The following is a 144179-nucleotide window of genomic DNA, read 5'->3' as shown; positions in this document are numbered from 1 at the left end:
ACGGCTCTAGATTACAAACTTATAACTCAATCTTGTTGAAATTTTGTCGGAATATTATCATGGCAATATCGAATCCATGATTATCCGGAGTCATGTTCGTCAATAAACCCTGGCCACATTACCATATCGTAGAAAAAACTAAACCTTGGTCACAATACCACATCGTAGAAAAAAACCGTGTTGCCACTCGCAATGCCATATTCCAATCTCAAAGAAACTTGACCAGAATGTTTATCGTGACAATGTGTATGTCGAGGGTGAATCTGGATCACGTGCTTCAAAATTAGGTAACCTATTCAAATCTCAGAAAACACATATTGCAAGTTTATAATCCACACGTTTAGCTCAATCTTGATTAAACTTGTTTATAACTCTCATTTGGAAGTTCTGAAAAGTATTGTTTATAAATGGAAATGATTGTTGTGCACAATAATCTTTGTTTTATTGTACTGAAAAATTAAGGTACAAGAAAAAGCTATACTTGTCAAGGCTTACCATGCTAGATAGATAGACTTTTATTTTCCTCAATTCATGAAGAGCATAACATATAATACAGATTATAAACAATTAAATACAATCGAGTATAAACACATACAAGAGATCAAAATCACAGTACTGACAGTACTGGTGTGACGATGCTTTTGAAGAGGATGGATATAAAAGCATCAATTTAAGTTTCTCTACATCAACATAATTGTGTATGTGGGTACGCAAATTTTGGCTACGAAAAAAATGGGTACGAAAATTTTGGGTACAAAAATTATGCCAAAATAAATTGGGTACGAAAAAGAAATTGGTTACGAAAACAAATTGGGTTCGAAAAAAAGGTACGAAAAAGAATGGGTACGAAAAAGAATTTGGGTACGAAAAACAAATTGGGTACGAAAAAAATTGGGTACGAAAATTTCTTTTGGGGGGCACGGGGAAGTAGTACCCGTTGGGAACTTGACCCATTCAGCGAAACTTGGAGGCGGGTTACATTCTCGATCAAATATAACAAGAAATATCTGTAAAAAGATTTTCGACGTGTATTTTCTGTACCACTTATCTTAAAAGAACGTTATGTTACAGTAAAATGTTTGTGGGTTATACTATTACGTTATGTAGCAGATATATTCAAAACTTGACATGCTCTTTATTTACACCATGCTCTTTAATTTCACATGCATATAATACCAAACTTTATATTTCGTTGTTTCCTTTGCTAAGTTTATGATGTTATGTGTACGGACGTGATTTCACATGCCCATGTGCATGAACATATTTTTTTCTCTTTTGATAATTGTTTTTTTCTCTAATTCAATAAGCTTAGGCATGTTTGTTCGTTAAGTACGGCAATAATTTCATGATGATTCCCGAAAGTAGGTATGAGCACATAGTCGAATATGACTTGAATACGTGAGTTCGCCCATGAACACATGGTACGGTTAACTAAATCTCCGCGATATGACCTAATGTGTGTTTAAAACAGAAAACAATATCCAACAAACGAATAAATTATCAAACATAGTGTGTGCACTGATGTGGCTCTTTAATTTCTGTTTGAAAAGTTTATTAAATATACAAAATGAGAGATCACGCATAAGAGCGAGTTTCATATATGTCGCACGGCTATTTTGCTGTTTATATACCACACTCGCTTTAACGTTTACAAATGTTAGGTTCGAAATAATTCTTTTTCTTAACACCCATGATCGCGGAACACGTTAAATATACTCGTATTCATTCGCAATTCATTTACAGAATCACGACAAATGTTAAATACAATACAGAAAATGCATAGTTGTTTGATTGATCTATAAACATATAATGGATTGACAATAACTGATTTTAAATTAACGTTTTCAAACTATTATTAAATCATTTTCCCAGAATATGCTGTCCTATTTATGGCTGAGCTTCCTTTACCTTTATCAATGATAATCAGCAGTATGCCGATAACAAAAATCGAGCTATCTCAATCGGACTGGCTCGGTCTTTTACATAGGTCGCCATTGTGAAGAATTTGTTCATGGTATTGTAACTTAGACGAGCTGCTTCGCAGCATCGGCAATGAGGCAACTCAATACAGCCATTAGAGTATTTACAAAGATAAGTAACATAACAAGAGGATATATTTATAAATAATTATTAGGTCAATGACATGAATAAAGTCAATGATAATGATTAAAGACAACAGTATGCGTACATTACATTCACATTAAAAAAAAGAACAACATAAAACATCTGGACATGTTTCTAATCATTGGCAGCATTATCGCTTTATTAATGTAGCAATTTGCAAATTGAGACGGCAATACCAAGGTGCAAAAAGTTCTTCTGAGATGTTTCAGAGCCCAACTTTAATATGTTCACACATTGCTCAAAGGTACTGATCTGGCTGAAGCGTTTAAAGTATTCAATCCCACAACTCTCAAGTATAAGTGCCCACAATTTCTCACGTTCGGCTTCAATAGCAGTGCAATATCATAACATTTGGATAATCATGCTTTCCGTTCTGAGGTTACAAAGTTTGCAGATTTGCATGAACTGATTTGATATTAATAAGCCGATGCCATTCATTAGGGTTTTGCACAAAGCTAAGAGTTTCTTATTGTCCTTTGCGATTAACCATAATGGAGAATAACCGTTTGTTCTATTACATACGCCGTTACGCCCCATGGGTCTCTAGCTTTTAAAAGTTTTACCATGTCTTTGTTGATACGCGTCACTTGATTTACTCGATTTCAAACAGTTGAAATAGAAGGTTTTGTATGTTAATGAACTGACTTGAAGATCCCATCGTCATTTTTCAAATTTATGCCTACAAATACGCTTGATTAAGCGTTTCCGGGAGCCTTTGACTACATGTTTTTATAATGTCTTTCGATAGAACAGCGAACACCGTCACATTATTGAATTATATGCTTACTGTAATTGGTTTTACCATCCATACAGTCGGTGGTTTAAAGAGTTAAACATCAAAATATTTGTCTGATATACAGATTTAATACTTTATTGATCGCTTCTTTTATCTTTATATATAAACCCATTATCTGTTCTTTCCAGTGGAAAATTCGAACTTATATAGGGATACTATTGTGATGTTTTTTTTAATGCTATTGAGTTTAGAATGGATTTAAATCCAGCAGTATATGCCATTATTTAATATAGTATTTCTAGTTTTCCTGCTGCTGTTTGTTTTTGTTTTCTCTCTGATTTCAGGATGACAGCTGCGGGAGAGCGGAGGTCTAGAGCTCGGGTTGTCATCCTGGAACAGAGAGGGAACACCTTCGTGTATTAATGTGCATTTGTGAATTGTGTATTCATATATTAATATGTATTTATTTGTTTTGTATATGCATCATATCTTTTTTTCATCAGTATTCTTGTGTTTCATTTCAATCATTGGTCTATATATTGTGTACACTAGTAATGTATACTGTACTAATTTTCCTCATAATAAAGAGATTGTCTGTTTTCAAAAATGGTATATTATACACACTGTTAAAGCTTAGCTGGGAGGTGGGGCTGAGACGGGTCGGTGGTAGTACCGAAGGCTATAGACGCGCCTCAGCTCTATCTCCCGGTGCAGCTGCAGACTTGTTTGTATTTCTTGAAGTTTTTTTGTGGACTCCCGCGGCAAGTGCCCGTGCATGAGCTGAGGGAGTACACAGGAGGCGATTGTTTTATATAATTTTCTTACTACTAGCAGAAGTTACTAATTATTTGTCTTATATATATTTTCATTTAGGTGTGTGACACAATTAATTTTACATAATTATGAAATAGCTTTGAAAATCTCTTTATTAAATACTAATTAAGACCCGCTTAATTTAAGAGAGATGACTTATTATTTGTATTGCTTAATTGCTTTAAAGAGTAATCTAAATGTTATTTATATATGCACTAGTGAATATGCGTGCAGACGCTGTGAAAGACTGTTTTATAAAATATAAATTAATTAAAAGCGTGCAGACGTGTTAAAAAAAGACTGTTATCTTTTCATTATTTTGTGTTTTCTTTTGTATTATATTAATTAAGTATCTCTATCAAATAGTCACCTTGTTATGTAAATTTTCAAGTTAAGGTTCTTTTAGCGGGTACCTGGGGCGTTCTACACCCCAGGGTATGATTGAATAAAATTCTATGTAAAAGAAAAAAAATATTAACAGTAAGTTGGACACATTCGAGAAGAAAATTACGGAAACGCAAGAGCTTTCGCATATGCAACTTTCTTCGATTAAAGAAAATTTGGAGACTCAGGACTCGTACGTATTTCGAAAAAAAGGGAAACGAGCAACAATACAAAGTGAACAAGCAGGCTTTGAGTAAAATGAACCAAGATGAGGAGAGTTTGCGGGAAGCAATGGCAGAACATCCGTCTAAAACAGCAGTGTCAGCTCATGCGAAGATTCGCGAAGGTATTGACATCATGTCGCATAGACAAGAATTAATTAAACGTGCCGACTCCACAGACAGCGGGTGGTGTGTTGTTCAAGAGTACGAGGCTCAACCTTTGGCGGACGATTCAGAGGACGAAAAGAAAATCAACAGGGCACAGGTAAAGACTGAAATCTTCAAGGAGTAAAGGGCATTTTTCCTGCAAAGTTCACGGACCTAGGTACCATGATTCAATAAAATGTATGAAAAAAACATTCTTATCGTTCTTGTCGTTAATTTATGCATCAAAACTAACTGCCCAGCGCCGTTGGAACCTTTGTTTACATACATTTCAACTGGCCAACATTTTAAACATACGAGTGATTTCATTGGTCCAATTCGAAGGTGTGTATTTACTCCTGAAGATTTCATTCATTAATCGGGTCTGATCGCTGATGAGTACGTCACGCGAGTTGTGTATCGTGTTATTTCTTAAAATTTTACCCAGCAATTGTAAACATATTATAAGATATGTACATTTCCAGAAAGGAAATTCATTAATGCGTTGAATATGACCAAGTTTATGGAAATCGCTGCACAATTGATGAAGTTATGGCTGTTCAAAGCGATGCACCCTGTTTAAGGGTGATTTTGAGTTGAATACGTTGTTAGATATAAATTAAGCATAATTTTCCATAGCACCAGTCGTTAGCTTCACGAGAGAGGCATTTACTGCATTAAAATCTCACAAGCGTGGACAAAAATATTTTGAATATCCGCTAAGCCACAATAGACGATAGTGCTAAAGTTGGAAAGGGATTGAGTGATGCTTTGATGGGATTTTATAATGAAAGATCAGCAAATGTTCACCATTACAATTGCTTCATACACAAACATGGAACCTTTTCCAGCATGGAAATATGGGGGAATACTTAACAATTGTTGAGGCAAACTCTAACCTGTTTAAAGTATACCAATTGCCTTCGTTTACAACTTAAAATAACCCACTATGGTATGGTTTCCGTGGTACTGTCATTCGAATGCGGACAAGAGGATACTCGCTTACCTAACTGTTTCATTTTTATGTAGTTACATTTAAAATATTAAACGTTGTTTGGTAAATGCTAAAGCGATTTTTAACTGTCGATACTTTTTATTCGCGGGTTTCATTAATGACGTGAAATATTTGTCTTTCATGAAACGTTACTGTTTTACAACAAATAGGGGATTGGTCAGTTATGCGATAAATTTTCGGAAATGTTATAAGTTGCGTGCATATCTCATTCTACATGCCATTTCCACACAGAACGAATAGTTTGTTTGTTTTTGTTGATTTACGTAAAATATCTTACTCGTGGTCGTGCAGCCGTGGTATGTCCGGATATTCAAACGTCATTTAGAGTAAATTACTTAAATAAAATTCGGCATATTGAAGAAACCTTGGGCGCTGGTGTCGGATTCTGCAAGGATGTGAAGCACACCCGTAAGCCAATGGATCTGGTGACAAAAAGTAAATCTACAGAGGTGAATCAGATCGGTAGAAAAAATGCGTCCAATGAAATGATTGGTCAATTGTCCAAGAGGATATATGGCATATTATAAGTTGAGTAAATGGCTAATTCTACCAGGCGTTTTCACACAATACAGACCAGTTTTTATTTTCGTTAATTTTATGAAGTAATGTTGAAATGCACATGGTGTACGTTGTTTTTGTGATGCCCTATGAAAATGGACATATGAATGAAGATTCCGACAGAAAGCAAACGGGCACTGGTATCCAGCGTTAACTGGGTCTGGTTGTTCCTGGTCAATCATTTCACATTGTAAAGCTCAGACCTTTGCCAGTCTATATATCATTTTCTTCTAGCTGCACAGTGCCCATCAATAAATCGTTTCCCAGAGATACCATCGTTTAGTGTCTCTAGATGTGAAATATAGTTATACAGTTTCCCACTCGTGCATTCCGGTAATCAAATTCGTGTAATGTTTTTATATTTATTTTACCACGACGACACTGTAAACGGTGTCTTGTTTTCTAACAACTCATATTGTCAAATGTGGACACATTTTATTCTCAATCAACTGGTACGAGCGGCTCGTACCGGTCATAAACAGTTCAATAGGTTAATTCTCAAATGTTTAATTTTTATGCCCCCGAAGGAGGGCATATAGTGATCGGACTGTCCGTCCGTCTGTCTTTCCGTCACACTTTGCGTTTAGGTTTCGAAAAATGCTCATAACTTCTATGTCCCTTGAGATATAACCTTCATAGTTGGTATGCATGTGTATATGGACAAGGCCTTTCCATACGCACACAAATTTTTACCCCTGTGACCTTGACCTTAGGGTCCGCGTTAAGGTTTCGAAATCTGCCTTTAGGTTTCGAAAAATGGTCATAACTTGTATGTCCCTTGAGATATAACCATCATATTTGGTAAGCATGTGTATATGGACAAGGCCTTTCCATACGCACACATTTTTTACCCCTGTGACCTTTACCTTGAAGTCAGGGTCCGCGTTTAGGTTTCGAAATATGAGTTTAGGTTTCGAAAAATTCTCATAACTTCTATGTCCCTTGAGATAAAGCCTTCATATTTGGTATGCATGTGTATATGGACAAGGACTTTCCATACGCACACAAATTTTGACCCCTGTGACCTTGACCTTAGGGTCCGCGTTAAGGTTTCGAAATATGCGTTTAGGTTTCGAAAAATGCTCATAACTTCTATGTCCCTTGAGATACAACCTTCATATTTGGTATGCATGTGTATATGGACAAGGCCTTTCCATACGCACACAAATTTTGACCCCTGTGACCTTTACCTTGAACTTAGGGTCCGCGTTTAGGTTTCGAAATCTGCGTTTAGGTTTCGAAAAATGCTATAACTTCTATCAAAGCGTTTATAGGGGGCATATGTCATCCTATGGTGACAGCTCTTGTTAAAACATCAGCTTCAATGCTCGCGTGCATTTAATATTGCAGTTACCAATCGACCAAGAGAGGCGTAAGTCGCTCACCAGAGTTAATTTGAAAGTAGCAGCTTACTTAAAAGTTCTGAAAATACACACCCATAGTCAAATAAAACAAGCAAATTCGTTATCACCCCTAATGAAGTTGGTTTATGGAAGGATGTAGATCCCTTGATATATGGTTTAATCCTAAAACGATCTCATGCAGTTTCATATTGAAATCTTGTAGCGTATCTGAGCTATAGCCCTGAAGAGTTACACAATTCAAAAACAACAAAGGGCGATAACTCTTATTTAAGAAAGTGTAGGGCTATGGTTCTTGCGCATGGCACTTCTTATCATTGATATCAATACACCCATGAAGTTTCATATTTAGGTCTTGTATAGTATCTGAGATATAGCCATGAAAAGTTACATCATACAAAACAAGATGTGTTTGTGAAACACAATGTCCCCCTATATGACGTTTGACATTGAAGGATGACCTTGACCCTTCACCACTCAAAATGTGCAGCTCCATGAGATACACATGCATTTCAAATATAAAATTGCTAGCTTCAATATTGCAGAAGTGACATTACATGAGCAATTTTGACCCATATATTTGACCTTGAAGGATGACCTTGACCTTTCACCACTCAAAATGTGCAGCTCCATGAGATACACGTGCATGCCAAATATCAAGTTGCTATCTTCAATATTGCAAAAGTATTCATAAAATAAGCGATTTGGGCCACATATATTTGACCTCTGACCTTGAAGGATGACCTTGACCTTTCACCACTCAAAATGTGCAGCTCCATGAGATACACATGCATGCCAAATATAGAATGTCTATCTTCAAAATTGCAAAAGAACTCATAAAATGAGCGATTTTGTCCACATAATTTTGACCTCTGACCTTGAAGGATGACCTTGACCTTTCACCACTCAAAATGTGCAGCTCCATGAAATACACATGCATGCCAAATATCAAGTTGCTATCTTGACTGTTGAAATACTGCAAAAGTGTTCATTAAATGAGCGAATTTGACCCATATATTTTACCTTTGACCTTGAAGGATGACCTTGACCTTTCACCACTCAAAATGTGCAGCTCCATGCGATACGTATGCATGCCAAATATCAAGTTGCTATCTTCAATATTGCAAAAGTTATTGCAAATGTTAAAGTTGGCGCAAACCAACCAACAGACCAACCAACCAACAGACAGGGCAAAAACAATATGTCCCCCACTACTATAGTGGGGGACATAAAAACTAAGGGCAATAACTCTTATTCAAGAAAGTGTAGGGCTATGGTTCATGTGCTTGGCACTTCTCATTGATATCAATACACCCATGAGGTTTCATATTGATATCTTATATAGTTTCTGAGATATAACCATGCCTAGTTTTGTGACAGACGGATGGACAGAATGACGGACCGACAGACAAAGCCTATTCTATATCCCTCCACCTATGGCAAGGGATAATTTTGTTTGGGTAAAACATGTTTGTCCCTGACTTGACACACAACCTATATTGAGACCTTCAACTTTAATCTCTTGAGTTGAAAGTTGAAATGGGGTTCATCCTTCGACACAACTAATCAGCACATTAATTTATATGATCCTCAGAATTCTCTGAATATTGCGTGGAAGCGTTATACATGTAACAAGCAACTGTGACCGTGATCCTGTACATGTTGATTACAAAATAAAAAGGCATATTTCTTTCCCTCCTACCTCTCCAAAATCTTGGTATAACCAACACATAAAAAAGCACACAGTCATTTTAATGCAATTACGTTAAAAACAAACCAATGATATAAAATAATTGTACATACATCATTTATAAAGCATTTACTTACTGCAAATGTGTAACATTAATAACGGCTGAATGGCAGACCAATGGATTGATACTCTTAAACATCAATGATTCTAAAACTCGCATGCTCCCCAAATGGACTGTCTGTTGTAGTGGCAGCCATTGTGTGAATACATTCGAGTATGATTGGCAATTTAAAGAAGAATTGCTCGCGTGAGTCGTGGAGTTGCTAATGTCCCCATGAACTTTCCTGATCCTAACCCTAAGCATTCGTGAGTTATCATCCAGAAACCATTTTACTGTTTCAAGTCACTGTGACCTTGACCTTTGACCTAGAGTACTGAAAATCAATAGGGGTCATCTGTCAGTCATGACCAATGTCCCTATGAACTTTCCTGATCCCAGGCTTAAGCGTTCTTGGGTTATCATCCGGATACCATTTTACTACTTCAAGTTGCTGTGACTTTGAACTTTACCTAGTGACCTGAAAATCAATAGGGGTCATCTGTCAGTCATGACCAATGTCCTTATGAGCTTTCCTGATCCCAGGCTTAAGCGTTCTTGAGTTATCATCCGGAAACCATTTTACTGATTCGAGTCACTGTGACTTTGAACTTTGACCAAGTGACCTGAAAATCGATAGGGGTCATCTGTCAGTCATGACCAATGTCCATATGAATTTTCCTGATCCCAGGCTGAAGAATTCTTGAGTGATCATCCGAAAACCATTTTACTGCTTGGAGTCACTGTGACCTTGAACTTTGATCTGGTGACCTGAAAACTAATGGGGTCATCTGTCAGTTATGACCAATGTCAATATGAAATTTCCTGATTCCAGGCCTAAGTGTTCTTGAGTTATCATCCGGAAACCATTTTACTGTTTCGAGTCACAGTGCCCTTGAACTTTGACCTGGAGTCCTGAAAATCATTAAGGGGTCATCTGTCCATCATGACCAATGTCCCCATGAACTTTCCTGATCCTTACCCTAAGCATTCTTGAATAATCATCCAGAAACCATTTTACTGTTTCAAGTCACTGTGACCTTGACCTTTGACCTAGATTACTGAAAATCAATGGGAGTCATCTGTCAGTCATGACCAATGTCCCTATTATATTTCTTGATCCCAGGCTAAAGCATTTTTGAGTTATCATCCGGAAACCATTATACTGTTTCGAGTCAGTGACCTTGAACTTTGACTTAGTGACCTCAAAGTCAATGGGGTCATCTGCCAGTCATGACCAATCTCCCTATGAATTTTCCTGATTCCAGTCTTGAGCATTCTTGATATATCATCCAGAAACCATTTAACTGCTTTGTGTCACTGTGACCTTGAACTTTGACCTAGTTACCTCAAAATAAATAGGGGTCTTCTGTCAGTCATGACCAATGTCCCAATAAACTTTCCTGATCACAGGCTTAAGAACTCTTGAGTTATCATCCGGAAACCATTTTACTCCTTAGAGTCACTGTGATCTTGAACTTTGACCTAGTGACCTGAAAATCAATAGGGTTCATCTGCCGGTCATGACCAATGTCCCCAATAAACTTTCCTGATACCAGGCCTAAGCGTTCTTGAGCTATCATTCGGAAACCATTTTACTGCTTCAGGTCACTGTGACCTTGAACTTTGACCTAGAGTCCTGAAAATCAATAGGGGACATCTGTTGGTCGTGACCAATGTCCCCATGAACTTTCCTGATCCTAACCCTAAGCATTCGTGAGATATCATCCGTTAACCATTTTACTGTTTCAATTCACTGTGACCTTGACCTTTGACCTAGAGTTCTGAAAATCAATAGAGTTCATCTGTCATCATGACCAATGTCACTATGAACTTTCCTGATCCCTCACTTAAGCGTTCTTAAGTTATCATCCAGAAAGCATTTTCTGTTTTGTGTCACTGTGACCTTGACCTTTGACCTAGTGACCTGAAAATTAATAGGGGTTATCTGCCATATGTGATCAATGTACCTTTGGGGCATAAAAACGAAATTCTACAATTTCAACATACCTATTATATTATCTAAAAAATACAAACAGAATAATTAGAGTTTCAGACACTGTCTTAAAGAACATGGGAACAGAAATAAATAAAGAAAAACAAGCTTGCATGAACCAAATCAAATAAGTGTTTGTAAAAAATGACGAAAAGCAGAATAGAAAAAACCATTAAGAGCTCATGTCTGTGAAGGAGCGTACAGATAAACTAGACTAAAGAAAGTAATAGTGATTGGCATAATACATACCACAAACACATTTGTGTATAAAAAAACTGACTAAAATGGAATAGGTAGCCTGAAACCAGCCAGGCCACACTGACACAATACATGCACAAAGTAGCATTTCAAGAACAAACAGAGTTATGTCACAAGCAGTCATCCAACAAGGTACACACTGAAGCTCACATTACTCAACTTCCAATCACAGCACAGCCCACACACTTCAAACAGGTAAAGTTATGCTGACAATATCAACTACAATAACTAGTAATACATTCATACATATTAGTTGTTTTGTAATTTAAACAAAAATCTTGTATGGTGAAACAGTACAGAATAGGTAATACACAATCACAAAAACGTTCCACTAAATATTTCCAGAGATATATTCAAAACATATGCTTATTTACCAATATTTCTCTTGTAATGTCTTTTTGTAATATTATCCATGTATAAGCATTAGATATTTATTTAACTAACTTTTAAAGGACTAGAAGTATACTAGCACACATTGCTACAAATTCTAAAGCTTTGCAAGAAACTATGGGAACATAAAAATAATCATCACATTAGCAAAACAATAGAAAAAAAATATATTTATACATCAGTTCAGAGAAGTACACAAAACATTAAAAGCAAAACATGATTTATTTACAAACACAAATTGGCACAATATAACTTCCAACTTTCAAGTTTACAGAATCTTTAATAATTAACAATAATTATAATTATAAGGACACAAACTTTAAAAGAAAAAATTGTAAAGTAGTCCAGCTGGAAAAAATACAACTGCCAATACTTTTCCAAACAAATTTTTTACTTTTTCCATAATGGTCTTATTATAATGAAAAAGAAATACAAAACAATAAATCATAAATGACACATATTATGCATAGATCATGTACACAATCATAATACATGTACACCATGAAACTAATTGTTGCAGCTTTTTGTACATTAAACATAAAATCTAGCGCAATTCTGTGTCTTATTCAAATAAGAAAGTATTCAATACTGTACTTCTTTACTTAAGCATGGTTACAATAACAAAACTTATTGTTGCTATTCTAATACTTGGTAAGCTACAGTATTTTAGAATCGGAAATCTTTAGAGTCTTTGAATGCAAACTTGATTAGGCTCTACATACATATTTAACTAACACAAATTCTGCTTTTAACGGAAATAATATTTTTTATCATATACACACCATCCTCAGAATGTTAAATGAACACTTTATTACATAGAAGACTTAAATTCTGCACTAAAGTCATTCATTCTGCGTAGGCTGGTCTAAAGCTACTACACTACAAAGTCAAGCAGGCTTGCTGGTCCTAATGCGGACAGAGAAACCCCTGACCAGACTGTGCAAATGGACAGGCTGGTCTGGACCTTCACTGGCAGCATATGTGATAAACCCATTTTCCCATGACCTGGCTAATATAGATTAACAGTAATACTAGTAAGGTATGAACATTCTATACACATTCTGTAAACAGTGAATCCTGAAAAGACTTATAAACTGGCAGTACATTCATGCTAGTAAATTCATAAAATTATGAAAAAAATGTGCCAGAATTTCCAGGAAAAACTTTGTTTGTGCACAAATGTAGAGACTTTGATAATTAATGGTAAAATTATAGACAACAGGTAAATACAGAATATTAAGAGTTTACATATTTTAAAAGATAAATTTCTCAAAAATGCAAAAACTTTCAATGGGATATCATCTTACATGAATACTATTAAATGTTTTTTTCCGTTTTTAAACTCGTGTACAAGAAGCAGTATTATTCAAAGTAACTGTTTATGATTTTAAACGCACATATTAATTATTTTACAAAAACCAAAACACTTCATTTGAAATATATGACAAATCAAATTCTAGCAATATAACACACATGGTGAGTAAATAGATAAAAAAAATTATGTTTAAGTTACTTAACTGTAGAACATTTTATTGAGTTTTTCATGATTGTTTTTTTTTACATAAATAGTTAATTAGGGAAATTACAGTATTTTTTTAAGCAATCCATTCAAATCAGTTTTGATTTATGCTTCTGAGAAATAAATATTTTTTTCCATTTTAAAAATATTGAAGATGGTAGCTTATTTAAGAACAAAATAAAAACCTGCCTCCTCTATTTTGTTTAGTATCACAACCATAAAACCCCACATAATATTTGTAAAGTAGTGCAGGTAGCATGCAACTCTTAATCAAAATCAGTTTCCAAGAATTAAACAAAGGCATGCTCCCTGTGTCCATATACACAAAGCTGCATAGGAAAAATTTCATCCAATTATTTCATGTTGCTTTTATTAAATTGTTAAAATTACGTAATCTTTCAGAAGTAATTAATCTTTTATTATTTTGTACACAGCAAATATTGTAATTCAGAATAGATTTATACCGGAATAAGAGTTGGAAGGATGGGTAAAATTTAAAAGATAAGCTTGCACTTAAGGGTTTGTGAATACCGGCACAGGATAACTTGTTGTTCATGTCTGATTTAAATGTTGTGCTACTCTTGGGTCTAAGTGCACAGGGACCGATAGTATATCTTCTTAAGCAGCTCAATGTTGGTGCAGTCGGAGAAAATTCCCTTCACTTCAGCCAGGGTACTGTCCTTGAAGAGTTCCCTGCAAGCCTCTAATCTTGACAAGGCCACACGCACACTGGAAATAGAAATCATTATTTTCTTTCTAGTATTGATATATTAAATTGACACCAATCAATGATACCTCCTATGTCCTGCTATTTTATACCACAAAGCTACCTCCTGCTATTGTACGCTACAGTAAAACCTCATACCTCCTGATATACAACAAATATTTAAACAAGAGCTGTGCCAAGATAGTTCGATTGACTTGTCTTAAACTTTGATAATAAAAAATATAGCGGTAGTTTTTCTATCAACTTCTTAAGTTTAACAAGATTTCAATTGTAACAAAAATTTCCATGAGAACAAAACATATTTGGAGATAATGACTGCACAAAGTCTAATAGCAATTTTTTTTACATATGACCTTTGACCTTAAATTGTTACCTTGACCATCGACCTATAGACCTGCTTATTTTGAGCTAAAATTAACTTCAATATTGTTGTATCATCTGCAAAGTTATTTGAAAATCCGTCTTTAGCCTAAGGGTTGATAAACCTTGAATTTACCTTGAAGTATGACATTATTCTTGGACCAAGAGACTTGGTTACTTCACACAACACTAGTCTATTTTGCACAACACTTGTAACTTATTCTAAGTTGTTTGAAAAATGATTAATGCTCTGCTTTACAAACTTATTCTCTGAAGACAAACTTAGTTATTGATTACTATATTTTACAATTGACATCGATTTGCAACCTTGCTACTGTACATGAAATTGCATGGGATTTTCACTTGTCCAGTTATTTTAAATCAATTCATGATTGACAAAGTTACATCAGGTCAAAGTGTCTGGTAGCGATTTCATTGACTTCATTCTGTGACCTTGACTTTGGAGACAGGCTTGAAGTTTAAGAATGGTTATCTGAAGTTATCAGTAGTAGATATAAAGGTATTGCATTGTCATGAGGATATTAATGTAGGTTTATTCGAGTAAAAAGGCCCGGGAAAATATATTTATCATTCTTGGATGAAACACAAAAGCCTAACATATCAAAGCACTTCTGAAGAAATCATAGAAATCTTACAGTAAAATGCACATGCCTTAACGTGGGCCAGCTTAAATTATAACAGCTGCATACAATGTCTTGATTTAAAATAAATCACAAATAAAATGATTGCTTTTTAGCATGGAACTTCTGCCGTAGCATCAGTCAAAATTATGTCATAATGATAATAAATATGATTTTTGGACATGTTAGTGGGCATCCTATAGTCCTTATGCATGTTTGTAAAATAACTCATCACTGATATTACACCTAACTTAACCATTAACAAGAGTGCCAAACTGTCACAAGATACGCCCGTTCGAAGGTTTTGGACACCATGCTCAATGCTTGAAAGTGTCCTCAAGACCTAGTTATTGACCCGGCATGACCCATATTTGAACTTGACCTAGATATCACTTAGATGTAACATCTGACTAAATTTGGTGAAGATCAGATGAAAACTACTTCAATTAAAGAGCGGACAACATGCTTAATGCTTGAAATGCACTATGTGACCTCGTTTTTGACCCGGCATGACCCATGTTCGAACTTGACCTACATATCATCTAGACACAACTTCTGACCAAATTAGGTGAAGATCAGATGAAAACTACTTCAATTAGAGAGCGGACACCATGCTAAATGCTTGAAATGCACTAAGTAACCTCGTGACCTAGTTTTTGACACGGCATGACCCATATTTGAACTTGACCTACATATCATCTAGACACAACTTCTGACCAAATTTGGTGAAGATCGGATGAATACAATTTGAATTAGAGTCCGGACAAAGTGGCGCCGTTGAAAATGCACTAATTGACCCTATGACCTAGTTTTTGACCCGGCATGACCCATATTCGAACTTGGCCTATATATCAACTAGATGCAACTGCTGACCAAGTTTGGTGAAGATCGGATGAATACAATTTGAAATAGAGTCCGGACAAAGTGGCCCCTTTGAAAATGCACTTATTGACCCTATGACCTAGTTTTTGACCCGGCATGACCCATATTCGAACTTGGCCTAGATATCAACTAGATGCAACTGCTGACCAAGTTTGGTGAAGATCGGATGAATACAATTTGAAATAGAGTCCGGACAAAGTGGCCCCTTTGAAAATGCACTTATTGACCCTATGACCTAGTTTTTGACCCGGCATGACCCATATTCGAACTTGGCCTAGATATCAACTAGATGCAACTGCTGACCAAGTTTGGTGAAGATCGGATGAATACAATTTGAATTAGAGTCCGGACAAAGTGATGCCTTCCGCCCGCCGCCCGCCGCCCGCCCGCCGCCCGCCAAGGGGTTTCACATAATACGTCCCGTATTTTATACGGGCGTATAAAAACTACAAATTATTTCACAACAAGGTAAGCTAAGAGCAGGAAATTACCCCCCCCCCCAAAAAAAACACTACTGGTTTTGCCAAAAGTATTATTATTTAACAGAGCCAATGAAGTCATGAACTGTTTGTGTAGTAATCTCCATACTCAAAAGGAAGAAATCAGCTGAATGAGAATAAATCATAGACCCCTTTAACAACACTGTGAGTAGCAATAAATCACATTATACAAATAAACAAACAACTTTGAATATTGAAAAATACTATTAAGCCTTGTCCTGGAAAAACTGGGCTTAATGCATGTGCGTTTAGTGTCAGCCCAGATTGGCATGTGCTGTCTGCACAGGCTATTCAGGGATGACACTTTCCTCTTTTATGGATTTTTTTGTTTTAAGGAGGTCTCTTCTAAACAAATAATCAAGTCTTCGCGGAAAGTGTCCTCCCTGATTAGCCTATGCGGACTGCACAGGCAACTCTGGGACGACATTTTAAGAACATGCATTAAGCCCAGTTTTCACAGAACTTGGCTCCTGTATGTTGAGGCTGCACTTACTCATTCTTATTGAGTTGCTCTGCCACATCTTCTATGGCTCTTTGCAAGTGGTCACCATTGTCGGGGGTCCATACCTAGACAATATGGAATAAATTTCAGGGGTTTGTTACCCTGATTATTTGCAAAATTGTGTTTTTAATTGTTTCAAGGGTGAAAGTTTAGTCCAAATGGCCAACATATTGCAAAATTACATTAAAACAATGCGTAGCTTTTAATGCAAGTAAACTATTTACAAACCTAAGAGAGGATTTGGTCTTAAAGAGTTTGGTAGAAAATATAGGAGGTCAAAGCGTAAAATAATGTTGAACCATTTGAATTCACAAAATTGTTGTATGAATTTTCAGTTATAAACAATTGTTTCCAACATAAAATAACAAATACATTTCAATCATACAAATCAGGTATATTTTAAATTACCTAAAACTGATTTGAATTAAAAATATGAAATGATTAAGAAAAGTCTTAAATTATTTATGTTCAATTATATACATGTACAGGTATTGTAAATTTAATTAAGATTGTTGTTGTTTCAAACTTCAATATTCCACGATATATGACTTACAGAAACATTAGTAAGAATCAGTGTATTTCTAATATGCAAAATATAAACAAATAAGGTCAATTTTGTTATGATTGTATTCCTCATACACCATCATTAAAACATATTTTAGAATGCAAAATCAATGTTTTCTTCTGTACACAAACTATTTATAATATATTTAAACAGTTTAATAATAGCACACTTCATTGAGACTTTAAATAATCAAATAATAACTTTTAAGTTCAAACAGTTTTATTCAAAGCTTTGAATGCTTGAACCTACCCCCACTGCGGTGATCACACGTTGGTATAGTTCCAGCATCCATCATTTCTTGTGCATCAGCTGCCATGGTCACCCAGAAAACCTCAATCTCTTCATTGGATTTCAGCTCCTCCACTGCACTGTCCAACTCATCTTAAACAACAAGGTCCAGAGCTCAAGATAAAGGTCGTATTTTCGAAATTACGAATTATTTTCAAGTCCGTTACGTATTTATTTGAAAAACTTGTCGTACCATTAAAAATTACAAAATCAAGTTACGAATATTATTCTTACATCGGTTCCTATCGATTTTTATTGAGTTATTTTCGCGTATGAAATATTTTTTCGGTGCTTATATAGAATGGTTATCGGGTTTGTTTAACAAATCGCATTTTTCCAATAAAAGCGGCGTGTACAGTCTATCTGTCAAATAACAATGGCGGCGCCAAGAGAGCATCCTAAAAACTGCAAAGCGTTCAAATACAAGCTTTTAACATATTGTACGCAAAGTGAGCCGAATTTGAATGTTAAGACATTATCGAAAAGATCTTATATGATGTTGTATGTTCAGTTGCCGACACCGTCGGAAAAGCTAAAAAAACGCGACACGACGGGTCCAAACTTAAACAAAAAAACATTGAACAAGTGGAAGGGACGATTCCCGTGGCTAATCGTTGAAAAGATTGAAGGGGAAACCCGTTTTAATTATGAAATATGTAAAAATTCATCGAAGGCATGCAATCTAAGCACAGTTTGGGCATATAAAGAGGTATTTGAAAAATAAAATTGTATAATACTGAATAGACACTGTTGAACTCGTATAAATATAGTTGCTAGTATGTTTATTTTAATTTTTTGCATGAAAATAACCATTATTATTTATTTTTAGGTCATTAAGAATAGTTAAGAATTATTTTCCAAAACTTAGTAGTAACGTTGAGAATAAAATTTTTGAGTTAAGAATTATTTTTGAAAATCTGATAGTAACGTTAAGAATTTCACAAAACCTTATCTAGAGCTCTGAGGTCTATGTGTTTACTATCCTTAAATTTCATTGCTTCACTTTCCAATAAATTCATTGCTACAGTTTGCTTAAAGGGGCATTACGGGGGTATGTGGTATGTAAAAATGCAGACATTAAATTCATAAACAACAGTGAATATAAATGCTTACTTTTTACAATCCATTGACAAGCGTAATACAATGCTGTTCTTGTAAACACTTTAGAATCATAATTCTTACAAGTCATGATAACAGAAAAAGTACTCTAAATTGAGTACAAAAACTGCATATGATAACTGCTAGTTGAGCAGGATTTCTAGAAAATTTTCCGCTTTTATGCAATTATTTGTTTAAAGAAAGTCTCTTTTAAACGAAAATGCAGGTCCAACTGCACAGGCTAATCTTGGACAACACTTCAGGCACTTCATTAAGGCCAGTTTCCCTGAACGCAGCGCAAATGAAAAAAGTAACATTAAACATTTACTTCTAAGCTTCAGAGCCAATTTTCGATCAGAACTGAATGGTCCCTGGGTTTCATCTGAAATATACCGTAAAATAACTGCAATGACTATGTTCACAATAATGAACTTGCATATATTAAAAACAAAAGAAAAGTCAAAACATTTTGTAAAAAAAATTATATTTAGGACTAAGTGATATATATCAACTTTCTGACCCTGGTAGCCACCAGTGCTCATAGCTTAACAATCTATAAGCCAAGACTCAAATTGATGGGCCAAGAAAAACATTTTTAACCAAACATCTTTATTCAACATTTCCATTCCCTTACTGTATCCAAAATAAGGAACTTACTAGGAAATAAAACAAGACATGCGTCAAGTTGGCAATTATGCCCCTGCATTCCACTTATGCCTTTTACCTCTAAATGTGACCTTGACCTTTGCTGTAAGAGATGGCTGATAAATGCAACAGTCTGTCTTCTCATGGTGCCATTTATGGAAAATTCTTTAAAATTGCATGATAACAGACAAAGTTAATGTTCAGACAAGCGGTTTTATGGTCAACTTTTACCTTTGAACTCTAAGTGTATCCCTGACCTTTGAGGTAGGAAGATGAGCGTTCCACATGACAAATCATCTTATGCTGGTTGACATTTGTACAAAGTTTTTAAAATATCCATCAAAAAACGAAATCGTTATGGCTGAGACCTTAGGCTTCCCACAGACATACGGACAGTGTTACTGCTTTATGCCACCTTCTACGATTTGGGGCATAACCTCTTAAAAAAGTTATGTCTACTGCCATAAATACATGGCATATTATGGCTGAGCCAAGAATATTCAATGAGTTGCAGGGCAAAATTTGACCTAAGACCTGTAAGTTTGTTTTGACCGTTTTATAAAAAGGGAGACTAGTGTTACATGTGACGCGTCGTCTTGTGATGGAGGTCATTTGTGATATTTCAAAACCCATCAATATATAAATTATCTAACAAAGTTATGGCTGAGACAAGAATTTTCATGTTTTTTAAGCACAGTCTGACCTTTGACCTCTAAAATGAGACGTTGACCTTTGATGTAGGGAGACAAGTATTTTACCCGACAGGTCATTTTATAGTGATTTTCATTTGAGCAAAGTTTCAAAATCAGTACATACGTGGCAAAATTATGGTTCAAACAGGACAATTTACAATTGACCTTAAAGTATGACCTTGACCTTTCAGCTAGAGGGTAGGGTGTTAAACCCGACACATTGTCTTCTGATTGTGGTGATTGTGGCAAATTATTTCAAAATTCATCAAAATATGGCAAAGTTATGGCTGAGACAGGAAACTTTGCACATATGGGCAGACATACAGTGTTACTGCTGATATGCTTCTTCTTTGCGGGTAGGCACACACAACTAATTATGGCATTAACATTGCTAATTTATATTCCTCTTGAAGGTAATGAATATATACTTTGCCTCCATATTGCTAGCTCAGTTCATACAACACTTGATTACAAATCGAAGGGTCACTGGTTTGATTCCTGATCCTGACGCATAAATTGTGTTAGAATTCGTATAAAATTAACACTTGGGCCATTCTGCCTCTACCTCTGATTCAAGAAGGGCAGTTATTAGTTAGCCCCAAAGTATGGGCCCTCAGGCTTGGAAAAAGCAGCTAAGCCAGGAAATGTGTGAGTTGGTTCACTCAGCACAGTATATGACTAAAATACTGTTCAAAACAGCAAAATATCCAAATCAAACAAAACCTGCATCATGGCCAACCCATGGCTGTGATGTTTGGGCATCATGGTCATCCCACGGCTGTGAGGTTTGGGTAGGTGGACGCTGGGCAGAAACACGCTTCCTCTCCGAAAGGAAACCCACCAATTCTTGCGGGTCTGGAAATAATTTACCATGTCATAAGCAAATAATAACAACTCAAGAAAGTATATAAAGAGAGAAATTCTTGTTCTAATCCACTATATTTTGAAAAGAACACCAACTATTAACATAAAATGCTTTAATATGGAGTCACTAATTTGGAATGGTCAGCGCAAAGGATAGGGGGTTAAGACCGCTTTGAGGACTAGCTAAGTGCAACGACCTGAAGTGGCCAATGGATTTTCTTTTAAGTTGTATGCGTTCTATGTTAAATATTATATAATATTGGCAATTATGTTACCGGAGTATCTCTGAATTTAAAATTCAGGCACATGGATGCTCCAGTGCTGAAATGGCCCAAGGAAAGTCTTGGGGTCAGAGAATAAGGCAGCAGGCTCACGAGCTGCCCTCTGGGAAAACAATGCTTTATTCATGTGTGTTGAGTGTTGTCCCAGTTTGCCCATGCAGTCAGCACAGGCTAAATAGGGATGACACTTTCTGCCTACACTGGATTTTGGGTTACAAGATACTTTCTTTGAATGAAAATTTCAATATAAGTCAACTGCACAGGACAATCAGGGACAACACTTTAGGCACATGCATTAAGCCCAATTTTCCCAGAGCTCAGGTCATATTATGTTTCAATGCGTTACTTTTCAGCAGGTGTTGTCTGGTAGGGGTCATTTTCTGCAGCTTTTCAACAAGTCTGGTGATGGAAGGCTGAAACAAAAGTGACAAACATGAGCTAGAAGTTCAGGTAAATCTTAACATATATAATGTGTATGTTTGAATATTATCATGGATGGCTTTCTGTTGTCAACTATAGTAAGAGCACTAATAAGAAGCATTAGCATGTGTACCATGTTGCAACACATGTTATAATCATAGACGGGATTTGGTGCGCAGTCATTATTGTAGAGTGGAGATTGGGTTATTATCCCAATCAAAAATTCCAAATGACAATCCTTAACTTTAAAATATTAAACTAATGATTTGGATTTCGCAGGAGGTGTTCAATTTGAAACTGAAGACCACCAAGATGTAATAATTGTTTAACTAACTTGTTTTCGTATACATCACATAAACAAGAAACTGTCGGAGACAGGTGATGCTCCCCAAAGGTTTTTTTTGTCACAATATTGCACTATATATTCAGATATAAGGAAACGTCTAGTAGTTGGGGGGACAAGAATTGCACTATATGTACAGTTTCAAAGGGCCATAACTCTGTGAAAAATCATCCGACCAGAACCGGCTGATAAAATGCACATCTCCTCTTGGTAGTGAAGCTTCCCATAAAGTTTAATTAAATTCCTGTCATTAATTGCTTAGAAATAGCCCGGACAAAAATTGTGCACGGACGGACAGACACACGGACACATGCATGGACAGACGAAGCGGTGACTATATGCTCCCCCTAAAAAAAATTTGGGAAAGCATAAAAAACATATCAATCAAATAACTTAAATTCAAACTTACAAATTGAAAGCAAAGGTCCTTTCTGAAAAGCCGGATCAACTTGGCCCTATTGGTATCTGTCAACAATTTCACCTTCTCAACGCTGAGCTCATCACTGATGGTCCAGAACATGAGCCTATGCTCCGGGTATAGATAGCTGCTGTTGTTGAAGAGGCACATGCTTTCCATGTCAAGAACCAGCAGGAACTTGACTGGCTCCATTACGGGGTCCGACAATTCGTCTTCTGCAGGGAACAGAATCAGATCCACAACACCTACAAATAGTGGCTGGGCAAGCAAGGTTGCATCTATCTGATTCTTCATGTCTTCGTCGACCTCTTGACCAATATACTTGCGCCGCTGAATTCCTCGCAACGCATTGATGCATTTTAATATATCGCCTGCATCCAATGTAGTGTGGATAAAAATGGTTTCAACGTTGGAGTCTTGATTGCAGTATGAAATCAGAAACGTGTAAGCAAACATATCTGAATCAGAACTTGAGCCTGGTTTGTTATGATAGATGTATCTCAGATTATCAGTCGTAATTGAAATGTTGCTGTATTCCGACGCGATGAAAATGACTGCCACTGAATCTGTGTTTAGATGCATTTTTGCAGCAATATAGCCATCTGCTTCTCCGGTTGTTCGCACATTGATGTCATATTGTTTACTTCCTTCTTCATCCATTTTCTGCAAAAAAAATTAAATTTAATGCAATTATTACACTAATACATGCATTGGACAAAGAGAATACATACTAAGTGCAGAAATAGAGACAGTTATATCAGATGAGGCTTAGACAATAACTAGCTACAGCATGTTGGCACCATATTGAGCATTTTGTCAATAATGCCTGTAACTATCTAACAAGCAGCACCATACACATATGAGTCACGTTCTGAGAAAACTGGGCATAATGCATGTGCGTAAAGTGTCGTCCCAGATTAGCCTACGCAGTCCGCACAGGCTAACCAGGGACGACACTTTCCGTCTTAACTGGATTTTCATGTAGAAGAGACTTGCTTTAAATGAAAAATACCATAAAAGCGGAAAGTGTCATCCCTGATTAGCCTGTGGGAACTGCACAGGCTAATCTAGGACAACACTTTACACACAAGCATTATGCCCAGTTTTCCCTGAATACAACACATATTACACTTGTGACCTTTAAGGGCACAGGGTTTGCAAGTGACACATTTTTGGTAATTTTGTTTGCAAAATTGTATAATAAATGTTTTATGCTGCAATGTTGTAAGCTAAAAGGAGGTGATGTGGGAGTGGTATTGTGATATGTTAAATGAAAAATTTAGGGTTATTTTAACCCTAACAAACACTAGAACTGATACATAAACTGTCTTACCTGAAGAGGAACAAGAACAGAAGTTGTCACAATTTATTCAAACAGATTTGTCTTTAGCTCCTACTTGATTTTGCATGTTTTTAAGTTTCCTCCCAGGTGTCAAAATGACAATCGATCGATATGATATGTCCAATAAATTATTAATAACACAAATAATGAACATTACTGTTTGCCTAAGGGCATTTTGGCAGCAAAGAAAGAATGTTCTACATTTATGTATTACAGTATATATACATAGTTTGTTGATAATAATAATTCAAAGACGTGGTCAGTTTTCAACTGGCCCAAGGGGAAATGTTTAGCTAGTGAATTTCTGATACTTTAATTCTAACTACCATTTTCAATACAATGACCTGTATTTAAAAAGTACCCATATTTCTTATTCTGGGAATAGAAATGATGTAACAGTACTAAATAACCAAACAAAGTAAAATTAGCTGTAATAATTTTAAATGGCAAAACAACGCAACATTGGTGAAATTAATTATTTCCCTGTGTACTTCAAACTTATTGTTTTCATATAGTACTTACATATGCTTATTATTTTAAATCAGCATGATTGGCGATTAAGTTATTGTCTGAACAAGCTGTATCAGATGCTCAAAGTTGACCTTTGACCTCAAGGTGTTACCTTGATGTTCAAGCTAGGAAGATTTAAGTAAAAATTGTTTTGTTTTTTAGTTTTTTAATGCATTAGGAATCATCATTATTACACCTGATTAGTCGTCTCTATACAGTGGTCATTTAATGTAAAAAAATAGTTTCTGGATTAATTACAAATTTACAGTCTGGATTTTGATCTTTGTCCTCTAAGTAAGATTTTGACCACTGAGGTGGGAAGATGGATGTTACACTTGAAAAATCGTCTTATTATATGAGCATGATGAAGACAACGTAACAGTATGAACACGCTCTGATGCATGGAAGCACATTCATTCCACCATTGAGGGGGCTTTATATAAAACAAGAGCACCGCATAACGGGTGCCACGCTCGGCTGCGAAAGCTTGTCAGAAATTATTATTTAATTTTTTTAGAGGCCACAGTGACCTTGGCCTTTGACCTAGTGACCCAAAAATGGGTGTGGTGTGTAAAACTCATCAAGGTGCAGCTACATATGAAGTTTCAATGTTGTAGGTGGAAGTACTTTTATTTTAGAAGCAATGTTCAAAACCTTAACAAAATGTTAAGGTTTTAGCGGACGACAGCGGACACGATTAGCTGGCTATGACAATACCTCTGGTTTTCTCCGAAAACAGCCGAGCTAATAAGGCTTCCACAAACCAGCCTTAGAAAAATCGTTGAAAAAATAATCAAACACAAACAATAAAACAGTAGCACTTATTAGGATTCAAACCCAGGTCCTCTGCTCCTTAAGTTTCCACTCAGTTTGACCACCATATACAACAATTTTTACTTCAGCACCTTCAGTGGATATTTTTCACTTTTCAGGGAAAATGGCCGGCCATTCAGAAAAGGTATTTTAATGTAATGAAAGTGGAATTTCATTTTAAGGCAAGAATAATTTCATATTCTCCTTTGTTAAAAAAAATAATTCTTTGCTACAAATGCTAGTTACTGTTGTGCTCAAACTTGGTTTGATTAAAATAGCTGGGAAAATAGCTCATTTACAAAAATGCCTCTAACAAAATGATTGTCAAAATTTGCTCTTTTTTTTAAACACTTGCAATTTTCAACATTTTTTTTTAATTATTACATTGTTTCACAAGTTAAGCTCTTTCATTTCTCCATTGCAACGGCTGATTTATCATTTACAAACCAGAATTTTCAGTATATTGTTATTTGTTAACAAACCTGTATTTTACAATATACTTATGTCTCCATAGATTTTACTCCTTTATATACAGGTACACTGGCATTTTATCATGGGAATTTGTGAGAAAATAGTTAATTTGCCAAGTTTGCAATCTGTTTTCATGCCTTTAGTTTTTAAGTTTTGTGTTTATATGCATCTTTAAGCGCAGGGATGGAAACTAACTTTTTATATTAGGTTGCCCAGACGGGAATAAACCTTAAGCACTTTGGTCAAGGAATAAGTAGCCCAGAACCAAAGTCATTTTGACCAAAGCTAAATCAGACAATATAATTAAAGCAGAGGCGTCAGAGCTGGAGCGGCAGGGACAGCAGCCGCTGCCCCAATATTTTCGGCAAAAATGACATTTCATTTTATTCATTTCAATACCCGTATATGTGAAAATATCTTTACCATGAAGCAAGGCACGGACTCTGTCAATATACACTCCGTGAGCAAGGTAATCACGCTTTCGCGGTTGTGACACATGTATTGTTGATTGTCATCACCCGCCCGCAGTAATGTACGTGTCAATTATGTTGTTAATTGATCGGTCTCTTTTATAACGATAATCACTTTATTCTTGAGTAATTAAAACTGGGAATCTTTAATTGTCAGTATGTTCTAAGCCTTTGCTTCTTTTTATTAATATAAGGGAAAGCATGACAAGAAACAAATGTGCCGATATCCAATAGTCCTTAATTATCACAAAATTAAAGATACCTCAAGATACCTGAATTTATTGTAATAACTCAAAGTAAATCTACAATTCTAAAAAACTTATTTAATGTTTTTTACCACTTTTTTGTGTCATTTCAATATGTCTACTCCAAACCAACCAACGAATTTCAAATTTCCAAAACGGAATTTCGGGAAAAAAAATCCCGAAGAACATGCTTTCAACCCACATGATCCCTATTGTTGTGTCGCCTGCTACAAACTATAAACTGCGACATATAGAGATCACTTCTCCATCGTCTGTCTGTCTGTCTGTCACACCTTTTGTCATTAACAAAATGCCTGCTGCAATAGACGTGTACTGTATAAGGTCAGGTATCAGGCGTAAAAACGCACCAGAATGCGCCATTAAGCATTTGATGCTAAAATTTGAAAAATTTTCAGGGGACGCCCACCAACAGGAGGGGGATACCCCCTCCCATACCCACCCCATCCGCCGCCCCAATGTAAATTTGCTTCCGTCGCCCCTGTAAAGTGATGCCACCACTCAACATATTATGACCCTTTATGAACCTGAATCTCTATGGGAACTTTTTTTCATCAACTGCAGGAAAGCTTTAAAAGATCGTGTTGCCCAAACTGACTTCCAAATGAAATCGACAAGCTGTGACCTAATGTACCAACCCTGAGTGAATGGGCAACAATTCTTTCTTTCTCTGAAACCATTAATCTACTAGCATAAATAATCAATGAGGCCATATCTTTCCATTTGGGTCGAACAAAATATGGTAACAAATAAATGCAAAGAAATTAACTTACGAAGTCTGACATTTGTGGAAAACTCTTGAAAAGAATTTAGAGGCCAACATTATTTCTTTAAACTTGTATGTTAACATGCATTTTTTTATCTGCAAGAATTATATTGCGATGATGTAAAAAAGTGAAAAGGAAAATAGGAAACTATGAAATTTTGAAACCTATTGGCACATTGATTGAATACAATTTATCAACTGCAAATCCGTCATCATTACTACTGCTGTTTATATTAATTTACCTTATTGAGATTGGAGTAAACGGCGAATAAATACAAGAGCTTTCTAAAACAGTATTTCTCCTACTAGTCCTAGTTTCGATTTCACCGCCATATATAGTAGTCATCAAGTTTTTCATTTGCATCAATATTATTTCTTTCAGGTAGTTTCGTCTTTCGGGTCATAGGGCGGGATAATTTCCGCTGTTGTGTCAAAAAGAACATTAAGCTAAATAGTGTTGTACCTTTATTTACAAAACACCATGATTCACAGTCTTTTTATAATAAATAACACTGGGTAAGTTAAACAGTTGAATAACAAAAATATGGCATAGATAGTCGTCTAAGAATACTTGACGTAAATTCGGATAGTTCAATTCGGACACCACTCTGGGATTAATTTATCATGAATTTATCTCAGAATGATGTCCGATTTGAACCATCCAAATTTCGTGGACACGATAATAATTGTCTCCATCTACATCAATTTGCGAGTCTTTTGTGGGAAAATACTCAAAACAGAAACTTGATATTAACTCACATTATCAAAATGAAAGCAAAAGTTTTTAATTGACCATTGTAGCAAAAGGAAAGGAAAAGGTTCTAGAAGAACAAAATTATCACATAACATACCCCTATGTCTATTAATGCATTCAACTTTTTTGCCAGGTAAAATAACAATACATGATAACATCAATTGGTATAAATAACATACACGATCAAACTCCATAGCAATAGAGTTTGACAAAATCAATTGACCTTTACTGCACATAAGCTCTCAAGCACAACGATTGGTTAGCCAGTATTGTTATTAGTGGTTTATGAGAGTCAGTGTGGTTAGTTTGGACCACCCAGAACTTGAATGGCAACTTTTATACAGTCCAACCTGACTTCAGCCACCTGAGAACAATGGTCAGCTGCCTACAGCGGTCAGTCTGCATTCTCCCTGACAAAAATCCTTCTATATTTAACTGGTTAATTACAGCGATGTGCAATGATTCCATTTTGGGCGTCATGTCAATGAAACGTGATTACCATTATTTACAAAATATCTTCTAATAATTGTACAAATTACCGGATTTACTGAATGAACGAGATTAATAATTAAAAAACAATATTATTGTGGATAAAATTGTAAGTTTAATAACAGATATGAATTTAAATCAATTTGTAAGATATTAATTTAAATTATTCAATAGAAATAATTTGTGTTCTTATACTGAATGATCAGCATTGAGCCTTTGTTAACATTAACTGTGTGCATACGACTGGCTGCATGGGGTAACGGCTTTGCAATATTGACAACTGACCACTCATCTAAAAATTGGTCACCTGAGAACAACGGTCAACTGTCTACAACGGTCACTTTTGCCATTTCCTTTGACTGACAGCTGTTCTCAGTTTGGACTGTATTAAATTCACACCAAGCATCTCTTTTAATGTAGCACAAAACATCCTATGACAAACATCCCAAAAGAATGACTGTCCTGCTGAAATTGGTAGGTATGGCATGTATGGTTTTGCTTGACAACATCCTGTGTTGTAACATACAGGTATTACAGGATGCTGTTACAACAATCAATCTGCATGTTGTCTGATGGTGAATAATGTGCAGGACTTAAACAGAGGACTTTACTATCAGTCATGTCCCATGCTTTACTTTCCAGCTGACAATTTATCAAGTCATTACGATGACATTCTCCTCCATTAAGTAGGCATTTGTTCTAATAATTGATTGCTAAGAAAAGAATATAAGAAAATAATTTTAGGTGCAAGTGATTTTTGCTAAACTTTTTCCTTTGTCAATTTTGTTCCTGATATGCAATCATGCATTATATGAAACTACATATTTTGCGACAAAATTAGTATTGGTCAAAATTGATAAGCTTTTGGTTTGTCCAAACAAAAGGCAAACATTTGTCTTGGGGACATATATGTTTATGACACATTTAGTAAATAAACTTTAATAAAGCCTACTTGCCATAACAGCACAAAATTCATGCCAAAGGCGGATGGAACAAGTTTTGGCGTTCTCTGTCTCTCTTTATGTTACAAACTTTTCAGGGCTATGTCATAGAAATTATACAAGATTTCAGCATGAACCTTCATGGGTGTGTGATATCAATGAGGATTAGGGCCATGCACAAAAACCATAACTCTACATTTTCTTATGTAACTGCCTTTTTTTTTTTATTACGTAACTTTTCCTTGCTATATCTCAGATTACCAGATTTCAACGTGAAACTGCATGGTTGTATGGATAGAAATGAGGGGAAGTGCAATGCACAAGAACCATTACCTGATACTTTCTTAAATAAGAGTTATTGCCCTTTGTTGTTTTTGTATGATGTCAATTTTCAGGGGTATATCTCAGATAATATACAAGATATCAACATGAAAACTGCATGAGTGTATTAATACCAAAGAGGAGACTTGCAATGAAAAAAACACACAATAACCCTACACTTTGCTTTACACACTATTCATCCATCTGTACCCATCAATAAACATAAATTATTTGAAAGGCTATATCAATTCAACAAATTTGGTTGTTTGCATGATTTGCGTTTGATAGAGTATTGAATTAAAAGAAAAAATGTTTTATCTTCCTTCCACAGTTGCATTAAGGACTTTTTTAAATGATGCGGACAACTACCATATGCAACATTTATTGTGTTGTTTTCCATTCAGGGATGTTTTTATGGAAAAGCATTGGAAGAGTGTCATACTCAAGCCCATCTGTGACTACTTCTTTGAAGCGCAGACTAAGGTAGGAACATTGTTACATTTTGCATCAAGAGAAAATTGTATTGTCATGTAAAAATACAAAGAAGTTTTCTTAGTCATGGTTTACTTTTACCTGATATATCAGACAAGGGTTTTCTTACAAAGTTAAATTATGAAATAAGTTACTGAACAGATAATAAAATATTCTGTTAATTTGTCATTCAAGTATGTGCTTAGTGGTACACATGTATATCATTTAAAAAAGTGAAAGATGTAGTTATCAATTAATATAAATACAGTAATTTTGTGATTTCTTTGCATTATAAACAAGGTTCTGTATCACCTTTAAGATCTTGTTTTATCATATTACTTCAGCCAAAAGATTCAATAATAAATCATCCTTTAAACAATGCGCTATTGCTTTTTATAGTACATGTTTATATGATTGTTATTTTTAAACACTAACTTTTGCAATTACCGTATCAGATTTACAGATAATGTTACAGGTACTGGTATTTGGGTAAATACCCTTTAAAGCATTGTATTATAAAAGTTTGAGCGGTATACACTTAGAAACTTTTGCATATAACTAACTTTGAAATGTTAATCCTGGAAGCCAGTCCTGTTTAGGATTCTTTTATTTGTATAGGCTGGTAATCCTGAGGACATCCCACCTATCATTCCAACCCCCCACCACTATCTCATCAATATCTACAGGAACCAGCTCTACTATGTCGCTGTCGTCACCACTGAAGGTATGCTTGGCTCGGCTTGGCTTTGCCATTTCAGTAATTTCTGTTCTTCCATTTAAAATAATTTCAGACATTCTTGTGTAGAGGAAGCATTCAATTGTTGGGTAAGGTAAATGGGAAATTGAGAACTTATGAATAATGAAAGAAATAATTTTTTGCCAGAATCCGCTCCTGTTTAAACCCTGTAAATACCAGTGCTAGATTGTCATATTATTTAACTCTTTGTAAAACTTCAACTGAAAGCACATTATTTTAGGTATTGCTTGAATACTTATTTTATTACCTGACTTGGTTTCAGTTCCACCACTGTTTGTGATAGAGTTCCTGCACAGAATTGTGGATATCTTTGAGGACTACTTCCAAGGCTGCTCAGAATCTATCTTAAAGGAATACTATGTGATAGTTTATGAGGTGGGAGCCTTTATTGTTTGGGATTTTTTCTTTTCTATTTTAATTGTATTAAGTATGTTGAAAAATACGTTGATTTTTTAGTATTTTTATTTTTAATCAACTATTTTTATTAAAAATGAACAGATGGTTAAACAATTACTTTGCCATTCTTTACCTAGTTTAAGCATCTATGCCACATGATTGATTTTTTTTATTCTTTAAAAAATATTTCAATATTTTCCTAAATAGTTTGTTGATATCTGTCTTTGAATAGGCTTATAAGCAAGACAACAGAGTAAAATATTTGTTTACTAGGTCTAAAAATCTTAAAGATTATTTTCTGACCAACAGAGAAAAAATTAAGAATAAGATCCTTAACAAATTGAAATATTTACACCCATATCTATTGTGAAATAACTCCCTCATTAAAAATAGTTGTTGCAAATTACTAAATGGATTTAAATTTGTACATATGAACCCCAACCGTCTCATTTCAATATATCTATACAATTCAATAAGACAGTTTCTTAAAATTTCAAGTACATGTTTTTCTATGTGAGTTATCAGATTTTAATATTTTGTGACATTCATATGTGCAGAAAGGTTTATAATGGTTATGTGTATGTGACCTTGCATGTGTTCATTATATTTTGGGGCTATTGCAATTTTATTTTGGCCTGAATAGCCAATGGCTAGCTGTAAATAATTGAATATTCTTAAGACTGGTGGATATTGTCACAGATTCAATTTGTACAATGGGTTTCTTGTTATGTAGGGTTGCAAAAATGTATGCAACCATATAAAAAAAAACACTTTGATAAATCATCCTTCCAATTAAGATCAGTATTTGTTGATATTGTGCATGCCTGTCCATAATTCATGCTAAAATACATAATGTACATTGCACTTAACTGTCTTATTATGCTTCCCGAAATGTTTCGGGGAGCATATAGTTGCCAGTTTGTAGTTCCTTACTTCCTTACATCCTTACTTCCTTTCGTCACACTTTTGTTACTGTTTCTCATAGCACCTTCAAAACATTACCGATCTCTTTCATATTTGGCATGTAGGTACCTTGCATGGACCTCTACCTTTTGATGAGGTTTGAGATCACTGAGGTCAAGGTCAAGGTCACCTAGGCTAATAATATACTTTTTCAGTCACACTTTTGTTACCGTTTCTCATAGCTGCTTCAATACTTTACCGATCTTTTTCATATTTGGCATGTAGGTACCTTGCATGGACCTCTACCTTATGATTAGATTTGAGGTCACTGGGGTCAAGGTCAAGGTCACCGAGGCAAATAATATACTTTTTCCGTCACACTTTTGTTACAGTTTCTCACAGCACCTTCAATACTTAACCGATCTCTTTCATATTTGGTATGTAGGTACCTTGCATGGACCTCTACCTTTTGATGAGGTTTGAGGTCACAGGGGTCAAGGTTACAGAGGCTAATAATAGATTTTTCCGTCACACTTTTGTTTCAGTTTCTCATTGCACCTTCAATACTTACTGATCTATTTCATATTTGGCATGTAGGTACCTTGCATGGGACCTCTACCTTTTGATGAGGTTTAAGGTCATTGGGTCAAGGTCACCGAGGCTAATAATAGATTTTTCCTTCACACTTTTGTTACAGTTTCTCATAGCACCTTCAATTCTTTACCGATTTCTTTCATATTTGCCACGTAGGTACCTTGCATGGACCTCTCCCTTTTGATTAGGTTTGAGGTCACTGAGGTCAAGGTCACCGAGGCTAATAATAGATTTTTTTAGGTAGTTATTAACACATAGATTGACAAAGCGCATCATCGGGGAGCATCCATCAGTTTCACTGATATTCTTGTTTTAACATCTATAACCTGACAAAATATATAATAATTCATTTTGTTTTACTTGTGTGACCATACTTTATTCTGAATATGAAGTGCAAAAATAGTTTTAAAGTTGATCAGACACTAAAAGTGCCCTCAGATATTGAGCCTCATTCTGGAACTACTGGGCTTGATGCATGTGCCTAAAGTGTTGTACAAAATTGGCCTGGCACAGGCTAATCAGGGATTACACTCTCCGCCTTAACTGGATTTTTGTTGAGACTTCCTTAAAAAGAAAAAAGAAAAAATCTTTTAATGAGAAAGTGTCATCCTTGATTAACCTGAGTGGACTGCATAGGCTACCAGTAATCTGAAATGATTTTTTACACACATGCATTAAACCAGTTTTCCCCAAACAAGTTAATTATTTCAGCTTTTAGATGAAATGCTGGACAATGGATTTCCACTGGCCGTGGAGTCTAACATCCTTAAAGAACTGATAAAGCCACCAAATTTCCTGCGCACAATTGCTGACACTATCACTGGAAAGGCAACTGGGTAATATCTTCTTAATTTGCGTCATTAAACATGCAGTTGCGAAGGCAAAAGTGTGGGTTTTTTTTTTATTGAATAAAAGCATACCTTTAGAGCCCTAGATCCTAATAGTTTCACACACACACAAGCACAAATTTGCTAGTGGACATCTTACTTTTTATTATGCCCCCTTTCGAAGAATAGGGGGCATATAGTGATCGGACTGTCCGTCTGTCTGTCTTTCCGTCTTTCGGTCACACTTTGCGTTTAGGTTTCCAAAAATTCTCATAACTTCTATGTCCCTTGAGATATAACCTTCATATTTGGTATGCATGTGTATATGGACAAGGCCTTTCGATACGCACACAATTTTTTACCCCTGTGACCTTGACCTTGAACTAAGGGTCTGCGTTAAGGTTTCAAAATCTGCATTTAGGTTTCGAAAATTGCTCATAACTTCTATGTTCCTTGAGATAAAGCCTTCATATTTGGTATGCATGTGTATATGGACAAGGCCTTTCCATACACACAAAAATTTTGACCCCTGTGACCTTGACCTTGAACTTAGGGTCTGCGTTAAGGTTTCAAAATTTGCGTTTAGGTTTCGAAAAATGCTCATAACTTCTATGTCCCTTTAGATATTACCTTCATATTTGGTATGCATGTTTATATGGACAAGGCCTTTCCATACGCACAAAAATTTTGACCCCTGCGACCTTGACCTTGAACTAAGGGTCCGCGTTTAGGTTTCAAAATCTGCGTTTAGGTTTTGAAAAATGCTATAACTTCTATCAAAGCGTTTATAGGGGGCATATGTCATCCTATGGTGACAGCTCTTGTTATATTGATTTAAATTACAAATTGATGCAGCTTTTTAACCCAAATCCGGTAAAAACTACCTTTGATGTTAAGCTTTCATTTTATTGTTTGCTTATTACGTACTTTATTGTTGTACTTATTAGTCCTCTACCGGTTTCACCGGAGGAGACTTATGGTTTTGTATCCCTCAGTCCGTCACACTTTTCTGGATCCTGCAATTACTCTAAAAGTTCTTAATATTTTTTCATGAAACTTGGAATATGGATAGATGGCAATATGGGCATTATGCACGTCATTTCATTTTGTTCTTACGTCAAAAATTGTGGTTGCTATGGCAACAAATAGACTAGAAATACTGCTGAAAATGGTGTTTTTTTCTGGATCCTGCAGTAACTCTAAAAGTTCTTAATACTTTTTCATGAAACTTGGAATATGGATAGATGGCAATATGGACATTATGCACGTCTTTTCATTGTGTTCCTACGTCAAAAATTGTGGTTGCTATGGCAACAAATAGACTAGAAATACTGCTGAAAATAGTGTTTTTTTCTGGATCCTGCGATAACTCTAAAACAGGGCTTTTCATCCTTATATAACAGAGGCCGATATTCGGCTCCTTCCCAATTCTAAAAAGCCTTATTTTTTCCCAACTCTGGCTGAAAGACTTCCCAAAAAAAACGATTGAAATTCCCCTGAAAATCAAAAAAATAAACACAGCGGATAGTGTTTTGTAGCCAAGTTACTATTCGGTATAGTTTTACTGGTCTTGTAGATGATTGTAATTTCATTGAAAGCTTCCACGAGCGATAAACAAAGATGAAGGTTTATTTTGCGTAATTGTTGCCTGGTATCGATTTTTTCGCTACCAGTTCAGTTCAGGTATTTCCCCACTACCGCTAAGCCAAATTTTAATTGTATTTGTGTACCAGTCTAGAACAGAATATTGCGTAGTACGGGTTTTATTGTCGGTTTTTGCACGAGGGCCCCAAGGGAGGTCACCAGTGTCATCGCTGAATTTTCAGTTTGAAAATGTCACATAATGATTATGTGTCATAACGAAAAAAGAGATAACTTTTAGTTTACTGTTCAAAAACTGCTGTTACCTGTTGAAAAGTTTATCTGTTTGAAAATATAGCTGGCCAATCTTTGAAAAGAACATTTCCAGGTCATTAATTCATAACAAAAATAAAGTTCAAACCATTATTGTGACTGTTTAAAATTGATTAAATGATTTACCTGTGATGAAATGCTTTAAAAGTTTTTTTCCCAAAATGGCCATTTATCGCGCTTAAATTTCCCAATTTGCAAGGCTAGGGCTTCTTCCCAATTTCCAGATGAAAAGCCCTGAGCCAGCTCGTCGTCCGCGGTCAGAAGTCCACCGGCGTCGTGCTAAAACCTTTACATTTGCTCTTAAATCAAAGTGCTTCCACTTACAACTTTGAAACTTCACATGTAGATGCACCTTGATGAGTTATACACGCCACACCCATTTTGGGGTCACTAGGTCAAAGGTCAAGGTCACTGTGACCTCTAAAAAAAACAAAAAAAACCCGACAAGCTTTCATTTATTAAAAAATGCACCCGCAGCCGAGCGTTTGCACCCATTATGCGGTGCTCTTGTTTTAAAGAAAATATCCGAGATACTACAGTTAAAAAAACAGACATCCGCTTTGCTATAAGAACCATATCAACTATGCCACCGTTAGATTTTAAATGGGCTTTTCTCATTCTTTAAGAATTACATAGGTGGATTAGCAACAAGTAATTGGTTTCTAGCTTAAATAGATTAATTTGTGTTGGTTTGTTGAACTGCTGATTTAAATGAATGGAAGTCTTCATGAGGCACATTGTATGGTATTTTTCAGCGTGGGTGCCACCCTGCCCACTGGTCAGTTGTCCAGTATACCCTGGCGCCGCACAGGTGTGAAGTACACAAACAACGAGGCATACTTTGATGTTATAGAGGAGGTGGATGCAATCATTGACAAGTCAGGATCAACTGTTATTGCAGAGATACAGGGTTATGTGAGTATTGGAGGAAATATCTGGAGTGAAATAGCAGGGGTCATACAGGGTTACGTGAGTATTGGAGGAAATATCTGGACTGAAATAGCAGGGATGAAACAGTATGTCCTGCTCCTGTTTTGTCTCCAAACCCCTCTTGTGCCCTTTTAATTTATCGTTATTCCTATCTTTTTTAGACACTTAAAATAACTGAAGTATGAACATTTAATTAGGCAATAAAATAAAAATCTGCAAACTATAAATTCTTTGTTTGTTCTGTTCATAAGGCCTTTTCTCACATCTTTAATTGTTTTTATAACTCGAAAAGGCTGCTTTACGTTATGGAGTGTCAAGTTTTTGTCACTGCTATCTTTATGAGGTAAAACTATTGTTTAGTACCAGTATACATTGTTATTTACCCAAGTATGCAAATGTTATGGTCCATAGCCCTCTGGCATTCATCAACAAGGTTTTATGACCGTAAACCAGTCATAAAATGCATGATCCAAGTGCCATCAGATAAGCAAAAGTAGATCAGAAGTCTGGTAAAATAACGCTGTAAACTATACTGTCCAATAATTTAGTCATTAATTATGCATGAAAACTGGTGTGTCAAAAAATCAGAGTTATTGAGAAATTTACAAAAAAGGTGGTGTCCGAAAATTTAGAGTGAAGGAAAACTAGTTATTACGATAGTTAAAAAATTCCATTTATTATCTTTTGCAATTGTTTAAATTATTAAATGGCAAACAATTAACTTTGTTAGTGGTATACTTATAAACCTTAATTACAAGTATAACACGAAGATATGATATTGATTCTGCTGGTAAATATAATAAATTGCCTGACCTAAGATAGCTTTCTACTTTTCCCCATTATGGCAGCACCTGCACCTTTTGTTATCCCAGACCTTTCCCTACAGTATTGTATTGGACAAGGAATAATTGCTTTGTTATGTATCTGAGACCCCAATATTATTTTAGGACATGTATTTTTTTGTAGCATTTATCTCAATTGCAAAACATTTTTCAAGTGTATGTTATTAAATATAGGACATTAAAGTAATAAATTGTTATATTTCAGTAAGTGTATGTTAATTTAAATGAAAAAAAATACCCTCTGAAAAAATAGTTCTGTTTTGATGATTTCTCAGAACTAGTCTTGACTTCTTATTTAAAATTAAACCTTGTTCTTAGATTTTTTACAAAATGGATAAACATATGTGTGTCCATAAATCCCTAACAATATTTTTCTACCCCAGCAACTAAACAAATGATAAAAATACTACCAATATTTCATGTCTAATGTTGGCATGGCACAAACATATTTATTAACCCTATGTTCTTTATTAAAAGATGGAAAAATAAACTGCAGATTAACAGAAAAGTTGGGATTCTGTCTTGCATGACAACATAACAAAACTCACCTTTCTCAAGATGAAAATGTCTTTCAATAAGCCTGTTTTCATAGATTGACTGCCTTGTGAAGCTGTCTGGTATGCCTGACCTGACCTTGACCTTCATGAACCCCCGTCTCCTTGACGACGTCAGCTTCCACCCCTGTATACGCTTCAAGAGATGGGAGGTAGGGAATTATTGGTTTGTAGGGCTGGATCAGAGATGGAAATTATTAGGAGCCAACTAAGCAATGACCTCTCAAAATGTATGTTGAGCCAATAATTTTTCAAAGATAATTAATATGAGTCTTGCTCAGGATAAATGAGGCTTAGTGCATGTGCCTATTCTAAGTGTCGTCCCAAATTAGCCTCTGCAGACCGCTGAGGATAATCAAGGATGACACTTTCTGTCTAAACTTGATTTTTCCTAAGAAGAGACTTCCTTTAAACCAAATGACACTGTACACACACGAATTAAGCCCTGTTTACCCATAGGGAGGCTCATATGTCCAATATTTAAAGCATAAGTGTAGGCAACCATGGCCAAAATGTTGGATTGTTACCCTGTATGGTTTGAGACAAAGACTATGTGAATAAGGTAACTTATTGACCGTGTGATGTCCAGCGTCCGTATGTGCGTGTGTGCGTCCGTCAACAATTTGCTTGTGTAGACAGTAAAGGTCACATTTTTCATCCAATCTTTATGAAATTTGGTCAGAATGTTTATCTTGATGAAATCTGGGTTGGGATTGTATTTGGGTAATCTGGGGTAAAAAACTAGGTCACTAGGTCAAAAACTAGGTCAAATAATTGAAAAACCTTCTGTACACTATAGAGGCTGCAGTTTTCATCCAATATTTATCAAATTTGGTCAGAATGTTTATCTTGATTAAAATCCGGGTTGGGATTGTATTTGGGTAATCTGGGGTCAAAAACTAGGTCACTAGGTCAAAAATAAGGTCAAATAATAGAAAAACCTTGTGTAGACAATAGAGGTCGCAGTTTTCATCCAATCTTTATGAAATTTGGTCATAATGTTTATCTTGATGGAATCTGGGTTGGGATTGTATTTGGGTCATCTGGGGTCAAAAATTAGGTCACTAGGTCAAAAACTAGGTCAAATATTAGAAAAACCTTGTATAGACAATAGAGGTGGCAGTTTTGATCCAATCTTTATGAAATTTGGTCTGAATCTTTATCTTGATAAAATCTGGGTTGGGATTATATTTGGATCATCTTGGGTCAAAAACTAGGTTACTAGGTCAAAAACTAGGTCAAATAATAGAAAAACCTGATGTAGACAATAGAGGTCACAGTTTTCATCCAATCTTTATGAAATTTGGTCAGATTGTTTATCTTGATGAAATTTGGGTTGGGATCGTATTTGGGTCATGTAAGGTCAAAAAATAGGTCACTAGGTCAAATAATAGAAAAACCGTTAACAATTTGTTTGTGTAGACAGTAAAGGTCACAGTTTTCATCCAATCTTTATGAAATTTGTTCAGAATGTTTATCTTGATAAAAACTGGGTTGGGATTGTATTTGGGTCATCTGGGGTTAAAAACTAGGTCACTAGGTCAAAAACTAGGTCACAAGGTCAAATAATAGAAAAACCTTGTATAGACAATAGAGGTCGCAGTTTTCATCCAATCTTTATGAAATATGGTCAGAATGTTTATCTTGATAAAATCTGTGTTGGGATTGTATTTGGGTCATCTTCGGTCAAAAACTAGGTCACTAGGTCAAATAATAGAATAACCTTGTGTAGACAATAGAGGTCACAGTTTTCATCCAATCTTCATGAAATTTGGTCAGAATGTTTGTCTTGGAGAAATCTGGGTTGGGATTGTATTTGGGTTATCTGGAGTCAAAAACTAGGTCAAATAATAGAAAACCTTGTGTAGGCAATAGAGGTCACAGTTTTTATGCAATCTTTATAAAATTTGATCAGAATGTTTATCTTGATGAAATCTGGGTTGGGATTGTATTGGATCACCTGGGGTCAAAAACTAGGTCACTAGGTCAAAAAATAGAAAAACCTTGTAAAGGCAATTGAGGTCACAGTTTTCATCCAATCTTTATGAAATTTGGTCAGAATGTTTATCTTGATGAAATCTGGGTTGGGATTGTATTTGGTTAGTCAGGTGAGCGATTCAGGGCCATCATGGCCCTCTTGTTTAAATTGTAGGCATCATTCATTTTGTGTGTGTAAATAAGTGATTTACTGATGAATTCATTACTTGGTTTTACTATATTTGAATCAGTTTGATACATACCGGTAACAGCTGGCTGTCAATGTTATATTTGACAATAATGATTATCATGTTAATTACTTTCTTGTCGTTAAATGGTCCATTTTTCTTATTCTTCAGACAGAGAAGATTTTGTCTTTCGTACCTCCAGATGGGAACTTCAGATTGCTTTCCTACCACATTGGTACCAACAAGTACGGTCATTAGTGTGAATCTTTCACATTCTACCAACAAGTACTGTCTTTAGTTAGAATCTTTCACATTGGTATCTAGTTGCAAAAGTCCAATTCCCAGCTATTGATCCTCCAGGCCGCTGTACGTATGTACTCATAAAAGCTCAGAGCATTCAAGAAGAGCTAATTTGTACCAATAAGTACAGTCCTTAGTTTTATCATACAGTTTAATTTAGGTATTTAATATTGCAGACATTTCAATATTCTTTGGTATGGATTTAACAGGAAGGTGGGCTATTTTATTATGCCCCCTTCAATGAAGAGGTTTTTTTTGTTTTGCACATGTCGGTAGGTCCGTCCAACGGTCTGTCGGTCCGTCCACCAAATGGTTTCCGGATGATAACTCAAGAACGCTTTTGCCTAGGACCATGAAACTTAAAAGATACATTGATCATGACTGGAAGATGACCTCTATTGATTTTCAGGTCACTAGGTCAAAGGTCAAGGTCACAGTGACTCAAAATAAGTAAAGGTTTTCCGGATGATAACTTACGAATGCTTAGGCCTAGGATCATGAAGCTTCATAAGTACATTGATCATGACTGGCAGATGACGCGTATTGATTTTCAGGTCACTAGGTCAAAGGTCAAGGTCACAGTGACTCAAAAAAGTTAAATGGTTTCTTGATGATAAATCATGAATGCTTAGGCCTAGGACCATTAAAATTAATAGGTACATTGATCGTGACTGGCAGATGACCCCTATTGATTTTAAGGTCACTTGGTCAAAGGTCAAGGTCACAGTGACTTTAAACAGTAAAATGGTTTTCGGATGATAACTCAATAACGCTTGGGCCAAGGATCATGAAACTTCATAGTTACATTGATCATGACTGGCAGATAACCCCTATAGATTTTCCGGTCACTAGGTCAAAGGTCAAGGTCACAGTGACTCAAAACAGTAAAATGGTTTCTGGATGATAACTCAAGAATGCTTTGGCCGAGGATCATGAAACTTCATAGGTACACTGATCGTGACTGGCAGATAATCCCTAAAGATTTTCAGGTCACTAGGTCAAAGATTAAGGTCACAGTGACTCAAACAGTAAAATTGTTTTCGGATGACAACTCAATAATGCTTAGGCCTATGACCATGAAACTTCATAGGTACATAAATTATGACTGGCAGATGACCCCTATTGATTCTCAGGTCACTAGGTCAAAGGTCACAGTGACTCGAAACAGTAAAATGGTTTCCGGATGATAACTCAAGAATGCTTAGGCCTAGGATCATGAAACTTTATAGGTAGATTGATCATGACAGGCAGATGACCCCTATTGATTTCATGTCACTAGGTCATTGGTCAAGGTCACAGTGACTCGAAACAGTAAAATGGTTTCCGGATGATAACTCAATGATGCTTAGGCCTAGGATCATGAAACTTCATTCACACAATGGCTGCAACTACAACTGACAGCCCATTTTGGGGGTGGGGGGCATGCGTGTTTTACAAACAGCCCTTGTTCATATAATAAATTTGAATGTACCTTAACATGTATGCATTGCAAAACAAACACATCATGTTTGAATTCGTCTTCATTCATGTGTAATACCAATGCTATGCCCATGTTATGAATGTGAATGTTTGATATCTTTGTTCTGCAGCATGGTGGCCATACCGGTAGTTCTACGACACAACATCTTCTACCGGGAGGGCACAGCAGGCAGATTTGATGTCACCATCAGTCAAAAAACAACTATGGGAAAAACTGTATGTAGTCCCTTTTCTAATACACACATTTTTATGCCCCCATTTCGAAGAAAAGGGGGTATATAGTTTTCGCACTGTCCGTTGGTCGGTCGGTCGGTCACACTTCGTGTCAGCTCTCTAATTCCAATAGTTTTCATCCGATCTTTACCAAACTTGGTCAGAAGTTGTATCCAGACAATATCTAGGTCAAGTTCGAATATGGGTCATGCCGGGTCAAAAACTAGGTCATGGGGTCACCTAGTGCATTTCAAGGATTTAGCATGGTGTCCGCTCTCTTATTGAAGTAGTTTTCATCTGATCGTTACTAAACTTGGTCAGTAGTTGTATCAAGACAATATCTAGGTCAAGTTCGAATATGGGTCATGCTGGGTAAAAAACTAGGTCACTGGGTCACTTAGTGCATTTCAAGGATTTAGCATGGTGTCCACTCTCTAATTGAAGTAGTTTTCATCTGATCTTTACTAAACTTGGTAAGAAGTTGTATCAAGACAATATCTAGGTCAAGTTCGAATATGGGTCATGCCAGGTCAAAAATTAGGTCACGGGGTCACTTAGTGCATTTCAAGGATTAAGCATGTTGTCCGCTCTCTAGTTAATGTGGGTTTCTGATTTATTTTGATATTCTAAGACATTTTTATGTCCTCGAAGGAGGGCATATAGTGATCTGACTGTCCGTTCGTCCGTCTGTCCGTCACACTTTGTGTTTTGATTTCGAAAAATGCTCATAACTTCTATGTTGCTTCAGAAAGCAATTTCATATTTGGCATGCATGTGTATATGGACAAGGCCTTTCCATACGCACACAAATTTTGACCCCTGTGACCTTGACCTTGAACTTAGGGTCCGCGTTTAGGTTCGAAATCTGCGTTTAGGATTTAAAAAAAGCTAATAACTTCTGCCAAGCGTTTATTGGGGGCATGGGAGGTAAAGATATGCAACTTTCAAACAGGCGGTACAGGAATTCATGTTTCAACCATATACTGTACCATTTAAAAGGCGGAGGGTGGGTGTTGCAACGTCTTGGCTTTGTCCTACTTTTGTCGCCATCACTTAAAAGTGTAGGTGTGTATAGTTGCACATTTACACAGTTATACTTTACTGTAGTGACAAAGTTACAGTTGGGGGCATCCGTGTCCTGTGGACACATTTCTTGTTAATACATGTTATGGATTATTGTCAACAAAAAAAGAAAAAAAATGAAAGTTTTAACACATTCTAGGGAGAATCATATCAGAATTTTGTTTAAAAGATGAAGCAGCCGCAACTTATGTTACATAAAAAAATGGCAAAAGTTTAATGAGTTTATCTTAAAAGTAGTTTTGAACCCGTTTTTGCATATATTGAGTATTGTCCCCTACCGGTTTCACCGTAGGGGACTTATGGTTTGCGCTCTGTGCGTCTGTCTGCCTGTCACACTTTTCTGGATCCTGCAATAACTTTACAAGTTCATCATATTTTTTAATGAAACTTGAAAAATGGATAGATGGCAGTATGGACATTATGCATGTCATTTCAATGTGTTCCTACGTCAAAAATTCTGGTTGCTATGGCAACAAATAAAAAATCTGACAATGGTGGAGCTGGTAGGGGACATATATTGCTTGGCAATAGTCTTGTTGTTTTTAGAAGTTTCCATATTTTTTAAGAAATTATTAATACATGTTTCATCAAATAATGCATTTCCCTTATGACATTTATTGTATTCAGTATACAATTAATTTTTATATCTTTCTCATATGATTTCATTTTAGCTACATGTAATGTAAATTTGTGAGCCTAATTTATTGTTTACTTCACACAAAAATATCAATACTTGCAAATGTTCCGTAAATGGAAATTTTATACTTTATTATGAAATGGGCCTTGCTTAGTTAAAAGTAGGCTTAATGCATGTGCGGTAAGTACACAGGCTAATCAGGGATGTCTCTTTTTTCATAAATTGGATTTTTGTTTAAAAGAGACTTCCTTAAAACGAAAAATTCCATAAAATTAGAAATGGTATTCCTGAATAGCCTTTGTGGTCAGGCTCATCTGGGATGACACTTAACACAACTGCATTGAGTCCAGTTTCCTCAGTACACGGCTCCAATTGTTAAGCAAGAAGACATTTTTTTATTGCTTTAACCTTATATTTCAGGAAAAAGTACGACATGATTGACATGTACTGTATAAATTCCAATGCAAAGCTTAGCTGAATATTCCCAAAATAGAAAGGACATTTGCCTAACACCTTGCACATTTTTAACATAAGCATTGCTTTTAAACGTGGCTTTAACATGGTTCTTCAGTTAATAGAAATTTTGTTTATTTAAATATGTTTGTAAAATAATACATTTTAATATTCAATTGTGTAGTTGGAAAAGTCGAACTCATTCAGAAATCAGTTTACAGCAGAGCTCCCAAATATGCTGTCAACTTCGATGGTTTGATTTGAAAAAAGGTGTCAATATATATATAAATTCAACTGTTAGCATATTAAGCTTGACTATTATATATGAAATATATATATAGTGGAGCTATCCTACCTACCACGGCATCGGCGTGGGCGTGATCGTGAGCGTGCAAATGTTAAAGTTTGCGTACCACCCCAAATATTTCCTATGTCCCTTGACATATTGCTTTAATATTTTGCATACTTCTTTACCAACATGACCCCAACCTATATACAAGAGCAGACAACTGTATCAAACATTTTGTAAGAATTATGGCCCTTTTTTCACTTAGAATATGCATATTATTGATTAATCTATGTTAAAGTTTGCGTACCACCTCAAATATTTTCAATGTCCCTTGACATATTGCTTTCATATTTTGCAAACTTTTTTACCAACAAGACCCCAATATATCAACAAGAGCAGACAACTGTATCAAGCATTTTGTTAGAATTATGGCCCTTTTTCCATTTAAAATATGCATATTATTGATAATTCTATGTTAAAGTTTGCGTACCACCACAAATATTGTCAATGTCCCTTGACATATTGCTTTAATATTTTGCAAACTTCTGTACCAACATGACCCCAATCTGTAAACAAGAGCATACAACTGTATCAAACATTTTGTAAGAATTATGGCCCTTTTTTGTCTTAGTAACTGAATATTTTGTTAAATTTTATGTTTAGATCCACTTTACTTCTAAAGTATCAAAGCTATTGCTTTCAAACTTCAAATATTTTCTTACTATCACGAGGGTACTGTACCTGACAAGTTCAATTTGACCTTGACCTTTGAATGACCTTGACTCTCAAGGTCAAAATAATAAATTTTATTTAAATTGCCATAACATCTTTATTTATGATCAGATTTTATTAATACTTTGACAAAACAACACTTACCTTTATACCACTGTTGATTCCACCTAAACAATACCCCACATCCCACCCAACCCAAAAATAATATTTTTTTCTTTGAAACATGGTTAAAAAATAAATAAAAAAATATTTATTTACTTTATTTTTGAAGGACCCACCCAAACTATTGCTATCAAACTTGAAATAAAATCTTATTAGTTTGTTTAATGTCTTTACAAATGTTCAATAGATTGTGGATAATATACCTGAACTATTACCTTGATTGAAAAATTCCCCCATGATGGCTTACGTTATACTGTCAAGCACTTGAATAGTCGAGCGCGCTGTCCCCTGACAGCTCTTGTTGGAAATGGTCTCAAATAATCTGAATTAAATGCTTAAGTACCAAATACTAATATTATTGTATTTGGTGTCTGAGTGTATGTAACCTTTCATTATGCAGTATAAACATATACCACAACTTCTTACCCAGCTACCAACATACATGTACTATACCCTGTCAAATATACACCATCATCCTGCATTGAATACAATATACTGTAAATACTCAAAGATGGTCATTCAAAAAGAAAATTAAATCTAAGATGAATGCTAAAAATGTAAGCTTGGAATTTTTTAAGAAAAAATATGGATTAAATATTTTGCATTAATGATTTTTAATTTAAGCATTTTTTTAATTCAAAATACTGTAAATTAAAAACTATTTATGGAAGCATCAATGAGTATAATATTTAACATTTATTGTTAGCAGTCGCAAACTGTTTACTTTCTGAAAATGTTGCCATGTATTTTGTTATGTGGTTGATGATTCTAATAATTGAACAGTGGGTTTTCTATTTTCTCTGTGCTGTACATGTATTATGACAATATGTTGACACAAGAAAATTGGCTAGTTTGGTAATCAGGCAGAAATGCATAGTGTAGTAGAAGCTACAGACATTTTTTTATTAGACAGCTTGTATTTCAATGATTGATATTGCTTGTTATTGGTTGAGAATTTAAAGAGCTATATTTAAGATTTTCAGGGATATACTAGTAGTAAATAATTAATCTCACAAGTATATTTCTATATTTGACCACTGAGTATTATATTAAAAATGCACCAGGCAAATCATATGTATTTCAGGTAGAGCACCTTGTTTTGGAATGCCCCTTCCCAAAGTCTGTACTGAATGTGACCTTGACCCCAAACCAGGGCAAGTACACATTTGACCCCGTTACCAAGGTGATGACCTGGGAGGTGGGTCGTCTAGAGAGTACCCGCTCACCCAATATCAAGGGCACTATCAACCTGCAGACAGGCAGTCCGGTACCCGAGAGCAATCCCACACTCTCGGTAGGTGAATGTGTTTAGTGCCATTGTTAGAGAACTGGTAGGACTGGTATTCAAAAGATCAGTATAAGTTATTCAGAAATTTGGGGTTTGTCTTAAGAGTAAGTGAATGTTTAATGTATAATTATAAGAATTTGAAATTATTCTGTATATTGAAAACATTATGAGAAGTACACCGGTAGGTCTGCTTTTGGAACGCTTGTAAGTATTACTAATACAAACTTGTGTGTTACATGTATCAGTGCAGAAATTTAACTTTGCAAAATGACACGTTTAATTATTTATGTGTATTTTTTTATTACTGAGCTGGTGTTAAACTTTTGTATGTTGTGATTTTGGTAATTTTCTTTTTATACTCAGTTGATTTCTTATTCCATACCTACCTGCCAAAGGATACAATATTATAAATGTACATGTACTTTTTTGTTGCAGTTACAATTCACCATCAGTTCTCTAGCAATATCGGGTCTTAAAGTCAACAGACTGGATATGTATGGAGAGGTAGGTAGCAAATTGAGTAGAAAACTCTTAATAGGCTGTCAGACACCAAGCCCTGATTTCTTGCATTTTTATACCCAGTAAACAAAGTTTGAGAAGGGGTATATTCGAGTCATTCTGTCAGTTTGCGGATCGTTCAATTAGTTAGTCTGCATAATATGGTTATAGGTTTGTGGAGCAAACTATTTCTACATTAATAATTTGAAATATGTCAAAACATAAAGTGTAGATGTGCAAGACGCTTTTTTCCCAGTAATCAAGACATATTTCAGCTTTATATGTGCCCTTGGACATAGCCATTGGCTTGGCATAAGCATAATGTGATTTAATTTTTCAAGCAGACTAATTTTCAAGGGATGTAGTTGACAATTCTAATTATCTAATATATCATTGCCACAAAGTTTGGAAGACACAGTTAATGCAGTAATGCACATTCTTGAGTTATTTGCCTTTGGGCAGGGCTGACAGAAATATAGGGATTTAAGTCAAGCTTGTGACAAGCCTTAGTCTAAAGTCTGTTCTATAGGGATCAGCTTAATTAGCAGAATCTCACTCTTTTTAATAATGTTTTACATTGAGAAAAAAAACTTAATTGCGAAACTCTTACAAAAAAATCAAAAAATGTTTCAAGCTTTAAATGAAAATTATATGTGAAATTAGAAGCGTAAATAATATTTTGTACCATGCTACTGACTTAAAAATTTCTTAATTAAATAAACTCTGTTAATGACTTGTGCTAAAGTAAAGAATAGGAACTATTGCTACCTCTTCTCCAGTAGTTTTAGTTGTAATATGGGACATAAGAAGTATTGTATTGTTAACTGTTTCTTTAAAAAATAGTGTGCATATTTTAATGCCAAAGCTTGCATTGTACTATGCATAATATAAATTGTAAACTCTGTATGGTGTGGAGTGGGATGCTCTTGACTCTTACATACTATTGACCAGGACAAGCAAATATATTGAATGAAAAAAATAAATAAAATAGTAATAAAAGTCCTTTAAATAAAAAATAAAATCAAGCAACCTTACAAAATTTAGGCTTAAGCATGTTTTAGAAATCAGGGATAGTGTTTTATCATTTACCTTTGTGAGAGTAACGCACAATTTGAAACACTACTAAATGAAAAAAAATCACACACAAATTCCCCCCAAACCTTCAAAAAGATTATTACGTGTATGAGGTTGTTCTAAGACAGAAAGGGTTTGGACTGTTTTTTGTTCTATAATTTACCTTTAAGAGTTTTAAATGACTACATAACAATGTAAATCTGTGAACATTTGGATTTAGATTACTTATATTATGCTTCTTTTGCAAATTACATCATTCAAAGTGGACATATAACATTTAATGTCTTAAGATAATTTTACATTGTTATACCCCCACAAACAAAGTTTAGAGGGGTATATAGGAGTGAACTTGTCTGTCGGTCGGTCGGTCTGTCGGTCTGTCTGTCGGTCCGTATTAAGTGTCCGCTCTATAATTCAAGTGGTTTTCATATGATCTTCACCAAATTTGGTCAGGAGTTGTATCTATATGATGTCTAGGCCAATTTGAACATGGGCCTTGCCGGGTCAAAAACTAGGTCACGGGGTCACTTAGTGCGCTTTAAACATTCAGCATGTTGTCTGCTCTCTAATCAAGTAGTTTTCATCCGATCTTCACCAAACTTGGTCAGAAGTTGTATCTAGATGATCTTAAGGCCAAATTCGAACATGGACCTTGCAGGGTCAAAAACTAGGTCACGGGGTCACTTAGTGCGTTTTTTAACATTCAGCATGGTGTCCGCTCTCTAATTCAAGTAGTTTTCATCTGATCTTCACCAAACTTTGTCCGAAGTTTTATCTAGATGATCTGAAGGCCAACTTCGAACATGGGCCATGCCAGATCAAAAACTAGGTCACAGGGTCACTTAGTACGTTTTACTCATTGAGCATGGTGTCCGCTCTCTATTTCAAGTAGTTTAAATCAGATCTTCACCACACGTGGTCAGAAGTTGTAACTAGATGATGTGTAGGTCAAGTTCGAACATGGGCCATGCCGGGTCAAAAACTAGGTCTCAGGGTCACTTATTGTGTTTTAAACCTCACCATGTTGTCCGCTCTCTAATTCAAGTAGATTTTATCCAATCTTCACCAAAATTGGTCAGAAGTTGTATCTTGATAATGTCTAGGGCAAGTTTAAATGTGGGTCATGCCGGGTCAAAAACAAGGTCATGGGGTCACTTAGTGTGTTTTAAACATCACAATGTTGTCCGCTCTCTAATTCAAGTAGTTTTCATTCAATCTTCACCAAACTTGGTCAGAAGTTGTATGTAGATGATGTCGAGGTCAAGTTTGAATATGGGTCATGCCGGGTCAAAAACAAGGTCATGGGGTATCTTAGTGCATTTTAAACCTCACCATGTTGTCCGCTCTCTAATTCAAGTAGTTTTCATCCAATCCTCACAAACTTGGTTACAAGTTTTATCTAAATGATCTCCAGGACAAGTTTGAACATGGGCCATTCCGGGCCTAAAACTAGGTCACGGGGTCACTTAGTGCGTTTTTTAACATTCAGCATGATGTCCGCTCTCTAATTCAAGTAGTTTACATCCGATCTTCACCAAACTTGGTCAGAAGTTTTATAGAGATGACCTTAAGGCCAAGTTAGAACATGGGCCTTTCTGGGTCAAAAACTAGGTCAAGGGGTCACATAGTGCGCTTTAAAAATTGAGCATGGTGTTCGCTGTTTTTTGTGAAGACGACATGCGAAATATTATGTGTCAATGCGGCATGTGGGGGTATTTGTCACGTCTGTGACAAAGCTCTAGTTGTACATGTATTTTCTCTTGCAGAAATACAAGCCATTCAAGGGAGTCAAGTATGTGACCAAAGCAGGGAAGTTCCAAGTGCGGACATAAAAATAAGTGGTGACATTTTTGTGCAATAATTAATATTCATGTGACTTTATAAAATTTAATAAACTAAGGGAGCATCACTTCCATTCCATTCTGGCCATTGTGTTCGTGGTATTTTTGTAGACACAATTGTTACATATGTAGTGTGTATCTGCTCTTATAGGATAAAATACATATGATTTTAGTTTTTTAATATAGAGATTATACAGGTTATTGTTAAATTAAGGTTAAACTTGATTTTGACTCCAACGTTGAGCTTTTGTTTGTGGTTTTCATGCAAAACAAATGATTTTTTATCAACAATTTCTTGCTAATACAATAATAACTTCATGATGATCAAAATGATGTCATAATACTGTGCTGGTATGCAGTGTGGATTTGCAGCCAGTTTATCCAATTGGGTATAACATAACCAATGCAATCTTGATGGTGGGATAATATTCATTCCCTTTTATAAAACTGTTTTATAACAAATGTATTGATGTTTGTGTTAATCTGCCCCAGTGTATGCCAATGCATTTGAGTATGGACAAGGTAACCACTGCATTAAAGATTTTTTATGGGGAAAATACAAAAAGTAAGACCATCAGCATGAGATTAATGTTTGTTAAAAACAACATTTTACATTAAAGAAAATATTTAAAGATCTGAAATATCAAGTGTGGTATGTCAAAAAAACATTGAATATGTCACGCTTTAACATGGGTATAGTGATTATTGTTGATTTACCATTTGTGAAAAAAAATAGGATGAACATTTGATCGTTTTTTGGAAATCATGATTGATTTTAAAAACCTACTGATGTCATTTGAAAAAAAGTTGTTCATGTATTTCAGTTCAAAGCTGCTGATATAAATGAATTTAATAGGTAATTGTTGAATTGTTCAATAGTGATATATCTTAAAACCAAAACATAGACCTTGATATGCTGATTTGTGTCTATGTTGGGATAATTAACCATGTCTGTAATTTTGAGGGTACCAGTTGTCATTGTTATTTATCTATCCATTCCACTGGTGTAAAATCTAGTTTTTCCAAAAGAAGTGAAATGAAAAATGTAAGGTTATTTTTTATCAGAAATTGATTGTGTCAGTTGTGGTAATTATATTGTGTTATTTTATTGTAATTGATGATAGTTTAAATATTGTTGTCTAATCGACCGTCATTGAACAGGACCAATAGTTAAAAGTATGTGTGTCTTTGTTAATTATATAATAAACTATAATATTATAAACTATAATAAATATTATGGTGCTTGTATGTCAGAAGTGTGTGATAAATTGTTAGAAAATATACATTGACCTATAAACATGAATATTATACAGTTACCACATGGAAGTTTATGGAATATCCATCCTCCATAATGATTAAAGTAATTTGCTTACAAAGAATTTGTCAACCCCCATTTAGAATGTTTGTCCATTTCGTATCAGAAAGTTCAGCAATTTACAAGCTGGTCAGGAAGTGAACCTGTTTTTTTGAGATTCTATGTGTGAATATAATTTTTATGGACCACCATGTTTGTGAAGACAAATATCCAGGTCATTTTCTACCAGAAACAGTCGTTTGCATATGCGAAAGTAAAAATAATGATACAGCTGTCCTTTGATATTTTGCAATCGCTGATGTTAAAGTTCTGTCAAAATGGACTGTAATTTCCTTCTTGACTTTTCTTATTAAATACATGTAAATACGGTTGTGTAAAATTTTAACTCGGAAAACTTTTGATTATCTTGAGGTGTTTTTGTCCAAACAATATTTTTCACACTTATTGTTATGTGTTTAACTCAAAGTGACGATTCTTGTCGAAATAAGTAGGAACACAAACTGATATTTTTTTCAGGCTATGTTAATAAGACATTTTCTGTAAAAATACATTAATCGCTTTTGATCGAATAATCACTTGGCCTTGACTCATTTTGTGTATACACAGTCAATATTACATTAATGATAAATATATTGAGCTATTTACTTCCAAAAAGCATTAATCTGTATCAAAGATCTATCAATAAACAAAGATGCCTGTCATCACAAGTTTAAGTCGATTCTCGCGGCCCCCGAGACTTCAGTCAAGCGAGGAAGTGACGCGGATCATCTTATGTTGATAATCTAATTTTAATCTTATCTACAAATCACGACATGTGCAGGCAAGTGGTGTCACAGGCACACAAGGGAACGTTTTTCATCCACAGTGGGGGCATGGGCTCACTTGGAGAGATTGCGTTTTGGCCTCCATTGCAGATGTGTATTCAAGATGTGTATTGTCTCGCAAATATTATTTATCTGTTATAAGTGTAGGTAAAATCAATAAATCATTATGTGTTAAATGTTTTACATTTTAATCTCAAATTTACACCTTATTTTGAAAATGTAATCAAGAAATAGATTAGTTGAGGGATTATAGAGAACACCGCCGGAACAGTTTATTACCAAATCATCAATTTTATTTCAGCCTATACATGTAATAGGCTGAATATAAATATAAATAAATCAAATTATAGTTTAAGGCAAAGACAGATATCAAATTTGCACAAAACTGCTCGGCCTGAAATCTGTCAAAGTTTCTCTACGGAATATCTTCTGAACTACTTCAGTTAAAATCGCTATATTCGTTTACGGCTATAGCTTTTTCAAATTACCCGTGTATTGATATTCAAATATGAAGTTTTAATTTAGAAGTAGTCAAATTGAGGGCAAAGGCAGATATGTACTTTCAATAAGAAAATTTGCATCATCCTAATATCATACACAGAGTCACTAATGAATATCCCCGAGACTATTCAAGTTAAAATCACAATGTATATTTATTGCTTTACATTGTTATCTCACCTTTAACATGATATGTAAATCTAAAGTATTTATAAAGAAACAATACAGTTTTAGGCAAAGGCAGATATGTTATTTTAAATAGTCTTACTTGGCCTGAAATCCTTTAAATATTCGCTAAAGAATATCTCCGGAACTGTTTCAGTTAAAGTCACAAACTTCATTTGCGGCTTTAGATTTTTATATATTACCTTTAAAATGATACCGATATTCAAATGAAGAAACAATAGAATTTTAGGCAAAGGCAGATATGTACATTTAAGTATTCTTTTTTTGCCTGAAATCTTTCAAAGTTTCGCTAAAGAATATCTCCTGAACTGTTTACGTTAAAATCACAAACTTCATTTGCGGCTATACATTATTTTATATTACCTTTAAAATGATATTCAAATACGAGATATTAATCAGGAACTTTTTCAAGATCTTTGGAGTCCTCTTTTGGTATGAAGCAGCCCTCCGAAAGTGACCAGCAGTCTGGTAACAGTCCCTTCTATCAATCTTGTGCAATTCTTGTGGCTGTCCAGCTAGAGCAGTGGTTGATACACTCGCTTCCCACCTAGGCGAGTTAGTTAATTAGGTAGGAGTACTGGGTCCGCACATAATGTATCCTCTAGCTCAGAAAAGTCCTATTAACATTCGGAATACACACAAACACCCACACACTCACACACATCAATTTTTTCACGGAGTAGTTGTGCTGATTTTTTATTTGTATCGTAATGCAGATAAAAGGGATTGCATTTTGGGCAAGTTTTTTTAAGGTCAATGTCACTGTTAATGAAAATAGAAAAACAACTGTTTTCACTGAATAACTGGAGTTTGGATGGAATTTGGTTGACTCTATTTGCAGGTAGCTGGTAGGCAGACCCAGGTTTGGTTGGCAAAAATTATTAAATCAATAAATAATTTAAATATTCACAACTTGGCTTTGTTGTGTATATTCTTTCTTTGCATAGGCATATGATGATGTCAACTTGAATGCTTGATATTATACTGTGAAAAAAGGCTAAAATTGTTCACAAGTTTTCATAATATTTTAAAATGAGATTAAATGTATTACTGAGAAAACTGAAATAATTCGAATAACTAAAAAAAGTCAAAGACGTAAAATCCAAGAAACAAGGTTGAAAAAAACAACTTTGTAGGGATTGGAATCCTGATCCTTTCAGCATAGGGGGCTAAAACTACGGCGAAAACCACTTGGCTAATAAGGCTTTATAATTTAAGTGGGAAGCGTTAAGGAGAACGATGTCCGCTCACTATCTCAAACAGTTAAACTTTAAATCCAATTAACATTAAACTTGGATATAATAGGTGTGGATATTATATCTCATCCAAGTTGGATAACCAGCCAGATTGTTGAAAGCACTTTTGACTTATGGCCCTTGATTTCTAAAAAAAAGATAACTTGATTAGTTTTAACCCTTTTTATAATCAAACTTTTAAATAAGAAAGTGTTTGTGTTCGTAAAATCTCAGTTAAGTATTAGAACCTGCAAGATTGCATGAAGCATATGTGATTAATGACCCTTAAATTATAATCAAAGTACTGGCAGTACTGGTGTGACGATGCTTTTGAAGAGGATGGATATAAAACATCAATTTAAGTTTATCTATGTCACCACAATTGTGTATGTTATTACGAACATTTGGGTACGATAAAAAATGTGGGTACGAAAATTTTGGGTACGGAAAAAAAATTTGGTACGAAAAATTTTTGCGTACGAAACATTTTTGGTACGAAAAAAAGTTTAGGGGTACGGGGAAGTAGTACCCGTGAGTAACTGGACCCATTGAGCGAAACTGGGAGGCGGGTCACATTCTTGTTTATTAAGTATGGCAATACCTTCATGATGATTCTCGAAAGTAGGTATGAGCACATAGCCGGACCATGTGAGCTCAATCGTATGAGCACTTGAATATCCGAGTTCGCCCACGAACATATGGATAAGTTAACTAATAGCGAAATGACCTTATACATGTATATGCTGAAATCTAACAATCGAACGAAATATCAAACATGGTATGTACACTTAGGTGGTTGTGTAATTTCTGTTAGAATATCGTATTCAATATGTAAATTTTAAATGATTGTGCCCGCACTTGAGTTTGTTGCCTTGTTTTTGCGTCTATACGCGCCTAGGCTGCACCCAGTGTGTGTATTTGGGTTTTTCCAAGGTAATGGGTTACCTCCGCGCTGAGGCTGCATAATGTTGGGACCCGGAGTGTGTCCAGCACTCCTACCTAATAAGATTAGATTTACGACAGTTGGGACGAATTTTGAATGATAGCTGCAATTTCCAGCTATTTGTTTTGTACTGAAATACTTTTTTGTTTTTTATATGGTCAAATGCTGCGGGGGGGGGGGTGAGATTATCCGGAAAAAAACACTTGTCCGGAATGGTGACCACAAAACAGACAAAATATAACATTGCGCCGGGAGCGGGAATCGAACCGGTGTCGAAAAGGTGAAAACACGAACGTCCTCACCAATGCGCTAGCGGGACGGACAATTACGCTAAGAAATGTTGTTTTATCTATATATATCATAGCAGTGCAGCGTTTACAATTTGCAGGTTCGAAATTGTTCGCATTCTTTAGTTTTGTGATCACGTTCAAAGTTAATTTTACATGTTTTTATTCGCAATTTTTTTACTAAATCGAGAACAAATATCAAACAAAATAGAGAAAATATATAGTTGTTTCATTGGTCCATAAAAATAAAATGGATGTAAAATTACTAATTTGAAATTAACGTTCTGATACACTTATTGAATATGTTTCCCCCAGGATATGCTGTTCTATTAATATTTACCTTTATCAACACGAACGACAACTCTGCTAGGAGAATGTTATCAATGAAAATCAACGAGCAATCTCCTACTCAGTGGCGAATGCCAAGGGAAGTAACTGAAAAATCGAGTTATCTCAATCGGACTGGCTCGGTCTTTTACATAGGTCGCCATTGTGAATTTTTTTTTTTACTGGTTATCAAACCTTAGACGACGCTGTTCCAGCATCGTCAAAAACTACACTCGCGTAGTAATAAACCCATTTTATGCCTAGTGAACTCTCCCATCCTTCTAAATTGGATCAATTTATTTACAACATTAGGGATGTCTAGTGTATTTATTTCTATATTTAGAACATTTCTTACAGAAATTACTTTAAGCAAACAGCGCAGACCATGACGGCGTCTTATCTGGGTCTACGCTGTTTGCTAAGGCCTTTTTTTCTAGGGGCTAAGCATTAATGGGTTAACTGAGCTTTAAATACTGTCTTGCAGCTATCCCCTAGCTGCAGCTTTGTTAACATCAGAACACTCGATCACCAATAAACAGGTTCTACTCTTGTCTTCGAAATACTTTGATATTAATATTTTATATGAATTTACTGAAAACATTTTGGTTTGAAACTGAACAATACAATCACCATTTTATTTTGCATTCAAATGTTATTTATTGTAGAAATGTAAATGTTGCCATAAAATATTATGGTTATTTAGTTGTGCGCGTGTATGCACATACACAGTTGCAAAAATCAATGATACTATGTAAATTGGCTCTTCCTAGAATCTTTTGACATCAATCTGACTATGATGAGTTTTGTAGAAAATGCCCAGCACAATGTTTAAATGTATAACTTTATAAAGAGCAACAGAAATATAACTTTAATAAACACGAGATATTGCTTATCTGCACTCAACTCCAAACAAAGAGGTCTATATGCATGCATTTTTGCAACCTTATGATCCGGACAAGAATCCCAATGGACTGCCTGGCGGGAGAACATGCTGATTTTGAAATGTCACCTACTTAAAAATGTTCAGGTGTATTACAATCAAAATAACAATTGTAACTATAGATGCATATATTTATTTTATGCTTTCCGGTGGTTTATAGAGAAATATCAGTGAAATAAAACTGGTATTTCACTGTTTCAAACAGTGAAAAAAACAGTGAAAAATAATATATTTTTTACTGTTTTACTGTGAAATGACGTCATTTTTTCGACGAAATGACGTCATAATTCCAGCGACATTATCCAGTTATACTCTTTTACAATGTAAGTAAACGGTGCAAAAAGCATAAAATAAAAAGAAAATGTGTTGGATTCGATGGAATATCGATTTTAATTTACTAGTGATCATAAACAATACATATTTTCACTCGTGGCTGCGCCACTCGTGAAAATATTATTGTATATGATCAGTCGTGAAATAAAATCGATATTCCATCGAATCCAACAAATATCCTATATTTATTCTTGAACGATTGATAAAAATATTATAATTTGCTTTACACATGAACAATTAAAACTTCACTCGTATACATAAAACATATGTATCCTAAGTACTGTAATATTAGTAATAATCACAAATAATAATTAATTAATCCAGCATATGCTGGACAATAACACAACTTATACGACTAAGATTACACATTAACATTTAATACATAAATGAACTACGCTTTGTAACAGCGATTTTATTTGTGTGATTAATACAGCCATAACCACAATCTCTACAACAACATCAACATCGCCAAAACCTAGTTCAAAAACACGACGACGTGCATATCCAGCACAGCAACTTTATCAGTAATCAAGTTCGCAATATTTAACCCTACCGATTCGTGGGCGTCTTCCTTCACATCTTCGACAACTGACAATACGGTAGCAAGCGCTAAGCGTGACGTACACTCTAAAGATTCTTCACCAGGTGATATTAAAATTCAATATAGTAACAAGTCATTGTTCTTCATAACTGTTGAGTTATTACCTAGGTAAAAGCGAGTTTTCATAATTATATATTATTATAAATAATTGATTATTTTTTGGATTAGAGTTTTAAAACTTAGACTTTAAAACATAAACAACTATGAAACTTTTTCAGAAACTAATACCATGACATCAAAAACTACAGATTCGTGGGATTGGTGTCTTCATTTACATCTTCGGCAACTCAAATTTTGAAGATGCTTCACCAGGTGATATTAAAATAATATTACTATGCACGTTATGTAACTTTAACACTTTCATACTTTTGAGTAATTGCCTGTACAAGCAACTTTAAGTTTTATTATTTCTCTTAAATCTACGATCCATATCAACAGCCACCGGAAAAGAAAGCGAAGCCGAATTTTTGCAAACTTTAGTACCTTTTTTCTCAAGATTGTCCTCTTTGAGATAAATTATGCAATAACCGGTAATTTTTTTATAAATACTTGACTACTTTTGCTTTCAATGCGTTTCTTTTACAATGCTTTATATTTGCACAGTTTTCCTTCACTCAAGATTTTAACATTTTTCACTTGGAGTGTTTTATTTTCCCATAGCATTTTTCGTTGTATGTGTGTGTATCCCATCATACCCACTTTAGCTGAATAGCACTGTATCAAAGTGTATCGCGCCGTAAAACAACGAATGTGTGTACATCATAATGACGTTTCGTTGTTTTTGAGTTTATATATACATATGTGTGTTCCTTATAAAAAGAGCTTATTGCGTAAATGATAAGATAAAAATAATAAATGAGGCATACATTTATTTGATAGGAACCAATACCTAAATAATCAGTAAGACTCGATTCAGATTGTCTAAGGCAAAACATATTCGTATTCTATACAGTGTGTGCTATGAAAGGGTCTTCAAATGCAGCAAAATGAGCTGGTGTCTCAGTTGCAGTGGCACTTACGTTTGCAGTTATTGTGATTGTGTTTGTCCTTAGAAAGAAGTGAGATTGTTTTTCAAGTCCTTGCCATTCTGTAAAGTTCATGTTTACACATTATTTAAACAGTGTTTTATTGTGTATTACGCACACATCTTTTAAGAAAAGACGCTACATTTAGCAATTGAAGAGAAATCATTACCTTTCAAAATATGTTAATGAAAACATTTGTATTTTAGAAAATGTTTCTAATATACTCGTTACAGTTGGCTAAATGATACGTATGCATATATTTGATAGAGAAAAAAGTGCTTCGCAATCACAAAGGGTTCGAAATTGGACAACACGGACGATACTCATCACATATCTGCAGAGACAATAACATCCACATCGACACACAACACAAAAGTCTAGCTGCCACCGCAACGAACCAACGTTACAGTTATCTTCAGAACACGGCCTGAAAGGACTCATATGAATACTATGCCGTTTTGGACAACTCTAATGCCTTTAAGGAGTTAAAAACCACATGGATCATATTTAAGTTCAGTTGCTCCGGATGATTCAAGAGATGACAACAACACTTACGATGACACTAATATTGCATTCATAGACTTAAACACGAAAATCTCAAACAACGCTTACAACCATCTTCAATCTGCTGACAACGAGTATAATCATATTGGCAAGTGACAACACAAAATAAAGGCAATGGTTAAGGACAACGGACAACGAAGCAACAATTAAGTAACATGTCATTTCTTAAGAGTTTACCCATGGTTGCGAACACTAAACTTCCAGGATTTGTAAACGTTATTGCCTAGATATATTAACGCAATTTAATGATTAATATATGTATTTTGAAGTATGTATTGTATATAATGTAAAATGCGCATATAATAACAATATATTGTGTTGTTAACGTAAAGCTAAATTTCATTTAACAGTATTCTGTATAAACCAAACCAAGCGCTAATTTTGTACGCATTTTCATAATATAATGTATTAATTAATTTATTAATGAAGATAATGATCCAATAAATTATTATAGCATTGCGTTTGGATTATTTCGTAAAATACAAAGTCAAAAACCGTAAAGAGACAACATTATATGAAAACGATAAATCACTCGCTTGCTATTAGATGCAAGTTATGTAAGGTTTTACTTCTCATTTACGGAAATTGGAATGTTTTTTCATCAATTTTAAATACATCCACGACTTTAGAATCGATGTAAAAACAATCAAAGAAAAACACTCAAAAGCCGTATCTTGAGCGCTAGTTATGAAGTGTTTAAAAAGACATGTTCATACGTGATGCCGCTAATTATTTGTGTACAGGACAATTCTCCCGTTACCCAGCAAACAAAGAACACAGATTATTAAAGTTGTTGAGTAAAAGTTTCAAAAACCAACCTTAATATGGAACAAGAGTGCCACATCTAATTCATGTCTACATATGTAGTAAGATGAGTGGTGGGAAGGGAATGTGTATGTGTGCAAATCAAAGTCAAGAGTTCCGTTTATTTTCAGCCAACGAGCCAACTTTGCTGACATCTTATTCCACTACTATCACATCAATGAAGCCAACCGCAACACTATCGGGTTTTTCATTGTCGACCTGTGTGTTTCATTTTAAGTATCAAACAGAACAAACAGCCCCTTGATTACAAATGTGCACGTTGTTTAAACCACATCTGTCCTAGTTCTAACCACATATGTTTCATTGGTTAACACCATAAATCAAGCGATGGTGAACATCACCGATATCCTAATGGTTAACACTGATGTCAAAAAGATAAACATTAAAGATGGCCCAAAGGTTACCGCCACAGATGATCTTAAAGCCAGTTCATATGAAAGCTACTAGTTTTTACCGAGGTTGTGTGTCTTGATTTTATTTCCTACCAAGATATGTGTTTCTTATTTAAACATGTATGGCGAACGGAGCAACTACGTTTAATATGAATACGTTGCGACTTTTTAACTCACTACATTAATTTGTCTAAAAAAGTTTCTAGCTATATAAGGAGGAGTTGGTGTGACAGTCGGCATTATGTTAGCAATCGGAGTCGTAGCGAATGTAATATTGAGTCGCAGAACATTGTACTTCATTGTTCGCCTGTGTTAATACCGGTATGTTTATTAGTACCCTACCGGTTTCACCGGAGGGGACTTATGGTTTTGTCTCCGTCCGTCCGTCACACTTTTCTGGATCCTGCGATAACTTTAAAAGATCTCAATATTTTTTCATGAAACTTAGAACATGGATAGATGGCAATATGGACATTATGCACGTCATTTCATTTCGTTCCTACGTCAAAAATTCTGGTTGCTATGGCAACAAATAGACTAGAAATACTGCTAAAAATGGTGGTTTTCTGGATCCTGCGTTAACTTTTAAAGTTCTCAATATTTTTTCATGAAACTTGAAACATGGATAGATGGCAATATGGACATTATGCACGTCATTTCATTTCGTTCCGACGTAAACAATTCTGGTTGCTATGGCAACGAATAGACTAGACATACTGCTGAAAATGGTGGTTTTCTGGATCCTGCGATAACTTTAAAAGTTCTTAATATTTTTTCATATAACTTGAAATATGGACATTATGCACGTCATATCATTTTGTTCCGACGTCAAAAATTCTGGTTGCTATGGCAACAAATAGACTAGAAATACTGCTGAAAATGGTGGTTTTCTGGATCCTGCAATAACTTTTTAAGTTCTTTATATTATTTCATGAAATTTGAAACATGGATAGATGGCAATATGGACATTATGCACGTCATTACATTTTTTTCCTAAATAAAAAAATTTGGTTGCTATGGCAACAAATATATACTTAAAAAATTGGAATTTCTGACAATGGTGGAGCTGGTAGGGGACTTATATTGCTTGACAATAGTCTTGTTAATTTGCTTTTTTTATTTTGCTTTGCGTGCATACGATACGTGATAATGTAACATTTTCTAATTGTAACATGGTTTTAACTGTTGTTGTATTAATGTACCATATATGCGACATGATAATATGAGTATGTGATATATTTAACCAACAACTAGGTTTCACTTCAATAAAACAGATATCCTTATGCCAAAAGTGTTGTACACATGTATAGTGTAAATGCACTTGACCGTTATTACTGTTACCGTACGTTAATGTTACATTTATGTTTAAGTTATAATTATTTTTGAGAACTAACAACACGTTTAAAGACTACACGAGCATTAGAAAAAGCTACAAAACATGTCAAAGAATACCTGAACACGTAAATGATGTCACAGAAGACAGACAAAGAGATACAGGTATACCCATAACGGCACGCTTGGCTATTATATTATCCCTTAAAGTTAACATTATGAAAACGATATTCCCGGATTTCTATAAGAAGACGTTGGATGAGCACGCACCAAATGTCATTGTTGATAGCCATTACGTGAACACCAACAGGGTGTCATCAAGTATATATGCACAGGCTATTAAACACATGCAAATACAAAGCATGTGTTTGATTGGTGCTTTTTTCCGGCATTAAATAATCAATGATTTTGATGGGAAAGTTTCTTCCTGGAGACGGATTAATAAATTTAGTCCGTTTCTATTACTCATATTTTGAAATCATAATATGTAAAAAAGTTGAACATGGTATACGGCATTGTCCTTACTGGTTATATGACAGTTTTAATGAATATGTTGTTAATTAGGCAATACAAACATTTCAGTATACTCCATGTACTGATGTGTTGGTTTTATGTCAGTGCATGTTTGTTTTGTTTGTTTTATATTATAGAACATTAACTCAATAATATGACAGCGCTATACATTTTCTTATTAGTATGATATATGGTCTTATTTGAGGATGGTTTAACTTACAATATAATCTATAAAAATGACTTATTGACTTAATATACTGCCTCATTGTCATTATATAGTGTCTGCTTGTTTCAATATTGAAAAGAGTTGAGAGTATATAAATCGATACATTCAAATTATGACGATTATACCGTCATCGACGACATGGAATTGGCTCGAACGCGATACATGTACGTTGCAGTTCAATGTCCAGAGACTTTTAAGCAAGTAATACTTCTAGTCTGCGTGACGACAACGGAAGCTTTAGCAGAGAAGCACATGGTAATAATGCATAAAAATACAAATGTAATTGGTGCAAAGTAAATGGCACCAGGACATGTGTCAAAGCATATACTTACTATTTTGTCAACAAGTAGCGTTGCTGCGATGAGTATAACAAACCTAATGCAATGATGACAGCCGAGTTTAGTCATGTTTCAAATAATAATACCTTCTACCAAACATTGTGCGCGGATGGGTCACATCGCACAAGTTGTGACATTAAGAACCAAAGAACACATGTTAACACGTTTATGAACATGTTTACCATAATAAAACTTTGTTCAATGTTCGAATTAAAATTTCTGCGAAAATGTGTTTAAACGTTAATATTTGCAATATTTATGATACTGTTTCATTGTTATCTTTTATTCTATTTTATTATATATTTAATTATATCTAGTATTTATCTGTTAATCCCGTATCGTATTTGTGAACATGAAAAGCATTGCTAAGCAGATATAGTTAACAGAAAAGTACAAAGTTAGACAAGTTTGCAAATAATACAAGGTAAACATAAATTAAAACGTTTATTTTACAACAATCATGAAGAATGAATCTTACATATACAAATTATCACGTATACATTAAGTGTTTTGCATTTGACAACTCGTATTTGTACTCAATGTTGATACTAAAAAATAATATGACATGTCATTTAATTTAACGCCGTGGTTGTGTTGCTATCGTAAACTATATAGGTAAAACATGAATGAGTTTTACACCTATGAAAATTAAACTTCATAATAATGAAACCCCATAAAACGTATCGCCCGAATAAATCGTGTCAGCCTTTGCGAGGCATTCGTTCAAGGCTAATAACACATTTCCAGTACATAATTAACAATTAAATGCTTAACAGTTTAACAAAGACAAATAATAAATACACCCAAAGCAAGAAAGTCATGTCTTCAGATCGCTCACTCGACCACTCGATTACAACCAATGGGCATGATTTTCACCAATTACAAGATGTTTCGTACAAAACAAAACCCCATTGCAATGTGTTTATGAAATAATTGTAATTGTTATTTTGATTAAAGAGTTTTCCCTAACCATTTCACCTCCTTGTCAATTGCCAGTTTTGAGTTCCAAGGAACGATTTCTAATGTTGAGTGGAACATATTTTTATGACACATAAACATACAAAAAATATTGTCGTTGTAGTTTCAGAAAAAAAGTGATTAAGCTATTTTGTTAAATAAGTTAATTTGAACCATTTAACAACATGAACGTGATAAATTGTGATACATATGATCCAAATATCTAGAAATACTTAGTTGAGTATTACTGCAGACTATTAAATACTAAACATGATAAGTCGAGTCACTATTGCTCGAGATATTGTTTAAGTCAGTTTTCTAGAATAAACTCATATGTCTGTATGAATATTATCATTTTATTTTAAAATACATGCGCGAATCCGAGCAGAATAGTATAAGGAATATACCAATATATCACAGAGGGCCCCTTCACTTAATAGTGACCTCCGAGTCAGACCGCAAACGTTAACGGACGAAGTTCTTTCTGAGTTGTACTGTTTCTCATATTGAATGCAAGTTTATAAATAATCATAACATCTGATGGAAAGTGCGTACAATTGCAATGATCATATTAAAGCTGGTTGATGCTATTTTACTTTGAGCACCTAACAAATGCCACGACCTCAATCCAGTAACATCATTTCCTTTAAACCTATTTACTTTAGCTCGATTGCATAGAAAGCCCAAGGCATTGAAACGCTCTTGAGTCCGTTTCCTGGGACAAGAACCAGTACTTGGTGGGGTTTTTAAGAACGCTCCCATAGTGAGTATTAAACCCGTGACATACCAATCGCTAGGCGGACACCATTTCCACTACGTCACGGCGAGTAACATTATTTACTCTGTATAGTAAATTAGTTTCATATTACGTGCGGTACTATAACAGGTCGTGTATATGAACCGCGTATCGTTTTCTTAATACATGACTTTCAACACTGCGCATTTAGATATCAGACAGATTTTCTTTTATCTTTAAATCGTGTAATTTCAAAGAGAAAATGACAAGAATATGATTTTTAAGACATAAAATACATTTTGATCATAAACATTCAATTCAAAATTTAAGCTTATATTAAAGACAGTTTATATAACGATAAATATTATCAAACTCGAGTTTAATTTGCAAACAAAACCAGGAACAAAGCACATTATTATTCGCATTTGAGACAAGAATCAGTTTTTTAAAGCAACACGGTAAATAAATCGAAAACAATATACACGTATGACATAAATATTAACAATCAAATTCGTTGAATTGACATCCCCCACCAATATGCTTCTGGACACAAAAGTGTTATATTTGACACTCAAAATCATTTTTTTCAAGATACAAAGGGCCATAAATTCGTTATTTATAGATGATGTACAATGCCATTTGGCGTGCATCATCATCTTATCCACATATATACTCATACCAAGCGTCAATGAAATCGGCCAAAGCACTTCCAAGATATGGCTCTGAACAGACGGACGGAAAGACGGACGGACAACGGCAAAACAATATCCCTCCGCCTATGGCGGGGGATAATTAAGAAAACTCCACACTGAGTTACACTGTCAATACAGGCCATGTAAAACAAGTGGTTGTTTTAGCTGTTTAAGATACTTGACTCATCAATCTTGACTCAGATGTACACATCATACATGTTAAATATTGTATATTACTTTATTATTACTTGTTTGTTTTAAAAAAAAACAACAGAACGCTGATGAATAAAACCTAGAATACAAGTTTAGAAGACTTTGAACAAGAAAATAAAAGAAACTAGTATGTTATATAATTGCAAATATTGTTTTACTGGACAACAGAAACTAGTTCATGTACACAGGCTATGTACACTATTGAGAAAACCACACACATATCTGCAGACTCGTTCTTACGACACCTAGACACAACTACGGCAGTGAAACGAATATAAATAAATGTATCGGTATCGGCGTAAACTTGTTCGTTGTGAATTTAATTGAAGTAAACAATGGTTGGTTTATGTTGACATTTAAAAGGTGTTAATCAAGCTTGATTAACCGTCCTCGTTCTTATTCATATATTGGTTTTAAATTGCAATAATAAATGTTGGCATTAAAATCATATTCAACCGCATACATACATAAAAATGGTAATCATACTATATTAAACCAATACAGACAACCAAAGAAGGGCCTCCGTGTATTAAATTGTAAATACATTGTACAACAATTTTAAACGAACACCAGCGGAAGACGGAAAGAAGGGATATACAGATAAACCATTTGCCTCTTTACAAATAACACAATGGAATATCGTCTTTTTTGTATTGAAACGAAGTCCGTCTTTTGTTGCTTTGTTGGTGTTTGTTTAATTTAACATTGTACTTCCTTATCTTTCAATAAACAAATAACCCAAATCACGTCATTAAACTACTAAACAGTAAAACAAACATTATAAAGAATAAATTTCAAATACAATCATGTTTGAATCAAACTGATATTCGCATTAATGTTTTTTATTTGCCATTGGCAACTCGTTGACGTTGATAAGACCCTATGCATCTAAAATGTATTTGCCAATAAGCTCCAATTAAAAGAATTACTAAGTACTAAGAATTACTACTAAGTAACGGTTTGAAATATAAAATGTTGGTCTCCATTTTTGTGAACTCCAGGCTGTAGTTAATTGACGTGAAAATTGAACAAAATCCTAAAACAATTCCAGGATTAGTTGTTCTTAGATGGCCGTGGAGAAATAACGATAAATTGCTCTTCTACATTATAGTATATACCCAAGGAATGTCCAAAACTTTCTTACATATCAGATGTGCTGTCTCCTGTTTGTTCCAGTAATCGCTCAACATCTCCGCGTTTCTGTCCGGTTTCGACATACTACAATATAAGATATTGCATCAGTTCCACCCGTTACAGACAGTTCGTAACAAAATTTACGTCAATATTAACACAATATTTCTCATTGCACTTTTTAGTTTTGGTTTTCTTAACACCATTCGATGATTTAAGACTAAGATACTTTTTGATATGCATTTATTATATAACTGTAAATGAATTGTGTTTAAGAGAGTGTGAATACTATAATAATACATGACCGATTACCTTGTGGGCCTGCAGTAAATGATTATGGTCAAGACGGAAGCTTTGCCAGTGAACACACTCACAAAAATTAGCGTCAAGATGATAATCTTTTCCATTTGCGGATGTCCTAAATTACATCAACTAACTAGTGACTTCGTATAAAATTCTATTCACATAAAGTTATTGTCTTAAAAATTGTTAAAATTTCGTTGAAATAACCTGTATTGACAATTTTAAAGGAAATTCAAAAATATACGCTCCGATATATCACAAAAGCCATATAACATTAATTCAGCGTGTTTAATATCTACTTGCAATATACGATACATGAACACAATTAAAACCCAGCACTTCACATGACATTTATTACAGCTGTGGTAAAAAACATTTCCTTAGCCTTTCACTTATACTTACCGTCACTCCCCGAAGGAAGTATAGTGTTGTTTCCAGTAGAAAGTATTGTGTTATTTCCTGTAGAAAATATTGTGTTGTTTCCTGTAGAAAATATTGTGTTGTTTCCCGTAGAAAGTATTGTGTCGTTTGAAACTCTATGTGCGACACTGACGTCATCATTCGTTTCCAGATTGCGTTGTGTGCTTTCTTCTGACGTAGAGAAAAGCGTAACGGTAAAGTCACGACGCTTTATACAATTCAGTGAGTGACTCTTGTCCAACGTACGTCATTACGTCATGAACTGATTCTTCAACATTAGACCATGACACAATGTCGCTAAATAGTCTTAAGACAGCTGATATAAACAATAATGCAATTATGTTGTGAAATGTTGCTGCGAAATAAATTGTGCATCAAAATGATTATTCTTTTGCTAATACAAAAATGAATATAATATGATAATAATAGGAGGACTAAAATAACAATTTGTGTATTGCGACTGCTTAAATAAAATTGATGATATCACAATATGTGTCATCTTCGGATTTTGTTTAAAGGGGCCGTCCAACAGATTTTGGCATGTATTGAAGCTTGTAATTAAATGCTTTATATTGATAAACTTTATATTGATAAATTTAAACATTTGAAATAACAAATCTCCAGTAAATAAAACAAGAATACAATTTAAAACAAGGAATAAAGTAACCCTCAACAGGGCTGGGACCACGGAGTCCTGGAGTAAAAAGTCTTCCGCCTAGACCACTCGACCATCCATGTTAATTTTTAGAGCGGATGAATTTTTTACCTACATGTATATAAGCAATCCTCGTAGTATCCCAAAATAAAACGACAACAACAGAACTTTCCAAATTAAACAATCGTTTCGCGTCGCACGACTCTTTATGATTTTCAGGTTTTCAAATCATCAAAAGATGCATATAATAGATATTTTAGAGCATGGTAAATAGTCAGAATAACTATTTCCTAAAAAATATCATAACTTAAACGTAAATTTGCGAATCTGAAACAACTTTTTATAATTTAGTCAATTTACCATCTGTTGGACGGCCCCTTTAAATACTCAACACTTATCGGCCTAATCATTATAATTATCGGTCGAAACGGCCGTTTCAACTTTACAATACACATTTATAAGCACCACCATAATCACTACTACGATATCAAATTTATACTCGCATAATGTGTCAATCATATAATAGATAGACAAGCACTGAAATACGTGATAATTTGTGTTTGTCCATTATATTCATAAAAACAAAAACAAAAATTACCCTGTACGCAAACTGAAGGATATTTTTCAGAATATTTGTTTTTTCTTGCTTTCAAATCATGGTCGAGCAAATAATGTATGAGATAAGAGTTATCTCTCAAATTAGAACCTTTGCAACCGGTCATTTCACCGGCGAGCAACGATGATATATCAGATATTACGATCAAATTCACACAAACAATATCATCTGTAGCAATGTTCGTGTTCTGTAAATACAAAAAGATGCCTAAAATAGTTTTAACAAATGTAACGAAATCTTTACATGCGAACATTTCAAAATATTGTTCAAAAATATTTAAAAAAATCACTATCCCATAAGTGACGGTTCGAGTTCAACTATAAGCGATCACCTATTAGATTCGGATATTTCTGAGATTGAGAAACAAAAAAAAACCCTATTAATCAGAAAAATAACAACAAAAGCCTCGGCCCTGATCAGCTTCAATCATAGCTATTTCAACACACTGCCGATATAATTATACCATTTCTTAAACATATTTAAAATCGAGTATTCAAAACGCATGAATATCCACAGGAATGGGGAAAGGGGATTATCACTCCGATATGTAAACAAGGGGATGCAAACGATGCAAATATTATAGAGGAATAACACTAACCAACATCATCGCAACACATTATTCCCAAATACTATTGAATAGGTTAAAAGAATGGTCAAATTACAATAAAAAAATCACCTCGAATCAATTTGGATTTCAAAAAGGAAATTCGATATCCGAATGTATTTTTATTTTGCAATCAATTATAACAAAAACGCTGAGTGAAAAAGAAAAACTGTATTGCGTCTTTATAGATTTTCAACAATTTTTGACCGCATAGGCCATGAGATTCTATGGCACAAATTGATGAACGAAAAAGTGCGTAATCATTTTATCGAGTCCCTGAAAGCTATGTACAATTAATATAATACAGTCAAACTGTGTGTAAAATTAAATGCAGAGTTTTCCCCTTCCTTTAGTTACAACACCGGCGTGAAACAATTAGACCCGAGCTCTCCTCTATTAGCAATGTTATTTCTCAATGATTTGATTGACAATATAACTTCAGACAGACCCGGAATTATAACCTTGGAAAATATTAGGCTATTTCTAATATTATACGCTGATGACATGATTCTGTTTGCCAAATCACCAGAATGTCTCGACTTATGTTAAAAGAAGTCGATAATTATTGTAACTTATGGGGCTTAAAAATAAATGTCTCCAAGACATAAGCAATGATAATCGAAAACGGATGGTCACGTAGTATTGATCTATCTATGTATAACACAAAGATAGAATTCGTCCTGATAATCGAAAACGGATGGTCACGTAGTATTGATCTATCTATGTATAACACAAAGATAGAATTCGTTGATTCCTTTAAATATCTCGGTGCAGTTTTATTTAAGAATGGCAATTTATTCAGAACACAGAAAATACTCGCACAACACGCCTCGTCCTCGTTACATAAACTGTTCCAAATATTTGAACAATTTGAATTTCCAGTATCGCAAAAAGCTAAACTATTCAACATATTAGTTGGATCTATACTACATTACTGCGCTGAAATATGGGGCTCTAACCAATATTCACTATTAACTTTGAAGTTTATATAAATATTTCAAATTAATTAAACTGCAACTCGCTTTTGTAACTTTCAAAACTAAATTCGCCTCATGTATCAAATGTACGTACACGACACGCTTTACACAGTACACCTTACCCTTGGTGAAATGAAACTGCATCAGCTATCACTCTCAGATTGACAACTTCACACTTGACCCTACTGTTGACTTAAAAAAAACAGAATTCGTGACGCATTTTCCATTCGCTCTCAAAAAGCACTTGTACGTGTGATCATGAGCAATATTCAGGTAAGTTGTGGTTGTTATCCATCAGAACACATTTATTCACAAAATTTAACGATATTCCGATTTAACTTTTTAGTCTTTTAGCTAATTTTAAACGTATTTACACCTCGTCTGCTCGCAATTTGCCGATATCCCGAAAGGTTACATATCACTATATAAAGTTTAGGCCAAAAACCACAAAATCTAATACTGTTGGATTTTCGTACCAACATTTTTTCGTAACAAATCTTGCAGATTCGAAATCAACAAAAAACGAGACATTGATACAATAATTTAATTAACAATTTTAATTATTTAAATGATATCAACCAGAGATTAAAAGACAAATTTATCCAAAATTGGCATGATACAATATTTAACCAACCGTAATTGGAATACTATAGAATGTTTAAGACTGAATTCGCATATGAAAAATATTTAGACTGCATCAATACTAAGAATCAGACACAATATTTATCAAGATTTAGACTTAGCGCCCATAAACTTGAAATAGAAACTGGTAGAAACAATAACATGCCAAGAGACCAACGCACATGTAGACTATGTAGACTATGTAAGACTTGTAACTCAAACGTTGTTGAATCTGAATACACCTTCTTTCTAACTTGTCCAATATCACTTTGTAATTTTATATACGTAAATATTCGTGTAAGGGGATGACAGTGTTTTAGTATTACTTATTGTGTAACTAGTATTTTATGTGCAAATAAATGACGTGAAGTGTTTTGTATCTCCACACAATACCATATACCTTATATATTTATATATATATATATATATATATATATATATATATATATATATATATATATATATATATATATATATATATATATATATATATATATATATATATATATATATATACATTGTACTTACATCATTTACATGCTTCTGCTAGCGGCTTAGCTAAGAAAAACAATGACTTACACATTAATAAGCTCATATGATAACTGATAATCTATGTTTTATTGTATGTGCTATTTGAATATTTAAATAAAAAAAATAGGGATATAACATTTGTTTATTTGCATTCAAATTGTAACTATACAGCTACAAACTAAGTGTATGCAGTTTAGGCTGTGATTTATGAATTGCGACCAAATTTTAAAAACTATTTGACAATAGTTTGCGAAAGAAAATTAGAACCCTGCAAGATACCTGTATTAATGAAATATTTTAATTGCAAAACAAGTATGCTGCCATTCTGTTCCACATAATAATACATTGATAATTTAAAAAATCCTGTCAATCAAAATTTATAATACACATCACATTATTTTGATTATGTGAAAGGGGCCGTCCAACAGATTCGGCATGTATTGAAGCTTGTCATTAAAGGCTTTTACTGCTTTATATTGAAACATTAAAAAATTTGAACCAAAGATCTCCAGTAAAAAAAAACAATTTAAAAAAAGGAAAAAAGTAACCCTCAACAAACAACAGGGCTCGAACCACTGATCCCTGGAGTTCTGGAGTAAAAAGCAACCCGCCTAGACCACTCGACCATCCACGCTCATGTGAAGAGCGTTTGTATTTTTGTCCTATACAAGCAATCTTCGTAGTTTCCCAAAATATTGTTTCGCGTCGATACGACGCTTTATCTGCTGGCGGCCCCTTTAAATCAGTGTATGCTAAAATCAACTGCTTTAGCAAGCTTAAAGGCCTTTTCACGGATTTTTGCATGTTTTGAAGTTTGTCTTTAAATGCTTTATATTGATAATTGTAAACATTGAAAATAAAAAGCTCCAGTAAAAAAATGAGAATAAAATGTAAAAAAGAAAAAAGTAACCCTCAACTGGGCTAGAACCACTAGCTCCTGGAGTCCTGGTGGAAAAGTATATACTATTTATACCACTCGGCCATCCGCGCAAACGCAATGTAGAAAGTATTTTATACTTTATATAAGCAATCCTCGTAGTTTCACAAAATATAACGAAAACAACAGAACTCTCCAAATTATTCAATCGTTTCGCGTTGCAACGCTTTTGTAACTTTAAGGTTTTTAAATCGTCAACATATGCATATATTGGCTATTTAAGAGCATGGTAAATGTTCAGTATTACTTTTTCCTCGCAAATATCATAACTAAAACGAAAATGTGTGAATCTGGAACAACGTTTTTTAATTTTGTCAAAATTTTGTCAATTTACCAAACGTTAAAAGGCCCCTTTAAGTTGACTTTAGACATTTGATGAAACAAACTGTGTCCTGGGTAGGACCAGTACTTGGTGTGTTTATGAAAATCTTAAGAACGCTCACACTTAAGGGATCAATACAAAGACCTCCAAGTGACTAAGGAGACACCATATCCACTATACCGCAGCCACCGAACCAGCTTTAAAGGGATCTTTTCACGTTTTGGTAAATTGCCAAAATTGAAAAAAGTTGTTTCAGATTCGCAAATTTTCGTTTTATTGATATTTGTGAGGAAACAGTAATACTGAACATTTACCATGGTCTAATAAAGCCAGAATAGGCATCTTTTGACGATTTAAAAATCTGAAAATTATAAAGCGTTGCAACGCGAAACGTTTGAATAATTTGGAGAGTTCTGTTGTTGTCGTTTAATTTTGTGAAACTACGAAGACTACTTATATTAAGTATAAAATACGTCATTCTTAAGCGCTTGGCAGGATGGCCGAGCGGTCTAGTTGGTTTTTACTCCAGGACTTCGGGGGTCAATCGTTCGAGCCCTGATGCGGGCTACTTTTTTCATTTTTTAATTTTATTATCGTTTTTTACTGGAGTTTTTATAGATCCAATGTAAACATTTATCAATATAAATCAAAGAATGACATACTTCTAAAAATGCCGAAATCTGTGAAAAGGCCACTTCAATGTTAACATGCGTGAATGGAACACCGACTGCTGTTTTTCGGAGTGAAATCAAATTGTGTTTACGAGTTGCTCACCACTCAACGATGCTTTCCTTGGTTTGATCAATCCATTATTGGTTCTTACTCACATCAAAACCTCAAACTTCGACCTACGCCCCATATTTGTAGAAATTTTTGACTTCTTTTTCAACCAGCCAAGTGACGTCACAACCGGAAGTCCAATTTATTTACATCCGAATTCATGTACCTATCCGATTTGAGTCAAGAAAATAAACTTTGCCTTGTTGTCATCGTATTTCATCGTACTTCTGTTGACAATCAGCCATTTGCACATTGTCTACACCACACACCGGCCTACACCATGCCCTCAAATTACATTTTACCCTGGCGTTTTCAGCATGAGCCGCTCTACGTTCAATAAACATGCATTATGTTCAGCTCTGAAGAAATGTATGTTCGGACATTTTCTGTATCTTTTTTCGTTGCTGCTTTTGAATGCATCTGACTGTAATCCGAATCCAGGTCTAAGATCAGTGAAATTCCCATGCGGGGAGTGTGGAAGAGCCTGCGTCTGGTCAAAGACTGTCAAATCTATTCAGTGTACAAACTGCGAAAAATTGTATTATAAAAACTGTCTTCAAATGCCTACACTATTTTATGATGCACTAGATGGAACTGGCATCACATGGACCTGCTGCCAATGCGGGGTCCCGAACTTTAACACAAGCCTATTTATGGACTTTGAAGCATCTACATCCTGCTCGGCACCGTCCTCAACATCATTCTCTTCAATCAACACCGACAGCTCTGGGTCTCCACAACATGCATCATCGCCTACCACTAGTCGTCGCAAGGAGCCAACTACCAAGAAGAAACTGCGAGTACTGATCATCAACTTTCAGAGCATGCGAGCTAAAAGGGAAGCATTCTGGGCACTACTCGAACAGTCGGATCCAGACATTGCCCTTGCCAGTGAGACCTAGATGAACCCTAGCATCGCCGAAAGGGAAGTTCTGCCTGACAACTATAGCTTTGTTAGCCGCCGTGATCGACCAGACCAGATATGGTGGCGTGGCGACTATAGCAAAACAAGACATGGAAGCCACTGAAGTACTTAATAGCGAAACTTCAGAGTTTGTTGCTGCATCTCTCAACACAACTACTTCGAAGACGCCAATTATCATCGGCTGCCTTTACCGACAGACAAACAACGATACAGTGCATACAACTAACCTCAGTAACGAGATCAAGAAACTTTACCTACAGTACAAGAATAACCCCATCTGGCTTGGTGGTGATGCAAACCTTCCTGATATAGACTGGTCGACAGATATCATCCAGACCTGGACACCAAAATACTCTTTCCCCATCAACCAGACATTTATCGACACATTTAACGACATTGGCTGTGAACAAATAGTAAATTTTTCCACTCGAAAAAACAACTCCCTTGATATCTTTTGCACCAACAGACCAACTTTGGTAGATAGATGCTCTCCATTCCTGGTATAAGTGACCATGACCTAGTTTTTGTGGATTCCAACATCATCCCTAGACGGCAGAAACCAGTCCAACGCCGTATCTATTTGTGGCAAAAAAGGCAAACATACCGGCCATTAATGAAGACGTCAGCTCATTTTCCCAACATTTCACAGACGAACACAAGTACTGCCATCAACACCCTGTGGACTTTATTCAAGAATAAGTGCTCGAGTACCTTCTAAGATGACATCAACCAGATTTAGTCAACCCTGGGCGAACCGGGTTGTCAGACGTCTGGCTAGAAGGAAGAAGAGAGCATATAAGAAAGCCAGGAAATCCAGAAACCAATCAGACTGGGACATCTACAGGAGCATTCAGAAACAGAACCAGCAGAAATACCGTGAAGCCAGGAACGAGTATGTTCGAAACATGGTCAGCGAGTCTGGTACCAACAATAAGAAGCTCTACTCATACGTGAAGTGCATGAAGAGCGACAGCTCGGGGGTAGCACAGCATCCCTTAAGAAAGATGGCACCACTCACTCCGACCCAAGCACCAAAGCCGAGATTCTCAACAGCCAGTTCTCCTCCGTATTTACTGAAGATGATATTACGAACCTTCCTAACATGGGCCCAAGTCACCAAGAAGCAGCACCTCCACTGCATATCCACGAGAAGAGCGTGAAGAAACTCCTTGAGAATCTAACCCCACACAAGGCTACAGGTCCTGATCAGATCTCCTCCAGATTTTTAAAGGAAGTGGCCACAGCCATATCACCAATGCTGACCCTGATTGTCCAAGCTTCTCACGACCAGAGCCAGGTGCCAGAAGCCTGGAAGAGCGCACTTGTCACACCGCTATTTAAGAAGTGAGACAAGAGTAACCCATCCAATTATCGACCAGTCTCGCTGACATCAATCTGCTGCAAGATTATGGAACACATTATCCATAGCCACGTGATGTGTTTTCTCGACGCCAACAATCTCCTCACCGATCAACAGCATGGCTTCCGGAAGAAGAGATCCTGCGAGTCGCAACTAATCACCACTGTCCAGGAGCTTGCAGCAGGCCTGAACAACAAACAACAAATAGATGCAATACTGCTTGACTTCTCCAAGGCTTTTGACAAGGTCCCCCATCGACGTCTATCAGCCAAGCTCCACCACTACGGGATCAGGGGCAAGACTCTGGGATGGATTGAAAGTTTCCTTGCACACCGACAACAACAGGTGGTACTCAACGGTAAGACATCTTCTCCAGCACAAGTGACATCAGGCGTCCCACAAGGCACAGTCTTAGGACCCCTCCTGTTTCTAGTCTACATCAACGACTTGCCATGTAGAGCCTCATCCACTGCACGCCTCTTCGCAGATGACTGCCTTTTATACAGGACCATCGGCTCCGCTGAGGATTGCTGTCCACTACAAGAGGATCTGGACCGCCTACAAGACTAGTAGCAGGACTGGCAAATGATGTTCAACCCAGACAAGTGCGAGATGATTCGCATCACCAACAAGCGAAAGTCATAGACATGCCTTACTCCATCCACGGCCAAACACTGAAGCAGACAAAGAATGCAAAGTATCTGGGTGTTACGATCGACAACACACTCTCCTGGAACAGCCATATCGACTCAACAGCAAAGAAGGCGAACTCAACAACTGCCTTTCTCCGCCGAAACCTATCTAACTGCCCACGTAACATCAAGGCAACATGTTACAAGACACTGGTCAGACCCCAGCTCGAGTATGCGTTGTCAGTAGGGGACTCACACACAAAGGCCAACTTCAGCAAGCTCGAGAACTGCCAACGGAGAGCAGCCAGGTTCTGCACAGGCGACTATCGCAATACCAGCAGCGTCACTGCTGTGATGAATCAACTGAGCTGGAACACCTTAGACTCCCGCCGCCAATATACCAAAGCAGTCATGATGTACAGAGTCATCAACAACCTAGTAGATATCCGAGCCCATCACATACTGATCCCTACTAGAGTACACACCAGGGGTCACGCCAACAGATATTTACAACCATTCACCAGCGTAAATGCCTACAAGTTCTCCTTCTTCCCCTCCGGAATCCGACTTTGGAACAGCCTACCAGAAGGAGTTATGTCAGCCCCGTCCCTAGAGGTCTTCCAGACAAGGATGGGTGCGCTACATGAGTAACTCTGGAGAAAGATGATTTTAACCTGATTTTAACTGCACTGATGTTCCCTTCACTCATATACATATTCACAAGTGTGCGACGATGCTCCAGAGGAGCCCAGCATTTAATCCGGAAGAAGAAAAAATTCATGCGGCTAGAAAACACACAAAATTATAAGATGATAGATCTTAAAGCTAGGAACATGTTACTTGTTTGAAGATTGAATTTTTTTATGCATTTCTTTATTATTGAAACAATTATAATACCGGCAAAAGCCCGCGAAGCGGGCATCGACCGTTTATACATATGGAAATTTAGACCATAAAATTACATAAGAATACCATAAAGGGATGCGTCTCAAAAAAATTTGCCACGCGACATATATTCTCGCGATGCTATTTATGACCTTGAACAAATAAAAAAAACTTTGACATATGCTAAATCACATGTAAATACATACTTCAGGAAAAATTATATCAATGACATCATATTTGTGTAGCGAATTGCACTAAATATTCTCGCATTATTTGTTTTTCTTTGCAACCGTTCCAGAATAATGTCATTACTCAATTATCTCCCCTGAATACTCATCTTCAGCCGAAGACTGGTTCACTACATATAGTGACAGTCTTTACCAAACACAACTTAGGTGAACATAACCCGTCTTTAATATATTGCCGAATCTCAGATTTCTATCGAATTTATTTGCTTTGATCTTTTCGATATCTTATTGTTATTATTATCCTGACAAATCACAAACGCTTGTTAAAAAATTATTTGTTTTAAACATTATAGTTGGCATCTCTAGTCTTCCAGTATTCTCGCGGTATTTCAATAACGACACCTTACTGTTTATTTGTCAGAATTTGTGACGCATTTTCCATTCGCTCTCAGAAAGAAGTTTTACGTGTGATCATGAGCAATATTCTGGTAAGTTGTCGTTGTTATCCACCAGAAACACATTTATTCACAAAATTTAAAATAGTCTTTTAGCTTTAATTTTTAACGTATTTACACCTCGTCTTCTCGCACTTTACCGATATCCAAAAAGGTTACATATCACTATGATTAGTTTAGGCCTAAAACCACAAAATCCGAAACCGTTGGATTTTCGTACCACAATCTTACGTAAAAAATCTTCCAGATTCGAAATCAACAAAAAACAAGACATTTATAAATAGTCTGCATTATTGATCAAATTTTAAGATATTTGTTGGTTTTCCGTTTTTAGAAGCTGTTCTGCGAAGGCAAGAGCTGGGCATTATACAAGCCATTCTATCCAGCAAAACTGACAGTTTTGGTTTATAGAAATCAACAAAGGAGGGATTCCTGAACTATCAAAATTTCCAAGCTATACACACAGTTATTATCTGTGGTGATCTTTATTGGTTCTGTTGGTTTACTTGGATGGAACATGTGTGAACTTTTATAGAACTTTGAAAAGTCTATATATGTCTATCTATAAACAAAAATCAGCTATGGTCTAATAAGATCAGATGTGCAAACAATGTCAAAGGGTTGTTAAATTAACAATTTGAAGGCAATTATGCTGAAAAAAAATATGAAAGTTCCCGTGCAAATTGTGTCTGTATATCGACAAGTGTCTGCCAATAAATGTCAAACTAGTAATACAAAACGTACCACAAGTATGTAAAAGCACTAAGTACATGTGGTCATTTTTAGTAAGATTTTAAACATATTTTTTATGTAATTTTATACAGTAGCAAATAGCTTGTTTAGTAAATGCATAATGAAATTGATATGATTTCCGTTCTAATGTGTAATTAATAAATTGGTTGTAACTTGTTAATCCATGATAAATGTTTTATTGCTAGTACAGACCAACAATGTTAATTTTGTAAAAGGTAATACAATAACACCACTTTGTAATTTCATATACTAGTACGTAAATATTCTTGTACTGTAGGTGATGACAGTGTTTTAGTATTACTTATTTTGTAACTATTATTTTATGTGCAAATAATTGATGTGAAGTGTTTTGTATCTCCACACAATAACACATACCAATTTATATATGTACTGTGTTATGTGTTATTTGAATGATTAAATAAAAAATATGAATGATATAACATGATGCATTCTAATTTTTGCATTCAAATTGTAACTATAGAGCTAAGTGTATGCAGTTTAGACTGTGATTTTAGAATTGCTACAAGATGGCTAGTTTTTTAGTGGCGACAAAATTTAAACTTTTCAACAATAGTTTGCGAAAGAAAATTAGAAACCTGCAAGATACCTGTATTTATTAAATATGTTAATTGCGAAACAGGTAAATTGTTGTTATGCTGTAACACATAATTATACATTGATAATAAATAAGAAGACAATTAGTGGTGTTAACGTTTCCCAACAGTAGAAATCATTCTTCTGATGAAGTCAGTGATATACAGACGAAAGCTCCAGGTATGGCTTTCAATACGTAGTGTGTGTTACTTGACAGTCTAAAACTTATTGGATTTAAAAAAAATCCTGTCAAATTTGTCAATCAAAATTGATTTGACACATCACACGATTTTGATTATTTTAAATCAGTGTACTGTATGCTAAATGCAACTGCTTAGGCAAGCTGTCAAGTTGAATTGAGATATTTGATGAAACAAACTGTTTCCTGGGTAGGACCAGTACTTAGTGTCCATATGACGTACCATGACGTCGAAAGTCTACTAGACCTACTAGGTAGAACGAGAAATGTACTTCGACGTACAATTTTCACCGACCCATGAGTGTTAGCCAATCAGAAGACACCTTACAACTGTTGCTTTTAGAGATATTTGACATTGAACAATATTACTATGATTATTTATACCGAATTATGCGACTATCGACCGCTTACTCATAGATATTGTGCGTATTTATTAAACATTATTATTATTATAATTTATACCAAATTATGCGACTATCGATCGCTAACTCATAGATATTGTGCCTATTTATTGACCTGGCGTGGCGGAATTAACCTCTGACTTATGCAAGTTATGGTTATCACAAAATACGACCAACGGGGAGGTTATTATACATTATTTTTCCCGTTAATGCTTGGTCACTGTTTGGTTTACGTTGGGAATTTCCTACACAGTAATGCGGTGGACGGTCGTGATACTCCGCCCCGCATAATCAATAAATACTCACAATATGCTGAATAATTTTAATTTTAAAAAGGTAACAACTGAATCTTCTTCAAATTTGTATATAATCTAGTTCAATGCATTAAATACTTGAAACTTCTATGCGTTGTTGTTTTTTGCCATTCTGATATTTTTATTCATTTTGTCCTCAATTAAAAAAGGGATTTTAAACATTTATTATAAATAAATCTGAAGGAAAAGCGGCTCAAGAGAATAGTTTTTTGATTGGCTGTTCAGAAAATGTGTACATCGAAGTACAAACATGTATGTCGAAGTACAAATTGTACTTTGACGTACAAATATATACTTCGACGTGTATTTTATATTTATGTCGACGTACAATTATTGTACTTCGACGTACATTTCTCTTTTTACCTTGTAGGTCTTCTTGACTTTCAACCCAAATGGTAAGCCATAGTATGTCTTTAGGGTTATCTAAAGAATGCTCCCACTTAAGGGATCAATACAGAGACCTCCCTGTGACTAAGCCAGTTAGCAGACACCCCATCCACTATACCACAGACACCGAACCAGCTATAAATTCCTGTGGCTAGAAAAAAAATATAATAAAAAACTTAAAAGGCTTTTGCCCGTAAATTAGGTAGCACCTATAATCATATTAATGTCCATATATTTATTTTAAAAAAACATGGTTATCAAAAAAGCTTTTGCCCGTAAATTAGGTAGCACCTATAATCATACTACATTGAATGTGTGTAGGAAATCTTTTAGTATATTGTGACCTTATAGGGTGTGTAAGTCTCGTTTACTTTCGTTTTCGAATTTCTACTTCCGGGGACAACGCTTCTGGTTCCCAGCTTCTTTGTAGGGGCAGGTAATCCAGGCTACAAACATAGCAAAATAAAAGAATGGTGTATTGTTATGCAATCGGGTGCAATCACCGGACGGGAGGTGCATATTCTTGCAGCCTATTTAGATTTCCTATTGACCCCAGTGAACGAAAAAAGTGGGCCGATAGATGCAAGTGAGGACTAAATTATTTTATTGATTTGATATTTATTTCGTCACCACTGTCTATCTATCGAGTATCGTAATGTAATATCGCGTTTATCGATGTAGATGTTGATATGCAAAACATGCTTATTATAAGCATATATGTTCGTAGTTATGTTGAATTTGCAAGTTTTATTTTCAAATGTTAACAGTAGCATCAACTATTTTAATTACAAAAGGCGTTTCTATACCGATTTCGGATACAACAACTTTCGGATGAATAGTATCATAAGTATGAAGTCTTTACATTTATTATAATATTTAAACGAGAACTCGTTTTGTTGATATGTATTTGTGTTGTCATAATAATAAAATGTATTAAATCTTGTAAATGAGATAATGGACTAGTTTTTATAAGAAAGCTGTTTATGTTATATTTTGTTTTACTTATAGACTAAACTAGTATTGAATTGATATTTAAATGTAGTACGGTATGTAAACAACAGCCAACATGCATACTTTTTAGTAAGGTGGTTTGATTCTAAAATTTAGATTTCAACATAGGTGTATAAACAAAACCCACAGTTGAAAGTCATTGAAGCTACTAAGTCTTTCATAAACCATACATAAATTGTGGAAAGTTTATATATAACACATTTTGATAAAGCTGGAATGCAATTATAGACAGGTGTTAACAGTCACTATGATGTCCATCATCTGGGTCAAACTCATGAGAACTGCAGGGTTCTCAATAAGAGCCGGCCGCCAGCCAAATCGGCCGTTTGAAACCAGATTTTGGCCCATTGAAAACCGCTCAAATTTGTTAAATCGGCAATTGCTTTTTCGAAATTTGCGTGTCTTTTCGGTAATTTTGCTCCTATTTGCTATTAAGCAAAGACGTTGCTTCATTATCTCCAGTAACGACTTACAACAACAACAACAATGAAAAGGCGCATATTGGAATCGGTCAAAAGGCAGTAAAATATTTTTACGTTCTGTTCATCACATATTCAGTAAAAATTTTACAAAAGTAATAAAGAGCTTTTTTCATTTATCTTTTGTTAGTTAAAGGGATCTTTTCACGTTTTGGTAAATTGACAAAATTGAAAGAAGTTGTTTCAGATTCCCAAATTTTCATTTTAGTTATGATTATATTTGTGATGAAACAGTAATACTGAACATTTAGCATGGTCTTAAATAAATATAGCCATTATATGCATCTTTTGACGATTTAAAAACCTGAAAATTATAAAGCGTTGCAACGCGAAACGAATGAATAATTTGGAGAGTTCTGTTGTTGTCGTTTAATTTTGTGAAACTACGAAGATTGCTTATATAAAGTATAAAATACGTCGCCCATCTATAATTGGCAGGATGGCTGAGTCGTCTAATTGGTTTTTACTCCAGGATTCCGGGGGTCACTGGTTCAAGCCCTACTGCGTGCTACTTTAAAAAAATGTTATTCTTGATTTTTTACTGGAGCTTTTTAGATCCAGTGTTTACATTTATCAATATAAAGCATTTAATGACAAACTTCAAAACATGCCAAGATCTGTAAAAAGGGCCCTTTAAAAAGGCTAAAATTCATAAAATGCACACAAAAATGCTGAAATTTAAGTGCCTGGTTGATCACTAAAATAGCCATAAATTGGCACAAAATGCAGGAAATCAGGTGCTCAATTTTAAGGTATTAGCACTCTTATGGGACATGTTGATTTTTTCTTTTTTCTTTGCATATTTCTTAGTGTTGTGGTATTCTGCATTGATCTTTAAAGTTTAGTACAATTCACCGTACAATAATTTTTTTTGGACATTTTCAGTTTTGAACCCCCAAATTATTTTTTCTCTATTTTTTCTGAACCATGTATTTACAAAATTCACTCTCATTAATCCAAACATTGAACAAACAACACTTTTTTATTATGTATTAATAGATAAATGCATAATATATACAAATATGATAGTTTATAACATGTGAAAAAGGAATAAAGAAAATATAAGCAAACAAGTGATGTCATCATCCTTCGGAAAAAAAGAAGAATTGCAATCTCTAGTCACAAGCCTTTTTTAAAAATAAATTGTAAAAAAAAATTGCAAAAGGATATTACAATCTTCCAACATAGAAATCATCTACAATGTATGCTTGAATGAAAAATAAAGAAAAAAATGGGGGTCACCAGTGAAAACGAAAAGTTCCTGCTTTACAATCAAGGGTACCCCCATTTTCCAGAAACGCCATACTGAATTTGAGATTTTTATATGTGAGCATATAGATGAGCTAAATGTTCAAAAATTATTATAAGTAGGAAAAAAAAAGAGCAAAAGTCTAAAATAAACTCATAAACATATTAACATGCAAACATCTCATATATCATTTGTGACATGGAACCTACTCAGTGCAGTAAGATTTGCTAACCTAGTTTGAAATTGCACGAGAAATGCATTCTTCTATAAATAAGACTTGGAAAATGTTAAACGGAAATAAGAACATTACATTGTAATAATAAAGTAACAAGGCACATTTAATCATTCAATTATACACGTTAAAAGGAAAATACATTTATCAATTTATCAATGAGAAGTGATACTAGTTGATACATGTATTTGCCTAGTAGTTATATTCAGGCAGGTTCATAAGAACTTCAATAAGTTTCAGTCGAAGAAAATTATGCATAATTGCAAATTGTGTATGAATATTTTAAACCATTTTTATTTATTAAAACAAAAATAGTTGGTCTTTTCTTATTTATTTGACTTCAATAAGCCTTCTCAAAGTTGTTTCTATAAATTGACAACATTTTCTCCATGTTATTTAACAAAACAATCATATACAGATGTCAAATACACAAGCACTTATATAGGAGTAAGAACTGACATTAGTGTTTCATGGGAAGTGTGACATAATCAATTATTATATGCATCATTGTTTTTATTTATTCAGACATTCACTACATAGCATGAAATTACTAGTATTTTATATGATATGCCCTTTTAAACTGGATTAATAAGTAAGTGTAAACACCACATATATACATTCTTCATCCAAATGTTAATACCAAAGACATGTATTATCCCTACTGGATATGAAACCGACTTTTAACGTTACATTTTATTTATTACTTTAAACATTGGTTCTACATTAACAATCACATAAATCAGTGAAATACCTAAGTTAATTTCCATCTTATAAGTAATTCTGCTATAAAGGAGATAGTTGACACTTGATGAATGGTCATACCCGTATGTATTTCCATTTTCTTTAAGTTTAACTGATCATTGGAACATTCAGTGCTGACAAAAAAGTAATTAACCCTTCCTGGACCACCAATGTTGTTGGTCATTGCTGAAAAGATAATAAATATGCAGCATTTTAATTTCGATAACCATAATACATAACTTAGGAGATCACACAAGTAGAAGTAATTGGCATATCATTTTCAGAATAGTTATTTTAGTATTCGGGACATAATATACTTTTGTTGTTTGTTTGAGGAAAACACCATTACTTTGTCATAAAATTCAAATATGCTGTCCTTCATTTCCATGCATTTACAACACACATTTTTCCTTACATGGCATATTTTCTTTTTCAAAATGAAAGCAAATATTAGTCTGATTATGTGGTAAAAATCACTGACAGGGTGCACTTTTCCTACACAATCTACTTTACTCCAATTATGAATAATGAAACTGTTATAGATCTACTTGAAAAAAATGCATAATCCATGTACCTTCCTGTTCCGAGCTTTGTGTTGATAGCAAAACAAGGCATTCCTTTCTTGAAAAGTTGAAGACTCTTCTTTACGTGATGGGTTTTGCCGTACGATAACCAGTTCACATGGCTACAGTCATCACACAAGCATAAATCCACTTGATCCCCTTTTACTGCTCACCAACAATATTAAATTTTGTAAGTGACACAGGTTCTCAACGTTGACTGGTCAAAATTTTCAATTGTTTTGACAGTCGTATTTCCAGGAATCCTTTCTTCATAAATATCAACACTGCCATGCATAAGTTGACGTTTATCATTACCTCACATTAATATGAACAACAATAACACTTTTATGAATCTTTCTCTTTCAAGATAGCATATTGCTTTTTCTTTAAACGACCCAATCTGTCAGGTACAATGTCGGCCATATTTGTTGTCATTTTATTTACTTTGCATTTAGTATTTCATACATGTAGCGTATTTATCGAATATTCGTAGTTTTCCGCGCATACCCGGATAACGTTCCAAGTGACGAATATGTATGAAATAAGGCGCTATTGCCTGAAGTTCATTAGAGTGCTAATAACTTAAAATATTCAGGAAGAGCATTGCCCCCCCCCCCCCCCCCCCCCCCCACCCGGACCCCCCTAGAAGGCCTGTTGGTTTCACATATGAGCGAGCCTATTGGCTCAAAATTTATTGAGAACCATGGAACTGAGTGTCCTTAAGCATAAAAAAGTTATTTGTTTCTCCTTGTTTCTTCGAAGAAGAGGGGGTATATTGTTTTGCTCATGTCGGTCCGTCGGTCCATCCACCAGATGGTTTCCGGATGATAACCCAAGAACGCTTACGCCTAGGATCATGAAACTTCATAGGTACATTGATCATGACTCGCAGATGACCCCTATTGATTTTCAGGTCACTAGGTCAAGGTCACAGTGACTCTAACCAGTAAAATGGTTTCCGGATGATAACTCAAGAAAGCTTACGCCTAGGATCATGAAACTTCATAGGTACATTGATCATGACTTGCAGATGACCCGTATTGATTTTCAGGTCACTAGGTCAAAGGTCAAGGTCACGGTGACTCGAACTAGTAAAATGGTTTCCGGATGATAACTCAAGAACGCTTATGCCTAGGATCATGAAACTTCATAGGTACATTGATCATGACTTGCAGATGACCCGTATTGATTTTCAGGTCACTAGGTCAAAGGCCAAGGTCACAGTGACTCTAAATAGTAAAATGGTTTACTGATGATAACTCAAGAATCAGGGGTGTGATTTTTCCGCGGATTTCCGCGGGTCGGGTTGTCCCGGGGGTCATTTCTGAGATTCGCGTAAATTCGTTTAAAAAAATGTGGGGGACATGGGGTACCACCAATTCCGCAGACGTATTTCATAAGCGGCCTGAAATATCCGCGGCCCGCGAAATCTCTCCGCATTTTACACTTGTAGATTCTCCCTGAGCATTTTTAAAACAAGCGATATAATTGGCTGTCGTTTCCCAATCTTCCAATTAAGATCTGTTTCTTAAAATATGTTTGGTATTTCAAAGCTGATTCGTTTGCAAATGGCGCCATTGTGAAGCGAAAATTAAGATTATTGAAATGACAAATAGCAATCGAATTAACAACTGACAACATATAGTTTGATAGGGATAATGAAATGTGTTTGTCAACGAAAAAGACTACGTTTTAGATACAAGCAACACATATTTTGTTTAGAAATGTGTACAGTAAATTTGTGTCACTGGTCCAGTGTTGGCAAATTGGAGTTCAGTCTACTCGCGAAGTAAAACAATTTAGAAGAGTATCATTCGAACATGGAAATAGACAAACATGATTTGATTTATATGTTAGTGGATCTGTGTATAATCAGATTCACATGCATTTTCTGCTTTCTTATGTTTGTTACGCTGTTCAGCTAACTGAAATAGCATTGAACGGAAGATGTGAAATGCAAGATATTGAAAGGTAGACAAATTAAATATATTAATTTAATTCAGTTTTATATATCATTGACACAAGAAGAACACTCATCTGTGTTTGTTTATATTGAGCCCATTTACTGTAATTCAATACATTGAAAAACTGCAGTTATTTGTCACAATAAATACTGTTTACTTTGCATCCTCAGTTTGTTAAATGTGAAGTTTAATAGGTTTTTATAAAAAAAAAATATTGATATGAAGTTCAAGAAGTTGTTTATTTTAATGACTGTTTTAAGGTTTGTCATTGCGTTATGCGTGCCTTTTCGCGTAGTCAAAATGGGTCGACAGAACTTAAATTCCTCCCCTCTTACTTTGCCTCAATCACACCCCTGAGAATGCTTACACCTAGGATCATGAAAATTCATAGGTTCATTGATCATGACTGGCAGATGACCCCTATTAATTTTCAGGTCACTAGGTCAAGGTCACAGTGACTCAAAACAGTAAAATGGTTTCCTAATGATAACTCAAGAATAATTAGGCCTAGGATAATGAAACTTCATAGGTACATTGATCATGACTGGCAGATGACCCCTATTGATTTTCAGGTCACTAGGTCAAAGGTCAAGGTCACAGTGACAGAAAACGGATTCACACAATGGCTGCCACTACAACTGACAGCCCATATGGGGGACATGCGTGTTTTACAAACAGCCCTTGTTTTGGTTTTAATTTTAGTAACTCTTTTGCCTAGTGGTTCAGGGCAAGCGCCTACTCTATATTTTTCAGGCGCGCAGACAGAGAGGTCAACAGCCATGACAGAATTTGCAGCTGTCACTTTGTTGATGGCCTTAAGTATAATGGACCAACAATTTTTGTGTACAGCAAAAATGTTTATAGATTCCCAGATGTACCTACAAAAAAGAGGTAAATAAACAGATGAATACCGAGTACATTGACAAGTGATATTTTCCTTTTTTGGTGGGATGGAATATTGGGGGGGGGGGGGGAGTTACACAATTTGAAATACAAGAGCTGTCAGAAGACAGCGCGCTCGACTTTTTGAGTGCCTGACAGTATAATGGGGAAATTGTTCATATTCAATAAGGTCAAGGTAATATAGTCATATTATTTTAAAGGGAAGAGGACCGTAATTGAAACATATTGATGTTTTAAAGAAGTTGTACATTATAGACCATTCTGAGTTCAGGTATATTTTCCACAATCTATTGAACATTTGTGAAGACATAAAACAAACAAATAAGATTATATTTCACGTTTAATAGCAATAGCTTGGGTGTGATGGTTGGACGGTCTTTCAAAAATAAAATAATAAAAATTGATATTTGTGGGTTTTTTACCATGTTAAAAAAAAAAAAAATTGTGTGTGTGGGGGAGGGGGGAGGGTGGAGATGGGGAATAATGTGGGTGCGTGATCATTTATTTTCAGGGGGGGGATTCTTGGGTGGGGCCTGGGGGATGGTTCTGGTGGAGTCCATTGTGGTATGTCAGGTAAGTGTTGTAAGTGTTGTGAGAGCTGTGTTTGTGAAACACAATGCCCCCTACTGCGCTGCTTTGAAGCCAAATATTTGACATTTGACCTTGAAGGATGACCTTGACCTTTTACCACTCAAAATATGCAGCTCCATGACATGGTCGCCACCAATCTGATGAAATAAAATTCCCTGACTTTTCCCTGACCAAATCTTAGTTTTCACTGACTAATTTTGCGACATATCAGGGCTCGACATTAAAGGTAGTCCGACTGTCCGGGACAACCAAATTGTTAGTCCGGACAAGTAAATAAAGAATTTGCTAGTCCGACGGGACAAGTGGTCATTATAATTGTATAACTTAGAAAAAATGCATTTAAAGCCATTATTTCTGTTGAGATATCACTCAACTTTTCTGAGTATATTTTGTATACGTTTAATCGTCGGAGCCCGAGATATTCCGTTAGTTCCATGTGATACATGTACTACACTGTACTGTTCACAAGGGAAGCAACCCTTAACATTTTTTTCTTTGCCAAGATAACAAGAATATTCTCCCTAGTAAAGAATATGCATTTTACGACACCGGTACACACCGATCTTACAGACAATTAAAGTAGTGACGTCCTCTCTATGTATAGAATGATTTTTTTTTAAATATCAGTTAAGTACTGTACATATGTATCACTTTTAACATTTTCTGTTTGATGTTGGCAACACACACGTTTTTGTCAGGTATTATGGCTTTGTATAATGTTTAAAAATCAATAATCTTGAGTTTTCCTCTTATTCTAGTCAGTTCTTTTTGTATTGAAATTGCCTACAATTATGTTTACGTGTATTTTGAACGATTCAAGTCTTTACGATTCAAGCATTTTGTATTATTTCATTATTTTTGCAAAGTACTGAGCAGAATAAGATATTATGGTCAGGACAAGTTGCTTTTTGGTCAGGACAAGTGAAATTATGGTCTACTTGTCCGACTGGACAAGTGGCTTCAAAAGTTAATGTTAAGCCCTGCATATTCGGCCTCCTCCTCCCCATACAGCCGACCAAATCCACCCATTTAATGTTTATTTTATTCTTTAACATAAAATATTTAACAAATAACAAAGCAGTACTGCTTGAACACTAAACTATGCATGATGCAAGGCTATATAGTATATACCACAAAACCAAAAATAACTAGAAATGGCGCGGCAGAGGCCGACGCGTATCCCCACGCCGAATGTTTGACCTAGGTGTGCCCCGGGGTTGGTAATGGGGCCATGCATAGCTGAGATTGACCGTATTGTCATAAGAGAAGTTCATCATCAATAAGAAGTGAATTGGTGTAGAAATGAAGAAGTTATAGTAAAAGGCAATTTTGGGTGGGTGTGACATATGTGGGCAGGGCGCCCCAGGGTTGGTAATTGTGCCATGCATAGTTGAGATTGACCGTATTGTCATAAGAGAAGTTCAGTATCAATTTGAAGTGAATCGATGTAGAAAAGAAGAAATTATAGTAAAAGGCAATTTTGGGTGGGTGTGGTCTATGTGGGCGGGGCCCCAGGGTTGGTAATGGGGCCATGCATAGTTGAGATTGACCGTATTGTCATAAGAGAGGTTCAGTATCAATTTGAAGTGAATCGGTGTAGAAATGAAGAAATTATAGTAAAAGGCAATTTTGGGTGGGTGTGGTCTATGTGGGCGGGGCGCCCCAGGGTTGGTAATGGGGCCATGCATAGTTGAGATTGACTGTATTGTCATAAGAGAAGTTCAATATCAATTTGAAGTGAATCGGTGTAGAAATGAAGAAATTATAGTAAAGGCAATTTTGGGTGGGTGTGGTCTATGTGGGCGGGGCCCCAGGGTTGATTATGGGGCCATGCATAGTTGAGATTGACCCTTATGTCATAAGAGAAGTTCAGTATCAATTTGAAGTGAATCCGTGTAGAAATGAAAAAATTATAGTAAATGGAATTTTTTGGTGGGTGTGGCCTATGTGGGCGGGCGCCCCAGGGTTGGGATTGGGGCCATGCATAGTTGAGATTGACCCTAATGTCATAACAAAAGTTCAGTATCAATTTGAAGTGAATCCGTGTAGAAATGAAAAAATTATAGTAAATGGAAATTTTTGGTGGGTGTGGCCTATGTGGGCGGGGCGCCCCAGGGTTGGGAATGGGGCCATGCATGGTTGAGATTGACCGTATTGTCATAAGAGAGGTCCAGTATCAATTTGAAGTGAATCGGTGTAGAAATAAAGAAGTAAATGTAAAATAACCTAAAAAAATGAGTGATAATTTCTGACGCGGCCCCACCCCAACCGCTATAACTTTTGACCCAGGGGTCAGATCAAAATTCCAAATAGTGCAGGGTCGCACATATGCTCATAGCTACCATGTGTGTAAGTTTCAAGGTTCTAGTGCTTTTAGTGTAGGAGGAGATAGTGGCCAGGACGGACGGACAGACAGACGGACGGACGGACGGACGGCGGAGATAACCACAATATCCCCACCTTTTTTTCAAAAAGCGTGGGGATAAAAAGTTGTGCATGTACAACCACCACATAATATAATTATGTCTCAAAATCTATGAACAAAGCATACTTCTATACATGTGATGTTAGTTATGGCAATACAGTAGTAGAATAACACCTATGAAACAAAAAACTGTCCATATAAATATCCACTACATACTATGATCATACTTGAACATTTTTACCTCATCTATTTTTTGAAAAAAAATTATGAGCTATTGTCATCACCTTGGCGTCGGCGTCTGCGTCGGCGTCGGCGTCCGGTTAAGTTTTGCGTTTAGGTCCACTTTTCTCAGAAAGTATCAATGCTATTGCATTCAAACTTGGTACACTTACTTACTATCATGAGGGGACTGGGCAGGCAAAGTAAGATAACTCTGGCGTGCATTTTGACTGAATTATGTGCCCTTTTTATACTTAGAAAATTGAAAATTTTGGTTAAGTTTTGCGTTTAGGTCCACTTTTTTTAGAAAGTATCAATGCTATTGCATTCAAACTTGGTACACTTACTTACTATCATGAGGGGACTGGGCAGGCAAAGTAAAATAACTCTGGCGTGCATTTTGACAGAATTATGTGCCCTTTTTATACTTAGAAAATTGAAAATTTTGGTTAAGTTTTGTGTTAAGGTCCATTTTATTCCTTAAGTATCAAAGCTATTGCTTTCATACTTGCAACACTTACTAACTACCGTAAGGGGACTGTGCAGGCAAAGTTATGTAACTCTGACTGGCATTTGGACGGAATTATGGGCCCTTTATACTTAGAAAATTGAAAGTTTGGTTAAGTTTTGTGTTTTGGTCCACTTTACCCCTAAAGTATCATAGATATTGCTTTCATACTTGGAACACTCGCAAACTATCATAAGGGTACAGTAAAAGGACAAGTTGCATAACTCTGGATGTCATTTTTACGGAATTATGGCCCTTTTTTGACTTAGTAACTTTGAATATATGGTTAAATTTTGTGTTTCGATCCACTTTACTTCTTAAGTATCAAGGCTATTGCTTTCAAACTTCAAATACTTTCATGCTATCATGAGGTTACTGTACCTGGCAAGTTAAATTTTACCTTGACCTTTGAATGACCTTGACTCTCAAGGTCAAATTATTAAATTTCTCTAAAATTGCCATAACTTCTTTATTTATGATTAGATTTGATTGATACTTTGACAAAACTACTCTTACCTGACATACCACAATAGACTCCACCCAAACCATCGCCCGTGCCCCCCCCCCCCAACCCCCCCCCCAATTTTTTTTTTTTTTTTATTTTTTAAGATCATCTCACAAATGACCACCACACCCTCACACTATACCCCCCCCACCCCACCCCCTCCCCAATTTTTTTTTTAAACGGTTAAAAAACAAAACAATTTATTTTGATTATTTTATGTTTGAAATACCGTCCAACCATCGCACCCAAGAATCCCCACCCCCACCCCCCCCTCCCCCCACCCGAATCCCCCCCCTATTTTTTTTTTTTTTTTTTTTTAAGATCATCTCACAAATTACCACCACACCCTCACACTATACCCCCCCCACCTCACCCCCCCCCCCCGCAATTTTTTTTTATGAAACGGTTAAAAAACACAAATATTTATTTTTATTATTTTATGTTTGAAATACCGTCCAACCATCGCACCCAAGAATCCCCCCCCCCACCCCCCCCCCCCCCCCCCCCCCACCCCCCCCCGAATGTAATAAATGTCCACATCCCCCACACAATGCGCCGCTCTTCACTCCACCCCTCCCTCCTTTGTGATTGAAAATGAGAGTCCCTTCACCTTTAAAAAGAAAATAGATGAGCGGTCTGCACCCGCAAGGCGGTGCTCTTGTTTTGGCTTTGGCATGACTCCTTAGAGCTTGTTTTTGCATGTTTCCTAGTGTAAGGAACCACCACCACTTATAAGACAGCGTGCTTTGTTATAATGTTTAGACTTTTTGCCAACCCATGATGAAAACTGAGGGTCTTTGAGGAAACAATTATTAAATAATATATGTTTACTCATGCTGGTAATATGTCTATCTATGTGTACATTATATTTAATCTGAAATTAGAAGAGAAATCAATTTGTGATCTGTGATGGTAGGTTAATACATGAAAATCATGCAGTTACAGGGGTTCTGAAATATGCTGTCCGAGTTGTCCGAGTCGTCAATTTTCCCTTCCAGGCAAGCAGCTTTTGAAAGCTGGCTTGTCCGGGGACAAGTAAAATTTCCGTGGTAAATTTTGTTTCGAAAACGAAACTTAAATATTTTCCAAAAATAAAAAACGAACTAGCACACTTTTTAAACTGGAGGTAGGTTATTTTCCGATAATAATTATTTAATGTTGTAACCAAGTCCACGCGTATATAGCAAAAGCCAATCACGCATAAGGTAATATTTATAGTAGAGAAACCAGCGCACGTGTACAGCAACAGCCAATCACGTATTAGATAACATTTTTCGTAAATTGCAAATGGCCACAATCATGTTTTACCGACCTGCATTTGATTTTTTTTAAATAAAACCACTTTAACGTAAAGCCATGACGCTAATCAGACCAATGATAAAATCAGTTCTGCTTCTAAAAAGAAGAGAAAAGCCAAGTATGAATATGATAAAGCATACGACGACAAGCGGAAACGAGAATTTGTTGAGTCTTGGCTAATTGAATTTCATTGGATTGAAAACGTTACCGGTGTGTGTAAATGTAAACTTTGTAAGGAGTTTCCTTTATAAGCGGATAATTATATACTTACATTTAGAGATTATTTTATTTCAAGTGAATTTTCTAGTCATGTTGAGATTATTAAATATCCGAGATGGTATCATGTTTGACTTAAACGTGTTCTTATTGTTTGCACATCTTGCTTGTATTTTCTAGTTAACTACAATGTATGTATATAATCGAAAATAGAACTTAACAAAAGTGTATGTTTGTATTATTTGCTTAATTAGTAATTATGTTTTCCTTTATTTATCTTAAAAGTACGGACAAGTACTTCTTTGGTACGGACAAGTGAATTTGTGGGTCCAACTTGTCTGTGGACAAGGAGACTCATAAAATATTTCAGAACCCCTGAGTTAGGAGCAGAGGCAGGTCTTCTTGATAACTGAAATAAATAAGCAAAGTTAGTATAGCTCTTTCATGCTGACATCTCTAATGATCCTGCAAAGCATAAAATATAGAATTAAACAGCTCTTGGGGCAAGGGTTGCAAAGCCTTTCAGCCTTCAAGCAGTGATTTTTTAAAAGAATTTTCTCATCTGAGTCCTGGGACTCCATAACCTGAATTGAAAAAAAGATGTCCACGTATTAAACTTCATTTTTTATGTCCCCCACTATAGTAGTGGGGGACATATTGTTTTTGCCCTGTCTGTTGGTTGGTTGGTCTGTCTGTCTGTCTGTTTGCGCCAACTTTAACGTTTTGCAATAACTTTTGCTATATTGAAGATAGCAACTTCATATTTGGCATGCATGTGTATCTCATGAAGCTGCACATTTTGAGTGGTGAAAGGTCAAGGTCAAGGTCATCCTTCAAGGTCAGAGGTCAAATTTATGTGGCCAAAATCGCTCATTTTATGAATACTTTTGCAATATTGAAGATAGCGATTTGATATTTGGCATGCATGTGTATCTCATGGAGCTGCACATTTTGAGTGGTGAAAGGTCAAGGTCAATGTCATCCTTCAAGGTCAGAGGTCAAATATATGTGGCCCAAATCGCTTATTTTATGAATTCTTTTGCGATATTGAAGATAGCAACTTGATATTTGGCATGCATGTGTATCTCATGGAGCTGCACATTTTGAGTGGTGAAAGGTCAAGGTCATTCTTCAAGGTCAGAGGTAAAATATATGTGGCCCAAATCGCTTATTTTATGAATACTTTTGCGATATTGAAGATAGCAACTTGATATTTGGCATGCATGTGTATCTCATGGAGCTGCACATTTTGAGTGGTGAAAGGTCAAGGTCATCCTTCAAGGTCAAATATATGGGTCAAAATTGCGCATGTAATGTCACTTCTGCAATATTGAAGCTAGCAATTTTATATTTGAAATGCGTGTATCTCAAGGAGCTGCACATTTTGAGTGGTGAAGGGTCAAGGTCAAGGTCATCCTACAAGGTCAAACATCATATAGTGGGACATTGTGTTTCACAAACACATCTTGTTTAGAAATTTCAATGCATTTTTGGGACTCACATAACTAGAAACTTTGCATCCTTAGAGTTTTTTGTAAGTCCAGGATGCAGGACTTGCAGTTAAAAAAATCACTGCTTCAAGGATACAAAAAATTAATCATAGCCACTAAATAACTTATGCATCAACCCAAAAGTTTATTTTTACCTGACTACCAGAGGGCGGGGCATTTTTCCTTATATGGCTATTATAGTAAAACCTTGTTTAACACTCTAGAGGCCACATTTATTGTCCAATCTTGATGAAATATGGTCAGAAGATTTGTCTTAATGATATCTTGGATGAGTTCGAAAATGGTTACGTTTGCTTGAAAAACATGGCCGCCAAGGGGCCGGGCATTTTTCCTTATATGGCTGTATAAGGCTATAGTAAAATCTTTTCTGATCTTCATAAAACTTGCTCAGAAGATTCATCCCAATAATATCTTGGAAGAGTTTGAAAATGATGCCGGTTGGTTGAAAAACATGGCTGCCAGGGGGCGGGGCATTTTTCCTTATATGGCTATAGTAAAACCTTGTTAACACTCCAGAGGCCACATTTATAATTAGATCTTCATGAAACTCGGTCAGAAGATCCATCCCAATAATATCTAGGACGAGTTTAAAAATGATGCCGGTTGGTTGAAAAACATGGCCACAACGGGGCGGGGCTATTTTCTTTCTATGGCTATAGTAAAACCTTGTCAACCCTCTAGAGGCCACATTTATTTTTCGATCATCATGAAACTTGATCAGAAGATTTGTCCCAATGATAACTTGGATGAGTTCGAAAATGGTTTTGGTTGCTTTAAAAACATGGCCACCAAGCGGGGAATTTTTCCTTATATGGCTATAATATAATGGCTATAGTAAAACCTTGTTAACACTCTAGAGGCCACATTTACTGTCTGATCTTCATGAAACTTGGTCAGAAGATTCATCCCAATAATATCTTGGAAGAGTTCAAAAATGATGCTGGTTGGTTGAAAAACACGGCTGCCAGGGGGCGGGGCATTTTTCTTTAAAAGGCTGTAGTAAAACCTTGTTAACACTCTAGTAGCCACATTTATATTCCGATCTTCGTGAAACTTGGTCAAAAGATTTGTCCCAATAATATCTTGTGATCTCAGGTGAGCGACTTTGGGCCTTTCAGGCCCTCTTGTTTAAATACCCTGACTTTTCACTGACCTTGAAAAAAAATCAAATTTCCCTGACTTTTCAAGTAACTTGCAACCCTGCATGAGATACGCATGCATGCTAAATATCGAGTTGCTATCTTAAATATCGCAAAATTTGACCTTTGACCTTGAAGGATGACCATGACCTTTCACCACTCAAAATGTGCATCTACATGAGACTCACATGCATGCCAAATATCAAGTTGCTGTCTTCAATATTGCAAAATTTGACCTTTGACCTTGAAGGAAAACCTTGACCTTTCACCACTCAAAATGTGCAGCTCCATGAGATATGCAAGCATGCCAAATATTGAGTTGCTATCTTTAATATTGCAAAATTTGACCTTTGACCTTTAAGGATGACCTTTACCTTTCACCACTCAAAATGTGCAGCTCCATGAGAAACGCGTGCATGCAAAATATCTAGTTGCTATCATCAATATTGCAAATTTTGTCCTTATACCTTGACCTTGAAGGATGACCTTGACCTTTCACCACTCAAAATGTGCAGCTCCATGAGATACACATGCATGCCAAATATTGAGTTGCTATCATCAATATTGATTTTTTTTCCCTTATACCTTGACCTTGAAGAATGACCTTGACCTTTCACTACTCAAAATGTGAAGCTCCATGAGATACACATGCATGCCAAATATCAAGTTGCTATCTTCAATATTGCAAAAGTTATGACCAATGTTAAAGTTTTCGGACGGATGGACAGACACCATATCTTTGACCTTGAAGGAAGACCTTGACCTTCCACCACTCAAAATGTGCATCTCCATGAGATACACATACATCAAGGTGCCTTACCAATACGGATAATACTGGAAACATTTGTACTTTTCCGGATAATACGCGAAACGGCAACGGATCATATCGAAAAATAAACAATGTGAAATGCAGGATGCTCCTAGTATTGAAAGTGAAATGGGCCACAAAACTGCGTTAAAATGCCAACTAGTATTGCTCATGGAACATTATGGTCTTTCAGCTAATGGTTTACTTCAAAATTTGTTATGTACCGGGGTAAATAAAACATTTTATCAAAATGATCGAAAACAAATGATTCATACCTACCTCATAGTCATGAAATAGTTTAAAATATTTTTTGTAACTGGGAGAAAAAAACATATAATACTACTGCTTTACATTGTTGTTATAATCATTCAGAATTATAATGAAATTGTAGAAAATTACTGGCAACTTCAAAAACGGGAGTATTTGCCTTTTAAAAGGGTCGCATATTGATTTCACGGGTACCGGATAACACACGAAAGCACAAAATGCTGGCACCGGATAAATTCCGGAAACACAATACTGGATAATATACGAAATCCATTGATACATATACAGATTATTAGGTGCTTTTCAGCATGTTTTATAAACAACATGTTCACATCGTATGTTAAACGTTTAATATAGTACTTGAAGTTTGTGACAAATTTTTAACTACGGGTATGGCTGCAATTTTCAGCCATGTGCTTGTAACTGAAAGATATTCATAACAACATACGTATATAGGCTTCTAGATTGTGGTTGACAAAAATCGTACCGTAATCATTAAATGCAGGTATTTGTTACGCGTATTATTTCTTGTAAGAAAAGCTTATGATCCAGGTATTGCGCAATAGACATTAAAGCACCACATTTTACTTTGATTTTTGGGAGATGGCTGCATTAATGTAATTTGTTTGGGTGTATAATTCTTTGTTTACAGATATTATGCATTTAATTCACCATCGAAGCGCGGAAAGTGGTAATGAAAATCTAAACGGTCTGATATAAGTAAATAGTATGAAGTTGCAAGGGGCTGTTTGCCAATAGCTGCCACCCTAAATGTGATGAATCAAAGATTCTGCCACCAACCACTCGTCTTGGCTTAACATTGCAGGACAATAAGATAGTGTACATTTTATTCTGTCAATCTAAAAAGAGACATTGAAGCTAACTTAATTTGGTTGAGTCAGTGTTGGAACATGCGACTACCACATTAGGAGACCAAACTGTTCAACTCGGAATAGAACGAACTATGTTTGACACTGTAATAAGCAATTTTATTCAGTACAATGTTTTTAGTTCATTCATGCTTGCATGGTTTATACCAAAAGTTCATTACTTTGCAAACACTTCAAGAATGTGTCTTTTAAAGTAATAGACAGACAAGTTTTAAATGTATAACTACAAAATTTCAACATGTTTTGTACAAATAAAATTCTATAATGTTAAACTTCGAATCATAGACTTTTGCCACGTATACTCTTTTCTAAATCAAATCAAATCTTTGTTTCAAATATTTTCTAAAATTAATTTAATATATAGAGAAATGAGTACGCTTTTATTAAAATATTTAAGAGTTCATAACATTAATTTTAAAATTATGTCATTTAACATTAAAAGATGAAATGGTAACAATTATGAACATTGTAAACATGACAAGCTAAGGGATACCATCTTTTTATGTTGATTTATTTTTAGCTCGACTATTTTATATGAAATATATATATTGGAGCTATTTAACTCACCCTGGCGTCTGCGTGAGCGTGCAAATGTTAAAGTTTTCGTACCACCCCAAATATTTCTTATGTCCCTTGACATATTGCTTTAATATTTTGCAAACTTCTTTACCAACATGACCCCAACCTATAAACAAGAGCAGACAACTCTATCAAGCATTTTGTAAGAATTAAGGCCCTTTTTTCACTTAGAATGTGCATATTATTGATAAATCTATGTTAAAGTTTGCGTACCACCTCAAATATTTTCAATGTCCCTTGAAATATTGCTTTCATATTTTGTAAACTTCTTTACCAACATGACCCCAATCTATAAACAAGAGCAGACAACTGTATCAAACATTTTGTTAGAATTATGGCCCTTTTTCCATTATGCATATTACTTTAGTTACATTTGCCATAACTTCTTTATTTATGATCAGATTTTATTATTACTTGGACAAAACAACACTTGCCTGAATACCACAATGGATTCCACCCAAACAATACTCAACGCCCCAACCCAGAATCCCTGCTCCCCCCCCCACAAAAATATATTTCTTTTTTATTTTTACAAGATCATCTAATAAATGCCCACACCCCACATTATACCCCCCTCTCAACCCCCCTACCCCCCCCCCCCCCAAAAAAAATTTTTTTTTCCTTTTTTTATTTTTGAAAAATCGTCTAATAAATTATTGAATATGAACAATTTCCCCATGATGGCTTATGTTATACTGTCAAGCACTCGAATAGTCGAGCGCGCTGTCCTCTGACAGCTCTTGTTTATTGACATGAACAATGTCTACTAACAGTATTAAGAAAATAATTATGGGACTCGACAAATACAGGATTCCAATAAGTGGTACACTGTATACCACTATAATTATGGCCCCTTTTACACTTAGATAATTGAACATTTTGATTAAATTGCCATAACTTCTTTATTTATGATTACATTTTATTATTACTTTGACAAAACAACACTTACCTGAATACCACAATGGATTCCACCCAAATAATACCCCACACCCCTACCCAGAATCCCTTCCCCCCCCAACCTCGCCCCCCCCCCCAATTTTTTTTTCTTTTTAGCTCGACTATTATAAATAAAATATACATAGTGGAGCTATCCTACTCAACCCGGCGTCGGCGTTAGCGTCTGCGTTACCGCTAGCGTCTGCGTTAGCGTGCAAATGTTAAAGTTTTCGTACTACCCCAAATATTTTCTTTGTCCCTTGACATATTGCTTTCATATTTTGCATACTTGTTAACCAACATGACCCCAACCTATAAACAAGAGCAGACAACTCTATTAAGCATTTTGTCATAATTATGGCCCCTTTTCCACTTACAATATGCAGCAAATGTTAAAGTTTGCGTACTACCCCAACTATTTTCAATGTCCCTTGACATATTGCTTTCATATTTTGCTTACTTGTTAACCATCATGACCCCAACCTATAAACAAGAGCAGACAACTGTATCAAGCATTTTGACATAATTATTGCAATTTTTATACTTAGAATATGCATATTATTGATAAATCAATGTTAAAGTTTGCGTACTACCCCAAATTATATTTCCTATATCCTTTGACATATTGCTTTCATATTTTGCATACTTGTATACCAACATGACCCCAACCTATAAACAAGAGCAGACAACTCTATCAAGCATTTTGTCATAATTATGGCCCCTTTTCCACTTACAATATGCAGCAAATGTTAAAGTTTGCGTACTTCCCCAACTATTTTCAATGTCCCTTGACATATTGCTTTCATATTTTTTCATACTTGTTAACCATCATGACCCCAACCTATAAACAAGAGCAGACAACTCTACCAAGCATTTTGTCATAATTATGGCCCATTTTCCACTTACAATATGCAGCAAATGTTAAAGTTTGCGTACTACCCCAACTATTTTTAGCTAGACTATTAAATATAAAATATATATAGTGAAGCTATCCTACTCACCCGGGCGTCAGCGTCTGGGTTAGCGTCTGCGTTAGCGTGCAAATGTTAAAGTTTTCGTACTACCTAAACTATTTTCAATGTCCCTGTACATATTGCTTTCATATTTTGCATATTTGTTTACCAACATGACCCAAACTTATAAACAAGAGCAGATAACTCTATCAAGCATTTTGTCATAATTATTGCCCCTTTTATACTTAGAATATGCATATTATTATGCCCCCCTTCGAAGAAGAGGGGGTATATTGCTTTGCTCATGTCTGTCGGTCCGTCCGTCCGTCCACCAGGTGGTTATCATACGATAACTCAAGAACGCTTGGGCCTAGGATCATGAAACTTCATAGGTACCTTGATCATGACTCGCAGATGACCCCTATTGATTTTGAGGTCACTAGGTCAAAGGTCAAGGTCACGGTGACTCGAAATAGTAAAATGGTTTTTGAATGATAACTCAAGAATGCATACGCGGCCAACAGGGCACACTCTGAACAATATTACTGAAGCAACTGGTCTGTAATCCTAAATCTATAATTATCAGTCCAATGAAACATCATCCTTTTAGTTAAATACAGTGGATCAGTAAAAATATCAGAATATGAGATTTTTTGTATATTTTGTATATTAAATATTGTGTTAATTTTAAAATTTTGTTGATTAATATAAATATAAGCAGGACAGGGGAGGTAATACACTATTATATCTTTCTTATATACAGGGGAAACAAATGCAATAAGTTTAAATTTATTGTTACAGCATTTGCCTCCCTTGTAATATATTTAAATTTTACCAAATGTAAGGCTTACTGCATAATTTTGCAATGCAAACTACTACTACTACTACTACTATTACTACTACTACTACTACTGCTACTACTGCTGCTGCCCCCCTACCCCGCCCCAACCCCCCCATTTTTTTTTTTAAACATCATCTTATAAATAACCACACCCCACATTATACCCCCCTCTCACACCCCCCCCCCCCCTCTACCCCCCCTCCCAATTTTTTTTTTCCTTTTTTTATTTTTGAAAGATCGTCTAATAAATTATTTAATATGAACAATTTCCCCATGATGGCTTATGTTATACTGTCAAGCACTCCAATAGTCGACAGCTCTTTTTATGCCCCTGGTAGGGTGGCATATAGCAGTTGAACTGTCTGTCAGTCAGTATGTCAGTGTGTATGTCAGTCTGTCCGTCCATCCGAAAAAAAGACTAACGTTGGCCATAACTTTTGCATTATTGAAGATAGAAACTTGATATTTGGCATGCATGTGTATCTCATGGAGCTGCACATTTTGAGTGGTGGAAGTTCAAGGTCGTGGTCATCCTTTAAGGTCAAAGGTAAAAAAAATATTTTTTTAATTCAAAGCGGTGTTCTCATGAAGCTGCACATTTTGAGTGGTGGAAGTTCAAGGTCAAAGTCATCCTTCAAGGTCAAAAGTCAACAATTTTTATTTTCAAAGCGGCGCAATAGGGGGCATTGTGTTTCTGACGAACACATCTCTTGTTAAAATTAAAACAACGTTATGGTTAAATTGGGTGATTTACTGTTAACAATACTACTCATGCATGTTGCATTTTTATTTTTATTTTAAAAAGCAAACAGTTAATCTCTCTATTTTAAGCGCACCTGAGCACAACGTGGTCATGGTGAGCTATTTTGATCACCTTTTGTCCGTCGTGCGTCCGTCGTCAACATTTGCCTTGTGAACACTCTAGACTGGCCACATTTATTGTCCGATCCTCATGTAACTTGGTCAGAACATTTGTCCCAATGATACCTCGACCGAGTTCGAAACTGGGTCATGCTGGGTAAAAAACTAGGTCACTAGGTAAAAAAAAAAACAACAACCTTTGAACACTGTAGAAGTCACAATTGATGCCCAATCTTCATGCAACTTTGTCAAAATGTTTGTCCTTATGATATGTTGGTTGAGTTCAAAAATGTTTTCGGTCCATTGAAAAACATGATCGCCAGGGGGCGGGGCAGTATTCCTTATATGGCTATGGAGAAACCTTGTGAACACTCTAGAAGTAACAATTTTTGCCCAATCATCATGAAACTTGGTCAAAATATTGGTTTCATTGATATCTCGGACGAGTTCTAAAATGGTCCAGATCGGTGAAAAAACATGGCTGCCAGGGGGTGGGGCAGTTTTCTCTATATGTATATAGTGAAAACATGTGAACGCTCTAGAAGTCACATTCTTGGTCCAATCTTCATGAAATTTGGTCAGAACATTTGTTTCCTGGATATGAGGGTTGAGTTTGAAAATGGTTCGGATCAGTAAAAAAGCATGGCCGCCAGGAGGCAGGGCAGTTTTGCTTATATGGCTATAGTTAAACCTTGTTAACACTCTAGGAGTCACATTTATAGTCCAATCTTCATGAAACTAGGTTTGAACATTTGCTTTTATGATAGCTAGACTGAGTTTGAAAATGGTTTCAGTCTGTTGAAAAATATGGCCGCAAGGGGGGCGGGGAAGCTTTGCTAATATGGCTATAGTGAAACCTTGTTAACACTCTAGAAGTAACATTTATAGCCAAATCTTCATGGAACTTGGTCCAAAGATTTGTTGTATTGATAGCTTTCGAAAATGGTTACGGTTTGTTGAAAAACATGGCCGCCAGGGTAGCGGCAGTTTTCATTATATGACTATATTAAAACCATGTTAACACTCTAGTTGTCATGCAGTTGTTGGTGATGATGATGATGATGATGATGATGAGGAGGAGGAGGAGGAGGATTATTATATTAATTCTTGCCACTACTTATGATTGTTATCTATATCTTTGCGGAAATTTAACACAGTGGTAAAACCAATAAAACAACAAGAAGTGTTACATATGAATCTTATTTGATTTCATTCACTTATCCTAGGCTACTCTCTATAAAACTCATTTATACCTGTGCCTGCATTGTTGCCAGGTGATAATTGTGTAACACTCCTGGAAATTGACCCCAATTAACTGGGCACTTTCATCAAAGACCTTTGTGTTGATTTCAGCTGGAAACCATTCATAAGATAGATAAGACATTACAACTTGAAATGTTTTACCCCTGCAATTTTCAGTTAGTCAGTAGTTTGTGTGTGATTATGAAAGATTTGTGATTTTAGCAGGTTTTATTGTTGTTTCAATTGGATATATCAATGCAAGGTGAGTCCTAAAATTGTTCCAGTTGTTTAAAAACACTTTGTCAAAAATGTGAACAATTTGGTAGTAAAAAAACAACAACTTATCACATCTTTTAAGAAGCATAAACAACTGTTTGAAAAAAAGTTGATTTGCATTTGTTTTTGCAAAAATAATGTATTTATGCAACAGTTTTTGTGCATTTAAATTACAAATAGTTTGATAGTTGTTTTGATATGATACATTTTCAAATGTCTTTTGTGTGTTTACTTCTATATTCGCACACATTTATAACTATAAGAAAGATCAAGTAGTGTTTTGTACAATAAAAGAAGATCAATATTGAATTTCTAGTAGCTGTACATATTCTCATACTCATTTACTTTTTTATAACTGACTTTCATATATGATAACAATTCAACATATTTTATTATACCCCCATTACCATTGGTAATGGGGGCTATATAGGAGTCACTTTGTCGGTCAGTCTATCGGTCTGTCCCGAGATTTCATCTGATCTTCACCAAACTTGGTCACAAGTTGTATCCGGATGATGTATAGGTCAAGTTTGAATATGGGTTATGCTGGGTCAAAAACTAGGTCACAGGTCACTTAGTGTGTTTTAAACTGAAAATTGTCTGGACCATAACTATGTCATTTATCGTTTTTTAAAATATCGGATTTTAAAATAACTTGGTACATTTGTTCACCATCATGGGACGGTGTGTTGCGTGAAAAAAGTACGTCGATATCTCCAAGGTCAAAGTCGTACTTGGAGTTCAAGGGTCAAATGCTTGTCCGGGCCATAACTTTATCATTTATTGAGATTTTAAAATCATTTGGCAAATTTGTTCACCATCATGGGACGGTGTGTCGCGCGAAAGAATTACGTCGATATCTCCAAGATCAAGGTCAAACATTGAGTTCAAAGGTCAAAAATGGCCATAAATGAGCTTGTCCGGGCCCTTACTATGTTGTTCATTGTGAGATTTAAAAATCATTTGGCACATTTGTTCACCATTAATTTGGACGGTGTGTGGCGCGAATGAATTACGTCGATATCTGCAATGTCAAGGTAACACTGTGAGTTCAAAGGTCAAAAATGGCCATAATTGATCTTGTCCTGGCCATTACTATGTCATTTATTGTGAGATTTTAAATATACCTGGTACATTTGTTCACAATCATTGGACCATGTGTCATGCGAAAGAATTATGTCGATAACTCCAATGTTTAGGCCACACTCGGAGTTCAAAAGTAAAAAAATGGCCATAAATTTGGACGGCATGTCATGCGAAAGAATTCAAGAGTTCAAAGGTCGAAAAGGCCATAAATGATAATGGCATTATAATTCTTAAAAATCGCCATAAATTTGATTCTCTTGTTTTGTGAAGACAGCATGCAAAATAGTCTGTGTCAATGCGGCATGTGGGGGTATACGTCATGTCTGTGACAAAGCTCTAGTTTAATTATGCAAAAACTATTTTATAAACACACAATCTCTTGAACAAATACGGTTGTTTTCAGTATCTTAAAGTGTTCTTGCTAAACAGATTGTAAATAGTCATCCCCTATAAGATGCTGAGATGCTTATCTCATGATTAATCAAATGTGGACAACAATTTGTTGAAAAATGTACTTCCATTTTCTTTTGCTGATGATCATTATTAAATTACTGTCCTCAGGGGGGGGGGGTTGAAAATGGTAACTGATCAGTGGAAAAACATTGCCGCCAGGGGATGAGGCAGTTTTCTCTGTATGTTTGTAAAAAGCATTTTCATTATATATAGATGTTGAAAATATCTGGGTATTAAAAACATGGCTGCCAGGGTGGATGGGGTAATTTTCTATATAGGCCTATTGTGAATACTTTGGAACACCTTATTTTTAAAGTCAGTATTGTCATACTAATAATTTGAAATATTTGCTGAAGAGTTTTAATCTTTGTTTCTTTCCATCTAAGTCTCTCAGGTGATTGTCCCAGGGCCCTTAGGGGCCTCTTGTTTGGTATTTTTGCTGTATATAGACCGTTCCAGAATTGAGTCATTACCCAATTATCTCCCCTGAATACTCTCCGCGTCCGCCATTACACTGCTGCCTAACAACCGGTAACATACATATACGTAAAAAGAGCACCGATAATTCGACAGATAAATTTCTTTCTAAATTATAAGGCCGTCATGACATGGCCTTTGTTCTTTATGTAAATCTTTTGTGTTTGTCATGCAAATGATATGAAATAAAGTTGTTTTGCCAGGGGAGATGTTACGCTATTGTTATGACAGAAAAAATGTTTGAAAAACGTGCATTTTTAGGTATTTGTCTAGGAAAAGTATCACATTGACACATTAAAAAAGCATTTGATTAAATTAAATGCAATATTTTTCATTTTATTATTTGCATCAATCTTAAAATCGTGTAAGCCTTTGCATTCCAGTGTTAAATTGCCCCTTTGTTCTGCATAATCTGATTATCTCGTTTTGATCAGATATTGTCCAGACTTAAATAACAACATGGTGTCATAAACCACACTGGGTGGCAGATGACAGTCTGGTCATTAAACACAATTGATGATGCCACCATGTCTCCTCTTTCTGGTAGTATTTAGCAGTCGACCACTTGGTTGGATAAATTCATAAAGAAACTAGCCCGTTTAATTTATGAAAACAAATAAGGTATTAAATAATTATAAAAGTAACGTAAAACATTTAACGTATTTAGACATTATCAGTTTATTAAAACAACGTCATTCCGTATGAAGATTTAATGTTACATTGCAATGCACGAATGGCATCATAAAAACAAGAACTTACATTTGACACCAGCAGAGGCAAAAACAATATATGCAGGGATCATATTTTTTTCGGTTTTGTCAGTCCTAGACCGATTTGGGTCATGAAAGACCGATTGAAAATACCAAACAGTCGGTCCGATTCTGTTTGCTAAAATTCCCATGTCATGAAATCGATTACACATTGTACATGCTAACACACCATAATGACATTCTTATCTCGATTAGGTGGGATAAACCATTCGCTGCAGTCTCTAAACCGGTCAGGACCGGTTTATTGCACGTCAGACCAAGAATCAAAAACTTGTGAACTGCGGATTAAAGACGCATCCGAAAAGACGCGTCTGAAATCACGCGTTGTAACTAAACAAACCATGCCGATATATTTTCCACCAGCGTTATAATCCGGTAATATAATTATGAATGAAAGTCGCGGGTCTGATGGACAGAACAGCCGAAAGTTATTTTTATTGGCGGAACTTCACATAAAATAGTACACAAGAAAAATAATAAACATTGTATAAATCTTTAGTAAAAACGTGTTATAGCTTGTTGTTGAATAACCCACGATCGGAAAATTAGATGCGTGGTTTCAAATGCTTTGCACTCTTGATTTAATCCCTACGCATCTGCACTATCGGCCGTGGGTTATTTGACAACAAACTATAACGTACACGAATTATTTCTTAATGATTTGGTTCTGTTATGGTCAGTAGCGTTTAGCCAACCTATGCACAGACATTTATTTGGTTCAGTGCCTCTGTAAGCTAGTATCGAGTTGACAACGATTTAAAACATCGGTATAAACTTACACAGATTAATAATATTGACAGCGATGAAAAAAGTCTGATAAAACAGCACACGAAACAACAATGAAATAAAAATGATAAAACCAGTCGATAAAACTCGTATGTTCCGTTTAAAAAAATGCCTAAGGGAATTTTACTTGTACATTTATTATACCACCTTCATGAATGGCAAAATCAATGGTATATATTTTAACGTAATTTGTCATTATTTCGGACATATATTTTAGGATACTTTTCCCCCATTTATATCCAGACCGATTTATGTTGCGGGAAAATATGATCCCTGAATATATGTATATAAATATATGTGTGTTAAAATGTTAGATATTTGTCACTTATACTCACTAGTAACGAGTTTTCAATATACATGAGTACACCTTTAAATTTGCATAATGTAAAGTTGTGTTTTTCAGTTGTATGTTAATATTCCTCAATAGCGTCATTCTTTTTACAAAACCCATCCAATGAAAATTACATGTAAATACCGTCATGCACTTCGCTTTTAATAGGGCTTTGTAGAACGTTTATTTTATCACTCATTTGTTTATCACACTAGCGTACTCATGCTATTGATACTTATATTTTTGTAATTAGATGTATTATGTTTTTTTCTGCAAACAAAAATACGGCTTATGCATAGAGCTCTTTGTTGTGTCAAATTGTCCGCCTTTAAGTCTTCAGATAATCTTTACTTTGATGCTAATGCTGCGGTTTTTTAAAGATGCAAATAAATGTATTAATAAATTCGTTTGGCACTGAATAATATTATTTGAAATATTGTTTAGGTGGGTTTTTAGCTCACCTGCGCGATAGCTCGGGGTGAGCTATTGTGATCACTCAGCGTCCGTCGTCCGTCCGTCCGTAAACAATTTGTAAACATCTTCTTCTACTAAACCATTGAGCCAATTTCAACTAAATTTCATGTGGAGCATCCCTAGGTCATGGGACAAAAGAATTGTTAAAAAAAATTTGATCACATGACCAAGATGGCCGCCATGACCATATATGGTAAAAACCTTAAAAAATCTTCTTGTCAGAAACCGCTCATCAGATTTTCAAAAAATTTCACAGGGATGACCTTTGAAGGCTCCCCTGAAAAAGTTGTTCAAAGAAATTTGATTCGTCAAAAAACATGGCCGCAGGAGCTCGTTGAACTTTGCATGTTTATTCGTTTTTGCCTATTTTGTGAAAACTTTCATTTGAATGATAATTTAAGAATGCATACGCTGCCAACAGGGCACACTCTGAACAATATTACTGAAGCAACTGGTCTGTAATCCTAAATCTATAATTATCAGTCCAATGAAACATCATCCTTTTAGTACAATACAGTGAATCAGTAAAAATATTATCAGAATATGAGATTTTTTGTATATTTTGTATGTTAAATATTGTGTTAATGTTTAATTTTGTTAATTAATATAAATATAAGCAGGACAGGGGAGGTAATACACTACAATAAAATTCTCGGTTGGCGAAAATGCTCGGCGAAACGTTTTTAAAATTCGGCGAATAAAATTCTCGGTTGGCGAAAATGCTCTGCGAAAGGTTTTTTGCCTGTCAAGTACCATCCCAGATAGTAAACTCTTTAACCGTCAACTGTGCGTCAATACATCATCGTGTTATTAACCAGAAAATTTGATACGCAGTCTGCTGCAACACCAGTCAGAACCGGTCATCGAAACAAAGCAAACTTGCTGGTGCATTGTGTACTGGCAGTGACGTCACCATCTATGTATAGAATGCTTGCTGGTGTGAAAACAAAAGGTGTTATCGTACATCTTATTGGCTAAGATAAACAATAAACACTGATTAAAGACTGCTACCGATTCCAATCAATTTGAGTAATAGCAGTTAGCGAATTATCAACTAAGTCACACAATGAACGCAAGTAAAGAAATTGATAATTGATTTTGATTTCAAGTAGTTTGTTAATTGTTTGCAATGTTTGTTAAAGATCATAGTCTTAATGTGTTGCAATTGTGAATGACGACAGGTTTATGGGAATATAAGCCTAAACATTGTCAGAATTGCGTTTTCCACTATGGCAACCTTAGGCAATAAGCGTCCTTTGGACGCTGACGAATGTATTGAATCGGTCTAAAAAAAAATCAAATCTGACAATAGATCGTTCAAAGATATTTGGCTTTCGGAATTCATGTGGTTAGATTATAACGCAAAATCAAAAACGATGTTTTGCAAAATATGCATACAGTTTCAAAAATCAAATTCATTCACACCTGGGTGTAGTATGTTGAAAAAAGACAACATTTCAAAACACGAAAAATCAAAAGGTAATAAAAAGAATGACAATCATTAATATTAAAATGTATATACATGAATATTGTTTATATTATTAATAATATATTAAAAATAACAATAATAATTTATGTTCATAATAAATATATATTGACACTTTTCAAAATGAGCTTTTTGTTTTGAAATTAAGCATATTTGATTTTGTTTATTTCAGATCGCAAAGAGGCCTCACAAGCGTCTATAGTCTGAAAACATCTATGACAAATGCGCAGGCTGCAGCAATATCCAAAAGTGAAGCGGCTGTGTGTCGGCTATGACTAATGTGTACTTTGCTGCACAACTGTGTTTTTTTGTTATGCACACATGATGATTATAGTAATAAACATATTAAAGCTTCTTTGTTTAGTTTCTTCTTTAACACTACTGTAGCCTATACAACAGGCGGTTCCGAATGCTTTGCTAATACTTTGGCTACAGTTTCTAAAATTTGGCTACAAAAAAATCCAGTTGGCTAAAATGTTGGCTACAGAAATTTTTGGGCCAGGGGAAGCCCTGCTACTACTACTACTACTACTACTACTACTACTACTACTACTACTTCTACTACTACTACTACTACTACTACTACTACTACTACTACTACTACTATTTCTTCTGCTACCACCACCACCACCTACTACTACTACTACTCTATTACTACTACTATTACTACTACTACTACTACTACTACTACTACTACTACTACTACTACTACTACTACTACTACTACTACTATTTCTTCTGCCACCACCACCACCACCATTCACAGTGACAAAAAACGTATTCACACAATGGCTGCTTCTACAACTTATAGCCCATATAGGGGGGCATGCATGTTTTACAAACAGCCCTTGTTATTTTGAACTCCACCTTCCCAGAATAGTTTAGTTCCTTTGGGTCTCAGGTGAGCGCCTTAGGGCCCATGGCCCTCTTGTTTTTCGTAGTTTTTTTTCCGATTAATTGACTAAACAAGTGTCGTTATCCATATGTTTTGCGTTACTGCAAAGACCTATAAAATACATTTTTTAGTATTTTTAGATTTATAGCTATTAAATGATTCCAAGATGAAAATCTATTCAACTAGATACATTCACATTCTCTCCATCTTCCTTATAATCCCCAAAAAGATTGTTAAGATCAATATCACTCTCTCATAATAAAAAGTTCGTTTTTTGATGTGACATAATTCGAGCTCACAAAATTTAATTTAAATCCAAACAACAATTTTTTATCTCTGATTTCAGTTAGAACAAGAAAAATAATGGAAGGCGTATCAAAAATATCATACTTAATATTATATGTTATGATTTTAGAATACTGTGAAACCATTATTATTCGTCCGACATTAATTTTCGCCTTTTTCGTCCTTCGACCGATGGACGAATTCAAGATCCTAACGAACAATCATGTCCCATATTTGAAACAAATAAGACTGAATTACCGTAGGCATGAGACATTTAAATCCAGCGTAATCCACGCATATACACAGGGCTCGAAATTAACACTCGCACACTCGCAAAATGCGAGAAAAAAAGATTGCAAGGTAAGTTATAAGCCACTAGTATTTTTTGCAAATAAAGAAATAGTGAAAAAAAAAGAATTATATTGCTTAATGCGTTCGACGGCGTGAAAGCTGAACCGTAGGTCAATTTTTTTAACGTCCGAATACCCATATGCGGAAGCGCGCACATTGTTTGTTGACTGGTATACTTATAATACAGATACACAGATGGTATTGATACAAAGAACATGAAACAGTCGACTATTCACACTCAAGTTAAATCCGGTTTTGACACAAAGGGGTGTTCATTATACAGTGTACTGACAACTGACATTTCCTGTAAAACGCGAATGCAATAAGGCTGTATCGAATTCGTCGACTTCGTTTAGGTATAATAGTGTTGATTAGCGCTAATTGTTAACAACTTTATTACCCATTGGTTGTATTGTGTTTTTCAGGGGTGTTGCAGATTATACAGCCTACACGCGGCGAATCCGGATTAAAGACAATACTATTAAACGCAATTAAAATATGACAATGTGTGATCAACACCTGACTGAAATATATTTTGCGCTTTGTTACAAATTAATAAAGAACATTTTGATTTGTGTTTGGTTGTTTGGTTTTAACTGCAGACAAATTACTGTACTTAAAATGATCAAATATTTACGATGCATAACGCTTGAAACTTTAATGAAATATGACCAAAATAATTTGCTTACGATAATTATAACCCATAATGTTCGCACCTTCTCTAATTGGCGCCGATAAAGGTAAGATTGTTATCAGTTTGACCGTGATAGTAATGGAAAAAGACTAATTGGCAATTGGCTTTGTTGTTTAAAACACTCGTTAACGATTATTCAGTCCCACTTATCCGCTAATCATAACAAAGAACGTGTCAATGACATAAAATAATAAGGGACAGTTACTATCAAATAAAATAACAGACTTGTTAATTGGCATATGCCAAACAAGACCCACCTACTGCAAGTGACTACCAAGTGTCACCTCTCTTTCCCCAGCACGATTTTTTCGCAACCGCGTATTACATGTATTACAAACAAATCGGACCTTTTTTTTCAAAACCAGAAACGGGCGAATTAAAGAGCGGACGAAATAGTCATTTTTATGAAAAGGGCGAAATTTTGTGCCGACGAAAATAAATGGTTTCACAGTATAGAGTTTTACCAATTGAGACCAATAACAAATAATTAGCGGTATTAATTTCGCGAGCATCTTTTATAAGTATTACTTGACTTGACTTGATCCTGAGTTCATTTGTCATCTGCTGCGGTAGTCCCTGTAGTTGGAGTAGGCAGCAGGCGGCTAGAGCGTCTAACCCCTGATTTCCACGCTCCTCTGTTCTGTGGGTCAGTGTCACCCATGCCACAGGTGTGCAGGTCATCCTTAATACAGTCAGACCACGATTTTCTTGGTCTCCCTCTACCTCTAGCACCAGGAATGGCCATCTTCGAGATTGAATTGATGCAAGAGGTGGCACGCTCGACATGCCCATACCACCTCAGGCGTCTGGCTCTCAGTGATGCAGTGACTTCTGGTATCCCTAGTTTGCCATACAGCATGTCAGTGTGGACTCCGTCGTCAGGTTTGATGCCGCAAATCCAGCGGGCCATTGCTCTGTCGTTTCTACGAAGTCGTTGAAGATCAGAAGCGGATGGTGCCCACGCTTCACTACCATGTAACATGGCAGAACGGACACAAGCATTGAACACGTTGCCACGGATTTTAAGGGAAACATGCTTCAACTTCAGTATTGGTAGGAGCTTCTTAAACTTTCCCCAGGCAATGCAGCATCGGGTGATGATGGCAAGTTCGCAGCCTCCCCCAGCACATGTGTCACCCAGATAGCAGAAGCTGGCCTCAACATAAAGCTGTGAGCCATCAATGACCACCTGGGTAACAGGTCTTCCATCAATTGGGCGTGCCTGGTCCATGCATCTGTAGTCTGGGTTGCTGGTGATTCTTCCCTTGATGCCACTGCACTTTTTGTGCAACCACAGTGGTTGCACTGGGTACACTCAATCGAGTTCACTCCCACTCCACTCCTACATACCGCACAGGGATATGCTCCCGCATCGCGCAGAAGATTCAGTCCAGGGCCGGTGATCAAGAGCTTTGTCTTCTTCATATTGACCCTCAGCCCCTTGCTTTCCATTCCATCCTTCCAACCTTTCAATCTGAAGAGACACTCCTCCAGTGAGTCCGCGATCACAGCAAGATCATCAGCGTAGAGGAGCTCCCATGGAACCCCGGCGCGAAATTCCCTCGACAGAGCCTCAAGCACAAGGATGAAAAGCAGGGGACTAAGAACAGAACCATGATGCACCCCTACTTCGACTCCAAATTCCTCGCTATATTGTCCGTTTACACGCACACGGCACCTGGCGCCTGTGTTCATACCCTGTATGACACGAACTGCCCATTCCTCAACCCCTAGACTCCTCAGAGCCCACCTTTCTTGGAACTCTATCAAATGCTTTCTCATGGTCGACAAAGGCAATATACAGTGGCTTAATTAAAATGTAATCTGCTTGATGTTGTGGCTATTAAAATCAACACAACAATACATGTGTGAATTGTTTGTAAAAAGTTAAAAGTAAAAAGTCTATTCAAAGACATAATATGAGCGACTGAACCGGCAATTTTTCGCCGATGGTTACCACTTGATTACACACACAAAAACAAATACACGAAAGCATTTTAAACATTTTATTTGTAACAATCAATATCAATTTCAAACAATCATTTTAACAACAAAAATGTGATAATCACCTGAAAATAATTAAGTAATTTATTTATCCGACATCGGAAAAGCGGGTATTCTCTACGTCTTTGGCTTGTGGAATCGCAGAATCGCACAAGTTAGCAGAAGTGTAATGGCGGACAGTCACGTGACTGACAATATGGCGGCGGTCAATTTATCGATTCTGGAACGGTCTATAGTGTATCTATAAAAAACTAAGTTCAAAATATTACTTCAATAATACTATGTTGAATTGTATGACAGTTTGTTTTTAACCAACCCAATTTCTACTTGGCTGACACCACTTACATTTCGTGGCACTCTTCCATAGACAACACATTATAAAAAAATAAATGTCTGTAAAAGAATACTTATTTCATGCTGTTTAAACTTTAAACACCTTTACTGCATTCTGTACACACCAATTGCATGCCCATATTTGGAAATCTCGATGAATTATGGAACTTTATAATATACCCCATGGGTGCAAATAAACTGGACACCAGCAGAGCGTGGGGGTGGTTTTGAAAAAAACAGTTGTTTTTTTAAAGCACGGAAAGCCTACCTAAAAATTTGCATGTAAGTTCAGTGAAATGATGCTGATTAAGAAAATTAGATTATATTTGGAAAGGTGCCCATTATATGGGTGCGCTACCTGAAGTGATAACGAAAGCTAAAAAAAAAAACTAATCACAAAAACAACTTGTACCTTTCAGTATTTTTATGCCCCCCTTCGAAGAAGAGGGGGTATATTGTTTTGCACATGTCGGTCCGTCGGTCCATCCACCAGATGGTTTCCGGATGATAACTCAAGAACGCTTAGGCCTAGGATCATGAAACTTCATAGGTACATTGATAATGACTGGCAGATGACCCCTATTGATCTTTAGGTCATTAGGTCAAAGGTCAAGGTCACAGTGACTTGAAATAGTAAAATGGTTTCCGGATGATAACTCAAGAATGCTTACACCTAGGATCATGAAACTTCATAGGTACATTGATTATGACTGGCAAATGACCCCTATTGATTTTCAGGTCACTAGTTTCAGATACAGTCAATCATAAAACAAACCTTTTTTTGCAGATGACAGAACATACTTCATTGATGGAACAATTAACTCATTCACTGCTTTAATAAACGCAATGCAAGACTTAAGTGAAATATCTGGCTTAAAACTAAATACCTAACAAGAGCTGTGTTTGTGAAACACAATGCCCCCTACTGTGCTTTGAAGCCGCATGACAGCTGTTTTAGAAACAAGTTTATATTTTGAATGTAAAGGTCACAGTGACCGTGACCTTTGACCTAGTGACCTCAAACCATGTTTGATTGTAGATCTCAATGAGATGCATGCACGTGTGAAGTTTAAAGAACATAGACCAAAGAGTTTTCATTTTATGAGCAAGGTTAAAGTTTTGGGACTGAGACACACACATACAATGACAGACAGACAGGCCAAAAACAGGCCATTCAATCCGGGGGCATACAAATCAACAGTAAATAGAGCTGTAATGATTCGGTTCGCTGCATCGAAAAACCGGTTCAACGCCGCCGATTTGATTTTGATACCTGAATACGGCCAATTTCGATTCAATGCAATCCCAATTGATCCGCAATTAAACCTTACTTTCCAAATCCGTCATCTAAACTTTCTTGTCATTTGTAATACGTCTTGTGATTAGTCAATAGCCAATATGGCATCCAATGAATGAATGAATAACATGCTGAGCATTACATCAGCCGATAAAATGGCTTCTTCAACCACGCTGAAAGACGCACCGTCAAAATTAAAATCAAAAGTATGGGAACATTTAGGGTTTTGCTAATGTTCTAAATTACTTACATGTTTTTTGTTGTTGTTGTTTTTATGTCCTCCACTATAGTAGTGGGGGACATATTGTTTTTGCCCAGTGTCTGTTGGTTGGTTGGTCTGTTTGCGCCAACTTTAACATTTTGCAATAACTTTTGCTATATTAAATATAGCAACTTGATATTTGGCATGCATGTGTATCTCATGGAGCTGCACATTTTAAGTGGTGAAAGGTCAAGGTCATCCTTTAAGGTCAGAGGTCAAATATATGTGGCCCAAATAGCTAATTTTACGAATACTTTTGCAATATTGAAGATAGCAACTTGATATATGGCATGCATGTGTATCTCATGGAGCTGCACATTTTGAGTGGTGAAAGGTCAAGGTCAAGGTCATCCTTCAAAGTCAGAGGTCAAATATATGTGGCCCAAATTGCTTATTTTATTAATACTTTTGCAATATTGGAGATAGCAACTTGATATTTGGAATGCACGTGTATCTCATGGAGCTGCACATTTTGAGCGGTGAAAGGTCAAGGTCAAGGTCCAAGGTAAAATATATGGGTCAAAATTGCTCATGTAATGTCACTTCTGCAATATTGAAGCTAGCAATTTTATATTTGAAATGCATGTGTATCTCATGGAGCTGCACATTTTGAGTGGTGAAGGGTCAAGGTCATCCTTCAAGGTCAAATGTCATATAGGGGGACATTGTGTTTCACAAACACATCTTGTTCTGTTGAACACATGTGATACATTGTGTATTTTATGTTATTGTCCCCTACCCTTTTCACCGGAGGGGACTTATGGTTTTCGCTCTGTGCGTCTGTCTGACTGTCACACTTTTCTGGATCCTGCGCGATAACTTAAAAAGTTCTTAATATTTTTTCATGAAACTTGAAACATGTGTTCCTACGTCAAAAAAAATTGTTGCTTTGGCAACAAATCAACTAGAAATACTGCTGAAAATGGTGGTGTTCTGGATCCTGCAATAACTTAACAAGTTCTTCATAATTTTTCATGACACTTCAAACATGGATAGATGGCAATATGGACATTATTCACGTCATTTCATTTTGTTCCTACTTAAAAAATTCTGGTTGCTATGGCAACAAATTAAAAAAACAAATTCTGACAATGGTGGAGCCGGTAGGGGACATTTATTGCTTGGCAATAGTCTTGTTTAATAATAACTCAACAGGAAGTTTTGTTCAATAAATTTGTTACTTATAAAACAATGTTGTGTTTTTAAATTTTATTTAAAAAATTGAACACTTTAAATGTACCGTAAAACGCTGTGTATAACGCGCATTTATGTTTAACGCGCATCTACTTTTTGAAGCAAAAAAATCGGGGAAAAAAAGTTTTTGAAGCAAAAAAAAATTAAGGCAAAATTTCCGTACCGACAGGCTCACTGAAAATCGTTTTATTTATATTGCCAATCTCACGTGTTATTTTATTTTTCAATAATTAATTATCTTAAAGACGATAACGATAAAGATACAACTTGTTTTTGTGTGTGTTTTTTTTAATTATAATATTACTCGTAAAATCGTAAATGTTTCGATTTAAATGAATTATGCATGAAATGCACAATTTCCAAGAGGATACCATCGACGTTTTCATCATAAGTCTCCAAAGTAACTGTCCACGATTTTATCGTGGAGGAGTAAACATTGCAGACTGATTAGTGTGCCTGGTATAACACAACCGCGCATTTTATTTACATTTCCCATCTCACGCGCTCTTTACGAGTGTCTATAATTGACAGGAGACTTTAACGACTCAAACTTCTCAACACCATTACCGGTGTTAAACAAACAATGGAGGTGTGAAGTCGTTTGCCGGTTCGCATGTTTTGATAATAGCCCAGCTACACAAAACTTGACAGGTGACGCAAATTGCTCGATAATCACAACCCCAATCTTGACAAGACGTATGAAACCGTGTAAACAAACACAACATCAATTTTATTAACACTTTTGAAAAGCAAGAAAAATAATAATAAATATATCGAGAAAGACCTTGCCGACATACTATTGTAAATCGACAAGTGCTCCAAAATAAATTGTGTAACCCTAGTACAGAAGTGTATAATATTGTGCGAAAAAAAAATAAAGTTTAAATAAAAATGGCTTCCTTGTTTTTCATTTTCTTCTTCAAATTTATTTGATTTCAATGCTCTGTATGTACCTGAAAAAGATAGAAAATATTAATGTTAACTTAATAACGTTTGTCCATCTATATTCAGATCGTAAATATAACACAATTATTAACATAGTTACAGTTAAAACAACGGGGAACAGAATAATGCGAGTTACCGTAACTCGGTAACTGACAGGGAAAAAATGTCTTGGCATGTCTGTAGTTGTGCATAACGCGCATCAAGTTTTTTAAATTAAATTTGGGGGTAAAAATGTGCGCCTTATACACAACGTTTTACGGTACAACATAATAAGTTAATAACAAATGCCAAACATATTAATTCATGCCCTTGACAAACCAAACATGAAATAGTTTAATTTTAATCAAATTGAAAATAATCAAATCAGACTATTTGGTATCGAAATCGAATCGAATTGAATGATGGATGAATCATTACAGCTCTAACAGTAATGCGTGTTGGTTCACTAAGACATTCACTAATTAAATTTAAGGAATACAAATACTTTATCTGGACCTCTGATGGAGCTAAATGTTCACTTGGTTTCTATTTCACAAATGACAAAAATCTTGATATGGCAAAAAAACATTCAATAAAATAAAGAAACCCTTAACTGCATTATGTCTTTTATATAATGTGAAATTACTGCAAAGATAACTGGCTTGAGCATTCATTTTAAATGTTATAGGTAAACCACTCGCCAAAACAGATATTAATATTAATAGCAATATAACTATAATAAACACAGCATTATAAGAAAACAATACAAAGTAAACATAAAAACAAACCTGTTCAGTAGTTCAGAGCATTTAAAAAAGTTCCATAAATTAACTGACTAAATCGCTCTTTTCAGCCTTTTTTACACACTGAATGTTCACTTCCACATTTTACTTAATTATTTCAGAATGTTCATCAGAGTATGATTAATTCATTATAGAATTATTAAAACTTCAAATTTAAAAAGTCCAATTATTGCTTTGAAACTGCATTTCAAATTTTCAAGCCAGTAACAGGTCTTGCAAACACCCCGCTCTTATTTTCAAAATTCTGACACACACTGAACCAGAGTCTGTCCTATCAGGCTGTAGCATCATATTACCCATACATTTTTTGTTTACAAGTGGGGGAATACAAAGATACAGCCACCAAATTGACATCTTAAAACAAAACACTACTGATAAAGAGGGATAAATTTACTGCATTTCACAACAATTTTCAACTTACATACAGCCCTTAAACAAATTTACTCTTAAGACCACCGGAGGGGACTTATGGTTTGCGCTTTGTGTGTCTGTCTGTCTGTATGTCACACTTTTCTGGATCCTGCAATAACTTTACAAGTTCTTAATATTTTTTCATGAAACTTGCAACATGGATAGATGGCAATATGGACATTATGCACGTCATTTCATTTGTTCCTACATCAAAAATTGTGGTCGCTATGGCAACAAAAAAAATTATTCTGAAAATGGTGGAATTTCTGACAATGGTGGAGCCGGTAGGGGACCATATTGCTTGACAATAGCCTTGTTCAAAAATATTTTAATTACATAGTAGATTTACATGTACTTTAAATGTTGTAAGGTAAATTATCACAACAAAGTGATTATGCCCCCCTTCGAAGAAGAGGGGGTATATTGCTTTGCTCATGTCGGTCGGTCTGTCCGTCCGTCCACCAGGTGGTTGTCATACGATAACTCAAGAACGCTTGGGCCTAGGATCATGAAACTTCATAGGTACATTGATCATGACTCGCAGATGACCCCTATTGATTTTGAGGTCACTAGGTCAAAGGTCAAGGTCACGGTGACTCGAAATAGTAAAATGGTTTTTGAATGATAACTCAAGAATGCATACGGGGCCAACAGGGCACACTCTGAACAATATTACTGAAGCAACTGGTCTGTAATCCTAAATCTATAATTATCAGTCCTATAACAACATCATCCTTTTAGTAAAATACAGTGGATCAGTAAAAATATTATCAGAATATGAGATTTTTTGTATATTTTGTATATTAAATATTGTGTTAATGTTTAATTTTGTTGATTAATATAAATATAAGCAGGACAGGGGAGGTAATACACTATTATATCTTTGTTATATACAGGGGAAACAAATGCAATAAGTTTAAATTTATTGTTACTGCATTTGCCTCCCTTGTAATATATTTAAATTTTACCAAATGTAAGGCTAACTGCATTTTTGTAATGCATACTACTACTACTACTACTACTACTACTGCTGCTGCTGCTACTACTGCAGCTGCTGCTGCTGCTACTACTACTACTACTACTTCTACTACTACTACTACTACTACTTCTACTACTACTACTACTACTACTACTACAACTACTACTACTACTACTACTATTACTACTACTACTACTATTACAACTACTACTACTACTACTACTACTACTACTACCACCACCACTACCACTACTACATCTACCACCACCACCACCACCACCACCACCACCAAGATATATATAAATTTTACCCAGAACAGTATTTATCTAAGTTAATTATTTTCCTCCAAATTTTGAGGAGTGAAAACTTGCTGCTGAATTTGTGGATTAGTCCTATTTTTTTCAGAGTCATTCCAGTCTTAAATTTGTGTCATTTCAAGCTCAGTTCAATCTTTTTTGCCTGGTTTAACTATTGTATGAATTGATCGAATAGTAATGTTGTTTTTCTTGTGTATAGCAAATGTTTCCTACAATAACCATTTAGAAACTAAAATCAGAACTCTGTTTATTAATTATCTTAAAGTCCCATTTTGAAATTCTTTATCAATAGTTTTCAAAGTCCAACATTCTGCCTCAGAGAAATGACTAAGTATGAAATTCCGCCCCAGTTAATTTCCTAAGTCAGAAAATCGCCCGAGAGAAATGTACAAGTATGAAATTCTTCATATGAGTCTTATTTCTGCCCGGAATGGCCTGGAAAAAAATCAAGAGACATGGTATTTTTGGGGCGGAAATCAATTATAGTTTCCGTCCCAATTCCGTCTCATTCCCTTCCCATTTCTGCCCCAAATTTGTGTACGGGTAGACTTAGCTTCACTATTTTCATGAGAGTGATAAATGATTTGGTCTGCCCACATGCACATAATCAATTACACATTTCCAAACATTATTTAACTACCGGTAAATCTCTATAATTTAAGTAACATCGGCCTTGACAGACTTCAACAAAATCTATAGACAATAACAATACACAACAAAAATTATAATTATGTTTATCTACAACAAACCTTAAATTTTTATGCAAAAAATGTTTTTACAAGCTTAAACAAATATTACAAATATGTGGCTTACTAAATATCGTTTGTAGCCAGTTCTTGTCCTCTATTTGTTGTCACATATTTTGCACTCATATAATTATTATTGTCGACAACTATTGCAACTGAACATTCTAAATGTAAACAGCTATCTACGGGTTGCTCGGTGGCTTTTTCATCTTCATGATTGTTGCAGTGCACTTTAAACAATAAATTATCCACTCCAGACTCAACATTGTATCTGTCTTCATTACTAGGGGGAACAGTTAGAGATAATCAAAGTACTGACAGTACTGGTGTGACGATGCTTTTGAGATGATGGATATAAAAGCATCAAGTTAAGTTTATCTACATCACCACAATCACCACAATTGTGTATGTTGGTACGAAAAAAAAATTTGGTACAAAAATATTGCGAAAAAAATTTGGGTATGAAAACAAATTTGGGTACGAAAAAATATTTGGGAACAAAAAAGTTGGGACCAAAATTTTTTTGGGTACGAACAAAAAATTGGGGATGAAAAAAAATTGGGTACGAACAAAATAATGGGTACGAAAAGAAATTGGGTACGAAAAATTTAAGGTACGGAAAAAAATTGGGGGAAATGGAAAGTAGTACCTGTGGGGAACTTGACCCACACTCGCACATTTTCGGCCCTTTCCGTCAAACATCAGATAAGTTCCTCGAAGGCAATAGTATGAATACACATTTCGGAAGCGGTAATGCGGTCCTACCTACGCGCATCAAAATGTAAGCGAAATATGTACACAAGTCTGTCAGGAATGATTGAATTAACGAAGAAAATCGTGTATTGATGTAAGTTTTTTGAAGAAAATATATTAAACAAGAGCTGTGTTTGTGAAACACAATGCCCCCTGCTGCGCAGCTTTGAACCCATATATTTTACCTAGGACTTTGAAGGATGACCTTGACCTTTCACCACTAAAAATGTGCAGCTCCATGACATACACATGCATGCCGAATATGGAGTTGCTATCTTCAATATTGCAAAATTTGACCTTTGACCTTGAAGGATGACCTTGACCTTTCACCGAGCAATATGTGCAGCTCTATGAGATACGCATGCACGCCAATATTGAAAAAGTTATGGCCAATGTTAAAGTTTTTGGACAGACAGACGCTTTATATTTGACATTTGATCTTGAAGGATGACCTTCACCTTCACCTTTCACAACTGAAAATGTGCAGCTCCATGAAATGCACATGTATGCCAAATATCAAATTGCTATGTTCAATATTAAAAAAGTTATGGCCATTAAAGTTTTCGGACGGACGGACAGACTGACACACTGACTGACTGACAGTTCAACTGATATAGGCCACCCTACCGGGAGCATAAAAAGCAATGGCGATATTTTTCGCAGCCACATAATTGTTAATAGTTTGATATCACAAAATGAAAGTGAAAGTAGAACTGTCAAAAATGACAACCTGTCAACGTGTTGTGTTTGCTGGCACGAGAGGGCGATTACACTCAATGTGTTCACATTTTGACCATAGGCTTTGTCAATGACCTTTATAGTATGGGTAGCTTTGATATTATTTATTGCTATCATGAAACTGCATGATTGTGTATATGTTTACAATACACAAAGCATAAATAATACTATAAATATACTGATGGAGCTTATACTAATCTGAGAACTATAGCCAGGTCAATTAAGGACTTTAAATACAATTTTGTGTCCTGATTTCATGAAGAAATGACCATGCATGTCCTAGATTTCAAATTCAAGGCCCTGGTGTGACACATTGGTAGCATTACCGTTAAACTGTTACCAGGCTTATGAAATTAGTTTTTATTGAACTATCTAAGGAAGTCTAAATCAGGCACTGATTTTTCTTGTTTTAATACAGTCATTGATCAGTTGTGGCCTATGGGTAATGATCAATTTTTGCTTACTTGTCACACCCTTAAAACTTTCCACACGTCTATAATAGCATATCTGGATTTAGGCGATCTTCAATGGTACCGGTACATTTAAACTTTAGCTCTGTTACAAGAGTGCTGGTAAAGTCCAGTCACATATTTAAATCTAGGCCATGTCAAAATCAAAGTGTCAAAGACAAATGAAAGATGCGTTCTTTAATTATTGTCCAGTTGTTTACTACTGCTGTAAGTTTTTATATAATATGACTGATGAACATCATGTGAGAGGAAATTCACATTATCATTGTATATCAGGTTTAGCAACCTTTTAGATAACAAAGTATGCTAGTTTTCAATGTCGCTTCTGGGGATCAAACCCGTATGGCTTTTAGTAAGATTCTGAAATTTTCGATCCCTCGAGAGCAACCAAACCAAAAATTAAGTCAAATATTGCCGACTCGGTTTTTTGAGTCGGTTCATGAGGGATAATGGAGCTTGATTGGTCATTGTCGGCTCTGGTACTACTTACATGTACACGGGTACTCTTAAGTATACTTACATGTACCCTGGGTACTCTAAGTATACTTACATGTACCCCAGGTACGGTAAATAAACGTAATTGTACACAGTCCATATTAGACTGTACACGAGTTGTATTCGCGCCCAAAATCCGATGTCGTAAAACGCGCAATCGATTATCTTAAACACACTTCTCTTCAAAAAACACTGCATCAACATGCTTTTTGAGTATGTGTTCCGATAATATAGAGGCCATTCTACAGAAAATTGACATACATGTGTATATATAATTATTACAAAAAAATAGTCGACAACGACTGATTTAGGGTTAAATTTCCCGGGTACATTTTAGTATATTTACCGTACCCGGGATACATGTAAGTATACTTAAGAGTACCCGGGGTACATGTACGTAATACCCAAGCCAACAATGAACAATCGAGCGATACTGGGAGGTGCAACATCTCTCACGCCCCCTAGCATCGCCTTTGGCAGTATTCAATTCTCAACAGGAAAGTGCTGGAGTCATTGATCCCGAGAGACAAGAAAAACAATTGATTAATGTTCGAAATAAATAATTTGATTAATGACAATTCTGTTATTTGAGCCAGGTCACAGGAAAAGCGCAGTCAAATCAGTAACCAATAAAATTATTTGTTATTGTCAGAAAAACGCTTTTAAGCAAACAGCTTTCAAGCGACTGCTGGCTGATCTAGATCCAAACTGGCCACAATCGCCTTAATGTCTCTTTAACTGTGACACAGTTCATTTAACTTTAAAATGATAAAAAGTACTAACACTAAGAAAGAGTACTATGCAGTGAAGAGTTTGAAATAAATGTTGAATCTCAGGGCAGCTTGGTGATCTGCAAATCCCCAATGAAATGTTGATATCGGGTATCATAGTCATTCAATAAGTCGCAAAATGCTCGAATACAATTTATAAAGCACAATGTGACTTATATTGATAACTAAAAATACCAGTAATCAGTATGCCAGTTTTGCCGTGTCAAGCTGTTACGATCCAGAAAGTCCTTCATTCACATCGAGCATATATCCTTCGAATTCCAACTATTGTTGTCATAAGCTGAGATTTAGTGAATAAATAATTCACATATCCTAAATGACAGCTTCTAAATAGCGAAACAAGCCAATGTATGCAGTAAGAAAGTTTTGAATCAAGACTCTCATTAAGGCGGCCGTTGTTGAATGTTGAAACACGAACAACAACTCTGCTAGGAGAATGTTATCAACGCTCCTACGCAGTGGCGTATGCAAAAGGGAAGTAACTGAAAAATTGAGTTATCTCAATCGGACTGGCTCGGTCTTTTACATAGGCCGCCATTGTGAAATGTTTTAGGATGGTTATCAAACCTTGGACAATGCTGTTCGCATCGTCAAAAACACACAACTCTCCTGCTTCTCTTCAGTCTCTGCAGTTTCAAACCCCAAAAAAACAACATTGGTTGGTTGTGACTGTTATGTTATGTTGTTTTAACTATAACTAATTATAGTTTGTATGTTTGTTCGTACAAATGTACTTAGTCTTAGTAGTATCACAAATGTGATAAGGCAATAAAAGACAATCAAGTCAAGAACACAAGCGTGCTGTTTCTAAGACATTTATTTTACAACTGGCAGATAAGATGTGGCTATTGCCGGGTAGCAGTCAGTGGGCATGCGCATAGAGATAAACATTAAACATGCAGACACTTGTTCGACATATATTACATCCTCCTCTCTTTAAAGAAGAAAATTTATACATAGCATAATTAAATTCAATACTATTTCAAATATGTATTTCAACAGCATGATTCGTTCGTTAACTTGATATATTTAAATTCAATGAGTAATCGTATATGTAATACTGATTTTGGTTTTGAATATGATAGTAGTCATGCACCTTTATATTAAGCTGTATCTGTAAGCTACACACTATATTTATGTACAGTTATTTACATATCCATTGATCACCACTGTACAGTTTGTATGGCTTCATAAGATCTTTCACCGTGAACCTTAATGACTATAGCTGGTAACCATATTTTGCCATGCTGCATTTGAACATATTCAGATTCATTGACTCCAAGTTTTGGCAGTGTTTTTGTTGACCTATCAAAATAATGCTTTTGTTTTTCTTTCTCTCTCTGTTTTAAAAGATTGAATATGTTTTGTGTTAACTGTTTGGGGACGCAGATGTTTTTGGGTAACCGGTATTACAGATTTAGTGCGTCTGCCCATTAGCAGTTGTGCAGGGGTGTAGCCAGACTTAATTGGTGTGTTTCTGTATTGAAGAATGCACAAATAAGGATCATGTCTGCTTTCGTTGGCTTTTTGCAGCAAACGTTTTGCTGTTTTCACGGCATTTTCTGCTAGGCCATGTGACTGTGGATGTAGTGGACTCGAAAATACTTGCGTAAAATTCCACTCATTTGCAAAGTTTTTCATTGCATCTGATGTGTATTGACCTGCATTGTCGGACATAAGTCTGTCTGGTATACCATGTCTAGCAAAGTGACATTTGTGTTTGCGTACGACTGTACTTTTCATGTCAGGTAGATAGTCAATTTCGGAAAAATTGCTGTATGCGAAGACAGTAATCAGGTAGTCTTTGTTGTCAAGCGTGAATATGTCATTAGAGACATATTGCCATGGTCGCTGTGGTACCTTTAATATGTGAGATCAGTGGTTCTTTTTTATTTGACTGGCTGTATTTCTGACAAATACTACAATTTTGCACATAGTCTGTTAATTGTTTTGCCATGCCGGGCCAAAACAATGCTCCTTTTGCCCTGAGTATTGTTTTCTCGATACCCATGTGGCTATTGTGAATTGATTGCATCATTTCCTGTCTGACCGTTCCTGGTATAACTATTGTTTGACCTCTTAAAATCAAGTCATCAGCACAGGAAGCTCATCTCTGTGGTTCCAGAATTCAAGAATTGACCTATTACTCTGTGACCTTGTTTCTGGCCATCCGTCCAAGATTATAAGTGGCTTTTAGCGTTTGCTTCTAAGAGTCATTCTTTGTTGCTTCGCGTAGAAGTTGAATTCGTCGGTCAGTAACATTAATTGATTGCATAACAGTGTGTACGTGCAAATCAAGGCCTTCTAATTCAAATGAATCTGTGACTGGTTGTCTGGAAAGTAGATCACTTATAGGAACTTCTTTCCCGCTAACATGTTGCACGTCAAGGTCGTATTTCTGCAATTGTAACTTCATTCTTTGCAGATGGGGTGGAGCAACAGAAAGTGACTTTCATGATTGCTGATAATGGCTTGTGATCTGAGTGTACTGTCACACGTCTACCGTAAATATATTGATGGAAGCGTTTGCAACCAAACAATATAGCCACCATCTCACGCTCTATGTTTGCGTAACCAGATTCAGTCTGTGTCAATGTTTTTGATGCATAGGCTATTGGGCGGCCATCTTGAAATATGGCTGCGCCAACACCGTGCTTTGAGGCATCACATTCAAGTGTAACTGGTTTCTTAGGGTCAAAGAATGCTAAGACAGGACTCTATGTTATAACGTGCTTCATTTTGTTGAATGCGTTCGTCTGTGCGTGATCCCAGATGAATTCAACGTCTTTCTTAAGTAACGATCTCATGGGACTAGTAACATCAGCTAGGTTTGGTGCAAATTTGTGCAGGTAGTTGACCATGCCAAGTAGGGTTTCCAATTCCGTCCTGTTCTGTGGAATACCTAGCTTTGTGATCGCTTCGATTTTTGAAGGATCGGGTTTCAGTCCATTTGAGCTGATTACATGACCAAAGAATGTGACTTCTTGAATTGCGATTTTGCATTTGTCCGGGTTAAACCGTACTCCATTTGCTCTTGCTCGCTCGAGACAACGTAGCAAATTTGTGTCATGTTCCTGTCTTGTCTTTCCTGTGACCAACAGATTGTTGACAAGCGCTGTCATGCCAGTCAGTTCATTAAAAACTTCGTCCATTTTATTTTGGAACAGGTCCGATGACGCAGAAATTCCAAAAGGAAGTCTTAACCATCTGTAACGACCAAAAACGGTGCTAAATGTCGTCAACAATGAAGATTCTTCGTCTAACTGGATACTCCAGTATGCATGCGTAATGTCTAGTGTACTAAAGTACTTAGCATCAGTAAGTTTTGACGTCACGTCTTCTAGTGTTGGCATTGGGTAGTGTGGTCGTCGTATGCAGTCATTTAATGCTTTTGAGTCTATGCAAATTCTCAAATCGCCTGTTTAGGGCTTCTCTACCACTACAATCGAGTTAACCCAGTCAGTAGGTTCGGTGACCTTAGCAATTATGCCATCACGCTCTAAGCGTTGGAGCTCATTATGTAACTTATCCTTAAGTGTTTCCGGTACTCGTCTAGGGGGATTAATTACAGGTATGGCATCAGGCTTGATGTGTATATATAATTTGCAAACATCTGGAATGGTTCCTACGCCTTGAAAAACATTACTCTACCCTTTCAGTTCCTTGTCTAAAGGGGCATGTCTGAGATAATTATCCACTGCGAAAGTCAGTGTGATTAGACCTAGGTCAACAGAAGCTTGTAGGCTCAGTAGAGGGGAAGCATTACCGTCCACAATGTAGCACATTTGTTCGGTAATCTTATCTTTGTATCTCAATGTCAGTTTGACCATCCCTTTCTCTGGGAGAGTGTTTCTAGAATATGAGGTTAATCGGCTATCTGGGGCTTCCAAAGGAGTATTGAGATTTAACGTGCAAAAATTTGTAAGCAGTAAAACTACGACTGCACTACCTGTGTCTATTTTAAATTGAATCAGGACACGGGAGGGGCCGACATTTAATTGAACAAATGCACGATCAGGATGGGAAGAAAGCTTGCTTAGCATATCAATATTGCAATCAATATTGTTACATGCACTGTCTGTTTCTTAACATAAGTTGTTTGTTTCTGCACTCAGTTCATGCACAAATTTCGACCGGCACACTTTTGCGAAATGATTGTTTTTGCCACAAAAGTCACACGATTGTTTGAAATGTTCCAGCGCCTTCACCCTTGCAGTGTTTGGTCCTGAACGCCTATCTGGCTGTAGCTGTTGCCGCTGCGGTTACACTGCACTTCCTGCTCCCCTTGTATGGATACGATGAACGTCCTGTTCTGTCATGGTCAGAAGCTGCTTCTGCGAGTACTCGAAAGACTGTGCAATCTGAATTGCTTTGTCGAGAGTTTGTTCTGCCCCGATGTTTATGAGCTTTTCACAAATCTTCAATGAATTCGTGCCAAACACAATGCGGTCGCAAATCATGTCGTCCATGTTGCGAAAGTTGCAGTCTCTTGCTTTCAACCGTAGTCGAGTGACGAATGCTGCCCTGTATTTCATTGTAGAATTTGTATCTCGCAAATATGGGATTTAGCTTTGGCTTGAAATCTGGTGTAATACGTGTCCAGTTTCTTTGAATCTTCTTCAGATATGCCATTCCACATGGAGTAAATATCCCTCCCTTTCTTGCCTGTCCATAGTAATAGGTAGGACACTTTTTCCTCCTCGCGTTTGGCTTTCAAAGGTCCGGAGAACATAAATTCCACGTGTCGTTTGAATTTATTCCATTGCTCTGGAAGATTTTAATCAGTCCAGTTCAAACACAGAGGTGTTATTCCAGTTAATTCCATTTTCTAGATAGTTTTACACAAAGTATAATTCAAAGTTATTAATGTTTTACTCTGACACCATGTTATGTTATGTTGTTTTAACTATATCTAATTATAGTTTGTATGTTTGTTCGTACAAATGTACTTAGTCTTAGTAGTATCACCAATGTGATAAGGCAATTAAAGACAATCAAGTCAAGAACACAAGCGTGCTGTTTCTAAAACATTTATTTTACAACTGGCAGATAACATGTGGCTAGTGCCAGGTAGCGGTCAGTGGGCATGCTCATAGAGATAAACATTAAATTTGCAGACACGTGATCGACATATATAACAGTGACATACTGAAATAAATTATCATAATTATAGCAATTGACATGTTCCGACGTCATGGGTTTGAGCCTTCCGTCGTGATTACTGTACACGTACACATGCCATGGGCATAGCAGTCGATCAAAGCAGGATAAATTGTTCCAATAAAGTTTAAAGTTAATGATACTAAGAAATTTTACAATTACTCAGTCCACTGCTATATGCTATCCAAGAAATATCGAACAGTAGCCCTAAGTCCATTGAATTAACTTATCAACTGAGACAATACTTACCATATTATATCTCGAACTTCAAAGTCAGATGTTAGGGCACTGAAATCTGAAACAAAAATAATACAGTAATGAGTGAATTATGAAATTAAAACTTGTGTATGTTAAACATACTTTGTGTGCAAATAAAAGAGATACTAGCTCTAAATGTTGATAATGAATTAATCCAAAAACAACAAATACCTTACAATGTGTGCCTTTAAAGAGCGCAATTGTAAACATGGAAAGTATCACGATTGGGGAAGTATCTCTAAATCTAAACCATAGTTAACACACAACTTTTTTCTCCTTATATTAAATATAATAATCAATTATAATTATAATCACACAAAAGTAAACAAAAATGGTTAAAAAAAAGACTAATAATACGACAATAATCATATTTTACAATTAACACTGCTGAACAGGTCTTAAAACTTTCTTTTTCAAATTGTTATCAAATCGTGTATATAAATTTTATATTAAAACAATCAACGGGTTCTTATATCTTATAAATATTTTTTTCTGAATCGGTCGTTCAACAATAGCACGTGTTCTACATCAGATTTTTTAAGAACCAATACCATGTGTAACCTGAAATGCCTAGTTTTAATAACCTTTTTCAGCATAGGGTCAAGACATTTTTCATGCGTTAAGACAGTGGTCAGGGCTTAGGGACAAGATGTAATTAACAGACCCATTTCATTTAACAATATAAAATCAAGAAATTCTTTAAATGATGACCATATCAGCAGAAACCATACATGTACTTAAATTCATTAGTCTCTGCTATTATCCGGTGCCTACTTCATGCATTATCCGATGCCAGCAATTGACATATAAAATACTTGTTTTCCTACAAACTAAAACATCACTCAAAATGGCAATGATTTCTCAAACATTATGCTGCCTTTTTCGTCAGGAAACAAGCTCAGAGGTTTGAAATTCATTGTTTATACAGACCAATATCTGCATTTTACTTTCGTTTCCACAGTTTTTGTGCATAAACTGTTGGGCAATGTAGGTTCCCACTGCAAATTGACGTTTTTGTTACTGAGCACGAGTATACAATTTACTGAATGAATGTCTTAGTTGTTCCATGGAATATTGGTTTGGTGAATAATGTAAACTTTAAAAAGAGAATATTGAAAATAAAAGAACACACCTCAAAACAGTCAATATTTACTGATATGATCCGGTGCCGTTTCAGGTATTAGCTGGAAACGCACAAATGTTTCCAGTATTATCCGTATTGGTTAGGCACCGTGTCCATACCAAATATTAAGTTGCTATCTTCAATATTGCAAAAGTTATGACCAATGTTAAAGTTTTCGGACGGACACACAGACTGACAGACAGTTCAACTGCTACCAGGGGCATAAAAAAGGTGGTTTTTTTAATTGGGGGGGGGGGGGGATCTGGGGTGGGGGCTGGGGGATTGTTTGGGTGAAGTCCATTGTGGTATGTCAGGTAAGCGTTGTTTTGTCAAAGTATGAATCAAATCTGATCCTAAATAAAGAAGTTAAGGCAATTTAAACAAAATTTATTTATTTGACCCAGAGATTCAAGGTCATTCAAAGATCAAGGTCAAATTCAACTTGCCAGGTACAGTACCCTCATTATAGTAAGAAAGTAATTGAAGTTTGAAAGCAATAGCCTTGATACTTTAGAAGTTAAGTGCATCTAAACACAAAATTTAACAAAATATTCAAAGTTACTTATTCAAAAAAGGGCCATAATTCTGTCAAAATGCCAACCAGAGTTATGCAACTTGTCCTGTACTGTCCCTTTATGATAGTTAGTGAGTGTTCCAAGTCTGAAAGCAATAGCTTTGATACTTTAGGAGTAAAATGGGCCAAAACACAAAACTTAACCAAATTTTCAATTTTCTAAGTATAAAAGTGGCCATTATAAATTCTGTCAAAATGCCAGTCAGAGTTACATAACTTTGCCTGCACAGTCCCAGTATGATAGTTAATAAGTGTTGCATGTATGAAAGCACTAGAAATAAAGTGGACCTAAACACAAAACTAAATTAACCAAATTTTCAATTTTCAAAGCATAAAAAAGGGCATAACTCTAAAAATAATGCTGACAGAGTTATGCAGCTTGACATACACGATTGTCTTATTGCCATAAAGAATTATTCCAAGATTGAGTTAATTATCTTTGAAAGTGTTAAAGTTATTTGACTTTATAAAAAAAACTTTCAACAAAGGTGACGCCGACGCGGGGGAGAGTACCGTATATTCGCGGCCATAAGTCTACCTCGGCCATAAGTCGAGGGGTATAATGTGGCTAGAAAAACTTGGTTTTCTGCCTTGACTCTGCCATAAGTCGGGGGTAAATTTCCTCAATATCTCAGACATGTTTTAGTGACGTTTTAGTCATGGTTCTGAGGGCTTTTGCACTGGCAGTTGACATTTTTTGGGATATTAATAATAAGAATATATTTAAAACGAAACATTCAACGTTTCAATTATTTATTATCACGAAAAATATATTTTATTGTTCAAAATCATAATAACATTTCATTGATTATTTCGAACTTAATATATATTTCACAAATCAAAATTAGTTTCCCATTTAACGTAATAACTTTCAGCGTTTATATTATGAGCAGATATTTTTGTATTCAAATGTTAGTGCTATTGATGTGAAAATTCGTTAAAATCTTGAACGCAGAAATTCATTATATGGTCAAAATAATTGTAACTTGCTCTCAAAAACGCTTTCGCCATTATGTATGAAACACGTGAATTTACCAACACTCGCATCGCTCGCTATTCGACTGTTATATACATATTCGTAAATCACGAGATACCCGAGGAATATTTTCTGCATTCTGGAAAAACGTCTTATCTAATAATACTAAGCAGCTAATTGAAAGTAATTGTGTATTTAATATGTCCAATTACACTTTTAAATAATCCAGGGTGAGTGCGTAATATTATTATAATCAAACAATGAATGAAATCTTCACTCAGATAAGATCTATTTATTTACGAAAACGATTATGCATAAATTGTGGTACAGTTGTGAATAAATCAACGAAACCACACCTTCATCCAATCAAAAAATATACCATGTGGAGTTGAACAATAGCGATTGGTTAAAGGCGTATCCAACGATAGAGTAATTATTTTTGATTGGTCCGAAGTAGTTTGTAGCAGAACCGTTTTGCATATCATTAACGGATAACTATTTTTAGGCGTGACGCAATAAAGACAAATGATCAAAAGGATGCCAACACTACACTTTACACTTTGATCTTAGTCAAAAGGCCGAGAAGCGATAATTGGTGGCATAAAGACACCTGCATCTGTTGACAGTTTGTATTTACACGGATTAACTTTAAATGGGTACAAGTGTCAGCAGTCGATTTTCTATTGTTCTTAGCAGACAACGGACGATGTATCAATAGACAAATTGTTATGTATAAATTTCGCCACTTTACCGTACGTCACAAATGTTTAATATTTTCGAAGTTATTTTACATGTTTTTATTTGGACTTATTACGAAGATTAATGAATTAAAACCCAATGTAAACATGCAGTATTTTGTTATCAGCGGACATTTAAGAAAAAGACGAGTCGCCTTTACCGTAAATAGTCATCATTCCTCCGCTTCGGAGATTAATTACTTTTTAAAAAAAACGGCACAGAAATATGTTTTTATTTTTATTTTTATTTAGTACCTCATCCATAAGTCGAGTTGACTTTTAAAGTCAATTTTGGGAGCGTTTTTAGGTCGACTTATGGCCGCAAATTTACGGTAGTATAGCTCTCATTTTTTTTCGAAAAGTCAAGCTTATAAATGGTTCACAATTTATTCAATGTGATTGTCTAAAAGTGTTCCATTGAATTTACCCATATTCCGTTACATTTACATATTTTATTTATAACATTCTGATACATTGTATATGTCGATAGTACATAATAATAGTTGATCCCAGTTTGTATGAATTTTGAAGCACAACAATCTCTTTATTTACTTTGTCCCTCAATAAGTTAATACATATTCTTTTTTCACAATCAGAGGAAAAAGGCCTAAGCTAGATAATGACCAGATAGTTGTTGTTCCTTATGATAAAGCCATTTCAACTGGAGCTTTCCTGGATCACAGCTATCATCTAGTGCAGCCATATACTGATGATGTCCATGTGGAGAACCCATCAAATCATGCAAAAGAAGGTAAATTTCTTCGTGTATTTGTATACTAACTAAAGATGGTTGATAAGCCATATTGATCTTTCACATAAATGTTGTATCAAATGTGTTAAACTAGCTTTATTGATGTTTTTCCTTGATTACATAGCCCATCTATTCTCATCAACAACCACTACCGAAGCAGACAACATACCAATGCTGATCCAAATTCCTTAAGGCCCATTTAAAATAAAGCTTTCTGCCTTTAGTTAATAGACATGAAAATGGCAAAAAGTTTACCTTATCAATTAAACATGATTTACCATAGCTGTACTTTTTAGCTCGTCTATTATATATGAAATACATATATAGTGGAGCTATCCTACACACCCCGGCGTCCGCGTTTCCGTTAGCGTTAGCGTGCAAATGTTAAAGTTTTCGTACTACCCCAATTATTTTCATTGTCCCTTGACATTTTGCTTTCATATTTTGCATACTTGTTTACCAACATGACCCCAACCTATAAACAAGAGCAGACAACTCTATCAAGCATTTTGTCATAATTATGGCCCCTTTTCCACTTAGAATATGCATATTATTGATAAATCTATGTTAAAGTTTGCGTACTACCCCAAATATTTCCTATATCCTTTGACATATTGCTTTTATATGTTGCATACTTGTTTACCAACATGACCCCAACCTGTAAACAAGAGCAGACCACTGTTTCAAGCATTTTTACATAATTGTGGCCCCTTTTACACTTAGATAATTGTATATTTTGCTTAAATTGCCATAACTTTTTTATTTATGATCACATTTTATTATTACTTTGACAAAACAACACTTACCTGAATACCACAATGGATTCCACCCAAACAATACCCCACACCCTTATCCAGAATCCCCCCCCCCCAATTTTTTTTTTTTAAACATCATCTAATAAATTACCCCACCCCACATTATACCCTCCTCTCACTCCCTACCCTCCCCTACCCCCCCCCCCCCCCAATTTTTTATTTTTTTTTTTCCTTTTTTTATTTTTAAAAGATAGTCTAATAAAAGACCACACCCCACATTATACCCCCTCTCACCCCCCCCCCCCTCCTCCAAAAAATAATAATTTTTGTTTTTCCTTTTTTTCTTTTTGAAAGATCGTCTTATAAATTATTGAATATGAACAAATTCCCCATGATGGCTTACTTTATACTGTCAAGCACTCTAATAGTTGAGCGTGCTGTCCTCTGACAGCTCTTGATATGCCCCCAGTAGGGTGGCATATAGCATTTGAACTGTCTGTCTGTCTGTCTGTCCGTCAGTCCGTCCGAAAACTTTAACATTGGCCATAACTTTTTCAATATTGAAAATAGCAAATTGATATTTGGCATACATGTGTATCTCATGGAGCTGTACATTTTGAGTGGTGAAAGGTCAAGGTCATCCTTCAAGGTCAAAAGTAAAAAAATACAATCCAAGGGAAGTACATGTAATAAGCTTTAAAAGGGAGATGATTTCTAAACCTGCCAAATGATATATTGAAATTTTATTTCAAAGCGACGCAATAGGGAGCATTGTGTTTCTGACAAACATATCTCTTGTTATGCCCCTGGTAGGGGGCAACTTGATATTTGGCATGCATGTGTATCTCATGAAGCTGCACATTTTGATTGGTGGAAGTTCAAGGTCAAGGTCATCCTTCAAGGTCAAAGGTCCAAAAAAAAAAGCGACGCAATAGGGGGCATTGTGTTTCTGACGAACACATCTCTTGTTTATTATGTTATTGTATATTTTTAAGAGCCTAATCTTGTGACTTAACATGGGCAATTATGTCATATCAATATTATGATCATATCAAAGGCTTGGCATTGTCTATCCAAGTGGCAATCTATTATTTGCAAAACCGATTTGTATTGTTTTCTTTAATTCTTAATTCAATAATAATTATGTCGTCTTGTCATTACGGTATTATGAAATGTATTACCTATGAAGGGACATTATCACAGGTTATGTCTTGCCAGCCTTGGCACTTGTATGCTAATTTAATTAAACGAGTGAAATTAACTGTACACTGGCGTTCTAGTAGGCACTAGGCCGACTAGGGGCTTGGGTCGTTCTCCTCAAAATGTTGCTTAATGCAGTATGGTGTGATGACAAAAGTGTAAACACGCTTTTATCACAGTTTGGCTTTTTGTTAGTTATTGACGTTATTGGATGGAATCGACTATGTTTTGACTCTTACGAATTTAACCTGACATCTGTTATATATAAATGATTTTATATTACAGCATATTGTTGATGTTGCTAAAATTATACATGCACGATTGTTATTAGACACATACGCTCTATATAATTATGCATTTCAGATATGTCTACTAATGAAGGCGACTTGAAGATAGTGGCAGTATTCTCGCTGGCAAGTCCCGAGAAGGACGAGACTGAAGTCACATTCGATAGCGCTGGACATAAAGAGGGCGTCACTATGGTGACTTACAATAACAACAGTAACGATAGCAATAACGAAACGCCTACAGCTGGCGAAGATATGACGACACTGGGAAACGAGATTACGTCATTTATGAACAACATGACGTCATCAGTGATGTCAATGAATGCCAAAGAAGCTTCAATTCACTCTTGGATCCCAGAAACAGAGTCTGTTTCGCTAGCTGAGGCCCCGTCGTTTACGACGGAAAAGAAAAAAGACGAAATTACTCCGACGTTGTTCACGCTGCTACGTAAGCCGGCAATGGCGCCGGTTATTGACGTCAATGTTGTCTTAGCCGGACGCGAGAATGTTGATGCCCCTCCGTGTCAATTTAAGGAGGGTGTAAAAACGTTTCCGTATGAGGATTTCGCGGAGAATCTTGAAAGCATCGCTCCGCCAGTTTTGCTTCCGGAAGTGCTGGCGCTAACCAAGTTAAAGGGCACAAAACGTAAGACATAGTTTAAGGGCCTGACCTTAAAGCCGACAATTTGTGATTAAAGGTCAAGGTCAATTTAAGTATAATTTTACTACCGACTAATAAGTTCACATGAAACAGGCATTAAGGACCAGTATGCTTCGAAAATAAAGGGAATGCGAATGATGACCTGAACATAATAGAATTACGTACATATGGTTATCATAGAGGTTGTTTCTTAGCAAGTATACTTGTACAAAAGTGGCTCGTAACTTAAATTTAGCGTACGATGTTTCATAAGTCGGGCGCCAGTGTCTTCTGAAACCATCTTTGGGCCTATAACTAATAGAATACGTAAATAATACAACAAAGTTCGTTTGATTTTATATTATTTACCATATATATCCAGGCCTTTTTCTGGCTATCTCACGGGTCCGATACTGGACCCCATTCCCAATGCCAAATATGGATATTTGTTTCCCAATTCTTAAAAAAAAATCCCATTTTCCGACCGAAATGATCGAAGCCGAAAAATTTGTTTCCCAATACCGTAGGTTTCCATAATGACATATCGGGCTATGTATTTTATTTGAACTTCAAACATAGCAAAGTCTGTTTTTTTATCGTACGCATACTTACGTTAGCAGTTGACAATGACTGTTGCATTTTTTTAAAAACAGTTTAATACTTTTCTTAGTATTTTTGGGCATTACCTATGTATGAAAAAATTAGATTTAATAAGAAAAAATCAGAACAATAATTTCCCAAATATCGCTTTTGTTGATGAAAATTCTTCCCAGTTTGGAAGATTTTGCGACTTGAAAAATGCCTATTTTGCTAGGTACCTTTTCCCAAAATAGACAGAAAAAGGCCTGTGATATCATTATGGAAATACTGTTCTGAGGTCGGAATCGGGAATAAGTGCGTTGATTTCGGCATATGAGCCACATGCTGATAAAACCGGGCTTGGTGCATGTGCGTAAAAGTCTTCCCAGATAGTCTGTGCAGTCTTTCCGCTGTTATTATTTTTTTTTCGATTAAAGGAAGTCTCTTCAAGCGAACATCCAAATTAGACTTAAAGTGTACTCACTAATGAGCCTGTGCGGACCACAAAGGCTAATCGGGGACGACACTAATCGTTCATGCATAAGCCCGGTTTTCCCAAAATGAAGCTCATATATTCTCTATTTCAGATGACGCTGACTCGAATCCGTCGCCGGAAAAGAAGCGAAAGATCGACCCCTCTTACATCGTGCTCACTAGCATAGACCCCTGGCTTGGAACGCGGAGTAGCGTATCCTGCAAAGACTTCGAGCATGCGCAGAACGAATGCTCCAACATGTGCAAGAAGATAAGCTTTAAACGTCGACTAGCGCACGGCGATGGCGTATTCAACGTTAAAACGCCGAGCAAGCAAAAGGATTACCAGGTGTTTCTTGAAAAGTATGAGAAAGCTCAAGAGATCAATGCGTCTAAGAAACCTGGAGTGAGAATGTCTATCAAGGATCTTTTGAACAGACAGGATAACAGAATACTGAGAGGGTTAAAGGGTCCCGCGAAGAGATACTCGAATCGGGTACGGAGAACCGTCGTTCGTGTTCCTGTCGACTTTAAAACGTGGAATGCGACTCCGCATCATGCAAGATCGGTAATCATCGAAGACGCGAAAAAAAAAATGTTGGAAAACAGGGAGAAAGAACTTTTGGCAGAAAAACGAGCAAGAGAAAAAGTCTATGAACTTGAAATGCATGGAAAATTAATCGAAATAAACAGGAAGGGGAAAACAAGGTTGAAGAAATTGAAGCAAGCGGCGAAAAGAAATTCTGCTCGGACTGAAGGAACGATAAGTCTATGCGGCCGGGTAAGAAAGTCAAATCCGCGTTACAGTTGCTTTTTCATGGATAACATTGAGCTGGAACAGAAAGAAATCGTCGCAGATATGTGGGCGAAGATTAAGTCCGCGCGTGAAGTGTGTTCGAGGAAATGTATCATGGAAGAAGAGCGGTACAGCAAAGAAGTCTTAAAGAATTCTAACCTAGAAGTGGCACGAACACACAAACAGAAAGTTGACATTGTTATTGAACGTGTTGACGAGGTCGAGCAACCTAAAGTAGCGGAAAACAAGCCAACAAAAGGAAAAATGCAACCCAAAGTAGGGAATAGTAAGAGAGTAATACATGGCAGGAAACGCGTTATTGAAAGTATATGCAAGCGAAGGGAAGCGATGCGTATTGGAAATAGCGTGCCAAGCTTCTATGCCCATAGCAGTAGTGAAAGAAAAGCGACGCCAGACGGTGTTCTCATACAAAACCTTTCTAAGGAAACCTCCTACCTGCGTAGCTTGCTGACAACAAAGTCGTTTTCGCACGACCTTTCGCGAGTGAAATCCGAAACGCTAGATAGTGATGAGGTAAACAAACCTGCGGCTTTGTCATCAGACGCGATGACATTACAAGTTCGCTTCAAATCGGAGCCCGTGGATAATGGTTACGAACAGGTGAACGACGCTCTTTTGGAAGAAAAGTTCAAGAAATTTAAAGTACCCGATAAGGTCAAGGAATTGTTCATTAATAAAACTCGGTCACAAATTTCGACGGTGTCTTTAGCTTCTCTTTCCGGTGCTGCCTTTGGTGGTGTAGATGTCATTCATACTAGAGATTGGGCTTCCCTCAAAACCTCTACGCAATACCCTGTGTTATCTCGACCCATCGTCTCAACAACGTCCACAGAGACGCTTTCTCCTCCCAAGCCTTCAATCCGTGGCCGTCCGCAATCACCGTTGAATGAAATGTGAAAAAGCCAACAGATGGTCGCTGACGTGCTTCGAACAAAATTAGCGACGAAACCGCTGGTATCTTACGCCTCACACTAACGAACATGTCGCAGCAGAATGTGACCGTTGTGTACCCAATGCTCCAACCAAGTACACCAGTGCAGTCGATGGCGAGTAACCGGGCCCCGTCCTTAACCTCTTCTAGCATGCGGTCCACTTTGTTACTCACAACTAGCTCGGAGCCCAAACAAGTATTAAAAGTATTCCCGCCGTTGCCGACAAACCATAAAACAAGCGACGCAGGTGTTAAAATAGTTTCCGTTAGTGGCTCAACAGGTTCAGTTACAGCTAGCCCAGTTACGCCCAATACCAATGCTAAATTTATTTGCTGAAAAAGGTCAACGTTAAGAATATTCTCATTCCGATGGCAACAGACGGCTCGCAGCCAATTGCTTTCATCATAGACAGGGCTGCGTCTCTAAAGTCAAACGCGTCGACGTCATTGACGTCACCGATAGCGTCCGCCACTACGAGTGCTAATCATGTTAGTGATTCAATCGGCTGCGACGTCAAGCGTTGTCAACTCTCAAGGTCCGTCGCGAACAATGTTTACTCAAAAGGTTAAGACTACCAAAACAACGCAATCGGCATTACTTTATACTAATCTTGTGTCGACAAAACCGAATCAAAACATGACCTCATTTGATCCAGCCATAATAATACAACCATTGTACAGCTTCAGACTCTGTTCAACGAAACCGCTGAATAAAAACTTGAATTATGCTGTCTCCCAGAAAACGTCAATTAGTGATGATTTAAAGAGAATAGCAGTGGCAACATCTGCAATTGAAACGATCTCAAATTCATCTCTTTCGACCACTTCTAGCGATGCTCACAGTGCTCAAAATAAGACAGAAACGCACAAATGTGGCGCCACGACATCTGACTTTTCGACAAAACGCGACGTTATCGAGACGTTTGGGAGGTGTAACAGCGAGAGAAGAGCGACTTAGAAAACTTAATGAACTGTTCAAAGAGAAACAGAAAGCTGTGGAAGAAATTCGGCACTAAAAAGGGATGTTGTGACGATATTTCGGACGTTTATATATTCGGATAAGCGGTTGAAAACTTTGCTTGCGTATGCAGGCCCAGGCTTGTGTTCACATTTTTGTCGTTTATTATACATTGTTTAAGTGAATAAGTTTAGCGAAAGATTTTCATATGACTTTAATGTTATATTAATATGTATGCATTAAGAAACCCTGTAAATAATTTATTATCATATGGATCATCTTTAAATGTTTAACTGCTTTTTAAGGACCTGCAACATTTTGGTGACTATATTTACTTGTATTCTGGCTAAGTCTTACCAATGCATATTAAAAGCTGAGGTATAACGCATTCGTCGAAATAAAACAATATCCGTGTATACATTAATCAATAGTTTGAGCTTGTTGTTCGTAATATTATTTAACGTATTGAATAAGAATTAAATGATACATACAAACAGTTTTTGTTCAAGCATATGTGTACTCTTAAATCTTTGCAAACGGCTATGAAGAACAGAATTACGTGTTTAACATATATTGAGGAAGTTACATTTAGTTTTTTCACCGCATGCAACGATCTAATTTTTTGTTTTAAAATATGATCAACTACTTATATGTACTAATGTATCAGCAAAATAATAACCACATGACATGTTTTCATTGCTGGTTCTGTATCAATCTACAGTTGTGTTAGGTAGGAACGAGCTACCCTTAGAAAGATCAAATTTACCAGGATGTAATCCAGCGCAGCTCATTCCCCGCGATGGTGAACCATCTTCTTAAAATTCCAAAAACACTTTCACCGGAAATCAATCTCAAAACAAAAATACAACAGTAACATATTGGTAAAATAATAACGCAAGTTAATGTAGTCATGAAATTTAGGCTACACACTACGTACTCCATGGATATTAATAATATTGTACTTAGAACTTAATTTCGAAACAACGTCAACAGAAAATATTAAAACAAGGGCTGTTTTTAAAACATGCATGTCCCCCATATGGGCTGTCAGTTGTAGTGGCAGCCATTGTGTGAATACGTTTTTAGCTCCCCTGAGCACAACGTGCTCATGGTTAGCTTTTGTGATCGCCCTTTGTCCGTCGTCCGTCGTGCGTCGTCAACATTTTGCCTTGTGATAATTCTAGAGGCCACATTTATTGTCTGATCATCATGAAATTTGGTCAGAACATCTGTCCCATTGATACCTTGACTGAGTTCGAAACTGGGTCATGTTGGGTCAAAAAATAGGTCACTAGGTCAAAAAAAGAAAAACCTTGTGAACACTGTAGAAGTCACATTTGATGCCCAATCTGCATGTAACATTGTCAAAATGTTTGTCTAAATGATATGTTGGTTGAGTTAAAAAATAGTTCAGGTCCGTTAAAAAACATGGCCGCCAGGGGACGGGGCAGTATTCCTTATATGGCTATAGAGAAACCTTGTGAATACTATAGAAGTCACAATTTTTGCCCAATCATCATGAAACTTGGTCAAAATATTGGTTTCATTGATATCTCGGACGAGTGCGAAAATGGTCCAGATCAATGAAAAAACATGGCCGCCAGGGGGCGGGGTAGTTTTCCTAATATGGCTATAGTAAAACCTTGTTAACACTCTAGAGGCCATATTTATTGTCCAATCTTCATGAAATTTGGTCAGAAAATTGGTCTGTATGATATCTTGGATGAGTTCGAAAATGGTTACGTTTGCTTGAAAAACATGGCTGCGAAGAGGCGGGGCATTTTTCCTAATATGGCTCTTAATATGGCTATAGTAAAACCTTGTGAACACTCTTGAGGCCACATTTATTGTCCAATATTCATGAAATGTTGTCAGAAGATTTGTCTCAATGATATCTTGGATGAGTTCGAAAATGGTTACGTTTACTTGAAAAACATAGCTGCCAAAAAGCGGAGCATTTTTCCTTATATGGCTATAAATGGCTAAAGTAAAATCTTGTTAACACTCTAGAGGCCACATTTATTGTCCGATCTTCATGAAACTTGGTCAGAAGATTCATCCCAATAATATCTTGGACAAGTTAAAAAAATGGTTCCGTTTGGTGGAAAAACATGGCCGCCAGGGGGCGGGGCATTTTTCCTTATATGGCTATAGTAAAACCTTGTTAACACTCTAGAGGCCACATTTATTTTCCGATCTTCATGAAGCTTGGTCAGAAGATTTGTCCTAATGATATCTTGGATGAGTTAAAAAATGGTTTCGGTTGCTTACAAAACATGGCCACCAGGGGGCGGGGCATTTTTCCTAATATGGCTATATATGTTGCTTTTGTAAAACCTTGTTAACACTCTAGAGGCCACATTTATTGTCCGATCATCATGAAACTTTGTCAGATGGTTTGTCCCAATGTTATCTTGGATGAGTTCGAAAATGGTTCCGGTTGGTGGAAAAACATGGCCGCCGAGGGGCGTGGCATTTTTCCTTATATAGCTATAGTTAAACCTTGTGAACACTCTAGAAGCCGTATTTATTGTAGGACAAGTTCGAAAATGGTTCCAGTTGCTTGAAAAACATAGCCACCAATTGTCCGGGCATTTTTCCTTATATGGACTTCACGAAACTTTGTCAGTATATTTGTTTAAATGATATCTTGGATGTGCATGAAAATGGTTCTGGTCTGTTGAAAAACGTGGCTGCCAGGGTGCTAACAAGTCATGAAAGTTGGTAAAAACGTTTTGTTCTAATGACATCTTGGGCTGCACAGAACAGGTCAGTTCCTTTGAATCTCAGGTGAGCGACTTTGGGCTTTTCAGGCCTTCTTGTTTGTCACTGCGACCTTGACCTAGTGACATGAAAATCAATAGGGGTCATCTGCCAGTCATGATCAATGTACCTATTAAGTTTCATGATCATAGGCCTAATTATTCTTGAGTTATCATCAGGAAACCATTTTACTGTTGCGAGTCACTTTGGCCTAGTGACCTGAACATTAATAGGTGTCATCTGCCAGTCATGATCAATGTACATATGGAGTTTCATGATCCTAGGCGTGAGCATTCTTGAGTTATCCGGAAACCTTTTTACTATTTCGAGTCACTGTGACCTTGACCTTTGACCTAGTGACCTGAAAATCAATAGGGGTCATCTACCAGTCATTATCAATGTACCTATGAAGTTTTATGATCCTAGGCGTAAGCATTCTTGAGTTCTCATCCGGAAACCATTTTACTATTTCGAGTCACTGTGACCTTGACCTAGTGACCTGAAAATCAATAGGGGTCATCTGCCAGTCATGATCAATGTACCTATGAAGTTTCATGATCCTAGGCCTAAGCATTCTTGAGTTATCATCCGGAAACCATTTAACTATTTCGAGTCACTGTGACCTTGACCTTTGACCTAGTGTCCTTGACCTTTGACCTAGTGTCCTGAATATCAATAGGGGTCATCTGCCAGTCATGATCAAAGTACCTATGAAGTTTCATGATCCTAGGCCTCAGCGTTCTTGAGTTATCATCCGGAAACCATCTGGTGGACGGACTGACGGACCGACCGACATGTGCAAAACAATATACCCCCTCTTCTTCGAAGGGGCATAAATATTTAAACGCATTGTGTGTAATTACTAGGTAAATATGTGAATAATGTAAATAAGAAACACGAATACGGTGTTATAAGGTGTAAATAATGATAATACCAACGTTTTGAGCTATTCAAATCTTACGCATTGTAACTTTCTAATTGATTTTTTTTGTTTTTTCGTTTTGTTTTCTTCTTTGT

At 35.8% G+C, this 144179-nt stretch overlaps 3 protein-coding genes and 1 long non-coding RNA gene across 5 annotated transcripts; 2 read left to right on the top strand and 2 right to left on the bottom strand.

The window, feature by feature from the left end:
* Nucleotides 1-9091: 9091 nt before the first annotated feature.
* LOC127852245 (uncharacterized) lies at nt 9092-27573 on the bottom strand. Its single transcript, XM_052386139.1, has 7 exons — nt 27410-27573; nt 22524-23195; nt 21698-21764; nt 20930-21061; nt 19198-19251; nt 16910-17864; nt 9092-14035 (listed from the first exon to the last, which is right to left on the bottom strand). Exons 2-6 carry the CDS (start codon nt 23190-23192, stop codon nt 17707-17709), a joined length of 1080 nt encoding a protein of 359 aa, XP_052242099.1. The 5' UTR covers nt 23193-23195; nt 27410-27573; the 3' UTR covers nt 9092-14035; nt 16910-17706.
* On the top strand, nt 27540-51309 carry LOC127852242 (AP-3 complex subunit mu-2-like). The gene is made up of 12 exons (XM_052386134.1): nt 27540-27683; nt 30077-30155; nt 30762-30867; nt 31163-31275; nt 33505-33629; nt 36290-36449; nt 37899-38012; nt 40197-40270; nt 41915-42020; nt 46458-46667; nt 47097-47165; nt 50000-51309. The coding sequence occupies exons 1-12, from the start codon at nt 27649-27651 to the stop codon at nt 50063-50065; spliced, it is 1257 nt and encodes a 418-aa protein (XP_052242094.1). The 5' UTR covers nt 27540-27648; the 3' UTR covers nt 50066-51309.
* An 11970-nt stretch (nt 51310-63279) lies between these two features.
* On the bottom strand, nt 63280-70474 carry LOC127852256 (uncharacterized). Its single transcript, XR_008036150.1, has 4 exons — nt 70205-70474; nt 67213-67546; nt 66820-66925; nt 63280-66594 (listed from the first exon to the last, which is right to left on the bottom strand). It is a non-coding gene; the product is annotated as an uncharacterized LOC127852256 (long non-coding RNA).
* A 10276-nt stretch (nt 70475-80750) lies between these two features.
* LOC127852234 (uncharacterized) lies at nt 80751-141091 on the top strand. Of its 2 annotated transcripts, XM_052386120.1 has the most exons (5): nt 80752-80952; nt 87359-87496; nt 133604-133758; nt 136077-136646; nt 137807-141091. In XM_052386120.1, the coding sequence occupies exons 1-5, from the start codon at nt 80837-80839 to the stop codon at nt 139405-139407; spliced, it is 2580 nt and encodes an 859-aa protein (XP_052242080.1). In that variant the 5' UTR covers nt 80752-80836; the 3' UTR covers nt 139408-141091. The 2 variants fall into 2 exon arrangements, with proteins under 2 accessions (XP_052242081.1, XP_052242080.1); XM_052386121.1 differs by lacking the exon at nt 87359-87496 and having other exon boundaries at nt 80751-80952.
* The last annotated feature ends 3088 nt before the right edge of the window (nt 141092-144179 follow it).

This window comes from Dreissena polymorpha, chromosome 12, assembly GCF_020536995.1.
Source record: "Dreissena polymorpha isolate Duluth1 chromosome 12, UMN_Dpol_1.0, whole genome shotgun sequence".
NCBI classification, from domain to species: Eukaryota; Metazoa; Mollusca; class Bivalvia; order Myida; family Dreissenidae; genus Dreissena; species Dreissena polymorpha.
The sequence above is the reverse complement of the archived record's forward strand: the minus strand, read 5'-3'. Positions and strand labels throughout refer to the sequence as shown.

Excerpts from the sequence above, each read along its gene's own strand:
- LOC127852242 (XM_052386134.1), top strand. The coding sequence starts at position 27,649 with ATGATTCACAGTCTTTTTATAATAAATAACACTGG. Across the intron at positions 30,868-31,162 it reads CGCTGTCGTCACCACTGAAG|TTCCACCACTGTTTGTGATA; the intron begins GTATGCTTGGCT and ends ACTTGGTTTCAG. Across the intron at positions 38,013-40,196 it reads TACGCTTCAAGAGATGGGAG|ACAGAGAAGATTTTGTCTTT; the intron begins GTAGGGAATTAT and ends CTTATTCTTCAG.
- LOC127852234 (XM_052386120.1), top strand. The coding sequence starts at position 80,837 with ATGGTGTATTGTTATGCAATCGGGTGCAATCACCGGACGGGAGGTGCA. Across the intron at positions 133,759-136,076 it reads ATCAAATCATGCAAAAGAAG|ATATGTCTACTAATGAAGGC; the intron begins GTAAATTTCTTC and ends TATGCATTTCAG. Across the intron at positions 136,647-137,806 it reads CAAGTTAAAGGGCACAAAAC|ATGACGCTGACTCGAATCCG; the intron begins GTAAGACATAGT and ends TCTCTATTTCAG.
- LOC127852245 (XM_052386139.1), bottom strand. The coding sequence starts at position 23,192 with ATGGATGAAGAAGGAAGTAAACAATATGACATCAATGTGCGAACAACC. Across the intron at positions 19,252-20,929 it reads ATGGGTTGGCCATGATGCAG|ATGAAACCCAGGGACCATTC; the intron begins GTTTTGTTTGAT and ends GGTATATTTCAG. Across the intron at positions 17,865-19,197 it reads ATTGGCTCTGAAGCTTAGAA|ATGAGTTGGACAGTGCAGTG; the intron begins GTAAATGTTTAA and ends TTGTTGTTTAAG.